We start from the raw sequence: 104,390 nt of genomic DNA on the forward strand, positions 1-104,390 counted from the left end.
AAGTAGAATTGGTCCAGTTGTCCTTAGCAACCAGATTCCAAAAGTGGAATCTGATTGGTTGCTAGGGGCAACTGAGCCAGTTCTACTTTACACTAGTTTGATAAATTTCCTCTGATAAGCCCAAGGTACTTAAGTCCAACACTGGTCTTGTGCACAGTAATAATGCCCAATATATAATATGGTTGCAGGCATCCACAATATCATCCGTACACTACAAACCCCGGGGCGGATCACCCGTCGTGGATTCCACAGCTCGTCCCCGGTCACGCACATCAACCGGTTCATTCTTCAGACGGACGGTGGAATCTGCCTATGCATAGAATGGAGCCTATGACACAGGTAGAGATGCGAGCAGGGGGCGAGCTGCGGAATCTGCAGCGGGTGATCCACCCGGATTCCTCAGTGTGCACATACCTTGTTAACTATATAGATGTGCACAGTAAAACAGGTCATTTGTAGCCTTATGTTAAAAACCAGGGCCGGCTCCAGGTTTTTGTGGGCCCTTGGGCGACAAAGCCTCAAGCGGGCCCCTTTTCTGGTAAAATGTTTTACAAGACTCCGTAGGGTAGCATCCAACTTATTATCCTCCTGTATGAGTGTGTATATACCTCTCCATTCTGTGTGGGTGATCAGCAGTATATTATATATGTATTCTCCTCCTCTTGTATGACTGTGTATATTCATATATAATACACTGCTGATCAGCTACACAGAATGGAGAGATATATACACACACACTCATACAGGAGAATTATACGTATACAATATACTGCTGATCACCTACACAGAAAGAAGAGATAGATGTGTGGATGCAGAAGTTGGATGCTGCCCTATGGAGTCCTGTAAAACATTTTAACAGAAAAAATTGCAATTCAACACAGTGGATTTATTGCATATTGTGACTCCCCCATGGAAAGTAATGTGGAAAATCTGCAATAAATCCACTGCAGCAGATATGCCACAGATGACCCTACCCTAAAACATACCTTTCTATTCCTAGCACACATATACAGATACTGTGGCATGGTGGGGCTGTAAGAGGCAGTTTTATGCCTCTGGAGTGGAAATTGGAGTTCAGGTGGAGCTCCTGGTCCAGATACTCCACTCCAGCCCTAGAGCTAATGAGGCTCTAATAAGGCATATTGCCTGTCCGGGTATGCTGGGAAGACATCAGGCTGTGGGGAGTCCCTGCGGGGTGCAGTTGTGCCGCAGCTGGCATCTTGACACTACTCAGGGACCCCCAGGTGTCAGAGATGCAGACCCTGAGTCCCAGGGAGGAGGGAAAAGATGGGCAAGTGCTGGGGGGCCCTTGAGGCGCTGTGGGCCCTAGCAGTTGCCCGAGTAAGCTGGGTGCTGACGCTGGCCCTGTTAAAAACAAAAATGGATCTCCGGACACTATAAAGATGCATTATAAAAAATAACTAGCAAAGAATTTTTAACCTACAAAAGATATTTTTGATGCTGATAGCAAGCATGTAGCGCCAGTGTGTACTATTTCATCTGTGGAAATATACCAGGAATGTGATGGAAACTACATGCAGCCGATGTAAGCAGTGCCTAACTAAACCTATTTGCATTTGATGCATTAAGATAATCCATATACAATAAAATATCAACCCAGTAATAAAAAAGAAAACACAAATAAGTTTCTCTAAATGATGTATAAGAAACAAAATATTAAGATTGTATTTATAGGTGAATGTACGTCCACAGTCCAGGAAATTAAGCAATCATATATAGCAGTCATAAAAGGCATAACATTTATTTTTTTACAGATGTAATATTTCCTAAAGCAAACAAGTTCATTTTCCTTAGGATGTCAGAAAGATCAATTTTCAACACATGGTGTTACAATTGTAATCATGCAATAGTAGAAGTTAAAATGCATTACCCTGGAGGAATAAGCACTTTTAAATGGTGTACAACGCAGGAACACTGGAACCTCGCTGTTTGCTTTGTATTTTTAAATTGTATTTTTCTAACTTCAATGGTTGTGATTTGGGGGCTATTAGATTTTCATATACTATTAAACTAAAGGCCTTCAGGGCTTAACCAAGTATTTCCGTCCATGCCAAGTTCAACAATTCTAATGTGATGCTGTGTGCCTAAAGAAAGGCAGGGTACAATTACAGAATCTCTACCTAAATTAAAATTATAACTCGTCTTTCCGCCATAGACTCTCAGCTTTGACACAAGCAATTATACTACAAGTATGGAAGTGAACATGATTGCTGAGAACTGGCAAGAACAGAGTTTAATCAGAAAACACACAGTTCCGATAGATTTCTAATTTTGTCACTTACCATGCCTATATGTTCTTTGCTGTTCAGTTAATTGGATACACCAGTTTTCTCTTCCCATGAGATCAGGTGGAGCAGGAATGATGTTTGTGTTACATTAAAAAGTTGACGTTATAATGCTGCTGATCTAGAGTTCCCGGTTTAGCTGACAAATTCATATTACATTGCTTTTTGTGCTTACAAAATGTTACAAATAATTCCTTTTATTGTGTTTGTGTTGGCCATGAAATAAGACATGTCTAAATAAATGATTTTAACAGTTATAATAGTGTTACTAGATGCCCTTTTGTATTTTAATATGTCTTGTTCACCTAAGGAAAGTAATAGCTCATGTTTATAATATTGTTACATGTATGTAGACATATGTATTGGGGGGCTTAAAGAGAAATAGCAGTAGGTTAGATGAACCTGCTGATGATCCCGCTGAGTTTCTAATAGGGCAGGGGACAGGGAGGCAGCACATACCTTTACTCCTTCAGGGTGCATTCACACATACAGGATCTGCAGCAGATTGGATGGCGCAGATTTGAAGTTGCAGATTCAAAGCACATCAAATTTGGGCCATCAAATTTGCTGCAGATCCTGTACGAGTGAACGCACCTTCACTACATTAGTGCACTTCAGCGTTATTGAGTATGTTAAACTTTGAGCCAGTTCACACTAATCAAAAACAGCGGAATCCCGCCATGCTCAGTGTCCTGCAGTGTCTGAATTGGAGAACACATGCACCTCCGCTTCCTCCCCTCTCCGTTCAGACACTGCAGGACACTGATCATGGATGGATTCTGCTGTTTTTGTTTAGTGTGAACTGGTCTTAGGTTGGGGCTACATGGCAATTGTCCGTCATGCAAACAGGGATCACTGTATCGCACTGCCTGTCACGCTGTGACTCACCGCCACATTTATCCATGATGTGAAAAAAATCATAGTAAAAATGTGACAGAACCATAAGTGGAAGACAGGTGAGGGTACCTCTCCTAGGATAGAATACAGGAACGGGAAAAAAAACTTGAAAAAACTTCCAAAAGCTAGTCATAAAGGCCCTAATATTAGGGGACCAGGAAGAAGGGGGGCCCTAGTAACTTTCTCAAGCATTGACTAAAGCTATTTTAAAGTATGTTATTGCCCAACAAAAGTTATACAAAGTACCAATAGACACTTATTATAGAAAATGCACATTTATTAAGTCCAGCGTTTTCTGTGCTGGGCTAAAAAAATGTCCCTGCAGCTCCGACAGCACGCTGATTTATGTAGAAGCGCACTGCCTCTACATAAATCCCATGCGCACTAGTGTGCGCGCCAAGGAAACCCGTGCCAGTTCAGAGCTGGCGTAGGTTTCCTGTGCATTTTTCAGCAAAAATAATGTTAAATGAAGCTGACCGAGAGTCTGTGCCCCCCTGTTCTGACCCTCCACACACCCTCTCCACCCCCCTTGCGGACCGGGCGGAAAATGGCCAGATGCAAATATATTTTTGCAAAACGTCCATTTGCGCATAAAATTATTTGCATCTGGCCGTTTTCTGCAAAAAAAATGCGCCATTTTGGCTTGATAAGTGTCCTCCATAGTGTTTTTTCCCCTGCATTTACTACTGCATGAAGCCTTCAATTTCTTGCAAAAATGGTGATGTCTCGACCCACTGTATAAGTCCCAAAGGTGCAGGCTGTGCCCCGCAACTGCTGTTTCTTCCTTCAGGGCTCCTGGCTCACTTCTAATTGCCCCTGGCACAGTTGTGGTGCCTGTCCCCCGGGATAATACCATCACTGGTGTCAGGGCAGCCCTGCGCACCCACCTCGTATGAGCAGCTCCCCCAGCCTTTCCCTGTTCCTTGAAGTCACCTCCTGCCTGCAGCTGCTCCCCGGGACCTTCTCCTGGCTGCTAGCAGGGGCAGGAAGAAGCAGCGGGCGCTCAGGGGAGAAAGATAGTTGGCGGGTGATGGATAAGCGGTGCCAAGGGCTGTCAGCACTTCAATAATAATACATCTAGGGCAGAACTTCTGGATCTTTAAAACTAGTGCCCAGGATTTCCCAGTAACTGCCAACCCTGACTTTACAAAACGTAGTAAAGTGGAATACCGTGCAAGGACCACTTAGCTTCTGGGTGCTGCACCTAGCCTTTTAATTGTAAATGCTCAGGAAACCTGAATACTTTATTTGAGGCACAGAGAGGACCGAAGTACAATATGTACAATTTATTTTTGAGGTGGGTGGGCTTGTGCCCCTGATCTTTTTTAGATCCTAGCAACGTCCATGTACAGGGGTACTGGCATGATATAGGAGAACACTTAGTAAAACCATCAGCAGTTTTTGTGTGTGTGTGTTTATTTTCTGCACTCCTTTTCAACTCTGTAGACTTCTATGAGGTGTATCTGTAACCTGATCTTTCAACATTGCTGTTATGGCTTTGTTCCTTTCTGTGTCTGAGGCTTCACAAGGGGCCTACACCACAGATTCCATCATATTTGATGGAGAAAACAGTAAAAGATAAAGTGCAATCTTTTGGCAGAACTATAGAAACCATGGTGGAATCTGACTCTCTATAATATAAGACAGTAGAGTTCTTCAGGCACTGTTAGTGTCTGCTGTATAAGGGTATATGCACACTGAGTAATTCTTGTGGATAACTTGCCACGGATTCTACCGTCCTGCTTGACTCTCAGCCCTGTCCAGAGCAGTTGCAAATCTACATAGCAAACCTGTCATGCTCCATACCTCCCAACCGTCCGGGATTTCGCGGGACAGTCCCGTTTTCGGGGTTCTGTCCCGCAGTCCCGGAACGGCACCCAATGTCCCGCATTATATGTGGCCCCAGCGAAAAAAACAATAAACCAGTAACTCACCTGTCCACCGGTCCCAGCAGCTCCTCTCCCGGCAGAGCGCGCACTCCCGTCATCCTCCGGGGCGGGCAGCGGGGTATACAGACACTGACTGTGCCAGAAGTGACCTGCAGCCTCTATCATGAATCACTTCCGGCACAGTCAGTGTCTGTATACCCCGCTGCCCGCCCCGGAGGATGACGGGAGTGCGCGCTCTGCCGGGAGAGGAGCTGCTGGGACCGGCGGACAGGTGAGTTACTGGTTTATTGTTTTTCCGCTGGGGCCACACAAATGGGAGGATTGGCTACTCTGTGGGGCGCTATATGGGGGGATTGGATAATATGTGGGGCACTATATGGGGGATTGGCTACTATGTGGGGCACTATATGGGGGCATTGGCTACTATGTGGGGCATATATGGGAGATTGGCTACTATGTGGGGCACTATATGGGGGATTGGCTACTATGTGGGGCATATATGGGGGCATTGGCTACTATGTGGGGCATATATGGGGGATTGGCTACTATGTGGGGCACTATATGGGGATTGGCTACTATGTGGGGCACTATATGGGGGCATTGGCTACTATGTGGGGCACTATATGGGGATTGGCTACTATGTGGGGCACTATATGGGGGGTTTGGCTACTATGTGGGCATATATGGGGGATTGGCTACTATGTGGGGCACTATATGGGGGCATTGGCTACTATGTGGGGCACTATATGGGGGATTGGCTACTATGTGGGGCACTATATGGGGGATTGGCTACTATGTGGGGCACTATATGGGGGCATTGGATACTATGTGGGGCACTATATGGGGGGCATAGGCTACTATGTTGGGCACTATATGGGGGATTGGCTACTATGTGGGGCACTATATGGGGGATTGGCTACTATGTGGGGCACTATATGGGGGCATTGGCTACTATATGGGGGCATAGGCTACTATGTGGGGCTCTATATGGGGGCATTGGATACTATGTGGGGCACTATGTGGGGGATTGGATTCTATGTGGGGCACTATGTGGGGGATCGGATACTATGTGTGGCACTATATGGGGGGATTGGATACTATGTGGGGCACTATAATGGGGGATTGGATAGTATATAGGGCATTTTTGGTTGGTTTGGATACTGTATAGGGCACTATTCAGTCAGCAGCATGTGGTGACTGTAGGGGAGTGGCTATGGAGGGTTGCTATGGGGGCGTGGCTATGGAGGGTCGCTATGGGGGCGTGGCTATGGGGACCGCGGCGCACATGTCCCTCTTTGCAAAAGTTGGGAGGTATGCATGCTCTACAGTTCCTGACATAGGTAGAGGTAGCAACAGCAGAGAGCACAGTGTTGGGGCCCATGCACACTGAGTAAAAAAGGTATACTGTTTCAATGGGATGTCTCGTGCGCCTCTCCTGTCCGCTCAAAGAATGAACCATCCAATTCCCATAATGCTGTGAAAATTGATGCTTTTCTGCTGTAACTTCCTGTACGTCCTGGGACAGGTAGAGGGGTTCTGTGACCCTGCTCTGAACGGCCATAACAATTTAAAGGGGTACTCCGGGCAAAATGTATTTTTTAATATGTTATTACATAAGGAAGTTATACAAATCCCTAATATACACTAATTATGGGAAATGCACATATAGTGCTATTTCTCTCAATTTAGTAGATCAGGCAGGCTTTACTTCCTCAAAAAAAAGTGACGTCACATCTCAAGTGTAGTGTCCAGCAGGGGGCGCATGTATGCATCAATGTAGCTGAATCAGTGCCTTCTCCCTCCCTGTGCTGCCCAGTGCTCTAATGTACCCCCTCCCTCCATCCCATCACACTGCCTGTCTCTCTCCCTGCCTCTCCAGTCCTATTATACCTTCTGCCCGGTTCCCTCACCCCGCTGCGGAGGCCCCTGCCGCCCGGCCCCAGTTGGGTCAGCAGTCCCCCAAACAGTTCTGAGCTCAACCAGCCGCCCCGTCCTGTGCAGGAGCGCTCACCCGCCGCTCGCTCCTGGCTGGGTGAGCGCTCCTGCCCCTCCTCATCTAGTCGCTCGGTCCCTTGCAGGAGCGCTCACCCGCCGCCCGGTCGCGGTGAGCACTCCTGCACCTTCTCCATGTGCAACAGTCCTCCCTCCCGGCGGATCCGCCCGTGTGAATTTACCCTTAGGGTGCCTTCACACCTACCGACTCGTAGCGTTAATAACGCTGCGAGTCGGCTAGATCCTGGCAGATCACTGTCAGTATGTAAATCTGCCGGCCGCTTAACCCCTCCTGATGCCGCCCGCCTCCCGCTCCAGCTCTGTATACATTACCTGTCCTCGCTCCACGGGGTCCCGGCGTCCTGCTCTCGCGCCCGGCCAATCAGTGCGTTGCCCTGCCGCAGCCACTGATTGGCGGGGCGGGAGAGGAGGACGCCGGGACCCAGTGGAGCAAGGAAGTATGTATACAGAGCGGGAGGCGGGCGGCATCAGAAGGGGTTATACGGCCGGCAGATTTACATACAAGCAGCGGTCGTTCAGACCGCTGCGTGTATGAAATGACAGCGATCTGCCAGGACCTAGCCTACTCGCAGCGTTATTAACGCTGCAAGTCGGTAGGTGTGAAGGCACCCTTAATGGCAAATATTTGCTGTTATTTTAAAACAACGGCTGTTATATTGAAATAATGGTAGTTATTTACTGTTATATGGCGGCCATCCACTCAATTTCAACATGTGATCAGAGCCTTTCTGTGTTTCTAATGCCCTCCTGGTTGAGGTTGCAAAATACTGAGCAAATACTGACTGAAATATACTGTGTGTGAACCCAGCCTTACAGTAGATATGCCTAACACTTGCAGCCAGACATTCCCCTCTTTGTAGCCAGAGATGCCCACCTGGGCAGCCATTATAGAATATACTTACCTGTCAGTGCGCTGTCCTGGGAGATCGCCTCTCCGGCCATGTGATCCTCCAGCCGTGATCTTCTTTCTTCCTGCTGGGTCATGCATGTTGTCTTCTTCTGGGTGTGGTTACATAGGCTGAAGAGATCCCGGTGTGATGTCACCATACCTGAACTGCACTTGGCTTTCCTCCTCACTGGCAGCAGAGCACTAAACCCTGATTGGCTGGTACATGCTTACCAGCCAATCAGAGTTCAGTGCTCTGCTGCCAATGAGAAGAAGAGCTGGGAGCAGGCGTAGTACAGGTACGGTGATGTCACAACGGGATCCCTTCAGCCTATATAACCGCACCCAGAAGAAGAGAAGATCCCGGATGTCACAGGAAGCATGAAGATCGCCGGCCAAAGGATCATGTGACCGCACCAGGATCTCCAGCGCACCAAGGACAGGTAAGTATATTAGGAAAGGGTTAACCTTGGTTAAGCTTTTCCATGTAGCAGTTTTCACTTCTCCCTGGAATACCGCTTAAAGTCTTTCCTGATATGTTTTATTAATGCCTAACACCCTCCACCATTTTTGTAGTGTTTCTGTTCTATTTATCTGTAATACAGTGGGATGACATTTTTGGGACTGTAGAACCAATTGCAAGTTGTCCATTGAGTTATGGACTCAACATACAATGTTTTCAACATGCAATGGTCCTCCCAGAATTAACCAATTAAGGCTATGTTCACACAACGTAAGTTCAGTATTAATCACAGCCGTTTAAACAACAGTTGTGATTAATACTGAGCTTACACTGTGCTGCCCTCTATGAAATCCTGGCCAGAGTGTATACACCTAGTATACACTCCGGCTGGGACCCCTAGCGACGCCACGAAAAACTGACATGTCATTTTTCTGAGGCAGATATTCAATGAATAGCGGCCGCAGAAAACCTGTCAGGGCACGCTCCATTGAGTGCAGCAGCGAATTTGGATGCGGGCGCGCATACCGGCCAGGATGATCTTCTCTGACACCGGCCGTGGTCACATAACGGCCGGTGTCATACAACGTGTGAACATAGCCTAATATTGTATGTTGAGGGACCAGCTCAAGGCCTGACACTAAGCATCTGTTCATTATTTACATTGATGGTTTAAATCACATCCCACATAACTAACAGAGAACAGACTATGGATGTAATATATTGTACAGCCACTAGATGATGCTGTATGACAAGACAGGCATGATACATAGACACTATATATCTCATATACTGTATATCTATTGTGATACCACTAGATGGTGCTGTGCAGTAAGCGCAATAACAATGTGAGTAAATGGACCACAAACACTGCAAAGATTGTGCAGGAATTATACAAGTGAGTTTAGAAATGTGTTAAGCTGTGGCTACCTTGTCATTTAACAATAATCAGGAAAACGAGATTAATAGAAATAACAATCAGTCCCATTTTATGTGCAGCTTTAGGCTATGTTCACACCATATTTTGGTCAGTATTTTTTCAATCAAAACCAGGAGTGGGTTGAAAACACAGAGTCTGGGAAAATCTCTCCACTATAATTTTGCCCTGTGAGTTCCACTCGTGATTTTGCTTGAAAAAAATACTAAACCAAAAGACTGATGGAAATACTATGTGTGAACATAACCTATAAGTGTACTATTCAAAACTATCCCAGAATTCCTCAAGAGAACTACAGGTCATGCAGTAAAACATCACGCCTCACTTCTATCTCCGGAGACCCCCATAGCATACCTTCATACAAGCCCTAACCTCTTCATGCTCACACATAGAGGTGAGCGAATCGCTCATCTAAACAAAGCAAAGCGCGCAATTCGCTCATCTCTACTCAAACACTCTCTTCTGCCATATCTTGACATGTGACACAGAAGCAGCCACTGTTTTCTACAAAACTCCAGTCACTTCAGCTCTCAACTCAGTTGACCCTTTCGCACACAATGGAGCTTTACAGATCAAAAGGCAGCCCTGGCACACCAATATAACTGTTTTGCAGCCCTGGAACAACAGATAATTCAGCACTGGTGACAAACCCTTGGATGAGTAAAGGACAAGGGGTCCAAGTCCCAAGTATATCATGCAAAGATTGCTCCGTAAACAAAGAGACTTACAAAGGTTGCGACCGTAGCATACGCCAGCCATAACCCCTGCTTACCTGGCATGGGGCGTGGCTTTATTTAGGACTGGCGACCCTGAAGGCAAGCCTTAAAATGTCACCCACATGTATATTCTTTTTAAGTAATGTACTTTAATTTTACTGTAGACGGCAAAATGTGACATTTTGGTCCATCCGGACCTTCATCAGACACCTAGAAATGGTATGCCGGGAGTAGTGGTCCTGCCGACAATCTTCTATGTTTCTATGTCCTGAGCGGCACTCTATGCCTTGCTCCTTGGACGCATTCAAGGGATCACTTGACCCGGCCGGCGATTGTTGCTATTGGTCCGTCTATACAGAATGACCAATTGCTGTGAGAATGACAAGAGGGGCCAGCATCTGACAGCTCTCCCTACTTTAATCTACTCCTGTGTATGTGGGAGGAGTGCCCCCTGTTGCTGTAACTAAGTCTCCTGCTTCATGTTGCTGTCTGTTACTCTACCCTGCAGCTACAATATCAGCACTCCGTCACGTGGTGCCCGTGGATGCAATCGTAATATATTAACAAGGATTCCCGGCACTTCACCACAGCTTTAACTTGCAAAAGTGCGTTTATTTACAAGACATGGTGCACACATACAATCAGTCAAAACGCGTTTCGGCAAAATCGCCTTTATCAACTGCCTAATACAAACAGGAAACTGACTGACTTTATACACGTAAGAGGCACTCCTCGATGACGATCCAAGTATGTCGGCGTCGCTCTCAGTGACGTAATCAGTCACCCAGGAAACCAGTAAACAAGTTCATTGTAATGGAATAGAAGTGCCGTATAGCTGCTACAATCATTGCGCGCTGAGTAAACAAGAAATCATGGGTGTAAGTAACGCAAACCGCAACATGTAAACACACATGTAAACATACCACATAAAAACATGTTAAATACATACAAAAGTTAATACAAAACTATAAAGGTTAGTACATGCATAAGAGAGAATATAAAAAGAGCCTACCACCGTTCCATTCAATCTATGATAGTAATCTGAAAAATATAAAATGCTTGAATATTAGATTTATATATCTTAGATTAGCAATTGTCCCAGATGATAAAAAGTAGAATAATGTAGCCAATGAGTAGATATTGAAAAATAAGATAGAAGTGCCATAAATACCGACAATTCATACTCCCGGTTTAACCCTCTAGGTTCGAGGGTCCGGAGAGTATGTATCCAAAACGCCTCTCTACGGCGTAGTAATGTTTTCAAATCACCTCCTCTTTTTGAGGAAAACACTTTCTCAATGACCTGAAATTGGAGTTGTGACAAGTTGTGTTGATGTTCTCAAAAGTGATATGGTAAAGGGAGTAATGTATTGCCGCACCTAATTGTGGATTTATGTTTGCAAATCCTCATCTTAATTGCTTGCATAGTCTCACCTATGTACAACTTGCCACATGGGCACTTGATCAAATATACTACGTTTTTCGTGTCACATGTATGATACCCTTTATTTTCAAATGCTTTACCAGTATGAGGGTGATAGAAGAATTTTCCCTTTATCATATTACTACACTGAGAACAGTGTAGACACAGTCATGTGCCGTTCTTACCTGGAGCTAGTGTACTCTGTACTGTACTTGCATTGGGTGAGCGGCTCTCCGCTCTTACCAAGGTGTTTCTCAAGTTAGGGGCACGTTTGTTGCAGATAAGTGGGGGACTCCTAAACTCATCTACATCGGGATATGCCTGTGACAAAATATGCCAATGTCTCCTCACTATCTGATCAACTTTGTAACTGAGAGGATGGAATTCTCTAACAAATGGTATCCTATTCTGTGCGGTATCTCTTCTAGTAACACTATTAGGATCTGGCAGACGGCTGGCTTCCTCTAAAATACTCTCTGGATACCCTCTATCTCTGAATCTGTTTCATCTCCTTCATCCTGTCCTCCTGGACATCAGGATTGCTCACAATCCTACGTATACGCTGAAATTGGGACTTAGGTATAGATCTCTTTGTGGATGCAGGGTGTGAACTACTGAAATGTAATATACTGTTCCTATCTGTGGATTTTCTAAATAGGTCAGTGTCTAAGGTACCAGATACACTCTTCGTCAGTCGTACGTCCAGAAAACTCGCACATTTACGATCAGCTGACATGGTAAACTGTAGCTCCACCCAAACTGAATTAAGATGTTCAACAAACGATATCAGGCTCTCATGTGGCCCTCCCCATACGCAAAAAATATCATCAATAAATCTTCGCCATATCTTGGCGTGCGATAAAAACAATGGATGGTTATAAACAAAAAGTTCTTCAAAATATGCCATATATGCATTTGCGTATGGGGGGGGGGCCACATTTGAGCCCATCGCGGATCCCCTCTTCTGTAGGAAAAAATCATCTTTGTACATAAAATAGTTCTCATAGAGAACCAACTCCAAAAGATCTAAAAAGAATTTCTTCTGATCTGTAGTATATGTACTCTGCTCAAGTAACCACTCCGCTGATCTACATCCCTTTGCATGTTCGATTGAGGTGTAAAGACTAGTAACGTCAATAGTCACCAACCAGTCCTCCTCCCCGATGTCAGTCAAGTCTCTAACTGCCATAAGAAAGTCTGATGTATCTACCAGGTAAGACCTCGTTGTTTTAACTAAGGGTGTCAAAGCCCTATCCAACGTCTTGGACAGTGGGGTCAATATAGAGTCCATAGAGGCCACTATAGGTCTACCCGGGGGATCAATCAAGGTCTTATGCACCTTAGGCAAAATATAGAAGACGGGGGTAACCGGATGTTCAACTCGTAAGAAATTAGCCATTTTGGTGTCAATCACTCCTTTTTCAACATAATCTTGTATCACATTCTCAATTTTAATACGTATTTTCAACAAGGGATTGCCTTGTAATCTCTCATAGGTATTGATGTCCATGAGTTGGCGCATGACTTCTCTATCATACATACTAGTGTCCATAACAACGATGGACCCGCCTTTGTCGGCCGGTTTAATCGTGATGTTACGGTCATCTGCCAGCTCACGGAGGATCAATTTCTCTTTCTTAGACAGATTGTGGTGAACATCAAATGTGTTATTGGCAACATCTCCCATAAATTTCTCAATTTCACTACGGACAAAATGTATATAAGTCTCTGCCGGATGGTAAAACTTAGGAGGACTATACTGGCTTTTAACTCTTAGTACAAACATTTGGGGACTCAAAACATGGCTGTTCACTGAAGCTTCAACTCCGCACTCCTGTGCTGAGAAATGAGTCTTAAGGCGGATGTTTCTAAATAAAAAGAATTGAAGACATTGAAGAACAGAAGAAAGAGAAATTTATACGTGATACAGAGGACTATTTGACAAAACGTGTATACAGATGGCAGGATCCATCAGGTGGAGCCAGGTCTTTCAGCAGACCAGGTGGTGGTTACCATTCCTCCAGATCGAGCAGCGATCGATCCGGCAATCAACGGGCACAGCGTCCTTTTTTCCGGAGGGGACGGGGACGCCACCCACCAGGAGGAAGAGGAGAGCTGGCCGCCACCACAGGACCAGCCAAAGCGACACGATCCCAGGTAGGGAGACGTCAATAGTCCTCAATATTTCATCACATGTCCTGACATCAGATCAGATGAACTTGTTGCAAAAAGGTTTATCCTTCTGCCCAGTGGGTCGGTATAACACCTTCCAATTAGACATGGATCTACATAGACTCTTTAGAAATGTATGTATGTATGTATGATAGAGAAGTCATGCGCCAACTCACGGACATCAATACCTATGAGAGATTACAAGGCAATCCCTTGTTGAAAATACGTATTAAAATTGAGAATGTGATACAAGATTATGTTGAAAAAGGAGTGATTGACACCAAAATGGCTAATTTCTTACGAGTTGAACATCCGGTTACCCCCGTCTTCTATATTTTGCCTAAGGTGCATAAGACCTTGATTGATCCCCCGGGTAGACCTATAGTGGCCTCTATGGACTCTATATTGACCCCACTGTCCAAGACGTTGGATAGGGCTTTGACACCCTTAGTTAAAACAACGAGGTCTTACCTGGTAGATACATCAGACTTTCTTATGGCAGTTAGAGACTTGACTGACATCGGGGAGGAGGACTGGTTGGTGACTATTGACGTTACTAGTCTTTACACCTCAATCGAACATGCAAAGGGATGTAGATCAGCGGAGTGGTTACTTGAGCAGAGTACATATACTACAGATCAGAAGAAATTCTTTTTAGATCTTTTGGAGTTGGTTCTCTATGAGAACTATTTTATGTACAAAGATGATTTTTTCCTACAGAAGAGGGGATCCGCGATGGGCTCAAATGTGGCCCCCCCGCCCATATTTTTTGCGTATGGGGAGGGCCACATGAGAGCCTGATATCGTTTGTTGAACATCTTAATTCAGTTTGGGTGGAGCTACAGTTTACCATGTCAGCTGATCGTAAATGTGCGAGTTTTCTGGACGTACGACTGACGAAGAGTGTATCTGGTACCTTAGACACTGACCTATTTAGAAAATCCACAGATAGGAACAGTATATTACATTTCAGTAGTTCACACCCTGCATCCACAAAGAGATCTATACCTAAGTCCCAATTTCAGCGTATACGTAGGATTGTGAGCAATCCTGATGTCCAGGAGGACAGGATGAAGGAGATGAAACAGATTCAGAGATAGAGGGTATCCAGAGAGTATTTTAGAGGAAGCCAGCCGTCTGCCAGATCCTAATAGTGTTACTAGAAGAGATACCGCACAGAATAGGATACCATTTGTTAGAGAATTCCATCCTCTCAGTTACAAAGTTGATCAGATAGTGAGGAGACATTGGCATATTTTGTCACAGGCATATCCCGATGTAGATGAGTTTAGGAGTCCCCCACTTATCTGCAACAAACGTGCCCCTAACTTGAGAAACACCTTGGTAAGAGCGGAGAGCCGCTCACCCAATGCAAGTACAGTACAGAGTACACTAGCTCCAGGTAAGAACGGCACATGACTGTGTCTACACTGTTCTCAGTGTAGTAATATGATAAAGGGAAAATTCTTCTATCACCCTCATACTGGTAAAGCATTTGAAAATAAAGGGTATCATACATGTGACACGAAAAACGTAGTATATTTGATCAAGTGCCCATGTGGCAAGTTGTACATAGGTGAGACTATGCAAGCAATTAAGATGAGGATTTGCAAACATAAATCCACAATTAGGTGCGGCAATACATTACTCCCTTTACCATATCACTTTTGAGAACATCAACACAACTTGTCACAACTCCAATTTCAGGTCATTGAGAAAGTGTTTTCCTCAAAAAGAGGAGGTGATTTGAAAACATTACTACGCCGTAGAGAGGCGTTTTGGATACATACTCTCCGGACCCTCGAACCTAGAGGGTTAAACCGGGAGTATGAATTGTCGGTATTTATGGCACTTCTATCTTATTTTTCAATATCTACTCATTGGCTACATTATTCTACTTTTTATCATCTGGGACAATTGCTAATCTAAGATATATAAATCTAATATTCAAGCATTTTATATTTTTCAGATTACTATCATAGATTGAATGGAACGGTGGTAGGCTCTTTTTATATTCTCTCTTATGCATGTACTAACCTTTATAGTTGTGTATTAACTTTTGTATGTATTTAACATGTTTTTATGTGGTATGTTTACATGTGTGTTTACATGTTGCGGTTCGCGTTACTTACACCCATGATTTCTTGTTTACTCAGCGCGCAATGATTGTAGCAGCTATACGGCACTTCTATTCCATTACAATGAACTTGTTTACTGTTTTCCTGGGTGACTGATTACGTCACTGAGAGCGACGCCGACATACTTGGATCGTCATCGAGGAGTGCCTCTTACGTGTATAAAGTCAGTCAGTTTCCTGTTTGTATTAGGCAGTTGATAAAGGCGATTTTGCCGAAACGCGTTTTGACTGATTGTATGTGTGCACCATGTCTTGTAAATAAACGCACTTTTGCAAGTTAAAGCTGTGGTGAAGTGCCGGGAATCCTTGTTAATGTTACTCTACCCTGTCCCCTCCCTGTTACTTTACCAGATACTCTTCATTGTCCTCCATTACTGTACCTACAGTCGTCTGTTACATTAGCTGATATTAATCCCCGAGCCCTGTTGCTATACGGATAGCTATACGGAGGAGGAGGATGGGAGTGCGCGCTCTGACAGGAGAGGAGCTGCTGGGACCGGCGGACAGGTGAGTTACTGTTTTTTTATTTTCTTTTTCTGCTGGGGGCAGTGCGGGTGCCACTTGTGGGTGGATAATGCTACATTGGGCACTATTGGAGGATTGCATACAATATTGGGCACTATTGAGGTACTATATGGGCACTATTCTGGGGATTGGATACCATGTGGGCACTATAATGGGGGATTGGATACTATGTGGGGCACTATATGGGGGCATTGGATACTATGTGGGCACTATATGAGGGGTATTGGATACTATGTGGGGCACTATATGGGGGCATTGGATACTATGTGGGTCACTATATGGGGCATGGATACTATGTGGGGCACTATATGGAGGGATTGGATACTATGTGGGCACTATATTGGGGGATTGGATACTATGTGGGGCACTATATGGGGGCATTGGATACTATGTGGGTCACTATATGGGGCATTGGATACTATGTGGGGCACTATATGGACGGATTGGATACTATGTGGGCACTAGATACTATGTGGAGCACTATATGGGGGCGTTGGATACTATGTGGGCACTATATGGGGGCATTGGATACTATGTGGAGCACTATATGGGGACATTGGATACTATGTGGGGCACTATATGGAAGGATTGGATACTATGTGGGGGCATTGGATACTATGTGGGCACTATATGGGGGCATTGGATACTATGTGGGCACTATATGGGGGTATTGGATACTATGTGGGCATATATGGTGGCATTGGAAACTATGTGGGGCATAAATGGTGGCATTGGAAACTATGTGGGGCATATATGGGGCATTGGATACTATGTGGGGCATATATGGGGCATTGGATACTATGTAGGGCATATATGGGGCATTGGATACTATGTAGGGCATATATGGAGGCATTGGATGCTATGTGGGGCACTACATGGGGGATTGGATACTATGTGGGGCACGATATGGGGGATTGGAGACTATGTAGGGCACTATATGGGGGCATTGGAGACTATGTAGGGCAATATATGATGGATTAGAGACTATGTGAGGCACTATATGGGGGATTGGAGACTATGTGGGGCACCATATGGAGGATTGGAGACTATGTAGGGCACTATATGATGGAGTGGAGACTATGTGGGGCACTGTAATGGGGGATTGGAGACTATATGGGCACTATATGATGGATTGGAAACTATATGGGACACTATATGATGGATTGGAGACTATGTAGGGCACTATATGATGGATTGTAGACTATGTAGGGCACTATATGGGGATTGGAAACTATATGGGGCACTATATGATGATTAGAGACTATGTAGGGCACTCTATGGGGGATTGGAGACTATGTAGGGCACTTCTAAATCAGCAGCATGTGGTGACTGTAGGGGAGTGGCTATGGAAGGATGCTATGGGGACATGGCTATGGAGGGTCGCTATGGGGCGCTGCTATGGAGGGACGCTATAGGAGCGTGGCTATGGGGACCGCATTGCACGTGTCCCTCTGCTCTTTGCAAAAGTTGGGAGGTATTGATATATTAACGGTAGAGCCTAGAATGGATCCTCTTCTTTGAGTTTCTCACTGCAGGGGATACATTCTAGCATTTTCACTATTGAAATGCCTGGAATGTATCCTCTCCTCTGAGGCTGTCACTAAAGGCTATACATTCTAGCATGCTCAGTACTGAAATGGCTAGAATGTATCCTCTCCTCTGAGTCTCTCACTGTAGGGTATACATTCTAGCATGTTCGGTATTGAAATATTTAGAATGTATCCTCTCTTATGAGTTTCTCACATTCTAGCATGTTTAGTATTAAAATGTCTAGAATATATACCCTCCCAGAGGAGATGATACATTCTAGGCATTTCAGTACTGAACATGCTAGAATGTATACCCTGCAGTAAGAAACTCAGAAGAGAGGATACACTCAGAGGAGAGGATACATTCTAGGCATTTTATTACTGAATATGCTAGAATATATAGAATGCAGTGAGAAACTCAGCAGAGAGGATACATTCAGAGGAGAGGATACACTCTAGCCATTTCAGTACTGAACATGGGAGAATGTATCCCCTGCAGTGAGAAACTCAAAGAGAATACATTCAGAGGAGAGGATACATTCTAGACATGTCAATACTGAACATGCTAGACTCTATACCCTGCAGTGAGAGACTCAAAGGAGGGGATACATTCTAGGCTCTACCGGTAGAGCATAGAATGTATCCTCTCCTCTGAGTTTCTCACTGTAGGGTATACATTCTAGCATGTTCAGTACTGAAATGTCTAGAATGTATCCTCTCCCTTGAGTTTCTCACTTTATGGTATACATTCTAGTGTGTTCAGTTTACAAGGTCTAGAGTATATCCTATCCTCTGTGCTAATACCCTTAGGGCCCTATTCCACGGGACGATTATCGTTTGGATAATCGTTAACGATTACCGATCTCAAATGACCGCTATTGCGAAAGACCTGAAAACGTTCACTCATTTCCATGGAACGATAATCGTTACTTATGATCGTAATTGCGATCGTTTCTCTTCGCTATTTATTCGCTATTGCGTTCGTATCTATTGAGAACGACCGAACGATGTCTTATTCAATGCGAACGATTTGCGAACGAGCAACGATAAAAATCGGTCCAGGTCTTATTAAACGATCAACGATTTCTCGTTCGGTCGTTAATCGTTAACTGCATTTCAACCGAACGATTATCGTTCAGATTCGAACGATTTAACGATAATCTGAACGATAATCGTCCCGTGGAATAGGGCCCTTAACCTCTTAAGGACAGAGACAATTTTCATTTTTGCGTTTTCGCTTTTTCCTCCTTGTGCTTAGAAGGCCATAGCACTTGCATTTTTACACCTAGAAACCCACATGAGCCCTTATTTTTTGCGTCACTAATTGTACTTTGCAATGGCAGACTTAATTTTTGCATAAAATATGCTGTGAAACCAGAAAAAAAATTATGTGCACAGTGAAATTAAAAAATAAACACAATTCTTTTTCTTTGGGGTTTTTACGCTGTTTGTCCTATGGAAAAACTAACATGTTATACATGTTCCTCAAGTCAGTACGATCAAAACGATATGCAACTTGCATAACTTTTATATTATTTGATGGCTTTTAAAAAAATAAAACTTTCTACAGCAAAAAAATGTTCCCTAAAATTGCTCTATTCCCAGGCTTATAACCCTTTTATCCTTTGGTCTATGGGGCTGTGTAATTTTTTGTGCCATGATGTGTTCTTTCTATCGGTACCTTGATTGCGCATATGCGACTTTTTGATCGCTTTTCATTACAATGTTTCTGGATTTGATGTGACCAAAAATGCGCAATTTTTGCACTCTGGCGGGTCTTTTCGCTTGCGCCATATACCGTGCCAGATCAGGAATGTGATAAGTTAATAGTTTGCGCGATTACGCACGTGACGATACCAAACATGTTTATTTATTTTTATTATTAAAATGGGAAAAGGGGGGTGATCCAAACTTTTATTAGGCGAGGGGGCTTTTTATTAATGGAAACTCTTTTTTTTTCTTTCAATTTAACTTTAATTTGAAGTCCCCTTGGGGGACTTCTAATACAGCTACACTGATCTCTCATAGAGATCAGTGTAGCTGTATAACACAGCACCGATCCATGAGATCGGTGCTCTATTGCTTTGGCCTGCTGCAGGCCAATACAATAGAATACCGAGCCGGGATCAGCGTCATTACGTCGCTGAGGCCCGGTAAGATTAAGGGATGCCCCTCCACAATCGCATCGCGTGGGGGGTATCCGCCACTTGACACCAGGGATGGGCTGCATTTAACACTGTTAGATGCAGCTGTCATGTTTGACAGCTGCATCCAACGGTGTTAATTAGCGGGAGCGGTGATAGGACCGCTCCCGCTAATAGCCGCGGTCCCATGCTGCGGCGCGGCCCCCCTCTGAACACCTCTTGGGGACATATGACGTACGGGTACGGCATATGTCCCTAAGAGGTTAACAAAACTCCGCCCCTTCTGGAAGAGGCTCCACCTCTCTTTGCTGACATCACACTCAAAGGAGAGGATACACTTTAGCATTTACTGTATTGTAAAGTCTAGAATGTATCCTCTCCTCTGAGAGGGTATACATTCTGGTATCTTCAAAGTATCAAAATGTCTGAGTGTATCCTCTCTCCTGAGTCTCTCACTGCAAGGTATACATTCTAGCATGTTTAGTATAAAATGTCTAGTTTATCCTCTCCTCTGAGTTTCTCACTGCAGGGTATACAATTTAGCATGTTTAGGGCTATGTTCACACACAGTATTTCCGTCAGTCTTTTTTCAACCAAAACCAGGAAAGGGTTGAAAACACAGCAGCTGTGCAAATCTTTCCATTATAATTTTGCTAACAATAAGAAAGGATGCGCATGTAGATAAAATATACAATTTATTAGATATGCAGTAAAAGGTAACAAAATATAATTAACAATATGTAATTCTCCGATATCCAAATAGCATGAGTATTCTGTCAGTTCGTCTTGTCGTGTCGTGTCTAGGAATCATCTATGTACTAATCACAGATCTCGATTCCACAATTCAAAACACCTCCACGGTATGCTGACTACTCAAAAAGAAACGTGACAATTCACGAAAACCAATAAAGAAGTTGCTCCTATTCAACCAAAACCATAATTCATCAGTAGAGGTCAGGAGATCATTCGACCATAATGTCCCTTAAACCAATAATGCCCAACGCGTTTCAGTAACACAGTACGTTACGTCATCAGGGGCCGTAGGGTGCGGGTAGGTCAGTATGGGTCAGGGTACATAGGTTAAGTCACAGACGTCACATTCTATTCAGAGGCTATTTATGCCATAAAGTGATGTGACCAGACAATGATGCGTTGCCACATACTGTACTCACTGTGTCCCCTCAGTGCGACCCTCAGGAGGATGTCCCACCTGTCAAGTTTGTACACGTGGACACTGTATAATGTAGAGGGGGGGCAGTATAAGCATATACAGACATAGACAAATGTACCGTATCGTATGTGTGCTGCCATTACTTACTGAATCCCCTGTTAGGGTCTATCATGGGGCAAGGCAGTATGTGCCGGCGTATGTGAGCGTGTTACCTAAGGTAAAAACCATACACCTAAATAAGATATGCACAGTAAGGTCCTCAATATGCAAAAACTCAAGGAGAGGCCAAGGCCTATTACTTACAGTTTGTGTGCATTCCGGAGAAAAGTCCCTGACATCTGCGTTAGCAGAGTGCCGGGAGTGCCGCCGTAAGCTAGAATTTGTAGCCGCCGCGCGGCCCAGCGCGTCTGACGTCACAGACATCATGGACGCGCGCCAGAACTCGGTCACGCCCCCTGCACGCCCCGGGGGCGTGTTCGGCCTCTGAGTGTGATAGAGAGAGCCGCGGCTCCGGCATTGGGAGCTGTCCATGGTGCTGTAATGTACTGTTCAGTGAGGTGTGAACCGCACTGAATCTGATTAGCGGGGTAATGTGTGTTCTATTGAAAACTGGTACTTAGGCGCAGCTGATACTGTTAGACAATGTAGATGTGGTACAGAGGTAGTCAATTGTAGCTACAGCAGGGTGGAACAGACTGCATTTATTATGGGTTTCCATGAGTGGCATATATAATGTATATATGTCAGGGAGATGAATACTATGGTTATGTAGCTGGATAAAACACAATGCAAATTCATAGGTGATACAGGATCATGACAAGCCTTGTCATGATCCTGTATCACCTATGAATTTGCAGGGGGCGTGACCGAGTTCTGGCGCGCGTCCATGATGTCTGTGACGTCAGACGCGCCGGGCCGCGCGGCGGCTACAAATTCTAGCTTACGGCGGCACTCCCGGCACTCTGCCAACGCAGATGTCAGGGACTTTTCTCCGGAATGCACACAAACTGTAAGTAATAGGCCTTGGCCTCTCCTTGAGTTTTTGCATATTGAGGACCTTACTGTGCATATCTTATTTAGGTGTATGGTTTTTACCTTAGGTAACACGCTCACATACGCCGGCACATACTGCCTTGCCCCATGATAGACCCTAACAGGGGATTCAGTAAGTAATGGCAGCACACATACGATACGGTACATTTGTCTATGCCTGTATATGCTTATACTGCCCCCCCTCTACATTATACAGTGTCCACGTGTACAAACTTGACAGGTGGGACATCCTCCTGAGGGTCGCACTGAGGGGACACAGTGAGTACAGTATGTGGCAACGCATCATTGTCTGGTCACATCACTTTATGGCATAAATAGCCTCTGAATAGAATGTGACGTCTGTGACTTAACCTATGTACCCTGACCCATACTGACCTACCCGCACCCTACGGCCCCTGATGACGTAACGTACTGTGTTACTGAAACGCGTTGGGCATTATTGGTTTAAGGGACATTATGGTCGAATGATCTCCTGACCTCTACTGATGAATTATGGTTTTGGTTGAATAGGAGCAACTTCTTTATTGGTTTTCGTGAATTGTCACGTTTCTTTTTGAGTAGTCAGCATACCGTGGAGGTGTTTTGAATTGTGGAATCGAGATCTGTGATTAGTACATAGATGATTCCTAGACACGACACGACAAGACGAACTGACAGAATACTCATGCTATTTGGATATCGGAGAATTACATATTGTTAATTATATTTTGTTACCTTTTACTGCATATCTAATAAATTGTATATTTTATCTACATGCGCATCCTTTCTTATTGTTAGTTTATAGACGCAAGGATATTGTCAATTATTTGGCGGTTGTACCATTATTTACACTACTTGTTATACATTATAATTTTGCCCTGTTAGTTCCACTCCTGGTTTTAGTTGAAAAAAAGACTGAGGGAAAAATAATATGTGTGAACATAGCCTAGTAAAGTCTAGCGAGTATCCTAGACTTTAGGGTATACATTCTAGCATGTTTAGTACTGAAAGGTCTGGAGCACAGGTGTCAGACTTCGGCCCTCAGCTGTTATAAACTACATTTCCCATCATGCCTTACCTGTCCAGGCATGATAGGAATTGTAGTTTTGCAACTGCTGGAGGGCCTGAGTCTGACATCTCTGGTCTAGAATGTTCCCTTTTCTCTCTGCAGGGTTAAACAGTCTAGCATGTTCAGTATTGAAATGTCTAGAATGTATGCTCTCCTCTGAGCGTATCCTCTCTCCTGAGCTTCTCACTGCAGAGGACCGTATTACACGGCATGATTGAGAGGTGAAAGAGAGCGGCGATATGTTAGGTAAGTGCTCGCCTCCCCCTTGTTCCCTGCTCGCTGTCTGCGTTATTAAAAGGGTAGTGCGGCGCTAAGAAATTATTCACAAAATAACACACATTACAAAGTTATACAACTTTGTAATGTATGTTATGTATGTGAATCGCCCCCTTCCCCATGTTCTCCCACCCCCGCACGTGGACCCGGAAGTGTAGTGTACCATACATACCTGACGCGCGTCGTCCCAGTCCCCGATCTTCTGTCAACGACGTAATCTTCGGGAGGCAGGCCGAATCGCTGCAGCCGTCCCTGATGCCGGCCCCCCTCTGCCACGTCATCAGCTGCTCAGCCGCGATTGGCTGAGCACAGTTATGCTCAGCCAATCGCGGCTGAGCAGCCAATTGGGTTCTGTGGGGTCTGTATACAGGGGGAGAGGACTGGTGTGTGGGGTCTGTATACAGGGGGAGAGGACTGGTGTGGGGGGTCTGTATACAGAGGGAGACTACTGGTGTGAGGAGGTCTGTATACAAAGGGAGAGGACTGGTGTGTGTGTGTGTGTAGGGTCTATATACAGGGGGAGAGAACTGGTGTGTGTGGGGGTCTGTATACAGGGGGAGAGGACTGGTGTGTGGGGGGTCTGTATACAGGGGGAGAGGACTGGTGTGTGTGTGTGTAGGGTCTGTATACAGGAGGAAAGGACTGGTGTGGGGGTCTGTATACAGGCGGAGAGGACTGGTGTGTGTGGGGGTCTGTATACAGGAGGAGAGGACTGGTGTGGGGGGTCTGTATACAGGGGGAGAAGACTGGTGTGTGTGGGGGTTCTGTATACAGAAGGAGAGGACTGGTGTGGGGGTCTGTATACAGGCGGAGAGGACTGGTGTGTGTGGGGGTCTGTATACAGGGGGAGAGGACTGGTGTGTGGGGTCTGTATACAGGGGGAGAGGACTGGTGTGGGGGGTCTGTATACAGAGGGAGACTACTGGTGTGAGGAGGTCTGTATACAAAGGGAGAGGACTGGTGTGTGTGTGTGTGTAGGGTCTATATACAGGGGGAGAGAACTGGTGTGTGTGGGGGTCTGTATACAGGGGGAGAGGACTGGTGTGTGGGGGGTCTGTATACAGGGGGAGAGGACTGGTGTGTGTGTAGGGTCTGTATACAGGAGGAAAGGACTGGTGTGGGGGTCTGTATACAGGCGGAGAGGACTGGTGTGTGTGGGGGTCTGTATACAGGAGGAGAGGACTGGTGTGGGGGGTCTGTATACAGGGGGAGAAGACTGGTGTGTGTGGGGGTTCTGTATACAGAAGGAGAGGACTGGTGTGGGGGGTCTGTATACAGGGGGGGACTGGTGTGTGTGAGGGGGCTGTATACAGGGGGAGAGGACTGGTGTGTGGGGGGTCTGTATACAGGGGGAGAGGACTGGTGTGTGTGTGTGTAGGGTCTGTATACAGGAGGAAAGGACTGGTGTGGGGGTCTGTATACAGGCGGAGAGGACTGGTGTGTGTGGGGGTCTGTATACAGGAGGAGAGGACTGGTGTGGGGGGTCTGTATACAGGGGGAGAAGACTGGTGTGTGTGGGGGTTCTGTATACAGAAGGAGAGGACTGGTGTGGGGGGTCTGTATACAGGGGGGGACTGGTGTGTGTGAGGGGTCTGTATACAGGGGGAGAGGACTGGTGTGTGGGGGGTCTGTATACAGGGGGAGAGGACTGGTGTGTGTGTGTGTAGGGTCTGTATACAGGAGGAAAGGACTGGTGTGGGGGTCTGTATACAGGCGGAGAGGACTGGTGTGTGTGGGGGTCTGTATACAGGAGGAGAGGACTGGTGTGGGGGGTCTGTATACAGGGGGAGAAGACTGGTGTGTGTGGGGGTTCTGTATACAGAAGGAGAGGACTGGTGTGGGGGGTCTGTATACAGGGGGGGACTGGTGTGTGTGAGGGGTCTGTATACAGGGGGAGAGGACTGGTGTGGGGGGTCTGTATACAGTAGGAGGGAACTGGTGTGGGGGGGTCTGTATACAGTAGGAGAGGACTGGTGTGTGGTATCTGTATACAGACCCCACACACCTGTCCTCTCCCCCTGTATCCCCCCATGTTACTGTGGAGATTGGAGCTTATATACCAGTGAATGGTGCAGCAGCTCACTGCTTCCTACTTCCTGCTTGTAAGGTCAACACAACTCCGCCCCTTCTGGTCAAAGCCCCGCCCCTCCTGGTGACATCACACTGAAAGGAGAGGATATACCTAGCATTTGCCGTATAGTAACCGGAAAAACAGACCTGGAGCCGGGCACTAGTCTCTCCCGGGGCTCTTGTCCACGGTCGCGCACACAGCACGAGTGGGAGATTGAGAGGCGGAGCTTATCAGTGACGGTGGTGTAGCACGGCTCGGCCGCGGTACACGGAGCTGGGCGCCTGCGGCCGGCAGGCATGTCTGCGTTCTCTGAGGCGGCGCTGGAGAAAAAGTTGTCGGAGCTGAGTAACTCTCAGCAGAGCGTGCAGACCCTGTCCCTGTGGCTCATCCACCATAGAAAGCACTCCCGCGTTATTGTCTCCGTGTGGGATAGGGAGCTGCGGAAAGGTAAGGTGGGAGGGAGCCGCAGGGTGCCGGGCATGGTGGGCACAGCACATGGCAGGGGGGAGTACTGCGGAGCCATCCCAACCTTCACCAGTCTGCTAACACCACTCACTAGGGCGCCATGCACACCACAGTATGCGGCTTCTGTCAGGCTGGAATAGGTCGCCAAGCTGTCAGCGAGCTTTGCTACCCTCTCAGTATATGGCGAGAGCCCAGCAAGATGCCGCCAGGGCTTGTGGGTAAGAGGAGTCCTAGGTATTGGGGAGATTCTGCTAGGTTCCTGTGCTGGAGCTGGGCTGCCCCATGTTACGTGATCTGCTCAGCGGATTATAGAGTGGGGACAGCTCAGCAAGTATATAGGATGAGGGAAGACATCAGTAGGTCTTGTACATTAAAGTCTCTGCTCAATCCAAAGTCCAGGGGGTGGGGGTAGTGGATTTGGTGACAGTAAGGGTATGTTCACATTAGGGAATACAGGTGGAAAGTTCAAGCAGAGGCTGCCTGGTGGAATGCACTGATGTCACCAAGATGATGGTGCCCAGTGCTACAGCCTGGGGACAGAACATTAGGTGCAGTATTAGATATAGACTGCAAAGTTTGTATCATAAATACACTAAGGGAATCATGTACATTTACAATAGTGACTGCTACATGTAGGTGATAGCTGCTTTACTACAGCTCAGAGCGGGGTCACAGCATTGAATCTTGTATTTCCAGTGAGAGGGAATTAGATTGTACCATGGCCTCAAATTGTTTCTGATCGCATATCCCCGTCTGCTGTCTAATAGATGGTGTGGGTCATCTGATCTCATTGCTTGGTGGAGATTCCAGTGGTCTGATTCCTAGCAGATGGCTTATGGAGATTTACACTGCTCAAAAAAAATAAAGTGAACACTCAAATAAAACATCCTAGATCTGAATGAATTAAAGTGACTGTACCACCAGGCCCAGGCTGACGCACTGGAGGCGGGCCAACCCACCCCTAGTGGGAAGAAACCCCAGCCCCTCCATGACGTGACTCCATTAGAATCAATGGAACCCTATCATAGAGGGGCTAGGGTTTCCTCCCACTAAGGGTGGGTCGGCCCGCCTCCAGTGCTTCAGCCTGGGCCTGGTGGTACAGTCACTTTAATGTGACTCTGTACCCACAATCTGACCCCCAAACTGCTTGTACCTTCAGATAGCTGCTTTTAATCCAAGATCTGTCCTGGGGTCCGTTCGGCAGGTGATGCAGTTATTGTCCTACAAACAACTTTTAAACTTGCAGTCCTGTGCCAAACGGCCGTGACCTAGAGTTCTGTGCATTAGGCTGGCACAACCTCTCTCTCCTTCCTCATCATTAGGAATGCTCCAGGCAGATTTTCTACTATTGATCACCTGTGTCAGCCTGGCACATGGCCTGGATCGTTAAGGCACTTGTGCAGTGTTCAGACAAGTGAGGAATAGGAGAATACCTGGATGGAGCATTCCTAATGGTGAGGAGGGACAGAGAGGTTGTGCCAGCCTAATGCATAGTCACTCTAGGCCACGGCAGTTTGACACAGGGCTGCAAGTTTAAGGGTACAAACCCACACACCGTATACGCAGCAAATACGCAACAAATACGCAGCAGTTTGATGGTGAAGATTTAATGCTGAGTTCAGTTATTTAGATCTAATCTGCTGCGTTTTTGTTGCGTATTTGTTGCGTTTTTGCTGCGTATTCGCTGCGTATCGCAGCAGTAAATACGCTGTGTATACGGCGTGTGGGTTTATACTAGTGATGTCACGATACCAGAATTTTGAGTTCGATACCAATACCAACATTTTTTTTTTCAATGCTCGATACCAATTCGATACTTACAAATTAAATGAATTATATTTAAAAAAAAAAAAACCTCAATATTAGAAATGCCCCCCCCCCCCCCCCTCCAACTGTCAGGTCCGTTCGAACAAATTTATGTTCCTCTAATTTTTTAACTTTAAAAATAAAGTTGACATTATTTACATTAAGGGACATTACATTAAGGGCTCTTTCACACGTCCCGTAAAATTGTCCGTGGTCGCGGATCAGCAACCACGGACAATTTTACGGCCCATTAAAGTGAATGTGGCCATTCACATGGTCCGTGCCGCGAAAAAATAGGACATGTCGTAGTGCGGATCGCGGCACGGATCCCCCCCTGCCACCCAGCTCTCCTGTCATCTGTGCTCTCCTGTCATCTCATCTACTACTCACCTACTCCCTGCGCTGACTGGCTTCACCAGAAGTGGCCTGGACTATGATACCTTCTCCTGGCAGCGTAGTCCCGGCCACTTCCAGGGAGCGCGTGTAGCCGGCCAGTGCGGGGAGTAGGTGAGTAGTAGATGAGATGACAGGAGAGCACATCATGCTCTCCTGTCATCTCTGCGGCTGGGTGGCAGGGGGGGAATCCGTGCCGGGTCGCGGCACGGATAGTGTGAAAGAGGCCTAACACTTCATCTATCAGGGAAATGATAGGGGGCTGTAGTCATGTAACACACCAGTTATCAGGGGGATGATGGGAGCTGTAGTCATGTAACACATACACACACACACACACACACACCAGCTATCAGGGGGGATAATGGGAGCTGTAGTCATGTAACACACACACACACCAGCTATCAGGGGGGATGATGGGAGCTGTAGTCATGTAACACACACACCAGCTATCAGGGGGGATGATGGGAGCTGTAGTCATGTAACACAAACACCAGCTATCAGGGGGGATGATGGGAGCTGTAGACATGTAACACAAACACCAGCTATCGGGGGATGATGGGAGCTGTAGTCATGTAACACACACACCAGCTATCAGGGGGGGATGATGGGAGCTGTAGCCATGTAACACACACACACCAGCTATCAGGGGGGATGATGGGAGCTGTAGTCATGTAACACACACACACCAGTTATCAGGGGGATGATGGGAGCTGTAGTCATGTAACACAAACACACCAGCTATCAGGGGGGATGATTGGAGCTGTAGTCATGTAACACACACACCAGCTATCAGGGGGGATGATGGGAGCTGTAGTCATGTAACACACACACACCAGTTATCAGGGGGGGGATGATGGGAGCTGTAGCCATGTAACACACACACCAGCTATCAGGGGGGGTGATGAGAGCTGTAGTCATGTAACACACACACACCAGTTATCAGGGGGATGATGGGATCTGTAGTCAAGTAACACACACACACACCAGTTATCAGGGGGATGATGGGAGCTGTAGTCATGTAACACACACACACATGCTATCAGGGATGATGGGAGCTGTAGTCATGTAACACACACACACACACACACACACCAGCTATCAGGGGGGATGATGGGAGCTGTAGTCATGTAACACATACACACAGACACACACCAGCTGTACTCCTGCTGTCAGGGCATGGTGACCACTGACCCAGCAGGGTGACCTGGATTTGGGCAGCAAGGTAAACTGCAGACTGCAGACCCCCTCCCCCCATCCCAGTGAGAGCCAGGCCGATCCCCTCTTTACCTTTCTCACATAGCTGATGTCCGCCCCGGGAGTGTCTTGTCGGCCCCGGCCTGCCGCCCCCTCACAGTCCTGTGGCCCCCACCTTACAGTGCTGTGCAGCCAGATGTAGTGGCCGCATCTCCTCCCCGCCCTCAGCCTTATGCTCCGCTCTCCTCTTCAGGAAGCGCCGGCCGCTCTCCCTCTGCAGCCGCTGACCCTGCTCTGACCCTTTCACTAAAGGGTAAATGACTGCCGGCTGCAGTCATTAGTAGCGGGGGTCTGCTACACACAGTAGCCGACCCCCGCTACATAGGGAGCAGGTTAGGAGAGAGGGACAATGCCGCTGTCAGTGTGACAGCGGCATCTATACAGTTAAATAGCCGGCACATACGATCGCTGTGTGCCGGCTATTGGAAGTTAGCGCCGCCGGGAGTGGAGAGAGTGAGGGCGGGTGGACAGAGGAGGTGACACCAGGGGGGCCACGCAGAGCACATGGCAGGCACTCAGCTCACTGCCTGCCATGTCTTCTGCTGTGTACTTTATGATAAGCCGCTCTGCGGCTTATCATAAAGTATCGAATACCAGGAAATCCTGGTATCGAACCGAAAATATGCCCCGAAAATCGATAGTAGAATCGATTTTTCGGTGCATCGTGCATCCCTAGTTTATACCCTAAAATATTTTTCTGGACAATAACTGCATCACCTGCCGAACGGACCCCAGGACAGATCATGGATTAACAGCAGCTATCCGAAGGTGCAAGTGGTTTTGGGGGGGGGGGGGGGGACAGATTGTGGTACAGAGTAGGGATGCACAGAAATATCGATACTACTATAGATATTCTGGGCATAAAAAGGTTTCGGTACCAGGATTTCCTGGTATTCGATACTTTATGTTAAGCTGCCTAATAGAGCAGCTTAACATAAAGTATAGTGCAGAGAACACGGCCACCAGCTAGCTGAGTGCTGGCCATGTTCTGTGCTCCCTCTAGAGTCACCTCGGCTGACCGCCTACCCTCCGCTCCCGACAGCGCCAAATTCAAATAGCCGGCACTTAGCGATAGCTTGTACCGGCTATTTTACTGTGTACATGCCGCTGTCACACTGACAGCTGCATTTATTCCCTCCAGAAATGATCCTGCGGGCAGCAGTCATTTAAGCAGGGAATGTCCATATGGCGCCCGATCAACCCCTTACCCACCCCCCGGTACCACCGGTGCAGCGGCGGGTTGCACGACGTGGTGAGTTGTTCCAGAGTGATGCTCCGTTTAGAAGCGGGTCGCTGTGCTGCGGCAGGGCTGGGGAGACCCCGGACTGTACAGAGTATAGGCCGCCCAGTATGCCTGTCATTGTCTCCTCACTGGGGGATGAGACACTGCACGTCCAAGTCCAGGGGCTGAGTCCTAGGGAGCCGGTGACGCTGAGGGCCAAGGTGGTGCATGAGCAGGGCTTCCTTTTTGACACCTGTGCACACTTCAAGGCTGACAGTTGCGGTACTGTAGATTTGCAGAGGGTTGTGGCCCCGGGGGGGGGGGGGGGGGGGGACTACATGGGAGTGCTGCCCACGGGGCTGCTATGGAGCTAGTCTCTCTCCTTGCACAGTGGTTGGTTTGGGGCACTCCTGAAAACAAACGTGCTAGGGACCTGGATAATTAATGTTCCGGGTACGTCCCGGTAAGCCCCGCCCCAGGAGCCCACCGCCAGTGGGATACTGACTCTCTTCATGCCAAGTTGCCACAATGCATCCTTCTATCTATGAATCATATCTCTCTATCTCCTGTCCTACCTAGCTAGCTGTCTTCTTTTTCTTTCTCTGTCTCTGACAGTCTCTGAGTCTGTATATACTGTGGCAATCTACTTCACGTACGCTGTTCTGACCCAGGTGCTGTGTATACATGTACTGTCACAGTGTATGCAGACACTGGCGTCTCTCCTCTCCTTGCCTTCTAGGATTTTTTTGTAAAATAAAAAGACTTAAAAAGAGAATTATCCATAATGTTATTTAAAAAACAGTGCATAACTACTACACCCATCATACCCCGACAGCTTAGACAGTGAATAACTACCAGCCCTATCATACCCGGACAGATGAAACAGTGCATAACTACTGCCCCCAGCATACCCCAACAGCTAAAACAGTGACAGTGCATAACTACTGCCCCCAGCATACCCTGACAGCTGAGACAGTGTATAACTACTAGACCTATCATATCCCGACAGCTGAAACAGTGCATAACTACTGCCCCCAGCATACCCCAACAGCTAAAACAGTGCATAACTACTGCCCCCCCCCCCGCATACCCCGACAGCTGAAATTGTCAGTGCATAACTACTGCCCCCAGCATACCCACACAGCTAAAACAGTGCATAACTACTGCCTGCAGCATACCCTGATAGCTGAAGTGTTATTGTCTGAACTATAAAATGATTACATTCCTGATCTTGCACAGTAAACAGTGTAATTGCAAAGAGGCCAAGTCCAAATTTGCTGATTTTTTTTTTTTTTTTTTTTTTGTGAAATCATGTCCCAGAAAAAAAATTCAGTGATGAAAAGGTCACATATAACAGTCGAGGGGGGGCATGCATTATATTTCTATAGTTGTGTTTTTCTTTTTTAATTCTTTATTAAGTATCGAATTGGTATTGAGTATCGAAATAAAAAAGTTGGTATCTGTATCAAACTCAAAATTCTGGTATCGTGACATCACTAGTACAGAGTCGAAATGAGGCTCAGTATTGTGTGTGGCCTCCATGTGCCTGTATGACCTCCCTACAATGCCTGGGCATGCTCCTGATGAGGTTGCGGATCGTCTCCTGAGGGATCTCCTCCCAGACCTGGACTAAAGCATCCGCCAACTCTGGACAGTCTGTGGTGCTACGTGATGTTGGTGGATGGAGCGAGACATGATGTCCCAGATAATCGGATTCAAGTCTGGGGAACGGACAGGCCAGTCCATAACTTCAATGCCTTCATCTTGCAGGAACTGCTGACACACTCCAGCCACATGAGGTCTAGCATTGTCCTGCATTAGGAGGAACCCAGGGCCAACCACACCAGCATATGGTCTTACTAGGGGACTGAGGATCTCATCTCAGTGCCTAAATGCAGTCAGGCTACCTTTGGTGAGCACATGGAGGGCTGTGTGGCCCTCCAAAGAAATTACACCCATCACCATTATTGACCCACTGCCAAACCGGTCATGCTGAAGGATATAGGATATTGCAGGCAGCAGATCGCCCACCAGTGTCTCAAGACTGTCACGTCTGTGCTCAATGAGAACCAGCTTTTATCTGTGAAGAGCACAGGGTGCCAGTGGCGAATTTGCCAATCCTGGTGTTCTCTGGCAAATGCCAAGCATCCTGCACGATGTTGGGCAGTGAGCACTCCCCCCCCCCCCCCCCCCCCCCCCCCCCTCATTGGTGGACGTCGGACCCTCATACCATCCTAATGGGGTTGGTCTCTAACAGTTTGTGCAGACACATGCATGTTTGTGGCCTGCTGGAGATCATTTTGCAGGGCTCTGGCAGTGCTCCTCCTGTCCCTCCTTGTACAAAGGTGGAGGTATCTGTCCTGCTGCTGAGTTGTTGCCCTCCTACGGCCGCCTCCTCCATGTCTCCTGGTCTATTGGTCTGTCTCTTGGTAGTGCCTCTGGACACTACGTTGACAGACACAGCTTGCACTGACATGCCATCCTGGATGAGCTGCACTACCTGAGCCACTTGTGTGGGTTGTAGAGTCTGTCTCATGCTACCACAAGTGTTAAAGCACCACCAACTTTCAAAAGTGACCAAAACATCAGCCAGAAAGCATAGGTACTGAGAAGTGTTCCCCACCTTTAGAACCTCTCCTATATTGAGTGTCTTGCTAATTGCCAAGAATTTCCATCTGTTGTCTATTCCGTTTGCACTACAGCATGTAAAGTTGATTGTCAATCAGTGTTGCTTTCTAAGTGGACAGTATGATTTCATAGAAGTTTGATTTAGGCTGCATTCCCACGTTCCGTGATCCTGACTGATCACGGACTTGGAATGCAGTTACCGGAGTCCCCCCGTGCCCGGACAGCATCTGTTATTAGATGCTGGGAGCGGGGGAGACTGTATTCATAAGCGCCACGCTGTAGTAACAGCACCGCGGCGCTTATGAATAGTCTCCCCCGCTCCCAGCATCTAATTACAGATGCTGTCCCGGGTGCGGGGGGACTCCAGTACATGCATTCCACGTCCGTGATCCGTCAGGATCACGGAACGTGGGAATGCAGCCTAAGGGTAGCTTCACACGTATCGGATTCGCAGCGGAAGCTGCGAAATCCGCTGTGAATCCTGGTACTGTCACGTCAGTGGGGTTACATACCGGTAGCAGAATTTTCATTCCGCTGCGGTTATGTAACCCCATTGAAGTGACAGTACCAGGATTTGCAGCGGATTTCGCAGCTTCCCTTACTGGGAGTTATATTGTGTTGTTTAAGTCTTCACTTTATTTTTTGAGCAGTGTTGTTAGTTTCTCTTGAGAGTAAAAAAACAAACATTTAGGGGGACATTTATTAAGTCCGGTGTCTTTTATGCCGGGTTTACAAATGTCCCCGCAGCTCCGGAGCTCACGGGATTTGTGTAGAGGCGCACTGCCTCTACAAAAATCCGGATCGCAAGGAGCCGTCCGTGCAAACATTTTGAAACCTACATCAGCTCAGAGCTGGCATAGGTTTCAGTATCGTTTTCCGCTGCAAATATTTTTACGCCGATTTGCGCCTAAAAAACGCATTTACGCTTTTTCATACATGTTTCCCTAGTGTTTTACAACCCTGTCTGAGGGGAATCATAATTTTAAAACATATCTAGGAAGGTAAACTGAATACAGAAATTTGAATATGCTATAGGAATAAATTTATAAGCATATGAGCTTGTAAACCTAGCTCTTTCATGATCCAATGTCATTTACAGTCCCTAGATTACTATACCTACATTGTGCTGTAGTGAAATTCCCTGTCAAGAGAATATTTATTTGCAGGTGTGGAACAGCTGTCTATAACCCGCAAGCGATATGCAAAATGTAGAACTGATGCAGGCTGTCAGCACCTCTTCAAGCTATGGGCTTATAGATATGGGGCAATGCCATGAATGGTACCTTTTCCAAAGCTGATGGCCTTTGGAGAGGTTTTCAGACAAGCTTTTCTTTCTATTCTGAGCTGTAGTGGGGGGTGCCAATGCTCCAACACTGCAGGAAGCTTGACCCCACCTCCTTGACCTCTCCAAACGCCATAATCTTTTAACATGTATTTAAAGAGAATCTGACAGCACCCAGACCCGACCTGAGGTGTATATTACGTTTTTCGAATGTGCTACCACTCTCCATAAAGTACATTGCATATTCTGTCCCTTTTTTTTGCCTTTGTTTAGCACTCCTCCCTCACCCCAGGTGGTTTTAATTAGTAAGTATATATAGCGCCGAAGCTTAGCTTTACTCAGTCTTGCTGGCTGGCAGCACAGGGTAAGGTGTTTCTTTCCATCTGCTTTTCCTTGTGTGGTGTAGTTCCATTCCTGTGGCAGCACTCTGTCTGCAGGTGGTGTGGCCCGAGCCCAGGGAGGCTATGTCTGGCAACATTAGGGTTGCTGGGCTACTGGTCTGCTTCCTCCTATGGTGCTGTTGTTGCGGTGGTATTTGCCATGTGGGGCTGCACCATTTTTAACTTAGGGACCCAGGTTATTAACGAACCTTGATGTGGTGTGTGGGCTTTTGCACTATGATCAACATGTAACTAACTCCTGATCACTGGCGTAGCTACCATGGGGGCAGGGTACACCGTCGCTATGGGGCCCGGGGGCTCGGGCCCCCAAGGTAAAACTTCCATGGTGGGTGCTAATAGTATCACCCCCCCCCCCCCCCCTGCGGGTGGAACAGCTTGCAGTGTGTCATCATGATCGCGCGTGCAGCCGTCCCTCCCGCGCATCACATGTCACCTCACCCGACCAGCAGCTTTCCTCCATAATAGTCTGCCTTCAGCCTGGTACAACGGCTCCCCTCCTGATCTTGTGTACCGGAGGAGGAGGCCGCAGCCGCTGAAGGAGCTACGTTAGGTGCTGGAGTTGCAGTTGCTGGAGATGTACAGCGGGATCGGGGGTCTGCACTGCGCCCCTCTATCCTGCTGTACATCTCCAGCAACTGCAACTCCAGTCCCGAACGTAGCTCCTTCAGCGGCTGCCTCCTCCGGACACCAGGGACCTCCGGTGCACGTGCACGAGACCAGGAGAGGAGCCTGTGTTCTCAGGGAGGAGATGCCAGGTGTGTGCCCGGGCCGGTCCCTCTGCCCAGCCTGCTCCAGTCTCCTGCCCAGCTCTCCCTCTGCACTCCACCCCATTCAAGGTTTCATGGGGCCCCATGCAGTTTTCTGCTATGGGGCCCCATTACTCCTAGCTACGCCCCTGCTCCTGATAGTAGTATATTCTGCTGTGAAACAGGTGATCATTTATAAGGTTTTTGGATGTGCTACCATGACTGTTTGTTTTTCTCTCCATAGAGTAATCAAACTGACCCACAGAAAACACCTAACATTTTCACAAGCACACTGTAGAAATGCAAAAAAAACCTTTATATATAATGATCCCCAAAAAAGCCTGTAGGTTTACATATGATGCTAATGTCACGTACATGCAGCAAAATATACATATTTTAGCTCTGAGTTGTGCAAGAGGGAAATCTTTGATTTTTAGTTGTGGACAGAGTATTTAGACAAAGGGGATGCACACCATATATTCCATGCCTTATGACATTTTTTGAGTTAACCCCTATTTCTATAAGCTGTCTGCTCAACTGGTACCCCTGCATTTACCAGGGAGTTCCATCTTGGCAATGTTAGGGGACAGGGATCAATCCAACGGAGGGCTATTACTTGTTTTGTTTTTTTTTGCTACGTAGATGGTTAACCATAAGGCTTTGTTCCCACACAATGTTTGCGATCTGTGTTTTGTTGCCAAAATCAGGAGTCGATTGAAAACACAGGCTATGTTCACACATTTTTTAAAAATTCAGTGGATTGCCATTGTTTAATGGTTGTTTTAAAATAACGGTAATTGTCATTAAATGGCGACCATCCACTAAATTTCATCAGTGTGTAAACATAGCATCCACTTTCCTACCCTGCTGAAATGCTACCACCCATGTTCTGCATCTCCAGTCCACTTCCTGGACTGAGATGCGACACAGCAGTTCTGCTCAGCCATTTAGTATGAGCCTGCCACATTTAGTCCTGTCTGTCTGACATGGAAGCAGAGGGACACCATGGGACTGGAGCCGGTGTGGTAAGTGGATGTTACTGTTTACACCAGCCTCCTCCCCTGGCATTACCAAAAAAGGAGTTTGTCGGAGTACCCCTTGAGTACTACCACCTTCAGTTCCCTGGTCTGTTGCTGACCCAAACCTTCTAATGAACATTCATCCAGCTCTCTGCAGTGATAATTGCTGGCAATGCAAAACGATGTGTCAATATTCATTAGGAGGGGCAGGCTGGCTAGGGGCGGATCAGTGAGTGGTAGTCCGAAAATTAAGAAAGCAAAACACGACGGTAAGTTAGGTATAAAACAGCTGTGTTTTGAATCTAACTGTAAAATATATATAAATTTTTTATTTTTTTTTTACAATCTGTGCATGGACTGGATTTTCCCATAGACTTTATTGTAGCACATTATTAGATTTAAAATACAGCCGTGTTTTATACCGAATTCACTGTTGTATTTTTTATTTTATTTTTTTTTTTCTTTCTTTTTTTTTTTTTTTTACCATGTGTGACCATAACCTAAATTCCACTTTTAGAATGTTCTGACTTTCAGGTTCAAGACCCTCTGTGATCTGGAAAAGAAGGGGGGGGGGCTCCCTACTCTGAAGGGCCATAGGCAACCTTGCATTGCATAGCTTGCTTCATTTTGCTTGCAGTGAAGAGGGGACTCACCAGCTACTCCAAAGAAAAAAGCTTAGGGACTGCCATACTTAGACCTTTTTAGCTCCCAGCTTATTGTCCTAGTAACTCTTTAATACATTAATACAGTTAATACCCTAAATGTACATTGTCACCTTGGAACTGGCTTAAGTACAACTTACAAGTGAATTATTATTATATATAGTTGTTCATAAGCCTAGCCCTCACCTTATAATGTAAAGGTAGGAGAGATGAGTGCAACTTGAGCAGGCTTTAGTCTGGTTGTTCAGCATTTGAATAACGGTGGCTGAAGAAGTTGGGTACTGCCTCAGGGAGTCTGGAAAAACATGGATACAGCCATAAAGTCCTGTATTCCAGACCTCCCTAGGGCTGCCAGCCACTGGTATTCAAATGCCAAACAGTCAGACTTGCTCGAGTTGCGCTCATCTCTAAAAAAGTAGCATTAAGGAAAATTACTGGTTTTCCTTGAGGTATGCTATTCCTTCAGAGACCTTAAGGTTGAAACATCATAGGCGTTAATTAAGAGAGCTTTCACACAATGTTGATGAAGACTGTTGTGTGCTGAGCTTAATTTATATAATTCAGATCAAAACCCCACAGGGAAACCTAGAATTACAGGAGGTAATGAACCCTCGGGAAAGCGTAGCTGCAAAAAAAAAAAAAAAGATACTATTTTATCATATTTCTGTTCTGTTAATAAAGCTTTCTACTGTTTTTTTCATAACAGCTTTTTAAGAGATACAAAATATTGTAATGCTTAAAAACTATTTTTTTTTTTTTAAGAAACTACTGTACATTCGGTAAAAAGACAGATGCTTTCTATCTTACTTAGGTACACTGTCTAAAAGTGCTCTCATCTATCTGACTGTATATTGGTTACCACTAGAGATGAGCGAAGCAGCTCGAAATTTGTGTTGTTTTTCGTCATTCATTAAATGAACAGGGAAGGAGGAAACCCCTGATGGGGTACAGGAGTGACTGTCCCATCCTCGCTTTGGTCACTCCCAAAAAAACTCACCCTAAGGTTACAAACACACACATCGTATACGCAGCAGATCTGCAGCAGACTTGGTGGTTCAGATTTGAGGCTGTGTTCAGTTATTAAGATCTAATCTGCTGCGTACCGCAGCAGTAAATACGCTGCATATACGGTGTATGTGTTTGTACCCAAATGGTGCATTCACATGTCGCTCCATGGGCTTCTGCGTAAAACAATAAGCAGATCTTTATGCATGGCGGTACTATGTAGACTTTGGGAAATGTGCAATTTCAGTGTTGAACAAGGTAGTTATGCACTGAACTGTGTATTATACACTCGCACCGTAGTGCTAAAAGGTGGCAGAAATATGGCTGCGCTCTGATTTTTGGTTTCTGTTGCCCAAAACCCTCAGCAAACATTTACGGATGAATGCATTATAAGGCAGGGTAACTTGCTTTTTAGCAACAGATAGCTGCTGGTGGTAGCTTAAAAGTTTTGAATATCACATCATCCTCTGGGATATATACACCATCAGAAACTCTTCCTATAGCTTTCAAGCAGTGAAGAAATCACAAGAGCCATTAAAATGTCAAAGAAGTACCCTATCAGGAACCATTGTGCAAGCTCTAAGGACTGTTGTGATAGTTTAAAAATCCCAAGAACAGTATCTTTCCAGTTACCACGCATGTCTTGAAAATGGTAAAATTGTAAAAGTGCCATGGTTGAAACCCCACTCTTCTGTTTAACAAGAAGGTAAATGTCCTCTTTGTGAAACATAGACGTGGGAATGTTTGTCTGGATAGTTCTAATCTTTGGGGCATGTGTTGCACATTTGACTGTGGTAAAGGCCCTTTTCCACGGAACGACTATCGTCCGTATTCGGCCGCTACGGATGACAATCGTCCCTAGGAATAGAGTGCAACGATCAGCCGACATCGTTCATGTCGGCTGATCGTTGCAGTCTCTGGTTTTTCAACATGTTGAAAAACCAGCGACTGATACAGCAACGATCTGCTGCCGTTGCACCGTTGAATAGGAGCAGCGGCAGCAGACGCTGCTGTATCCTATGGGCTGCCCAGACGATCAGCGATCACCCGGGCAGCCCCCCCCCCCCCCCCCCCCCCCCGCAGCTCCATGTAGCCTTTCCCGCACTCACCCGCTCGCTGCTGCTGCGAGGAATAGCGGCAGCAGCGAGCGGGGAACGAGGACCAAAGAGCGCAGAGAGCGCTTGTCTGCTCCTCTAAATGACCCGTGAAATAGGGCCATAAGACATTAAGGGGATTGTCCAGCCAAACTCTTTTTCTTTCAAATCAACTGATATCAGAAAGTTATATAAATTTGTGATTTCTATTTAAAAAAAATCTTAAGTCTTCCCATATTTATTAGCTACTAAATGTCATGCAGTAATGTTTTATTTTCAGTCTGACACAGTGCTCTCTGCTGACACCTCTGGCCGAGACAGGAACTGTCCAGAGTAGGGGAGGTTTTCTATGGGGATTCATAGAAAACCAAGACAGAGGCCAGAGATGTCAGCAGAGAGCACTGTGTCAGACTGAAAATAAAACATTACTGCATGACATTTAGTAGCTAATAAGTATGGGAAGACTTAAGATTTTTTTTTTATAGAAATAAATTACAAATTTAAGCTGGTGTTGATAAAAGTGGGGGAAGGATTCATTGGATGTTCAGGGAGACTGCTATTTACCTGGGGTCACGTTTCTCCCAATCGGTCCAGTGCTGTCACTCCATGTGTTTCTGCATGGAAATGGTTGTGGGGTTTTTACCCAAATCTTGACCCACTTTCTGTTGGCAGGTGACAGAATTGTCTCTCCCATCACCTGCACAGAACTGCCACACTAATGGGTGCAGTCGGCGTTTCTTGTGAGGTGGCACACTGCTTAGCTCCTCCTGACTGCTGCTGGGCTTTTCCTGAGTGGCACTACAGCCTTGTGGAACTTCTGTGCAAGGGCGCTGTTGTCGTGGGCCTACATGTTCCTTCCTGGCCCTTTTCACTCCTGACCCAGCATCCTTAGATGGAAGCAGATGCTGGTTCGGTGGCACAAACTGTACTTGCTGCTCCTCCAATGTCAGCAATGATGTTACACATGGCTGCCAGGTGGGGTCTGTCTCATCATCTTCTACCACCTCCTCATCATAGTTGGGGACAAAGTTCTTCTCCCCCAACCCATCAGCCATTCAGTATGAGCCTGTACTGCGGCTACAACCTGCCTCTGCCTCACTCCCCTCACTGCTCTCATGTAACTGCTTAACATCTCCTCACTCCATGACATCCTCAACATTGAATGTTTTGGAGTCCAGCCATTGTAAGAAACTGAGGAGGACCTGGCGTGCAGATGGCTCTGGCACTGCAGTGACAGGAAAGTCACTTGGACCTGCAGATGCACCCTGGCTGCTGGCACTGGCTGAAGGGTGTTTTTGGAATCATGGTACTGTGCAGCAACTTGGTGTCACTGTCGTTATAACAGACAGAAGTAAGAAAGGAGGATGGTACCTGGCTGAATAATTCTATATGTGGCTCCCACAAGTCTGTAGTACAAACAAGAAATAGTGAAGGAAAAAGGACTATTGTGGTGAGCCCAGCATATTATACAAAAAGCTACTTTATTATATGATCATAAAGTGCAGAGTACATAGAAAGTGCAATTATTCCATAAGTGTGCAATAGAGGTGTGAATGAGTTATTAAAAAAGGTAGGGTGCTGTCGGGTAAGGTGACCCTGTTATACCCTACCTATACTAGTTGAGGGACCACTGGATAAGGCATCCCTCCTCCAGACGGTTTCTGGCCCTGCACTGATTCGTCATATAGAGGTATGTAGGCTGTCAAGAAAGTATATATGTCAGATCGATGGTGCCTATTTTACTAAAGCCAATCGGTTGTGCAGTAAGGGGAGTTAGGAGACTAGGATGGTGTCTCAGGTCAGTACACGGTAATAATGACTCAACATTCGTATATGCTATCGTATGTGCTCTCTACAATTCCTGTGATATTAGGAGTGTGTAGCAAGTTTCCACTTCTTCCAGTTACTCCGACGCATTTCCCCTCTGGTGTACAGAGGTTCATCAGGGAGGTATCATGGAAGTGTTATGGTTTCGGTGGTCTGGAGGACCATCTTAGTGTGGAAATGGTCTTGGAAGCAGTTGGTGTTCCATAGAGAATGTTGATCGGTCCTGATGTAGGTCGTTGGCTCAATGTGTCCATCAATCACATGACTGCCTTCTCTTCGAGTGCTCAGATGGGATACACATGACTTCCTGTTTTCTGACTGTTTTTCTGTTTTTTTCCCATCAAAAAAAAAAAAAGTAAACAGGAAGTGCCATGTTTTCTATAACTAAAAAATGAGTGTATATTGTAAACTTGCTTTTTTATCAGATCTACTGTTTTTAGATTTTGAAAGTTATAACGACAGGTACACTTTAAGTGATGGTGTTTTGTAACAGTACCTAACACATCTATAAAAGTATTCTGTAAAGAAAGTGACTGGATGTAAAACAGCAGCCACTTGCCTTCTAGTCTGAAACCAGCTCTATTTTGGAGAATGCAGCAGCACCCAGATTATGGCTACACTGGCTGCACTGCTCTGATTATTATATACCCACCCAGTCCCACAATCAGCCCTCCTCCCTTTCCCTATAGCTCTTTATTTCCCTGCTCTGCCTCTCTCTGCTGCCACCTGCACTACTTACAGCCCACTCGCAACCTTTGTAAATGAACCGGCTTATGTATAGGGGGAGGGTGAGGTGCTGACATCAGAGGGGCCTGTAGCTGATTGGGCGAGTGCTAGGGATTATGATCCCTTTCTCCCGCCCAGTGATGCTCCAGACAGCATGTGCGGCCGCCATCAATTTTTTTTTTTTTTTTTTTTTTTGGTGTGTGAAGTTTCATAATGAATCTGTGTGAGCTTGCGTTGTAGAACGAATTGACGGCGAGATTCCCAGCCAATTTTGATTAGTCTTAGCTCATCTCTAGTTACCACCATGGTACTACCCATACTGTGTAAGATGTTTATATATACTCCTCAACAGTGAAACTACAACACAAAGTAAATTATGGTAATTGTAGGATTGATACATTTTGTATAGTAGGGAATATGCGGTATGTTATGTGCCCCAATATGCAGTATGTTATGTACCCCAATTTGTTCAATAAAGAAAGTGAATGCCACACACCCAGTAACTTTGGCATGCTAATAGTGAGGCTATTAATGTCCTGGGAAATCCTATGTCACCCTGAATTCACTTAGTCACACAAGTCATCAAGATCTGCTGCTGGTCTGGAGAGGATGGAGGCCATGATAGCACATCAGGCCTTCAGGTTGTTCACAGTAGTACTAGCAACATATGGTCTGCTATCAGGGTAATAAGTGCCAGAGTATGAGGAAAGCACAGATGAAAATGAAAAGGGGGAGTGTGGGTTTAAGAGATATGTGAGATCCAGGAGAGGGCCAGGTCTGTAATTCCAAGGGATGAAAGAGCTTATAGAAGGAGGGAATGGTAGATTATGTCAAGGAGAAGGAGCACAGAGTATTGTTGTGAGGCTTGGGCGGTTAACAGATGATTGGCAACTTTGGTGAGGGCAGTTTCCGTTTAATGTTGGGTATGGAAGCCAGATATAGGTGAATGAAAACTGGGAGGACAGTTAAAGGGGTTATCCAGCGCTACAAAAACATGGCCACTTTCCCCCTACTGCTGTGTCCACATTGGGTGGGGTTTTGAAGCTCTGTTTCATTAAAGTAAATGAAGCTTAATTGCAAACCACACCTGAACTGGAGACAACAGTGGCCATATTTTTGTAGCGCTGGATAACCCCTTTAAAGGTTGTTGTCAAGAAAATGTGAGGCAAAGATAAGTAAGATGGGCCAATAGCTGTACAAGGAGGATGGGTTGAGGAATTGCTTTTTTAAGAATGGGAATAATGGTTGCCTGTTTATATGAAGAAAAGATGCTAGTGCTTAATGATTGAAGACATGAGTAAGGGCCGTGTTAGACTGCCTGATACCCCAGGTAAGCGAGTGCATATCTGCTTGATCAGCGCTTTCTTACAGAGCCTCATTTGGCTCGATTACTGTGCAACAATGTCTGTGCAACCCATGCTTTATATAGTAAATAAAGTTTTATGCTGTGCATGTGCTGTGATGTCCTGCTGACTGGAGCCACCTCCGAAGCTTCTACACCTGTCTCTGAACTGACGAGTGGCTTAGTCAATCACTGACCGTGATGGGACAGCGCTGCGGCCAGTGTTTGCCTGAGTGGCCTGTCACTTCAGAGGTGTATAAGCTCTGCTTAGTAGTTATCTGGCCACGCTCTCCAATGTCGTCCTTCCAGTTAAGTATAAAACTTAATTATTTTCTATATACTTTAATCAGCTGCCGACCATGCACCTCCTATTACATGGAACAATGTGGGAGGAACAGTTGGAGCTGACCTGGAGTTTCTATATGAAATAGCAGCTGACATTATGGTTGTTGTCACTGTCTTCTATGGCTGGGTTTGACAATATCTACCCAGAAACAGGTTACTGACATGCAAAAGACGCACTCACAGGATGGCAGAGGCGTATGCCAGAAGAATATGAGGGGGATTATGCTACTCGCAAAGCCAAAGTCGCATGTGTATTCCTATCTGAAATGGACCCCATGGGTGAGAATGCTGCTTCACATCTAAAAGTTTTAATGGGCAAGCTGGAAAACCCAACTGTCGAGGAACTAAAATTGTGAGATCAAGAGACACCTAATACATATATTGAAAAACAAATGATTCCTAGGTGATTGAAGACTTAAAAGAAATCCCCACTACTATGTATAGTCCACCATTTCAAAAGTGGCTAGAGGCATTGAATGTTCATTTAAACTAATTTCTATTATAATGTGGCATTAACATATTTTCCCTTTAGCTGAAGAAAATAAAGTGACACAGGACTCTCTCATGCTCTTTAATGGTATACCAGGTTAAATGTTCCTGTAAGGGATAATGTGGATAAACTGGAAAAAGAGATAATGGCACATAAACCATGCAATAAGTTAAAATAATTTCCCTTTAACATACTCTGCTGCAGTACCATAGTAATTGTGAGCTATCACACAGAAAGTCTATATTCATCATGCAGAGAGAAACAGAAGTCATAGAGGACTGCACTTACCAATTGTATTCTCATGTAGCTGTCATTAGAGGTGTATTATTTTTTACAGAGCTGTGCTTGTGCTGTGATCTGTAATTTTTATAAAGTTGTGTAGATGTGACATTTTATACCATTTATTTTTTTTTTGGAATGTGGTGTGACCAAAAAAACAAACAATTTTGGATTTTTTTTTTTTTTTGCGTGGTTGACAGATATATTGAACAATTAATGCACAGTTCCAATCTCTGGATAGCTGATAGGTATGCTCACTGTTAGTAAGAAGTTGTTGTTTTGGTATATGACTCATAGTTATGCTGACTGTAGTGTGTTTAAATTAATACAAAGTTACTGTTGGTAATATATCTTTTTTGCTTCAGCCTCCTTATCTGTAACGTCTACACACGCTGGAGAAGGGAGAGGACTGTGCAGCAGTGAATGGCTGCATGGTTCTCTGTGGCTGGGCATAGCACTAAATTAGTACTTTGCACCAGGGCTGTGGAGTCGGTAAGCTGCAGCTCCAACTCACGACTCCTGAATTTTATCAAATATGCAAAAGAACACTGCAGAGACACCATCACATGTCTCGACGTCGGTGAACTAGCCAGACATTCCCTCCGGGAAGGAACAACCAAGCCAAAGGTGTTCTCCAGTTAAGGAAACCACCTCAGCAAGGTATCCATCCACAGACAGCTGTTTCGGGGTTTTTGCCCCTCATCAGTGTGGAGTAGGTTTCTGGCTAGTGGGAGCAATGACTAGTAAATGCATGCAAAAGGACGCTGGTTGACCTCAGGGAGATCAACCAAAACACCGCAGAGACACCATCACGTGTCTCAATGTCAGTGTATTCTAGAACATTGCCTCCTGGGAAATCAAATATGCAAAAGAACACTGCAGAGACACAATCGCATGTCTCGACGTCAGTGAACCAGCCAGACCTTTCCTCCGGGAAGAAACAACCAAGCCAAAGGCATTCTCCAGTTAAGGAAACCACCTCAGCAAGGTATCCATTGCTTCCACTAGCCAGAAACCTACTCCACACTGATGAGGGGCAAAACCCCCGAAACAGCTGTCAGTGGATGGATACCTTGCTGAGGTGGTTTCCTTAACTGGAGAACGCCTTTGGCTTGGCTGTTCCTTCCCGGAAGGAAGTGGCTAGTTCACTGACGTCGAGACGTGATGGTGTCTCTGAAGTGTTCTTTTGCATATTTGATTTTCCTGGGGGCAATGTTCTAGAGTACACTGACGTTGAGACACGTGATGTGTTCTGTGCGGTGTTTTGGTTGATCTCCCTGAGGTCAACCAGCGTCCTTTTTCCTGAATTTTATCAGACATCGAGTTGGTTCCTTAATATTATTTATTTTTTTTTTTTCACACCTCTCTCCCTTAACCCCTTAAGGACAGAGCCTGAAATGGCCTTAATGACAGAGACAAATTTTATGAATATGACCAGTGTCACTTTATTCATTAATAACTTCGGGATGCTTTTACCTATCCGGCTGATTCTGAGATTGTTTGTTTTCTCGTGACATATTGTACTTTACATTTCTGGTAAATTGGAGTCGATAATCATAACAAATCTTTATGAAAAAAACCCAAATAATGTGAAAAAATTTGAAAAACTGCATTTTTCCAACTTTGAAACTTCTTTGCGTATACAGAAAGTGGTTATACCACATAAATTATATATTAAATAGCATTAGCAACATGTCTACTTTATGTTGGCGGCATTTATTAAACGATCTTTAATTTTTTTTAGACAATAGGAAGCTTAAAACATAAGCAGCAAATTTCCAAATTTTCAGTAAAATTTCAAAATCAGATATTTTTAGGGACCTGTTCAGGTTTAAAGTGTATTTGAGGGGCCTGTATGTTAGAAAGCCCCACAAAGCACCCCATTTCAGAAACTGCACCCCCCACACTCTGCAAAAGCATATCCAGAAAGTGTTTTAACCCTTTAGGGGAGTCACAGAAATAAAAGCTAAGTGTGTAAGAAATTTGAAAATTTTAATTTTCTGTGCAGAGATTTTATTGTAATCCAATATTTTTCATAATTATAAACCTATTACCAGAGAAATGCACCCCAATAATTATTGCCCCGTTTCTGCAGTTTATAGAAATATCCCATATGTGGCCCTATTGCGCTATTTGACGCAACCACAAGCCTCAGATATAAGGGAGCGCCTAGTGAATTTCAACGCCTCCGTTATATTTGGTCATTTCTGACTGTACCACTTCAGGTTGGCAGAGGCTCTGGGGTGCCAAAACCTAAAAAAAAACACCCCTAAAGGGACACCATTTAGAAAACTACACCCCTCAAGGAATGTAACAAGGGGTGCGGTGAGCATTTGGGCCCCACAGGTGCTTCACAGATTTTCCGAACAATATGGCGTGAAAAAAGAAAAATTTATTTTTTACACTAAAACGTTGTTCTAGCCTTCAATTTTTCATTTTCTTAAAGGGATAAGAGGAAAAAAAAGACACAAAATGTGTAGCGCAGTTTCTCCCGAGTACAGAAATACCCCACATGTGGCGATAAAGTGCCAAGCGGGCGCAGGACGAGCCGCCAAAGGGAAGGAGCGCCAATTGGCTTTTGGAAGCTGAATTTCACTGGAAAGGATTTCAAGGGCCATGTCGCATTTACAGAGCCCTCGTGCTGCCAAGACACTGGAAACCCCCCACAAGTGACCCCATTCTGGAAACTACACCCCTCAAGGAATCTAACAAGGGGCACAGTGAGCATATGGACCCCATTGGTGACGGGCACAAATGTGGAACAATGTGACGTAAAAGTAAAAAATTTCATTTTTTCACTTTCATGGCACAAATGTGCCCGTCATCAAGGGGTCCATATCCTCACTGCACCCCTTGTTAGATTCCTTGAGGGGTGCAGTTTCCATAATGGGGTCACTTGTGGGGGGTTTCCAGTGTTTTGGCAGCACGAGGGCTCTGTAAATGCGACATGGCGTTCATCATCCATTCTAGCCAAATCCAACCTCCAAAATCCAAATGGCGCTCCTTCCCTTCGGAGGCTTGCCCTGCGCCCACATGGCGCTTTATGTCCACATGTGGGGTATTTACGGACTCGGGGGAAATTGCTCTACACATATTGTGTTTTTTTTTCTCTTTTAACCCCTTGTGAAAATGATAAATTCAAGGCTAAACCAACATTATAGTGTAAAAAATGTAATATTTCATTTTCACGCCACATTGTTCCACATTTGTGCCCGTCACCAGTGGGGTCCATATGCTCACTACACCCCTTGTTACATTCCTTGAGGGGTGTAGTTTCCATAATGGGGTCACTTGTGGGGGGTTTCAACTGTCTTGGCAACACAGAGGCCTTTTGAATGCAACATGGCCCCTTAAAATCCATTCCATCCAAATCCAGCCTTCAAAAACGAAATGGCGCTCCTTCCCTTCGGAGGCTTACCCTGCACCCGCATGGCGCTTTATGTACACATGTGGGGTATTTCCGTACTCAGGGGAAATTGCTCTACACATTTAGTGTTTTTTTTTTATCTTTTAGCCCCTTGTGAAAATGAAAAAATCATGACAAGATTAATGATTTAGAGTAAAAATTTTACAAAAATTACACTAAATGTTGGTCTAGCCTTGATTTTTTCCATTTCCACAAGGGGTTAAAAAAGAAAATTAACACAAAACGTGTAGGGTAGTTTCCCCTGATTACGAAAATACCCCATATGTGGGCATAATGTGCCATATGGGCACAGGGCAAGCCACCAAAGGGACAGAGCGCCATTTAGAGGCTGGAATGGAGGATGGAGGCCATGTCGCAATTACAAAGCTCCTGTGCTGCCAGGTCAGTAGAAACCCCCGACAAGTGACCCCATTCTGGAAACTACACCCCATAAGGAATCTAACAAGGGGTGCAGTGAGGATATGGACCCCACTGGTGACAGGCACTTACGTAGAACATGTGCCGAGAAAATAAAAAATACTATTTTTTTCATTTTCACGTCCCAAATGTGGCCGTCACCAGGGGGCCATATCCCCGCTGCCCCCCTTGTTAGATTCCTTATGGGGTGTAGTTTCCAGAATGGGGTCACTTGTGGGGGGTTTCTACTGTCCTGGTCGCACAGAGGCTTTGTAATTGCATCATGGCATCCTCTAATGGGAATGGCGGCCATACCTATTTAGCTGGGGAAAAGGGACAATTCTAATTTATTTGGGGGTATTAGGCCAATTATTGGTTTATAAGGTTGAAAATGACAGGTGTCCATCAAATTCAACCTGTGTTGATCCAGAGGAAGGCAAAAAACCCTTGTGAGGCAGACGACAGTAGCCTCATCACAGGGAAAAAATTCCTTCCCGACTCCATAATGGCGATCAGAATAATCCCTGGATCAACGTGACCCCTGAAATAGGAGTAAGGGACAGAATTTAGATAATGTAGAACTCCAATGACGTGTGGTGCGCCTTGAAGCGATCCTGTATGCAGAGGCCGGGGGGATCAGGACAGGTGTCACACTGGAAAATGGTGTCCTTCCTGATCCCCCTGTTACGCCACACTCTGCACTTCTTCTGGGGTCTCCCGTTCTCCAGTGTGGGGGACGTCACCTGGAGAATGTTGCCCTGGTGCGATACGGGGTCCTTCATATCCAGAAGCGCTGGGTCCGCTCCATGGCTGCTAAATATTAGGGCTCTATTACTGCTTCTGATATGTTCGGATCGTGCCGCAAGCTACAGTAGCTCGGGCAGCGAGGGACCAGAAGAGGGGGTGCTGGTATAAAAGTTATCCCCGTACAGGTGGTAACCTTTATCCAGCAGTGGGAAGATCAGTTCCCGGACGATCTTTCCACTTGTTCCGAGGATGGGGGGGGAGGGGGCATTTGGGGGCTGGATTTGGGTGTCCCTTTCTACATACACTCTTAAGGGTACGTGCACACTGCGGAATCGCGACAGATAACCCTTCGTGCATTCCACAGTTGGCACCTGCTGGCGGAGTGATGCAGGCGCACGTCTCCGTCCGTGTCATAGACTCCATTCTATGCACGGGCGGATTCCGCTCTCCGTCCAACGTGTTCATTCTTTGGACGGACGACGGATTCCGCCCGTGCATAGAATGGAGTCTATGACACGGGTGGAGACATGCGCCCGCATCAGTCCGCCGGCGGGTGCCAGCTGCGGAATGCACAAAGGGTTATCCTTCGCCATTCCGCAGTGTGCACGTACCCTAAATCTGTAAGAGTACCCTGAGGTACTCTCACACAGTTTGGAGAATTTCACACCATACCGTGATCTCTTATTGGGACGGTACTGGCGGAAAAGACGTGTCTGGGGGGCAGCGTACGCTACGCTACCCCCAGACACGTCACACGATGATGAGGAGGATGAGGATGAATGGAGGAAAGAAGGATCCCCCCATTCATCCTCACTGGCTGTTTCGGTGTCAGAGGCAATAACGTATTCCTCTGACACCGAAAACACCCTGGGGGCCATCTTTATACGGGGATTGGTATATGGGGTATGTAGTGGTGTAGTGTCAAACTTTATTCAATGTAGTGTGGTGTAATGTAGTGTTTTTTACGTGTTTTTTTTACAGTAAGTATAAAAAAAAAAACCTACGCCAACAAAGGAGTTGCTGATAAATGCCGCACTTATGTGCGGCACTTATCAGCAGACCGTGGCAGTAGAATATAGAAAAAAAACACCCTACGCCAAAAAGGAGGAGTTGCTGATTAGCAGCGCACTTTCGTGCGATGCTGATCAACACTCAGCGGCGATAGGGTGCGGAAAATAGAAAGAAAAAAAATTTGGAAAAAGAAAAAAAACGTTTTCTATATTCTGAATATCCCTGTAGCTACTGATAAGTGTATTACACATATCAGCCGCTAGGGGGCAGCAGAGCGCAAAATCCGGAAAATGACGAGGCTGGAGCCGAAAGAAGACGACGGGGAACGGCGGAAAGACCCGAAGACCGAACGGAATGACGGAGGACGCCGCGAACCCGGAAGACGCCGATCAGGAGCCCGGGACAGGTGAGTAATGTACAAATACCTGCTCTGGACCCCTCCGCTACCTAGCTGAGGGGTCCAGGGCAGGTATTTATTATTTTGCTGGACTCTGATCGCCGTGCCACCGGCCCGATCGCCGTGAACGGCCGGCCGGCCATTCACGGCGATCAGGCCGGTGGCACGGTGACCACCATTAGTTTTTACAGTAATGGCGGTCGGTGCCGTCCTCGGACAGCACCGACCGCTATTTTTTTCCGGGTCATCGGGTCACCGATGACCCGGAAAGGTTCCGATCGCCGCTATTGGCTGATCTGAATTGATCAGCCTATAGCGGCGATCGTAAGTGCCGTGAAGCTAAGATGGCCTGCTATGATTTATAGCAGGCCATCTTCCCCGACCGCTGTGTGTGAACACGCAGCGATCGGGGAAACATCGGGCGTAAATTTACGCCCTGATGCGCTAAGTACCAGGGCGCGAGGGCGTAAGTTTACGCCCGATGTCGTTAAGGGGTTAAACACACACAGCCTGCTGCAGCCATAGCACTCTAAGGAAAAACACACCATCTTCTCTCAGAGAGAAAACACCTCATTGATAACAAAGGTTACTGCTACATTACTTATGGCTACTCCTCCTCTATATTACACAGGATATCTTACACTGCTGCTCATATACAATCATCCAGCATCCAGGAAGAGAACAGAACAGATCTCCCCCACAAAATGGACTCTTCCAGCTCAGAAACAAGCTGCCAAATGGTGATCGCCAATTTTTCCCCAACCACCCTTGATAAACAGAGCCAGTGCTTTATTACTGATATATGGAGATAATGATTCACCTTTTCTAACCAAATGAATGAGAAAGTGGTGTTCTGTTTTATTTTTATAAATAAGGTCCTTAGACTGATAGAACATAAAATGATGAGGACCTTTCATAAAATTCACATGAAAATTCAATAACGAAAATTTTAGATGTTTTTAAAAGCTGGAGTCTGTATGGTCCCCCCCCCCCCCCCAACTCCACAGCCTTGCTTCACATGATCACTAGGTAAGCAGTCATGACTGTCTGATGCTGTTGGGCAATGCTGGCTGCAGACTATAAGATGCAGGCACTTTTTAGCAAGATGCTTTCTTGTTAAAAAAAAAAGTTTGTCTAATCTCCAAAAAATGTTATATATGTTAATGTCCTTTATATTTGGTGACCATATTAATTTTAATCTTCTATATCTTTTAGCAAAATCAAACAGGAAACTGACTTTTCTGTATCTGGCAAACGATGTGATTCAAAATAGCAAGAGGAAGGGACCTGAATTTACAAAAGACTTTGCACCAGTTATAGTGGATGCTTTCAAACATGTTTCAAGGTATTGATAATTGTTTACTTCCTCCACATAAATTATGAAACATCTACTTTTGAGTTATTTTTATCTCTAAGGTTTGCTAAATTCTGCGGACAGATGCTAGCTGGGAGTCAGTAGGGAAATATGAAATGCCATACCCAGAAGGCATTTTGTTTTTGCTGTTTTTCACAATTTTTCTTCAGTAGACTTCAATGGGTGAAAAAATGTCATGTCTTGTATGCATGTTGGTGTTTTTTTTTTTTTTCTTTTTTCTGGTGTTTCTTTCCCCTAGATCTTCAATAGAGATTCTTGAATCACATGGCTTATAATGAAAAGACATGAGCTAAAATGTCTATACTAATATACACTGAATGAAAAAATATAGTAAAAACTGTGGTGGTGTTTTAGGCCAAAAACGGACATGCAATATCTGAAGGAAGCCTTAAAGCAAATGTACCATCAGTACATTTGCTTTAAAGGACAACTCGGGCAACTTTTCTTTTTTAGCTTATTGAACACACATTATAAAGTTAAATCCCCCCGGAAGTTAAATAGTATACATACCTAATTACAGTCGATCCTGTCCTCTTCTCCTGGGCGCCATTTTGTGACAATTGACAATGTCGTCACAACAGGGGGCGGGCCAGGTCTTCTTCCTCCTCAGCGTCTTCTGGAAAAGTTAATGTGACATGAAAAGGCAACTGGTGCACTTGCGCACCAGCAGCCTTTTCATTGGCTGGACTGCATCACATGGCTTCCAGCTTGCTCAGCCCTGATCTGATTTGCTGGCCGCAGGTGACGGAGTCGCGGCCGGTGGGAGATTCAAGTGGCAATCGTCACCGTAGGGATGGTGTGTGTGTGTGTGTGTGTGTGTGTGTGTGTGTGTGTGTGTGTGTGTGTGGGCGCCAGCATGCCTCCAGTGCATCACCCTGGTACCCGGGAGTAGAAAGGCGCCATACGCAGGAACTAGGACGCTGTTCAAAAGAAGGACTGCGGCACCAGTGCCATTGTATCCATGTGCAAAATGTCAAGCAAATGTATTGATGGTAAGTTCGCTTTTAAAGGGGTTATCCAGGCTTAGAAAAGCATGGCTGCTTTGTTCCAGCAACAGAACCACTCTCATCTATAGTTTGGGTGTGGTTTTACAGCTCTGTTCTATTGAAGTTGAAATGGAGCTGAATTGTAATGGCACAAACAACCTGATGACAGGTGCTATTTTTGCAGGAAAATGTTTTTTTTCGAAGTCTGGATAGTCACTTTAAAGAGGTTTTACCTTGACTTTAACCTTAATGTCCTAGTCTCAGGAAAGCCCATCAATGTCAGATCATTGGGTTTGACTCCCAGCATCTCCACACATGAGCTCACTAAAGGACTGCCGTGCTCTGGAAAACATTTTTAGTGGTTGTGCCTAATATGGGTCCTCTTTAAAGGGGTACTTAGTTCTGGTCCTTTGCAGGTCCTCTACATCTCCTTTTAGTACATCAATCTTCTCTCTTTCTGCTTTCAAAAAGAGGTCTCAGTGTAGGACCTGACAACTCAGCCCATCGTTGGCCACAACAGACTATAGACAGAGGACAGGCCATAAAGGAAAGATTGAGATTTCTCCTCTTCAGATCCTTTCCTGGCTTTGGCTACAATAATCTGTGAGATATCTGTCCGATAAACCTGCCTGTGTAAGCACACCATTACCTACCTGGAAATCTATACCTGTGTAGGTCTCAGTGACTGTTAAATAATATCCGATGGCCTAGAGCTGTTATGCTACCTCAACATAGCTAAATATGCACCAAAATGAAAGAGTTGAGTGTTGTAGCAAATCTTCATTTATCCATTATTAACATTAAAATCATGAAAAAAGAAGTTTGATAAGCATAGTACACATGGCTTTTTATTTCTTTTATTTTTTATTTTTGTGTTTTTCTCTCGCTGGCATTTTTTGCGGCTCTGTGGGAGTTTTTGCAAAGCATGGGGGGCGGCAGATGCTTAACTTACCCTACGGTCTTCTCACAGTCGTCTTCCCATGAGCAGCTGAGCAGGGACACTGCTTCAGCTGCTGATTTGGCTAAGCTGACGCGTGAGCATCGTCAGTTGGCCAATCAGCAGCTGCAGAAGTGTCCTGGCTGAAGCCACTGATTCTGTGGCTCCATTTTTGAAGAGGCAGAGCCTGGCACACTTGTATCACAGTGTGCCAGACTCTGCTGCATATATAAGAAATTGGGGTGAGGATTATTAGAGGCCCCCCTTCTCCCCAACACTTCACCCATCCCAGTAAGGAAAGAGGGCAATTAACACCCTTCCTTGCTTGGGTGGGTACATTGTGACATTATTGTGGCCCCCATAGGGTTAAGTGAGGATGGTACTCGGTGGGGGGGCCACATTGTTTAGTCTGGCACACAAAGGTTTAATTGTGGATGCCATGCATCCATACTTAACTCCTTGTGTGGCAGACTGTAAGCAACATCTGCTAAGATGCTGCCTAATGTAGGGAGCAGAACAGCTGTCACAATGATGGGTGTTCTGTTCCTGGCCTTTGTTTTGTGTGGTTTTTCTCTTTTGTTTTCCAGATATCTGTATCTTGTGGATTACGTTGGATTTTGCTGGACTATGTTGATGACTAGCATTGTTTGTATTTAAATAAAATGGTCAACAAAGGGGGTGGGTTTTTTTTTTTTTTTAATAAAATATTTTTCTCTATTGTGTTGTGTTTTTATTTTTATTGACTTTCTGACTTAGTAGTGGAAGCTGTCTAATAGACAGCATCTGTTACTAAATCGGGGCCTAGTGTTGGCTGGAATAAAATAAGCTCACAATACCCCCCCCCCCCTGGCTGATTATGGAAATAGGAACTCTATATGTTTCTTCTCATCTATATTTTTTTATGAAAAAAGTACAGGGTTTCCCCTATTTCCATGACTTGCTAGGTTTTGAAACTAAACAGCAGCAGCCTAGTAGTAACGGGGTGGGAAAGGCCAAATTTTTGGCTGTCCCCAGCCTAATACCAGCCTGCTCCTGTCCGGTCCAGGAGTGCCAAATTTGATGTTTCAGGACTATTGGTACTCGTCTCTTCCCAATACCCCTGGTGTGGTGGGTACTGGGGGTAATAATGGGAGACTTAGTGTTAGCCATTTTATACTGGCTAACACTAGGCCCTGACTTTGTAGTGGAAGCTGATAGTAATGGATACCATCTAAGTCCTAAAGTCAATAAAAATAAAACAACACAGTGAAAAAATTGTATTTTATTTTAAAAAAAGATCACTCCCACACCCCATGTTGACTATTTCATTTAAATAAAAACACTGGTCCAAGGAATCTGATGTAATCCACAGGATACCGATATCTGAAAAAGAAAAGTAAAAAAAAAACACAAAACAAAGGCTAGGAGCAGAACACCCATCATTGTGACAGGTGTTCTGTACCTTACAGTAGGCAGGATCTTAGCAGATGCTGCTAACAGTTTGCCAAACGAGGGGTTATGTGTAGATGCATGGCATTCACACTTTAGCCTTTATGTGCCAGACTGACCAATGTGGCCCCCAGGGGGTTACATTGATGATGTCATAAGGAAGGAGATTAATTAGGGGAGAAGAGGGGCCCCTATTGGTACTCTTCCGACATCTTTTATGCTCTGCAGAACCTGGCACAATGAGAAACAAGTGTGCTGGGCTCTGTCTCTTCAAAACTGCAGCCCCAGAATCAGTGGCTGCAGCCAGGATACTGCTGCAGCCTCTGGCCGAGCTGACGCATGAACATTGTTAGCTCAGCCAATCAGTGGCGGAAGCAGTGTCCCTGCTCAGCCACTGATCTGAAGAAGATAGGGAGAAAACCTAATCCTAAAACATCCCCTTCCCTTGAGAACGGAGGATTATATAGTTCATTTAACCCCCAGTGGACCAGATTTTGACTTTCTGCATCCTCTGTGTGCCGTGTCTGCCACCCGCTCCAGCATGAAACGTTTGGGGAAAAACACTGACCCCAAAAACGCCCAAAGTTTCAAACAGATTTTCACTGAGAAAGTCAACAGCGTTTTTTATTTTGTCCATAAAAATGCCGGACAGGAGTGAGGACACCCTCAGTAAGTCTTTCAGGACGTTTTAGTAAATCGTTTTTCCTGTCCATAAAAACGGGGGAAAAAATTACAAAACACGTACTTACCTGCTGCACAGCCAGAAAAGTGATTAAGGTGATGCCCCCATTGGCTGCCTGCCCTGTCAAACACAGTGGCAGATTTAACTGTGTGTGCTCCTGATTAGAAGCACTTACAGTGAAAATGCCCCGGGTTGACGCTGCCCCGGGCTGGCTGGCAGTGCATCTGGAATCCCAGCCAGTTTCTGAATGCGCATCCGGAGCTGTTAGGAATTCCAGATGCTTCCATAGGGTTCTATGTGGGCATTAATACCAGAAGTCCAGACAAAAATAGGACAGGGTGTATAATTTTCTGACCTATTTTCCAGCACAGACAGCCTTCAGGAAAAATCCTGAGGCATGCCATTAAATCGACTCTGTAACCACAATCTGACGACCCCCCCCCCCCCACACCAAACCGCTTCTACCTTTGGATAGCTGCGTTTAATTTAAGATCTGTCCTGGGGTCTGTTCGGCAGGTGATGCAATTATTGTCATAAAATACAACTTTTAAACAGGCAGCCCTGTGCCCTTTGGCCGTGGCTTAGTTTGTTTATGCATTAGGCTAGCACAACCTCTCCGTCCCTCCTCCCCACCCTCTTCACCATTATTCCTATTCCTCTGCAGTGAAAACTACACAGGTGCCTTAACGATCCAGCCCATGTGCTGTCCTCTCACAGCTGATGAATAGGAAGCAATCTGCCTGGGGCATTCCTAATGAGGAGGAGGGAAAGACAGGTTGTGCCAGCCTAATGCATACACAATGTAAGCTACGGCCAAAGGGCGCAGGCTGGCAGTTTAAAAGTTGTTTTCTATGACATTAACTGTATCATCTGCAGAACGGACCCCAGGACAGATCTTGGATTAAAAGCAGCTATCTGAAGGTACAAGCGATTTGGGGGGGGGGGGGGGGTCAGATTGTGGGTACAGAGTCACTAAATGTATGAAAACTGGAGGCAAAACCTGGTCAGGATTGGTCTTCAAGTCTGTCTAGTGAAAGAATTTAAATTTTATACCTGTTAACCCAACTTATACTAAGTTCACATCTGCATTGTGGGTTCCAGTTAGAATGGAAACCACACTGCAATATTTAATTCTGTGCCAATTGACAACACCAACACCCAGTGGATTCCATCTGGTCCTGATGAGCTGTTTGTGCAATGTGCATATGAGAGACTGTTAGACAAATGCTCTGAAAATATTCTTGTAAACATTAGTGAAATATTAGAATATCCTTTTTATGCAATAATAGTTTATTTACTTTATTTACACAGTGAGGCAGATGAAGGCTGCAAGAAGCACTTGGGCAGGGTATTATCAATTTGGGAAGAAAGAGCTGTTTATGAGAATGACATCTTGGATCATCTGAAGACTGCATTGTGTAAGTAGACATTATTTTTTAAAGGTAAAATGACCATGTGTAAGCATTTACCCATTCTGCAAGTTTCCTGTTGCAATGAGCATTGCTTACATACCATTTAGCAGTGCTCTTTGATCCAGCATGTTAGTAAAAATGTTCTTTATTTCATTTTCTATTTACTCTCTATGGCCGCCTACACTCTCCGGGCACCGCTGTGTCTTCAGGCCACCCCGTGCCCCCTCCAGATTGATTGACAACTGGCTAATTGATAGATTGCGGTGAGAACGTAAACGGTGTCACAAACTCACCTCTGTTATACTGTCAGCCCTAAATAAAGATAATCTTTTTATAAATTGCCGCCTGAAGGTTTGTACAAAATGGTTAAATTGGTTTTTACTGGTTAGAGCCAGACACTGGAACTTTGCTTTTTTTCTAAACTGTTTCTGTTTTCTAATGCTCTATGTCAAGCCTCATGTACATAAGACTCTGAGCATCTCTAGACCCTATCCTCTGTATAGGACACATTTTTGAGCATGCTGTATGAGCTCATTCCACAGGACGGGGGGGGCCAAGTTGGGAAAAGCAGCTATTGTGTGGACCGCTCTCATCTATATACTGGTGTCACTTGTCTTGTTTCCTGAAGAAGGGCACTACTGTAAAATGATCTATATAGAACAGGAAGTTTCAGTTTATAGTTTTAAAGGGATACTCTTGAGAAATCCTTTTTCCCACCCTCTCTCTCTAAACCAACTGATATCAGAAAGTTTTAGTAAATTACTTCTATTTAAAGGGAAACTGTCAGCACCAGGGCCCTACCACTGCTGCTGTAGTTGGCAGCCTTCTTGTGAGCATGTTGCCTTTTTGGTAATTTGTCTGTGGAATAGATTATGCATAAGCTCAGGTCTCCTACTGTAATGAAGAGTCAAAAAGGAGTTGTGGCTCAGTGTTTGTGCTGCACTCTGGCACCCTATCCACTGCTTCTTTGTCCCTTTTCTTCATGAAAAACCAATGCTGCCCAGCCTCCTGCTCTCTCAGCTGTCCGTATCTGCCAACAGAGGACAGATCTGCAATGAGATAGTTGAACATCCTAGCCTGTGTTGAAGCTGTGGTCTAGGGGTAAATCATCTGTCTAGATACCACCAGCAGGTCTTTCTTTTGTTCAGATTCCCAAATGGAAATTAAGTATAGGTATTTTGTTTTTGTTTTTCTCATTATTGTATTATTGTTGTAAAACTGTGTTCCCAAACAGTATTTTTGCTGAGTACTTTGTTCAGTATCTTGTTCAGTATTTTGCAAGCAAAACCAGGAGTGTGTTGAAGACTCAGGGTATGTTCATACAATGTTGAAATTTGGTGCATAGCTGCCATTTGTGTTTAAAAGGGCATAGCGCTTGTATTTTTTTCACCTACTATCCCACATGAGCCCTTATTTTTTGTGCCACTAATTGTACTTTGCAATGACAGGCTGAATTTTTGTGTAAAATATGTTGTTAAATCAGAAAAAAATTATATATATATATTTTTTTTTATTATTTGAGGGGGGGGTGTGGGGTGTTTACGCAGTTTGCCCTATGGTAAAACAGTCATGTTATATATGTTCCTCAGGTTTATGATTACAATGACAGACAACTTGCATAACTTTTATTTTATTTGACAGCTTTTATAAAATGTAAATCTTTTTAAAAAAGCTAAATGTTCCTAAAAAGTGCTTTATTCCCATTCTTATAGTGCTTTTATCCTTTGGTCTATAGGGCTGTATGAGATGTCATTTTTTTGCGCCATAATCTGTACTTTCTATCAGTACCTTGTTTGCATATATGTGACTTTTTGATCACTTTCTATTACAATTTTTCTGAATTTGATCAGAAAAACGCACAATTTTGCACTTGGGATTTTTTTGCGCTTACGCGGTTTACCATGCAAGATCAGGAATGTGATAATTTAATAGTTCGGTTGATTTCGCACACGGTAATGTGTTTTTTTTTATTTATAAAATGGGAAAAGGGGGTGATTCAAACTTTTATTAGGGGAGGGGATTTTTTTTTTTTTATTAATAAAACATTTTATTTTTAACTTATACATTAATTTGAAGTCAACAAGTGTGACTCCTAATATAACTACACTGATCCCTCATAGGGATCAGTGTAGTATACATTATACAGCACTGATCGATGTATCTTAGTATCTTGCTTAGTATCTGGTATTTGACCAAATTTAACTGTCATTTCAGGGTCATTTTTCTGAAAACATTAAATATCAACAGTACAAGCGATTTTAAGAAACTTTGTAATAGGTTTTATGTACCAAGAGCTTCCTTCTGTACTGAAAAAGCAATCTCCCAGCCTCCCCCCTCACATCAAATGAAGCAGGATTTCTGTGTCCATTATGTGGCTATGGAGAGGGGAGGGGCTGTTAGGAGAGACTGAGCACGGAGGATTTCTGCAAAGCACAACACCCTGCAATCTTCTCTCAGTAAGTTCATAGATAAGCACTGACCTTTCTGACCCCAGAATCCTGCGGTTTAGCTGCCAGAGAGTCTACAAACAGCTGACCTTCATGTCACCTCTTCCTGCTCCCTCATCTCCCTCGGCCCCTCCCCCCTTCATAGGCTTCCAATGGAGAGAGCAGAGCCCGTCTTCACTGGCTTCTCTGTAATGAAGACGTGTTTGCCTGATAATGCACAGATAAGAAGTCAGGGGGGGAGGCTGGGAGATTGCTTCTTGAGTACAGAAGGAGGCTTTTTTGGCTAATGAAACCTATTACAGAGTTTCTTAAAATCGCTTATACTACTGATTTCTGCAATAAAAAAAAAATGACAGTTACACTTTAATAAATGACCTTTGCATAATTTTGGTCTTATATTCTCTATACGCAGCACTTACATTGTCTTATTAGCACCCATCTGTCTTGACATTACAAGTGAGCGTAAATAGCCAAAATATCTTTGTTCTACTCTATATAGTATACAAAACTATGGCTTGAATGTAATAATAAATTTTTTTACTTTCGCTTTAAAGATGGTGAGAAAAAAACAAAAAAGCGACCATATGAAGATGTGAAGATTGACAAAGATGAGGACGATGAGGATGATGACTTATCCAAGATAACACCAGAGGAACCTCCACAGGTAATACAGGCCCAAATCGGGCAGTGCATGGATGAATACAAACACCAATTAGCCTGCAGTGCCTTTACAAGGCACGATGAATCTTGCGGCTGAGGACGATTGCTAGATCCTTTATGCGGCCATTAACATACATTGATCGCCAATCAAAGGTCCAAATTAGTGCTTCTAAAAACGCTTGTTGCTTGAAAAAGAGCCTTAAGTTTATTGTGGATTTCAGTATGTGAATTCAGGTTATCACTTCAAAATTAATACTGGGGCTTGAGTGTCTTGTTCATTTGTCTGTAGAGCAGTGAATCTGTGAGGTACCACTAGACATTTCTGGCTGCACTGATCGCTAGTTTACCAATAGAACAGATTTTTTTTTTTGCCTGTTTTATGTTATACTGAGTTAGAGACAAGTTAAAGAGAAATTGAGATACAGTTCTAATTGTGCCATGGACTTCAAGTAATAGTGTATACACAAGGCTACTGAGAAATGAGATTACATAGAGATTAGCACTACTGATGAGTTTGCCCGGCCTGATTTTCTAATGTCTCTATGGTGTGGAGGTAAGTATATTGCGTTTAGTACTCAGAGTCATGGATTCAGCACTGTTGTTGTGGAGAGTTACTAGTAATATACTAAGAATTATAATCATGTTGGCAGTAATTGTATCATAGAGAGAGGGATCATGTATTTTCGTCTTTGCCATAGATCTATTGCACGGCTAGTTTCAAGTAGGGGCTATGGTGCAGAGGTAAGTTACTTGCTAATAACACTGGAGACCTAGGTTCCAATCCCCTTATTGGAGGCTAGGGATTCATTAGAAACTGCCTTATTTACTTCAGTAATAAAATCAGTGGTGAATAATTTTTAATAACCCCTTCAGGAAAAAAATTCTAAAGCCCATTGCGCCCATGCCACACAGTGTCTGGGCCGCGGGTTGTGCTTTAAGTAAGGTAAAACTTTAAGTGAAGCATAGTGTTAAACTTAGACACTCTATAAAGTTACTAAGAGGGCAATTTTATGCCTAGTACTTTACCTGTTTGTTTGTTTTTTTGCTCATACTCTTTAGACAACAGATCTTATCCATGCACTGCAAGAACTTGAAAATGCAGCTTCTGGGGATGCAGCTGTGCATCAGAGGATAGGCTCCTTACCAGTGGAAGTACAAGATGTGTCACTGTTAGATAAAATTACGGGTAGGTTATGCTACATAAGTTAAAAAAATAAAATAAATATATAATAAGCAGATGGCACATTGTATTTGGGTTGCTTAAATGAAAAGGTTGTTGCTTTTATTATTAGATAAAGCTTCTGGTGATCAACTATCCAAAATGGTGGACGATGCCTGCATGCTGCTTGCAGACTACAATGGCCGATTAGCAGCAGAGATAGATGACCGTAAACAACTTACAAGAATGCTTTCAGATTTCCTGCGAACTCAGAAGGAGGTACTTGATGAAAAGGAACAGCAACTGGAAGTGCGTAACATTTTAAAGTCTCCCTCCTTTATATATTTTCTAATGTTTAATTGGAATACATTTAAAGCGAATGTACCATCAGGTACATTAGCTTTAAATGTTGCATATGAATAGAATGGCGCCGATGCCGCTGTCCTGTTTTAGAACCACGGACCGGTTCCCACACATGGCGCCAGTCTATTACCTAGCATCGGCATGGGCTGAAGCACTGGAGGTGGGCTAGACCGACTCTAATTGTAGAAACCCCCTCCCCTCCATGACTTGGCTCCATTAGAATCAATCCAGTGCTTCAGCCTGGACCGGTGCTCGAAATAGACCAGCGCCATGTGCGGGAACGAGGTCGCAGTTCAAAAACAAGGACCGCAGCACCAGCACTGTTCAATTCATATGCAATACTTAAAGTGACACTGTCACCTCCTTTTTGCATTCTGACATCTCTACACAGGTGTAAAGGGTAAATTTAGCTTTTTTCATACCTTATTTTATATCATACGTCATGGTGCTTGTTCAAGTAAAAAGTCATCCTTTATTAACTGCAGATTGTGTTAAGTGGGCGGGGCTTCGCTGCATTAGTACCACTTAACCACGCCCACAATTGCACCGTTGGCCCCACCCCCTTGTCGGCCATTGGAACAGGCTGGCTGAAAGGTCTAGACCCCACCCCCTTAAGTCGGCCAACCAATGGGAGTCAAGGGGACGGGCCAATAGTGCAATTGTGGTCGGGGCTAAGTGGCGCTAATGCCGCAAGGCCACACCCACTTAATACAATCTGCAGTTGATAAAACGACACTTTTTACTTGAACAAACACCATGACGTATAATATGAAATAAGGTATGAAAACCGCAAAATTTACCCTTTACACCTGTGTAGAGATGTCAGAATGCAAAAAGGAGGTGACAGTGTCACTTTAAAGCAAATGTATCTGATGATACATTTGCTTTTATTTCCCTTTAAAGGAAAAGACTGTTTAAAAAAATAAGATGCTAACATAACAAAAGAAGTTATACCCACCTACTTTTCTTTATACCTACCTACTTTTACTTTTTTTTCTTTATATTGTTTTTATCTTTGTGATTATTGTTTGGTCCTCCTTGGTGCTTTTGTTTTCTTCCCTACAAGATGTGCTTCTATCACTACCCTGATGAAGTGCTGGAGCCTCTGCAGTGAGTTTGGGCACATCATTGTTGCAGAGGAATAAAATGCAGTGGGGATGGGGGTTTAGTGAAGCATTTTTTTTTTTTTATCCTAGCAGGCTTTAAAGTACTTTATAAATAACTCGGCCAACCTATTTTTAAGGTTAAAGCTGAAAGTCGGCTATTTTAACTTTAGTTCTTAAAAATGTGAGGTGAGTATACGTAATTTTATTTTTAATACCTTTTATATGAAAAAGACACTCTACTTTTAGCTTTGAAATGTTTTTATAGCTATTGGTGCTTTTTTAATGTTATACAATAGCAGAGGTTCATTTTAAAGGGGTTTCCTCAGCTCGACCTTTAAAGATCACCCCTGCCGCGTCCCACTCTCACATCCCAGTTTAGCGAGCAGGGGGAGGGAGGGGTTGGTGGTACCGTGGGCACTGGCGTAGTAAGGACGGGACACGGCGGTGCTGAGCTGAATGAGCTTGGCACTGATGTGTCCCCATCTGACATTACACGTGCCTCCAGGGACAATCCAAGCTCTGGAGACATTTGGAATGTCCGAGGGAGACATAGAACATGTACAAATATAGTCCTAAGCACCTGGGTCCAATCTTTTACTGGCCACCACTGTCATAGCTCAGAGAACTGGTCACGATCCTATGCAAACACTGACAACATTACTGGAGGCATATGGCGGCGGGGCGGAGAGGGAGCAGAGCTGCACACCTCCCGGCAGGCGTACGGCATTGGGACGGATGGGGAGCAGAGCGGATGGGCCGCGGAAGCAGGAGGCATGTCGCGGGGCGGACAGGGAGCGGAGCGGCACACCTCCTGGCAGGCGTGCAGGGGAGACGAGCGGAACGGGGAGCAGAAAGACGGCGGAGGCAGATGGGAAGCAGAGCGGACAGGCCGGGGGAACAGAGAGGTGAAACGGTAAGCGAATTCAATGTCATATGGGGAAATGATAGTTCATTCCATCATTTCCCGGGATTTGATCAAATCCCTGATTCTATCATTTCACTACTATCTATATATATATATATATATATATATATATATGCAAAAAAGGGGTCCGTGGAGCCTTAGTTACGAGTCTCAAAACACGGGAATAGCCAGATATCCCTCTCTCCATAGAAGGAAGCCCATTGCCAAGGGGTGCCTCCTAGTGGGGAGAGCACCAAACCACCCTGATACGTAGTCCTTCAGGTCCTCACTCTGTTGCGAGCTTTGGGACCTAAATAGGGAAACACCAGGGTGGCCCCTGTAAGTCAAAGTCTAACTCTGTGGCGAGTATAACAACATAAGACAAGGGTTACCAAGGCTAGGCATCCATCCACAGACTGCAGTTTCGGGGTATTTGCCCCTCGTCAGTGTGGAGCAGGATTCTGGCTACTGGGGCAATGATAAATACACCAACAAAACACAACAATCACTGAACTCAGGGAGAACAGTGAAAAATTCCAATGGAGTACTCATTTGCGAGTCTCCATTGACTGTCCCATACAAAATTTAAATATGCAAAACAGGGGTCCGTGGAGCCTCAGTTACGAGTCTCAAAACACGGGAATAGCCAGATATCCCTCTCTCCAGAGAAGGAAGCCCATTGCCAAGGGGTGCTCCACACTGACGAGGGGCAAATACCCCGAAACTGCAGTCTGTGGATGGATGCCTAGCCTTGGTAACCCTTGTCTTATGTTGTTATACTCGCCACAGAGTTAGACTTTGACTTACAGGGGCCACCCTGGTGTTTCCCTATTTAGGTCCCAAAGCTCGCAACAGAGTGAGGACCTGAGGGACTGCGTATCAGGGTGGTTTGGTGCTCTCCCCACTAGGAGGCACCCCTTGGCAATGGGCTTCCTTCTCTGGAGAGAGGGATATCTGGCTATTCCCGTGTTTTGAGACTCGTAACTGAGGCTCCACGGACCCCTTTTTTGCATATTTGAATTTTGTATGGGACAATCAATGGAGACTCGCAAATGAGTACTCCATTGGAATTTTTCACTGTTCTCCCTGAGTTCAGTGATTGTTGTGTTTTGTTGGTCTAATATATATATATATATATATATATATATATATATATATATATATATATATATATATATATAATATTATATATCTATATATATCTCTATCAATAATAAATAAATACCCAAAAATCAGAACCCAAATGCAAGAACAGCCAGGTACTTGACAAATAATGTAGACGTGCAAATAATGGCTGAGGAATTATTTGTTAGGATGAATCTGTTTTAAATCAAACTAACTTTATTAAAGCACAAAAGAAACAAGAATAGAAACTGTATTAAGGTTACAAAGACTTAATTAAAGTTAATGCTTGGAAAGCCTAAAGTACATGCTAATTTTTTTTTTATTTTTATTTTTTTTAAGTAATTTATAATTCTGCTTAACTTTCTGAAACCAGCTGGTTTGAAAACTATTTTTTTCCCTCAAGAGTACCCTTTTTAAATTTTGATCATACATTAATATAGCAAACTTTCCTCCTCCTGATATGCCCGCTCTTTCTCTCCCTTTGTTGACAGCTCATTGTGTAGACTGACCAAACCTGTGCTCTGAAGCAGTGTTTTTTTTTTGGTGTATATACAGTATAGCTACAATTAAAAAGTAGAGAGAGAGAGTATATATGTGTGTGTGTGTGTGTGTGTATATATATATATATATATATATATATATATATATATATATATATATATATATATATATATATATACAGCAGACAGACATCTACTTTTAGAGCAGAGAGGTGGTCAGTAGCCTAGACAACAAGCTGTCAAGGAGGCAAGCTTGCTTGCAAGTATGCAAATATTTACCTAGACAAGCCCTGCAACTTTTAGTTATAATGGCAATACCCCTTTAAATTAGACATGCAGCTTTTACAAGCGCAGGTTTTCAATGAAAATCCATTCGGATTCATTGCTACCATTGTTAGGCATGGTTCACAGTGTTTTTCTTGTCTGTTTAACATACATGTGAAAAAGAAAAAAATGCAACAGTTACAATAACTTACTGGAGAATCCATTTCCTATTCTAATTGTGTAGGAAGAGGGAGATTGGGATCCCGCTGTATAGAGCCCTAGTGAGACCACATCTGCTGTGTCCAGTTTTGGAGACATCACCTTCATAAAGATACTGATAAAGTAAAACAAGTGCAAAGATGGGCTATGAAAATAGTGGACAGTCTGATTTATAAAACCAGGAAAGACTTAAGAGGTTGTGTCTCAACAGAAATTAGCCTTGTTTGCATTATGTTAAATGAAACTTATTTCAAACGTACAAGCATTTCTTTAATTGCATCATTTGAAAGATATCCTCCATGGGTCTGCATTATTTAAAGGGAACCTGTCACCCCCCGTGCCGGGGTGACAGGCTCCCGACCCCCTGTTAGAGCCCCATATACTTACCTAATCCCGCCGGGTCCCGCTTCTGGAGGTGGTCGGGTGACGGAGATCTCAGCCGCTGCAGCCCGGCGCGCGCGCTGAGAGATGAGTCCAACACCCATAGAGAATGACAGGAGAGTCCAGCGCTCCGTCATTCTCTATGAGCGTTGGACTCATCTCTCAGCGCGCGCGCCGGGCTGCAGCGGCTGAGATCTCCGTCACCAGACCACCTCCAGAAGCGGGACCCGGCGGGATTAGGTAAGTATATGGGGCTCTAACGGGGGGTCGGGAGCCTGTCAACCCGGCACGGGGGGTGACAGGTTCCATTTAATAATCTGTTGCCCTTGGTAATGGCCCACCAGGCTTCTACTAGGTTGGGTCACTTATGCTCAATTCAATTGCAGTCACACCTGTAAGTACTGGTGGTTGGTTTTCACTTCACATGCAAGCAGTGGGGATTGTGGGATAGTTTCTGTACTGTTGCATGGCAATAGACAGGTCACAGTTCAGAGAGGAAACCAGGGAGTAAATAGATTCATGGGAAAGGGAAATGGTACGGTGATGTCAGTTACTAAAAAAGGATGGTGTTATGAAGGAATGATGGGGGAGATTTATCAAACTGGTGTAAAGTAGAATTGTCTTAGTTGCCCCTATCAACCAATCACATTCCATCTTTCACTTCTCAAAGAATCTGTGAGGAAAGAAAAGTGGAATCTGAATTGTTTTATAACCTGTTGCCCACCAGCCTTCCACATTTTTGGGTCACTCATGCGCCGTTCAATCATCACATGATCTGTCCCATTAGTACTGCCAGATGGTTTTCACTTCACATGCTAGCAAAGAGGATTGTGGGAAAGTGTCTAACTCTGTTGTTGCCATGCAAAAGCACACAGTTCAGACAGGAGACCAGGGATTGATACATGGAGAAGAAAAATGGTACAGTGATGTAAGCTATTTGACTAAAAACAGCACATGTGTTTTCCTGTACATACACATATATACACACACACATGTGAGGTACACTTCTGATTTATACCTTTTTTGATTTTTTTAAGCCACCCCTTTAATTTTAATAAATTTTCAGAAAATTAAATGCATTGCTTTAGTTTTATTATGCAATAAAATGTGAAAATGTCTATTGAGGTGAATACTATTTCTGGGTACTTGAGAAATATTTATGAAGCATAGTAAAAAAAATTAAGATTTTGAATATACAAACATAGATTTAAAAACATATATGCTAGCCACACCTTTTAGCAGCCTTATCCAATGGTTACGAATCATGTTTGGTATTACGGCAGATTTTACTATGAAGAACTGTGGATGAGCTGAATTCACCTGAGGATATCCATAACAGTCTGTGGTAGAAATCTGGGCTTCACATTTCTGCTGCATTTTATCTACAAAATGCAAATCTGTACCATGTGACCATATCTTTAGGTACTGTTGATCACAAACTGTTGGGTTTCAATTTTTTTTAAGCTCTTACACATACAGTATTTCTGTAATACTTCATTTTCCTAAACGTCAGAATTCTGTGGCATTTTGTCATCAAATATAGGTAATATTAAATGTAACTTAAATTATTAAATGTGACTTTTTTTAAATATATTTTAACTTCTGTTTCAGGTAAAGAATATGGTCATATGAAAAAAAAATCTGCCTTCATTTCCACATTGTTAAATTTCAATGAAATATAAAAATAGTTGTATCCATTTGGCAGTTGGAACATTTAAAAACAACAACAGTGGGCAGTAATCTTAAAGGGGTTAGCCATGTTGATTTAAAATTAATCAGGATCCTTTATTAGTAAGTGTATGCATTGTACTTACTACCCAGCTGCATCATGTGTGCCCCATAGTTCTGATATAAGAAGGCTCAGAATTTTGCTGTGTCATCCTGCTATATGCACTGGGAATAGCAATTCGATCCATAATATAACCAAGCATAAAGGAGCATATACTGATCCTGTATATGCTTATGGGGGCCACCCAGGGATGAGCATGGGGCACACAAGATGCAATCGGCAGTAAGTACAGTGTATATTGTACAGTACCCTGATTAAAGTTCCTGTCGGGAAGCTGATATCCCCAGATCAACATGCAGATGCAGCTGTCATCGGAGAATTAGGTCGCAGTGGAAACGTTTCATGCTGACTTGGGTGCATGAACCCTGTTCATTATATAGTGCATGGAACTTGTATGGTTCCATGCACTATATCCACAGCAAAAACGGTCTTCCAGTGGCAGCTGCGTTTGCAAGCCAACTGGGAGATACAAGATTTGTGAAGGGTACTCATTAATTTGGCCATCCCCTTTAAATGTGGCTTATGTCTTACAGAACTATTTCTGTTGCTACTTTTAAGGATTTTACAGTACTACAATAAAATGGCTGCTTTAATCCGAAAAGATGCCATACGGAGCCATTGTGTGCACTGTCAGGGTTGTGCAGCCGCTATTCAATGAATAGTGGCCACACAAAACTGACATGTCAGTTTTCGTTGCGGACGCTAGGAATCCTGGCCAGAGCGTATACTGTGTATACACTCCGGCCATGATTCCATAGACTGCAGCACAATGTAAATTTTCTATTAATCACGGCTGTTGTTGCAAAGCGGCAACAATGGCCGTAATTTAATATAAAATTTTCGTTTAGTAGGTAGTAAGCGTTAGGTTGGAGAAGAGATTAATCAGTGGCCGTCGCTTCAGGTAAGTTGCTTTATTACTTTTAACATTGTCCATCAGATGGCACAAATATTGATCTTGGCAAAGCTTCTGATTAGCAAATTTAATTTTTTTATGAACCCTTTCAAAGCTGAGTGTATGTTCATTTTTGTATTTTCATTTTTTTTCAGTCTATTTCTGGGCACCGTCCAGTGCTTCATGCCAGGCCGGTGCCCAGGAATGGGCCAGCACTGTGCATGGGAACCAGGCCACAGTTAAAAAAGGACTGCGGCACCGGCATCCCCATTCCGCCGCCAGTCTATTGATGGTACATTTGCTTTAACCAAACTTGATTTTTACTTCTAAATATGTCATATAGTTCTGAGTTGGGGAAAACCCTTTACATACAGAACCTGCAGAAGATTTGATGACCCAAATTAGATTCAAAGCAAATCTGCAACTTCAAATCTGCTGCAGATCTGCTGCTGGTCCTGTACATGTGAACGTAACCTTAATGTGAATTGATGCTCAAAGATCAGTCCCTACTAGCTCCTAATTATAGTATAGTATTAAGGATGCGTTGTACATGTCCAGCAGAATTGAAGTTGCAGATTCAAAGCAATTCGAATCTGCTGCAGATTCAAATTTGCGCCATCAAATCTGTTGCAGATCTACTTCGGATCCTGTACGTGTGAACACACCCTTAAAGATGAAGTCAGGCGAAAATTTTTATTTAAGTATTGTATTGCCCCCCCCCCCCCCCCAAAAAAAAAAAAAAAAGTTATACATTTATAAAAGTTATAAAGTTTTATTACTGGAAATGCTTATAAAGTGCTTTTTCCCTGCACTTCCTACTGCATCAAGGCTTCACTTCCTGGATAAAATGGTGATGTCACAACCTGACTCCCAGAGATGTGCGGGCTGTGGCTGCTGGAGAGTATGATGGCAGGAGGACACTGAGCATCCCCCTGCCATCATCCTCTCCAGCAGCCACAGCCCGCACAGCTCTGGGAGTCTGGTCGTGACATCACCATTTTATCCAGGAAGTGAAGCCTTGATGCAGTAGCTATTGCAGGGAAAAAAGCACTTTAGAAGCATTTCCTGTAATAAATTTATATTGGTGGTTTGTATAACTTTTGGGGGGAAATACAATACCTTTTTGCCGGACTTCTCCTTTAGGGTGCCTTTACACAGGACGACTCACAGCGGAAATCTCGCTACGAGGTAAGGTCTTGGCAGTTCCCTGTGAATACATACTCTGAGCAGTCTGAAAGACCGCTGAGAGTATGTAATTCACCTGCCCCCTTAATCGGCTCCCACTGTCTGTATACATTACCTGTCTCCTTGCTGCATAGGAGCCCAGCTTCCTGCTCTCCCGCCCAGCCAATCATTGGCTGCGGCTGGGCAACACACTGATTGGCCGGGGTGGGAGACCAGGAAGCCGGGACCCCGTGCAACAAGGAGACAGGTAATGTATACAGACAGCGGGATCTGGTTAAGGGGTCTGCTAAATTACATACTCGCAGCAGTCTTTCAGACTGCTCTGAGTATGTATTCACAGGGACCTGCCAGGACCTTACCTCGTAGCTGACCTCGCTGCAAAACTCGCAGCGAGATTTCCGCTGCGAGTCGTCCTGTGTGAAGGCGCCCTCAAAGCTAATCTGTTATTCACGTTCCATACTGCTGGCACTGTTAGCTGTTAGGGGAACTCCAGGTAGAGGTTAAAAAAATAAAAACTTTTGCAGGAGCATAAAGCATTACTTACCTATCTATTCCATTTTTTAAACTACCAAAAATCCATTTGTTTTGGGGGTTTTGCTCTGTTTTGTGTTTCTGCACTTCCTGGTTTATCAGTTGTACACAGTACTACAGGGTCCAGAATGCAATGCTATCCCTCAGCTGTTCATCACAGTCCTCCACCCTGCCTATTCCCCGCCCAAAGCTGTTGCAGAACATCTAGGCTGTGTTCACACATTGCAGTTTTATTGTGTTACTGAATTATTTGCAGTAATTTATTATTTCATTGTAGTCCCACACAGCACGCTGTATTCTCTACCTATAACACCACACAGCACGCTGTATTCTCTACCTGTAACACCACATAGCACACAGTTACTACCTGTACCACCACACAGCCCTGTATTCTCTACCTGTAACACCACACAGCACACTGTATTCTCTACTTGTAACACCACACAGCGCGCTGTATTCTCTACCTGTAACACCACACAGCGCGCTGTATTCTCTACCTGTAACACCACACAGCACGCTGTATTCTCTACCTGTAACACCACACAGCCCTGTATTCTCTACCTATAACACCACACAGCACGCTGTATTCTCTACCTGTAACACCACATAGCACACAGTTACTACCTGTACCACCACACAGCACGCTGTATTCTCTACCTGTAACACCACACAGCGCGCTGTATTCTCTACCTGTAACACCACATAGCACACAGTTACTACCTGTACCACCACACAGCACGCTGTATTCTCTACCTGTAACACCACACAGCGCGCTGTATTCTCTACCTGTAACACCACACAGCACACTGTATTCTCTACCTGTAACACCACACAGAACACTGTATTCTCTACCTGTAACACCACACAGTGCGCTGTATTCTCTACCTGTAACACTTATATTGGATTAAAGTAAAGAACTTTTAGATTTTTTTTTTCATTTCCACGCACATATTATGATCAAGCATCTGTTATTTTTGAAGTTGAGCCCCACAATATGGCTCTGATCCTCTCTGCCATTTAGCATCATTTACTTGTGTTACTGCATCATTTTTGTGAATACGCTGCAGTATTGCAATGACACTTCAACATGTGTGAACACAGTCCTAATTTCACTGCACACTTCTGCACAATTAGACAAATCAGTGCAACACCCGCTTCTGGCTGGTGAGAGATGGTAAATCATTCAGGGGATTGGGTGATCCAGCCAAGCCTCCTGGGACATCATGCCCTGCCCCCTGTCTGCATCATCAGCCTGATCTTAGCAAACACACACAATGTGAGACAGAAGCATGGAAGATTTGTCTCCTAAGGGGGGAAAGCAGAAGGAGCAGGAGAAAATGTGGATTTGCACAGGGGCCATTTTTTTTCACTTCCTTGATTTCTATCAGCTACCAGTGTGACAGAACCGTACAGATACGGTAATACATTGTATAGACACATATATTTAACTTTTAATGTACTTTTAATAGAAAACAAGTTTTTCTTATCCAGAGTTCCCCTTTAAGAGACTCAAGGTTCCTTTCATGTATCTGTCTGTGTTTCCAGGACATAAAAAAAAGGTTTATATCCCCTGTGCAAAGTGTTAAATAGGCTTTCCCAAGCCTCTGAATTGCTGTAAGCTGGAATGCCTTCTGGCTGTAGCTCACTGATTCACTTTAAATCTTGGAATAGGGCATGGGGGAAAGACAACTTTAGAATGTACTAATCAATATGTATAAATGTGTCTATTTGTACCCAGTAATTTATAATGGGCATATTTTGACAGTGCTGACATCATAGGCAAAGAGTCCAAAAGCATCCATCATATAGGGGGAGATTTATGGAAGGGTGTAAATATACACCTGGTGTAAACTGCCCACAGCAACCAATCACAGCTCAGCTTTCCGCTCTGGTAAAATATAAGAGTAGCTGTGATTGGTTGCTGTGGGCAGTTTACACCAGGTGTATGATTACACCCTTTCATAAATCTCCCCCATAGTCTTCATCTAGAGGATAAATGTTTCTTTTAACTGTTAAAAGCCTCTTTGCCTGTCGGTCACTCCTGCAGAATGCACTGACATGCAGAGAGCCATGACTAGTCATGGCTTGGTCTCCACCCCAATGCTTAGTTGACGGCCATCTGCCTGCACCATGCAGCGGATAAAAGAATCTTTACATGGATATACAGTTACAGAACACAGACAATGGTAAGGGAGCATATAAGCCGCTATAGTAGGAAATGCTAATAGTGTTATCAGCACAATAGTCACACAGGACCGCTACCTCTCTATTACAAGGGACACTTGACAGATGTTATCTTGATTAGCTGGGCACCCAGCAATTATACATTTATCACATACTGTAAATAGGTGTTAAATGCCCTTAGTTATGCCATCTGACAAAATTCTGACAAATGAAGCTTAGATGAATGTATTGAGTGACAGTTCTATAGCATTCGCATGGTATAAAGCAAAAAATGCAACAAGACTATAAAACAACTGTTAATGAATCTGTATAGAGGCTAGCTGTTTTATTATGACAATTTAGAGGTTATGATGGTATATACTGTATGTGAGTCAGAGTTCCTGCATCCTTTCTTACAGATATTCCATAAAATAAGCATCATTGTAAGTAAATTGTTGGGGAAGTAAACCTTTGGGGAACTCTATATCCTCCTGTTTAGCCCTTAAGTGGTCATTGTTTCAACAGTCTTTGCATAAATTAGTATTACAAGCAAATATAATAAAATTTGTACAATATCTTATGAGAAAAAAAATGCAATTTCCTCCACAAATCAAAATACTTTCCTGCCTCCCTTCCCTCTAAACCAGTGCTTCTTAACTCCAGTCCTTAGGCCCCACCAACAGGTCATGTTTTGAGAATTTCCCATACAGAGAACACCTGTGATAATACCTGATCCCTTTAGTATAATTATATCATCTGTGAAATTCTAAGGAAATCCTCAAAACATGACCTGTTGATGAGGCCTGAGGACTGGAATTGAGAAGTACTGCTCTAAACAATGCTGAAGTTTGTCTTGAGACTAATCAGCTTACTATAGTGTCACACTACATCTGCTCATAAAGTGGGGAGTGAAACATACAGAGATGATCTACTTAGTGTTATAATGCACCTCTTTACTCGATTCATAGCTAAGACCAGGGGTAGGGAACCTTGGCCATGCCTGGATGATGGTAATTGTAGTTTTGCAACAGCCGGAGAGTCAAGATTCTCTACCCCTGGTCTTAGCTACCTCTGTTCAGTACTGCTCTATAATGTCCTCTATGCTGCTTCTGAAGGTGTGCTAAGTGAGGACATAACAGGATTCTATCTGGTGTCTATCATAGAAGCTAGATTCCACTAACTAGCTCATGGACAACTGAAAATTTGAGATGAAGCCTGCAGATCAGAAATCTGGTGAAAAAAGCCATGTACAAGTTATTTAGTCACTGAAATTAGTCATACCTACCTGACATGACTTTTTTACTATTAGGGTATGTTCATACTGAGCAAAATTGGTGGAATTCGCCTGCCTCAGTGTCAAACAGTGTGTCTACGGGAGGGCTTGGGTGCTTCCGCTCTCTGCTGCTCACCGCTCAAAGAATTGTCACGTCAATTCTTTGAGCTGAGGAAGTGGAGGCTTGCAAGCTTTACCATTGTTCCATCACTGGTTGTGTAGCACAGCCAATTACCATGTGTACAAGGGTAGTCGTGAGATGTCTGCTTTCTGTCATCTGTTCTGGTATGTGATGATCACATAGATGCAAGATTGATGTACATTTATTAAAGCTGTGTCTTGTAATGACCTATGCATCTTTACATCCCACAATCAGAACAGACCTTTACCTTCTGGAAGGAAATGGTGAAGTTTTTTTACAGAATAATTGTATTCAAAGATCTTGAAAATCAGGAATTGATAGACTTTGATCAGCCATAACATTAACAGGTGAAGTGAATAAGTGCATTTTCAAAACGGGTCTTGTGGGTGTGATCAATATTCAGTTGTAGCTATCACAAGTGGTCCAAGGATCGAGAACTCATGAAGTAACAATACGGTCATGGGTATCCAAGGTTCATTAATACATATGAGGTCTGAAGGCTAGTCCATCTCAGTACTTAGATCCCACTAAAAGCTACTATACTACTGTAATGCAAATTTCTTAAAAAAGAATACTTGCTGTGTTAAAAGATATAAAGAAATTAGTATGTAAAGCGCTTTACAGCTTATATTATAGCCCCAAACTAGTCCCTATGTGGGTTCTTGTCCACTGCTTAAAAAGCACTCAGAACTAGATAATGGAGCAATGAAAGGTGATCTGGTGTGCTAAAATTATGGTTTTACTTTTTGAAAGAAATACAAAATATATTTTTGCTCTCTTAACTACTACATTAAAGGGGTACTCCGGGCTGGGGGGCTTTTTTTTGCCTATGGCCGAGGGGGGAGTAGGGCAATGACGCCGCCTCTGCCACTGACTGGCTGAGCGGACTTGAAATGTCACGTCTCAAGCCCGTGTCAGAGACCATGAAGCGGCCGGGCAGTGCAGACTGGGAGCGGAACGATCTGGGACATGGCGTGGGAACCGGGGAGGTAAGGGGACATCATTGCCCTCATCCACCTCCTCCCCGGCCATAGGCAAAAAAGCCCCTCAGCCCAGAGTATCCTTTTAACTAATACTTTACACTACTACTACTACACTGGTTAACCAAATTCAAGTGGCCATTTGGTAAAATTTCACTAGGCAAGCCTAAAGTGACTCTGTACCCACAATCTGACCCACCCAAACCACTTGTACCTTCCGATAGCTGCTTTTAATCCAAGATCTGTCCTGGGGTCCCTTCGGCAGGTGATGCAGTTATTGTCCTTAAAAAAAAAAAGTTTAAACTTGCAGCCCTGTGCCCAACAGCCGTAGCCTAGATTGTGTGTGCATTAGGCTGGCACAACCTCTCTGTCCCTCCTCCCCGCCCTCCTCATCATTAGGAATGCTCCAGGCAGATTGTCTCCTATTCCTCACCTGTGTCAGCCCGGCACATGGGCTGGATTGTTAAGGCACCAGTGTAGTTTTCACTGCAGAGGAAAAGGAAAAATGGTGAAGAGGGCGTGGAGGAGGGACGGACGGACGGGTGGTGCAAAGTTAGGGCACAGATACTCAAAGCCACTGCTGTTGGGCACAAGGCTGCAAGTTTAAAAGTTGTTTTTTTAGGACAATAACTGCATCATCTGCAGAACGGACCCCAGGACAGATCTTGGATTAAAAGCAGCTATCCGAAGGTACAGGTGGTTTGGGGGGGACAGATTGTGGGTACAGAGTCGCTTTACGCATTGATTACTACCAAACCTGTACTGCCAATATGAGCTGTTACATGGTCTTCACAGTTTGCTTTTGAGAGGTATAACTCATGTGTAGGGAACGAGAGTTGCTGAGGCACCTTTTTCACACCCAACAAGTTCCATGCATGTGTCATTCCTACTAATTTACAAGCAAGATCAATGAGCATTCTAGTGTGGGTGCTGAAAGAGGGTCTACTTTAACCCACTGTTATAATGTCCATATAATAAAGCAAAATAATTTTTTTACTGTTTCTTTGTTAATCACATCAAAAACATCCATAGAGACACATACCATTAACATCAAGATTTGTATATTCACCTAAGTGTAACCAGTCCATTACATGCCATATAGGTTTATCTTTCAAGAGAAGATAATGTTAGGGTCCCTTTAGACAAGTTAAACGACGCACTACCCCTTTAATGGCTGCACAACTGATCCTGACTTTTAAAGTGCCTGATCAGTGCTGGTTTTTGGACTTAAAGGAGAAGTCCGGCCAAAATTATTTTTTTATATGTTATTACTTATGGAAAGTTATACAATTTTCTAATGTACATTAATTATGGGAAATGCTCATATACTGCTATTTCCCTTAATTTAGTGTATCAGGAATGGTCAATGACTTCTATATATAGTGCGCCCCTGCTGGACACTCCATAGGAATTACAGTGTATGTAATGTAATGCTATGCACTGTACTTTTGTGACTTCATGAATACATTTATGGAATACTTTGGGGAGCAAGTGTCCTTGCTCCCCAAAGTATCCCATAAATGTATTCAATGAATACATTTGCTGGGCACCGAGCAGGGAGGGAGAGAGGTGCTATCTACCTCCTCCCTCCCTGCTCGGTGCTGGGAACATATACAAAATACTACTCCCCATTATCTGCAGATAATGGGGGAGTAGTACCTTTTGCTATCCCTATCACTGCCGCTCACAAAGGGGCTGCTTTTCATGCCCCCCGCCGCTCCCCCTCCTCCTCCCGGCTTCAAACTTACTATCGCGCCTCTTATTCCCCGCTGCCCGCGCCGCTTCTCACTATCCGGCCGCTGACTCCCTACTGCCCACACGTTCGCACGCCCCGTTCCTCACACTATCTGGCCGCCGCTCTCTGCTCTTGCATGCCAGCCGCGTCAGCCCGCCCGCCTGCTGAAAAGCAGCCCCTGTGTGAGCGGCGGCGCGGGCGGTGATAGGGATAGCAAAAGGTACTACTCCCCCATTATCTGCAGATAATGGGGGAGTAGTACTTTGTATATGTTCCCAGCACCGAGCAGGGAGGGAGCACCTCTCTCCCTCCCTGCTCGGTGCCCAGCAAATGTATTCATTGAATACATTTATGGGATACTTTGGGGAGCAAGGACACTTGCTTCCCAAAGTATTCCATAAATGTATTCATGAAGTCACAAAAGTACAGTGCATAACATTACATTACATACACTGTAATTCCTATGGAGTGTCCAGCAGGGGCGCACTATATATAGAAGTCAATGGTACTCATTGACTTCTATATAGAGAGCGCCCCCTGCTGGACACTCCATAGGAATTACACCCTTACTCGTGACGTTACTGGTTCTGAGAGAATTCGAACACTTCCTGATACACTAAATTAAGGGAAATAGCAGTATATGAGCATTTGCCATAATTAATGTACATTAGAAAATTGTATAACTTTCCATAAGTAATAACATATAAAAAAATAATTTTGGCTGGACTTCTCCTTTAACATTTACTCACTAAATAACACACATTACAAAGTTATAAAACTTTGTAATGTGTGTTATTTAAGTGAATGACCCCCTTCCCCGTGTTCCCCCCACCCCGGAAGTGTGGTGCGGTATACTTAGGTACGCGCTGTCGACCCTGGCTGCCATCTTGGGTCGATGACATCATCTTCGGAAGGCTGGCCGGACCGCTCCAGCCCTTCCTCACGCCAGCCCCCCTCTGCCATGTCATCAGCTGCTCTGCCGCGATTGGCTGAGTATAACTATGCTCAGCCTTCCGAAGATGACGTCATTGACCCAAGATAGCCGCCGGGGTTCACAGCGAATACGTAAGTATACCGCACCACACATCCGGGGTGGGGGGGAACATGGGGATGGGGCCATTCACTTAAATAACACACATTACAAAGTTGTATAACTTTGTAATGTGTGTTATTTAGTCAATAAATGTTAAACGCCGCACTATCCCTTTAAATCCATTGTAATTCACAGCACATTTCCTGTTTAGACAGTGAGATGTGCGGGCGATATTGTTGATTTTACCAGCTGCCCAAAAGTTTCAATCAGCCGAACATCTGCTTGCTTGCTCGCCAGCTAATCGCAAGCCATTTTACACATGCAATTTTTGTATTACATGTGAACATGCCCCCTATTTGAATGTCAGTGCCTTTCATAGGCTGTTTAACCATCTCTACTTTATTGCAATTAGAGCATTATAAATACATCAAATCAAGAAGTTGCGTATAGATTTATTATAGAGAAATTTGGGAAGGTCTGTAAACACTTTATAACATTTGGGATCACTGTTTAACATCCCACTATACATGACTGGAACATTCACACAAATAACACATTTTCTTCTGTCTTAGACTACAATCACATGTTCGTTTTTGTAGATGTATATAATGTTTGCAATTTTTCATCTGTGATCTGGAAAAATGCATCAGTAATGTGTCTTTGTTTTTTTTCTCTCCATACCTGCATCCACTGGGTACTGTATCTGGCCAACCTCTGTCCCAATGTTTCCCATATCTCTAACATTATAGCCAGGGTGAACAAATTTCTTCACTGATCTACTTTCTACTGCATATGTGTTGGGCTTACACAAAATTGGCCCATTAGTATCCCCTTTATGGTTTGAGAAGCATGACAGCTAGCTTGATGCAGTAAATTTGGTTCAGTTAGCTTAGGATATAAGGATATGAAATGATCTCCACTACTGGTTTTAGAAATCTACATTTAGATTGAGTACCTCTCCTTCATGGGACTGTATTATAAACTTAATCTATGAATTCTGTTCAAATCATTAACACGTCCAGTTCATTTTTAGTACTAGTCCATAATAAGAATATCTTGTCATATTTTGTTAGAGGATGTTTCCAGACCCATTGTTCAGATTGAGCCATGAAAATATTTGCCACACTTCATGCCACAGAAGATTCCATTGATGAGCCCTGCAGCTGTAAAAAGAACTCTTCCCTGAATAGAAAAAAGTACTTCTCTTAAGTGAATTTTTGGAGTTCTAATAAAGAAGAAAAAACAAAACATGGCATTACTCAGTAAAGGATCTTTACCCAGTGTAGCCTTAACAATCTGTAAAGCCTCATCTCTAGGAATTTTAATATACAGACTTTTAATAATAATGACCCAACCCCCCCCCCCCCCCCCCCCCCCCCCCCCGATGGGTCCTGTTACATGTAGTATAAAGCTAACACCAGATTCCGCAATAGGCACATTACACAAAGTCACATGTGGTGTTAGGGTCCATGGAAGACGAGGAAGAGTCAGCACCAGACACCTCCACTCCACACATAGTAAAAGGAAAAATCCTCCTCTAAAGCAATAGCACCATGACCTACATAGTAAGAGGGTCTCAAATGAATTCCAGCTATGCTTATTTACAAAATGCTCATAAAACACAATGTTTGGGTGGATGAAACTATCATTAAAAACACCTGAGAATACAACCCTCATATCCTTGGGGTAAAGAATTTACATACACATCCCTAACAGCATCACCATGGCAACTGTACACAAAGTAATTCTACTGCATAAAATAAGTCCTTCTTATAACATATGATCATATCCACAAATGTACCGATTAACTCCTCAAGGTGGCATTTGAGTCCACCCCATGTGATTGTTATGATCGATGTTTGATGGACTCCATGGCCACCTTGAGGAGCTAATCGGTACATTTTTGGATATGATCATATGTTACAATAAGGACTTTTCATGAAAAAAATGTTGTAGAGGTACATTCAAAGATAATATTCTACATATCACGGTAATAGAAGGTCATAGCTGTGCAATCTAAGTATACATAAAGGGATTGCGAGAGAGCGATATACAACCCAAATAATTGAGCCAAATCTGCATTAGATTCATGCAGATGTCCAAAAGAACTCTACAGTTGTGTTTTGGATTACCAAGTTACAATTTAAAAAAAACGGGAGCTCTTCTTGCAAAACGCTCTCAATCCAAGTTACTCCTAAACCAAGGTACTACTGTATTTGGAGGACCTGGGTTGTCCAGCCATATCCCCCGAATTTGTTCAAACTTCCAAGAGTATTTTCTTTTTAACCTCTTAAGTACATAAACTGTACCAGTACGGCATATGTCCGCAAGAGGAATTCAGAGGGGGGCCGCGCCGTGACCCGAGTGTCAAACGTGACAACTGCATCTAACTGTTTTTTGCAGCCCATCCTTGGTGTCTAGTGGGGTAATTTCACAGTTATGCTCAGCCAATCACGGCTGAGCAGCTGATCACGCGACACGCGTCATCAGCTGCTCAGCCACGATTGGCTGAGCACAGTTATGCTCAGCCAATAGCGGCTTAGTAGCTGATCACGCGGCAGAGGGTGGCCGGCACTAGGGACGGTCGGAGTGTTTCGTCCGTCCGTCCGAAGATGATGACTTTGGCACAAGATGGGGGTCGGCAAGAGGCAGGTATGTATAGAGCACTACACTTCCGGGTCTGGTGTGGGTGGGGGGAAACACAGGGAAGGGGGCGATTCACTAACATAACATACATTACAAAGTTGTATAAGTTTGTAATGTGTGTTATTTAGTGAATAATTGTTTAGCGCCGCCCTACCCCTTTAATAGATTGGACAATTCTGCACACTACAATATATATGTTTATTTAATTTAAAAAAATATATTTTATAATGGGCAAGGGGGTACATTAAAGGGAACCTGTCACCGGGGACGCGGGCACAGAGCCAGCCCGACCCCCCGGATACTTACCCTTACCGACAAGTCACGTTCCTGGAGCCGGTCCCGGGACGAAGATATCAGTGCCTGAAACCGTGCGCGCCGCTAACATGAGTCTGACGCCCATAGAGAATGAATGGAGCCGTCGTTCTCTATGGGTATCGGACTCATCTCCGCGGCGCGCACGGCTTTGGGTGCTGATATCTTTGTCCCGGGACCGGCTCCAGTAACGGGACTCGTCTGAAAGGGTAAATATCCGGGGGGGTCGGGCGGGCTCTGTGCCAGCGTCCCTGGTGACAATTTCCCTTTAAACTTTTATCGGGGGCAGGGGTATAAGGGTTTTTTAATACTTTTAAAAACATTTTTTACTACTTTTTTTTTTTTTTTACAGTAAAAGATGCCATCATTAGATTGCATATACTGATCTATGCTATGCCATAGCATAGCATAGATCAGTGTTATCGGCCACCTATGCATAGAGCCTGCCTGAGAGCAGACTCTATACATAGAACGCCGAACCGACAAGACGGAGGTAGGAGGCTTACTCCCGCCCGTTGGTATATGCTGCGGGGGTCCCGATCACTCAGTGACAGATGCTTGTTCTGTCACTGAGTACATTAAACACCGCGATCGCTATAGATCACTTCGTTTAACGGCTTAATGCGGGATTGCAGCTGCCTCTCATTTCCCTCAGCTTCCGGGACACAGCTTCCCGCAGACATCAAACCCCTTCAGTGTCAGGAACGTGCATATACGTTCCTGCTGCACTTGGTATGTGCAGCAGGAACGTATATCTATGTATTGCTGACGTGAAGGGGTTAAATGATGGCCATCTACTCAATTTCAACAGTGTTTGAACATAGCCTTTCTGTGTTTTCAACCCACTCCTGGATTTGGTTGCAAAATACTGCGTGAGAACATAGCCTAACTCTCATTTTTGTAGCAATTAATAGTACAAGAGCTTTTAAGAAACTCTGTAATAGGTTTTATTAGGAAAAAAAAACCTCTTTTTGTACAAAAAAAAAAAGCTGTTTTGCAGCCCAAAGGTCAGAAAGGTCACTTTGATCTGTGAACTTGGTGAGAGAAGATTGCAGGATGATATGCTCTGCAGGGCTGCGTTTTCTCCTCTTCATGCTCATTAATCCCCCTTGGCCCCTTTCCCTCCGTAGACCATAATGGACACTGAAATCCTTCTTAAAATCACTTGGACTATTAATACTTACTGATTTCTGAAAAGTGACATTAAAATGACAATTCCACTTTAATACTTGGTGGCAAAACCCTTGGCAAGCACAGCAGTCACACTTTTTTTTGTAGTTGATTAGTTCAGGAGGAATTGTGGTCCACTCCTCTTTGCAGATCATCTCTCAATCATTAAGGTTTTGAGGCTGTCGCTTAGCAACTGTTTCCACCTCCATGCTTGACAGTGGGATGGTATTCACACATAGGCAGCATTTCTCTTCCTCCAAACACGGCAAGTTGAGTTAATGCCAAAGAGTTCAATTTTTGTCTCATCTGACAACATCATCTTCTCCCAATCACTCTTAGAATCATCTAGGTGTTCATTGGCAGACTTCAGATGTGCCTTCTTGAGCAGCGGGACTTTGCGGGCACTGCAGGATTTTAATCCAGTACGACATAAAGTGTTACCAATGGTTTCCTTGGTGACAGTGCTCCCAGCTGTCTTGAGATCATTAACACGTTCCCCATGCAGTTTTAGGCTGATCTCTTACCTTACTTATGATCCAGGATACCCCATGAGGTAAGATTTTGCATGGAGCCGAGATCAATGTCAATTGTCATTATGTAGTTCTTACTAGTGCACCAACAGTTGTTTACCTCTCACCCAGTGTCTTACTTATGGTTTTCTAGCCCTTTCAAAGCTTGTGCAGGTCTTTGATCTTGTCCCTGACATCCTTAGCAAGTTCTTTCTTCTTGCCCACGTTGTAGAGGTTAGAGTCTGACTGATTGAGTCTGTGAGTTAATTAGGAGCATCTCACTGGTCTGTAGAAGCCAGAACTCTTAATGGTTGCTAATGGTTGGCTTATAAAAAAAATATATCCAAGTTTCTAATGAATAACTCTTAAATCCATTATCATCAAATGGAAAGAACATGGTACCACAACAAACCTGCCAATAGAGCGCCACCCAAACAAAAAGGGCAACAAGGTCATTAAAAGGGTATTCCAGATGGGAGGTGTTTTTTTGAATACTGCGCGAGGGCGAGTGGATGAAGACAATGACTGCCACTTACCTTCCCGACTCCAGTGATGGGGCCCACTTCATGCTGCTCTAGTCTCTAAATCTGCGGCCGCTGATGTCTGGAGAAATGACCTTGGTATGCTTACTCAGCCATTAAGCAGCAGAGCAGCAACAGCATCTGTATGGCCAAGCTGGCCTGCCAGTATGATGTCGCAAGTTCTCTTTAAGACATAAGAGACTGGGGACCGGAGCAGAGTGAAGCAGGCCCCAGTGCTGGAGCCATCGACCCCCTCCATCGTGATACTCAAAAAAAAAAATGCAGAGAATCCAAGCAAAGACTGGAGTTTCTGTCCATATGATCACAATAAGCCATACACTACATATTGCTGGGCTTTATGGTAGAGTGGGCAGAAATAAAGCCTTTACTTACAGTCTCATTTAGAATTTTCCAAAAGGCATGTGGGAGACTCCTTAAATGTATGGAGAAAGGTGCCTCTGGTCCAATGAAACCAAATTTTTATTTTTTGCCAACCAAGAAAACACTGTGTCTGGCGCAAAACCAACATATCTCTTCACCCCAAGAACAACATTGCCATGGCAGCATCATGTTGTTGGGGTGTTTTTCATCAACAGGAACTGGGAAACTGGTCGAGGGGAAGATGGATAGTGCTAAATACAGGGATATTTTTGAGCAAAACCTGTTTTGGTTTGTCAATGATTTGAAAGTGGGATGGAGGTTTACCTTCCAAGGGGATGTGAGATAAAGCATGTTTGCAATTTACATTACCGTATTTTCCGGCGTATAACACGACTGGATGTATAAGACGACCCCCAACTTTTCAAGTTAAAATATAGAGTTTGGGATATACTTGCCGTATAAGACTACCCCTCTTTCAATGCACAATCGAGATCTGAGAGGCAGAGACGCAGATACAGAAATACTGGTAGAATACAAGGGTGGGCAAGACGGGTGAAAGAGGTGTGTTTTGTGGACACAGTGCCACTCTACCGTATCTCATTTTTCCATACCCTGGATGCCTGCAGCTTGCTCTGCCCTTCATACAGTCGCTGCATGTGGTGAGGATGTGGCCGTTCTTCAGCTCCCCCACCATATGTGGCAACCGCAGATTCTACAGTCCGGTTCCAAAGTTTTTCAGCACCCACCCTATAAGACGACCCCTGACTTTTGAGAAGATTTACAGAATGTAACAACTCAATGCGTCTAATCAAATGACTGCCTTCCCTGTGAGCACACATATGAATGGAATTTCCTGTTTTTGGTCTCTTTTTTTCAACCAGCACAAGACCAAATAGGCCTGCCTTCAGGAGAATAGACCTGGATTTCAAATAAGTATGGCTTTGTTTTAAAGCATGATTTTAAAAAAATGATTTAAAAATTGCACTCATGCTTTATTTCACATTCCCTGTCGATTTAGACTTTTTAAAGTTTTTATGACTGCCCATTGAAGGAGAAACGTGTAAATGTATTTAAATGGCCTAGTCAAAGCACAGACGTTAAATTGGTGGTGTCACAAAGCAAAGAATGTAAAATTAGATGTGTACCACATACATATGTGTACAGGACAACAAATCTGCTGTTTTTAGTAAAGTAATTTACATCACTGCCAGTTTTCTTTCCCGTGTATCTATTTACTCACTGGTTTTCTCTCTGAACTGTGACCCTGCTGTTGCCTTGCAACAGTGCAGACATTTTCCCACAATCCCCTTTGCTGCATGTGAAAACCAACTGACAGTACTAAGAGGGCACATTATGGGGCATTAGTGAAGTCTGTACCTTTCAAATGATACATTTTAAGAAATTCTTCCACATTGATAATATGTTTCATTTTACATACAGTAAGTATAAGTATAGACCTAGTTTTCTTCATGACACCAGCCCTTGAGAATCTGTGGTCAGACTTGAAGATTGCTGTTCACCAGTGGAAACCATCAAAAGTCCCAGTGGCAAGCTCATGGAGACTTGTCCAAAGTTACTTGTAGCTGGAATTTACTCAGAAGGTGCCTCTACAAAGGGGAAAGGGGGTGAATAGTTATGCACACTGAAGACTTCTGTGATTTTGGCCTATTTGTTGTTTGCTACACAATAAAAAAATAAAATAAAATGTTCAAGGTTGCAAGCATGTTCTCTACATGAAATGTTGCAAACTCTCAAATTCTAGGTTGTAAGGTAGCGAAACACGAAAAGTGCCAAGGGGTTGAATACTTTTGTAAGCCACTATAAACTGTCTTACATCGACAGTATAGCTATCAATCGAGTGGTGACAGTTCCTGTCATCCAGCCAGGGACATGTCAACACTTGCCTGGCCCAAGGAACATTTCGATTGGTCTGTACCAATCGCAGAGTGAATGACAGGAAGTGTCGGCTTCTAAAAGCTCTCCAGGCCCTAATCGCCTGTGTGTGTGTGTGAGAGGTCCAAAGTCGGGAGAGAACAGATTCGGCACAGTAAAGTATGTATAAAACACACACACACTAACCCCTTCATGCCCTGATCATCCCTTGTTCACTATTACTATATGTAATGGTCACCCCTCACTCCCCGTTGCTGTACCTAATATTTACCTCCATTGCTTTAACTGATTGTCATCCCTGTCCCCTGTACCTGATAATTGACCTTGTCTTCTGTTGCTGTACCTGATAGTCTCCATTAAAGATCAGGGAATTTATATTAAAAGCAAAACAATGCATTTGCTCGGCAGTCGGCTTATACGCCAACAGCCTTTGATCTCTATGCCGCTCTACCCCAGGTGCCTGGAAAAGCTGGATACAGTCCTGGGAAAGTGGGAGAAGTTTCCCAAGACCGGATCCATTTTTTTTTAGGCACTCGGGGTGGAATGGCATGGAGATCAAAGGCTGCTGGCATATAGGCCGACTGCCAAGCAAACACAGCGCTTTGCTTCATTTCTAATGTAAATTGGCTCATCTCTAATCTCCATTCATTCCCATTACTGCACCTATAGTCACCCCTATTACTGTACTATATATTCCTCCCTGTCCTGTCACTGTACCTAATCATCACTCCTGTTAGGGGCCTATTCCATGGGAGCGAGAATCGGCCCAATTCGGCTGATTATCTCTCGGTGTAATAGAAAGAACGATCAGCCGTTGATCGTGTCATTGGCTGATCGTTCATTTAGGTTCAAACCTAAAATCGGTAACGATGTCCCTGCAGCCCTCGCTAAACGATCATGAGGGCCGTGAAATAGGCCAAGTAAACGAGCGCCAATCTAGCAGATCGGCGCTCGTTTGCATCGTTGCTTGGCCCGTGGAATAGGGCCCTTAGTGTACTGAATTGTAGCGGCTTTTACTGTATATAAAATTTGCTGCTAAACGTATAAGCCAAATAACATCCCAAAAAGTAAAAGGACTTTTACCAAATAATGTTCACAGAGTAGACATACTGTAAATGTGAATTATTAAATAGGTTATCCCGCGCTACAAAACCATGGCCACTTTTCCCCCTACTGTTGTCTCCAGTTCAGGTGTGGTTTGCAATTAAGCTCCATTTACTTCAATGGAACTGAGTTTCAAAACCCCACCCAAGCTGGAGACAACAGTAGGGGGAAAGTGACCATGTTTTTGTATCGCTGGATAACCCGTTTAACTTATTTTTAGTGCATGATTACCTTTGTTACAGGCAAAGAATTAAAAAAAAAAATAGAGATATGCAGATTTTACAGGTTTTTTAATGACAATTTAGAGTTTTTCACAAAGGCTTAATGTATCGACTAAAAACTTCTAGCATGGTACATTTTTTCTCAAGAAACAGTCACAGAATCACTTGGATAAATTTAAGTTTCAACCAGTCAGATTTGAAAAATATGGTTGGGTCCTTAATGCCCAAAGTGGCTCCAGAGTTTACAGGGGTAATTAACCATATTTGAGTTGCTATGAAGTTAATATACAAAATTATATCACATTACTCATACTTTAAAATTTTGATTTTCAGGAGTACAAGCGCAAACTAGCAAGGGTTTCCCAAGTCCGCAAAGAACTGCGTCTGCGTATCCATAATCTCCCAGATCTTTCACGTCTACCAAATGTTACAGGCAGCAGAGTGCATTTGCCATATGCTGGAGATCTCTACAATGACGATTGACAGAAAACCATGAGATCACATATCTATGATTGCTGAACATTTCCGGCTTAGAATAAGTGAATTTCGTTAGTACTTTTGTATGGCAGTGTGGTTTAACCAAGACATTTGCGTGTAAATAAAACATTTACAGTGTGTTAAAATGTGATAAATATTCAAAACACCTGAGTTTAAACAGGGAATTGTTCTGTGAATGGTTGCCATTGTACAATGTGTTAAACGTTTAATTTTGTTTAATGTAAATTATTTATCTGAATTCCTGTATATACATATGTGCGTTTATAATGAAAATATCTGTCCATTGTTTGACCTACAAACGGTATTGTTTTACTCCTTGTTTATTAGTTGTTACAGAATTTAGACATACTGGCCCACAGTGCAACATACCTTAATACAAATCAGTTCTAAGGTATGTCCACACCACAGAATCCCGGCAGATCACCCGCCACGGATTCCGCAGCTCGCATCTCCACTGGTCCCATAGGCTTCATTCTATTGTTTGGCAGATTCTACCATCTGCCTAAAAGAATGAATCTGCTAAGGCCTATGGGACCAGCGGAGATGCGAGTGGGGGCAAGTTGTGGAATCGTCCGGGATTCCATAGTGTGAACATACTCTCACATTGCCAAAACACTAGCAATCCAAACTGACATCACTAGTAGTAGTCCAAGTCCATGTTCTTTACAGGCCCTTTATCCATTTGATGGCTGTGTGAAACTGGCCAAAGGCTTTTAACAGTCAAATTACAGTTCAGTGAAACTGCATTATTACAGTTAAAATTGTACAGAGACACATCATAGGGGGGGTGTGATGTGCGTTACTTGAAGAATTTGCTGTGAATTCAATTAAGATGTTCCCCTTATATATATCAAATTGCTCATATAAGTGGTGAATGTTTGTGGCAGTACCAGAACAAAGTATGCATGATACAGTCGGCAGCATAATTCCCTTTTTTTGCTAAAAATTTATTGTGAAAGGGAATGGTGTTATCGAACGCCCACTCATATGTAGTTTAATGAAGTTAGCTATGGAGTTGCAGTGCAGAATCCACACTGTAAATATTCAGTAAATATATGACATCTGAACGTACCCTTAGGCTGCTGTCTCACGCTGCAATTTTTTTTTTTAAACTGCCATCACAGCTTTTGAGCAAAAACTTTTAAGAGTGGACATAAAAACAAAGGGGGGATATAAAGGTGGGACTAATGCACAATTTGTTGGATCCACTTCTGGGTTTGGTTTAAAAACTACAGTGGCAGTTTTTCAGAATACTGCAGTGTGTGACAGCAGCCTAAAGGAGTTGTCCAAGAAGACCAAAAAGTTTTTTTCTCCCCAGAAACTGAGCCACTCCTGGCTTTGCTACTCATCTCTATAGAAGTCAATAGGACTGAGTTACAAAACCAATGAACGAGGTTCTGGTCATACTAACCATCAAGCTAGTATAGTGACATAGCCCAGGACACATTTTTTCCTTGATCCGTTACATCGTTTACACGGTGTATAGCCAAAAATAAAGTAAATGAGCCTGGTGCAGTGAGGGCTCTCCAAAGTCACAAAGTGCACTGCTTCGCGTGGAAAAGTTGAATAATAGTTATCTTTTTTGATTTTTCAACACTCAACTTTGAAATCTTGCAAAAACAGTCTAAGGCCTTCATGTAGGAGAGGTTACTGTGTAAGGGGCCGATGACTTTCTGTAAACGATCGGCACTCTTTTACTTAGCCCATAAACTGCCCAATAATTGCATGCAGCCCTGTAAAAAAATAAAATAAAAACTCCTACATATCTCTCCACGCTCCCTAAGGTTTACTGTGTGAAGTCACAGGCTGATCAGCCAATTACCGGGACAATGCCGCGGTGGTGTCCTAGTGATTTGCTGAGCGACCTGTCACCAAGAACGGGTAAAAGCTAGCAGGACGTCAGGGAACACAGAGAGGTATCTAGGAGTTTTTTTTTATACAGTCACCAGCCATGCATTGCTATTACAAATTGCGATGCATGCCCCACGCCCAATGATTTTAGGTATGGACCTAAAATCGATCAGCCAATGATCGTTTCAGCAGCTGATCATTGTCTCTATTAGAGGGACCAATAATCGACCTGATTTGTTCAAATATCGCTTCACGTAATTGGGCCCTAAGACTTCAGATGTGAGTGCTGTAAACTTACTAGAAGCAAAGAGAATGAATATTAAAAGGGGTATTGTTTGTGGAGCTGCTGGGCGGGAAGCAGTGCACTTAGAGCCTCATATACATAAAGATTTTTTCTCATATCTTGCGCAATGGATTGGGAAATAAAATTAAAAAAAAACTTTTTTTATGAGAGTGACCTGCGCTACCTCACTATACCAAAAAATTAGTATGTCCAGACCTTATGACAGATTCCCTTTAAGTGCATCATTCTTGCACAAAGTGAATTTAATTACTTGCGTGGCAGCAATTAACATTTGGTTTATGAAAACCTTTAGAGTACGTTCACATTGACCGGATCCGCAGCGGATTTCTCGCAGCGAGATTCGCTGCGGATCCCTGCCCAGTAAACTCTATAGACAGACAAACTCTTAGCAGGATGGACATCCCGCTACGAGTATGTCCACAGCCCGCCCCGATAACCCCTAAATCCACCCCCCCCCCCCAACATCCCACGCCCCCACCCCCGCCGCCGGAGCCTGGGCCAGCTTGTTTCGGGGCTTACGGTGTCTTCATGTCCCGCTCAGCCAACCATTGCGCTGCTGCGGGGCAGCGCACTGATTGGCCGAGCGGGACATGTCGGGAACCCCCGAAGCAAGCCGGATCGGGGACCAGGTGAAGTATATGCTCCGGTGGCAGGGGGTTAATGGGGCGAACTGCAGACAAACTTGCAGCGGGATGTGCATCCTGCTGCTAGTTTGTCTGCCCACAGAGCTTACTTGGCAGGGATTCGCAGCAAGAAATCCGCTGCGGATCCGTTACGTGTGAACGTACCCTTAAAATATTTCTTATGATTAACTTATGATTATCATCCATAATAACATAATATGTAATACACAGAACTATCACACTACCTTATTTATTGTTAGTTAAGGCAATACCTCCCACATTGGTGTTAACCTAAAGGTTCATTTTCATTTATTATTTGGCTTATGTGTTATGCAGATGTTTTTCTATAAAATCTCATTTACTGCAATAACTGCTGTGGAATAATACAGCAGAAAAAAATTTGTTTGAACATTGAACCATTAACCCTTTAAGGACAGAGCCAATTTCAATTTTTGCGTTTTAGTTTTTTCCTCCTTGTGCTTAAAAGGAGCACTTGCATTTTTCCACCTAGAAACCCACATGAGCCCTTATTTTTTGCGTCACTAATTGTACTTTGCAATGACAGGCTGAATTTTTGCATAAAGTACACTGCGAAACCAGAAAAAAATTCAAAGTGTGGTGAAATTGAAAAAAAAAAAAGCATTTTGTTTATTTGGGGGAAATGTGTTTTTACGCCATTCGCCCTGGAGTAAAACTGACTTGTTATATATGTTCCTCAAGTCGTTACGATTAAAACGATATGTAACATGTATAACTTATATTGTATCTGATGGCCTGTAAAAAATTTAAACCATTGTCAACAAATATACGTCACTTAAAATCGCTCCATTCCCAGGGTTATAGCGCTTTTATCCTTTGGTCTATGGGGCTGTGTGAGGTGTAATTTTTTGCGCCATGATGTGATCTTTCTATCGGTACCTTGATTGTGCATATACGACTTTTTGATCGCTTTTTATTAAAATTTTTCTGGATTTGATGCGACCAAAAATGCGCAATTTTGCACTTTGGGATTTTTTTGCGCTGACGCCGTTTACCGTGCGAGATCAGGAATGTGATTAATTAATAGTTTGGGCGATTACGCATGCGGCGATAGCAAACATGTTTGTTTATTTATTTATTTACTTTTATTTATAACCTGGGAAAAGGGGGGTGATTCAGACTTTTATTAGGGGAGGGGATTTTTACTATTAACAACACTTTTTTTTTTACTTTAACACTTATACTAGAAGCCTCCCTGGGGGACTTCTAGTATAAGTGCTTTGATCTCTCATAGAGATCTCTGCAGCATAGATATGCTGCAGAGATCCATGAGATCGACACTCGTTTGCTTTCGGCTGCTGCAGCCGGAAGTAAACGAGTGCCGAGCCGGGGACGGCGCCATCTTGGAGCGGTCCCCGGCCGGCTTCAGAAACGGAGATCGCTCCTCCGGGATAACATCCCGGAGGAGCGATCTCCTCCACTAGACACCAGGGAACGGCTGAATCCGGTAATCGGATGCAGCTGTCATGTTTGACAGCTGCATCTGATTACTGTATTAGCGGGCACGGCGATCGGACCGTGCCCGCTAATACCTACGGTCCCGGGCTACACGCGGCACCCGGGACCGCCGCGGTTCAGAGCGTAAATTTACGCCCGATGTCGTTAAGGGGTTAAAACCATTTAAACCACATTGATTGTTGGCAAGTGTGCTTTTACTTTTTTTATTCTATTTCACTATACTTTTTATTTTTCAATTGACATAACTGCATGAGGGTTTTTTAACATTTCAAATACTGTAAAATGAATCAAGAAATCATTTGTGAAATGAAAAAAATATATATTTGTCTTTGTTTTTCAGTACAGAGTTTACAGTATAGTGTAAATGTAATTTTATTTTGCGGGTCAGTGTGAATTTTACTACTTATAACCCATAACTTTTTAAATTTTCCACCACTCTATTGGTTAGGGCTTGTTTTTGCAGGATGAGCTGCAGTTTTTGTTCATACCATATGGGTCTTATACAGTCTTAGACCACGTTCACACTATGTGAAATAGAAAAAAAAACAATAATTATTTAATTTGGGGAGGTTTTGTGTTTACGCCGTTTGCCCTATGGTAAAACTAACTTGTTATATATGTTCCTTAAGTTGTTATGATTGCAACAATGTGTAACTTGCATAACTTTTATTTTATTTGATGGCTTTTAAAAAATTAAAACCTTTTTTAAAAAATATATGTTTCTTAAAATCACTTATAGCGCTTTTATTCTTTGGTCTATGGGACTGTGTGTGAGGTGTCATTTTTTGCGCCATGATCTGTACTTTCGTTCTGTACCTTGATGCACATATGCGACTTTTTGATCGCTTTTTATTACTATTTTTCTGGATTTGATGCGACTGAAATAAATTAATAGTTTGGACAATTACGCACGAGACGATACCAAATATGTTAATTTATTAATTTATTTTTTATTTAAAAAATGTGAAAGTGGGGTGATTCAAACTTTTATTAGGGGGGGGGGATTTTTTTATTATTATTATTATTTATTTTTTTTACACACATACTAAAAGTCGCCCTGGGGGACTTCTAGTATAACTACACTGATCTCTCATTGAGATCTATGCAGTATAGATATACTGCATAGATCCATGAGATCAGTGTGCTGCTGCAGCCGAAAGCAATAGAATGCTGAGTCGGGATCAGCACTGAATAAATAAATAATTTGGCATTATCGCAAGCACAATTGCCAGAACTAATATAACATTATTGACCTGCACAGTGAATGCCGTAAACAAACAAAAAAAGTACTAGAGAATTTGGGATATTTTTTGGTCATATCACAAAAAATAATAAAAAACTACACATCATAACACAAAAAAAAGGCTTCCAAACAGCTCTGTAGACAAAATAATAAAGTTATGGGGGGGGGGCGTGGCCTAGCGATGGCGGCGTAGAGACGTGCACTGGCAGAGCTCCCGCCACGAGGCACTATTAGCAGCACGTGTCCCGGTCCCCCCGTGTGCAGCATCGGCCATATGCACGGACGGAGGAAGCAGACGCAGCCCAGCACCCATTGCTTGCGTTCCAACCCGCGACAGGGCCGGCTGGACAAGTTCCTGAGTCCTGGATCCCGGAGCCGCGCGCCGCCATTAGAGACAGACCTCGCACCTGCTGATGTGAACACGGAGCCGCCGTCATCTCCGCTCTGTAGCCCCAACCAGCCGGCAGTTTGTGAGGTAACCCCCGCACTCCCCATTCCCCCACCACCGGAGCGGGCATCGGCAGGCGGCAGCCGGGAATCAGCAGCAGCCATTCTGGAGGCGGATCCTCCCTCATCCCTGTCAGCCTTGTCGCCGCCATTTCTCCCTGCCCACATGGCTGCTAGTGCTCCCTCACACTCCTCATCTCCAGGCCCATCACCCTCATCATCTCCAGCTGAAGTCAATGGATCTCAGGTGGGAGGGGGGTGATGCCTCTTCCTAACTTTTTTTTTCTCTGTTTTTGGCATCTTTGGAATCTTAAGTTACAGGATGGGGGCTGCCCCATGCACATAGGGCTGTGCACGTTACGACCGGGATTTGTGTTATTCACTGTTAATGCATATTTCATTATACCTCGTGGGGGAGACTGCTACCACTATTGGTAGACAGGCTCCCTTGTAGTGGTAAAGTGCCAGGAGCTCTTGCTTATACTTTGTAACTTTTCTGCAGAGTCTAGATCTCTGTAGTTCCGGGGCTCCTCTGTGGGCCCTTGGTTTGTCGTGTTGGTGTCCTGTATTGTGTACCTGTGTTTTGTCTATGTTTTGTCTTGTCTTTTTCCCCTTGTGGGTCTTGTCCCCTGTGACCACTTCCTCCTTACCCCTCTGCTTCACTACCCAGCCTTATCCAGGATGGCTTTGACTTCTTTGAAACTAGCCTCTCTCAATGTAAGGGGTTTTAACGAGCCCTCTATCTATTCTATTGCAGGAAACCCATTTCCGGACCGATCATGTGCCTCAGCTACAGACTCGCCACTACGCTCACTGGTACCACAGCACAAATCCTGACTCCAAGTCGCGAGGGGTCTCTATCACCTTGCATAGATCATTACAGCATATACTTCTTGACTCAAAAATGGATCGCAATGGTAGGTTTATTTTCCTTAAGCTATGTATAGCCACAACAGTGTACACTGTCGGTAATCTTTACCTACCAAATCTAGATCAGGGCCGGGCTCTGAGGGACATATTGCTAGAGGTGGATTCTTTCTTGGAAGGCACACTGATATTAGGGGGCGACTTTAACATGGCATTAGATGCCACAATTGATTGCTCCACCGGATGATCTGTGGTCCCCAAAACGGCCCTACATACTGCCAGACAAACGCTCCATACCCATAAGTTGGTTGACGTTTGGAGGGTGCTCCACCCGACAGATAAAGATTACACATATTACTCACCTGCCCATTCCTCTCACAGCAGAATAGACATGTTCTTCCTATCGCATCATGCCCTTACTTTTGCCCCACACGCTATCATTGGTCAGGCGCTGTGGTCAGACCACTCCACGATTTTTCTCTCCCTTACTCTTCCAGATGGGACCCCGAGAGAGTGGACCTGGAGGCTCAATGAGTCCCTACTAAAAGATGTAGCTTGTTAAGCAGCGGTAGAATCAGCCATTGCAGAGTTTGTGAGGGTACATGAACATGATTCAACATCTCTCCCGATGCAGTGGGAGGCACTGAAGTGTGTACTTCGAGGAGTTTTTATGCAGCATGGGGCCCGGCTCAAGCGCGACCGGGGATCCAAAATTAATAAACTACTGACAGAACTAGACACCTTATTAAAGGCCATTAACCCTTTCCCGCACGAGGACGTAACTGTACGTCCTCGCGCGGGTGCGGGCGTTCAGAGCGGGGCCGCGCGCCGACCCCGCTCTGAACCGCGACGGTCCCGGGTGACGCTTGTAGCCCGGGACCGCCGGTATTAGCGGGCACGGTCCGATCGCCGTGCCCGCTAATACAGTAATCAGATGCAGCTGTCAAACATGACAGCTGCATCCGATTACCGGATACAGCCGTTCCCTGGGGTCTAGTGGCGGAGATCGGAGACGTTGTCCTGGAGGAGCGATCTCCCTGTCTGATGCCGGCTGGGGACTCGTCCAAGATGGCGCCGTCTCCGGCTCGGCACTCGTTTGTATTCGGCTGCAGCAGCCGAAAGCAAACGAGTGCCGATCTCATTGATCTTTGCTGTTTATCTATGCAGCAAAGATCTCAATGAGAGATCAAAGTGTATATACTAGAAGTCCCCCAGGGGGGCTTCTAGTATATGTGTAAAAAAAAAAAAAAAGTGTTGTTATAAGTAAAAATCCCCCTCCCCTAATAAAAGTCCCAGGTTATAAATAAAAGTAAACAAATAAATAAATAAATAAACATTTTTGATATCGCCGCGTGCTTAATCGCCCGAACTATTAATTAATTATATTCCTGATCTCGCACGGTAAACGGCGTCAGCGCAAAAAAATCCCAAAGTGCAAAACTGCGCATTTTTTGGTCGCGTCAAATCCAGAAAAAATGTAATAAAGAGCGATCAAAAAGTCGTATATGTGCAATCAAGGTACCGATAGAAAGAACACATCATGGCGCAAACAATGACACCTGACACAGCCCCATAGACCAAAGGATAAAAGCGCTATAAGCCTGGGAATAGAGCGATTTTAAGGAACATATATTTGTTAACAATGGTTTGAATTTTTTACAGGCCATCAGATACAATATAAGTTATACATGTTATGTATCGTTTTAATCGTAACGACTTGAGGAACATGCATAACAAGTCAGTTTTACCCCTGGGCGAATGGCGTAAAAACACATTCCCCCCAAATAAAAGAAATGCTTTTTTTTTTCAATTTCACCACACTTTGAATTTTTTTCTGGTTTCGTAGTATACTTTATGCAAAAATTCAGCCTGTCATTACAAAGTACAATTAGTGACGCAAAAAATAAGGGCTCATGTGGGTCTGTATGTGTAAAAATGCAAGTGCTATGGCCTTTTAAGCACAAGGAGGAAAAAACTAAAACGCAAAAAAGAAAATTAGCCTGGTCCCGAAGGGGTTAAACGAACTTCAGACCCCACTCTCCTCCCTAAACTAACTTCGGTGAGAGAACAACTTAAGACCCTTATTGAAGACGTGCATACTAACCAACGTATCAAATTTCGCAGTTACCTGTACGCGCACGCCAATAAATGTGACAGGGCGTTGGCGAGATATATTCACCCGCGCACTTTGACCACATATATACTGACCCTCAAGTCGCCTGCAGGGACTCCCCTTCGTGATTCTAGACTAATTGCAGACCAGTTTAGTGAATACTATAGCTCGCTATATTCCATACCAGGCTGCTACTCTGATTTGCCGTCCACCTGCTTGGAAGCAAAAATCAAGGAATACTTAGAAAGGACCGCCTTGCCCACGATTAGTGCAGAGTCCAAGGAGGCCCTAGACACCCCTTTTACGATAGAGGAATTGACGGGAGCCGTAACGTCCCTAAAAAATGGCAAGAGCCGGATGGATTTACAGTAGCATTCTTCAAATCCCTTAAGGGTTGTCTCCTTCCCTTCCTCACTAGGGTCTTTCATGCTGTCTCCATAACTACCCCCTTTCCTAGGCAATCCCTCGAAGCTCACATAACGGTTCTGCCCAAGCCCGGGAGGGATCCCACCCAGTGCAGCAGTTATAGGCCAATATCGCTGATTAACTGTGATGTTAAGCTCTACTCCAAAATCCTGGCGGTTCGCCTTAACTCCATTATTCCACAAGTTATCCACAATGACCAGGTGGGTTTCGTCCCGGGCAGGGAGGCGAGGGATAATACCCTGCGTACCATTATTCTGATTTCACATGCGCGTTCGGCTGGAATCCCATTGTGTCTGCTGTCGGTTGACGCCGAGAAGGCCTTCAACAGGGTCTGTTGGAGCTTCCTTGTGGCTACATTGGCCCACGTGGGTCTTGGACCAGACTACATCTCAAGGGTGATGGTGCTGTACTCACACCCATCAGCAAGAGTCCGAGCCAACGGCACCCTGTCGGGGGCCTTTCAGATTTGCAACAGGACCCGACAGGGCTGTCCCCTGTCGCCCCTACTATATATACTGACCATGGAGCACTTAGCGGTCGCTTTGCGAAGCAATCCTGACGTGCAAAGGATTATGATTGGACAGCGCCATCACAAACTGGCACTGTTTGCCGATGACCTGTTGCTCTACATTACCCATCCCCATACCTCCCTCCCCTCTGTCCTGCGGGAATTCGAACACTTTGGCAGACTGAGCAATTTTAAAGTAAATCTCACTAAGACAGAGGGTCTTAACATATCATTATCGCCTGATGACCTATCCTCTGTCCAAACTAACTTCTCATTTCATTGGCAATCTGAAAGTATCACATACCTGGGTGTGCAGATTCAGGCACGCCTAGAACTCCTATTCTCTTTGAACTACCTCCCACTGCATCGGAAGACACTAGATATGCTCCAAGCATACCACCGGAAATTTCTTTCCTGGTTCGGGCGCATGAACGTACTAAAAATGGACATTCTTCCGCGCTTTCTCTACATTTTCCAAACTGTCCTGATATCTGTCCCTGCTTCCTATTTCAAACAGCTACAGCGTGCATTCACCAAATACGTGTGGGGCACTGGAAGGGCAAGGGTTCGGGCCCAAATACTTACTCAGCCTAAGTCAAAGGGAGGGACTGGATTGCCTGACTTGAAACTCTACCACGAGGCGGCAGTCCTAGCACGGAATATTGACTGGAAGCGGGAGGGGGAGGGTAAACGGTGGGTGGACATAGAGAGGCAGGCTGCGCCCATAGATTTGAGGATGGCCCTGTGGCTACTTAGGGAAGATAGGGAGCCTCTCTCAATGTGGGCCTATTTGATTAGGCACACATTTAGTGTATGGGACAAGTGGGTGACACGCTTTAAGATTTCTTACAGACCTGGCCCAATGACCCCACTATTCTCTAACCCTGCTTTTGCATCGGGCCTCACTTAACAATCCTTCCTGATATGAAAGAGTTCAGACAATCCCAGACTCCATCAGTTAGGTGTAGCTTCTGCGATCCCCTCCCTACATTCGTTGCAAGAGCAAAGCTCAGATAAAGTCTTGTCTTGGTTCTCCTACAACCAATTTTGCTCCTTTGTACGCACCTCAATGATGGGAACTGCCTCGAGCCCTGGCCTCACGGAATTGGACCATTGGGTATTATCTGCTGAGGGGAGTACAGGGACATTGTCACGTATGTACTCGCTGCTCTTGTCATTGAGTAATGACACTAGAGCTTCCTTTTTTGCAGCCTGGGAAAGGGACATAGCAATCGCTTTCTCTTCCGAAGATATTCTCAAAATTTGTACTTTCACCCATGGCTTGTCCCTGGACTCGCACTCAAAAGAGAAGAGCTATAAGCTTCTCTCCAGGTGGTACCGCTGCCCGACATTGCTCCACCGCATCTACCCCGAGATACCAGACAGGTGTTGGAGATGCGCTACGGAGGAGGGCTCCATTTTGCACATATGGTGGGGCTGCGACAAATTGAGGCCATTCTAGGAGGGTGTTCTGAAGGTCTACGAGGCCTATTCGGGAAAGACAATAGCGAACACGCCCAAAATTACATTGCTGTCCATGCTGCCAGGCACCCTGGCGACCCAAAAGAGAGGAATACTGAGACATCTTCTAGCAGCAGCCCGCACAGTGATACCGCGACATTGGAAAACAACGCATACCCCTACTTTGTGTGAGTGGTACAACGAGCTTAAAAAAATTAAAAGAGCTGAGGAGTTGGTGGCTGGGGCACAGGATCGTTCCGAGAAATACACACAGACCTGGCTGCCCTGGGAACTCTTTGTGGAGTCGGATACCTTTTCTACCTTAGTGCATTGAAGCTCACATGGCAGAGTCTCTGAAATAGATTGTCACTTCTACTCGTTTCTTGCTCCCATTCCAGGAGGAAGAGGGAACTTTGTGTGGTCCCCTTCGCAGGTTTTTGAATTCTTACCATAACCAATCACAGTACTTCTTCCCTTCCTTTGCCCCCCCCCCCCCCCATGTCTCTGTCTTTGGGTACTATTCCACCAACAGATCTGACGAAAGATTATCTGCCAAAGATTTGAAGCCAAACCCAGAAACAGAGAACAGGTCATAAAGGAAAGACTGCATTTCTCCTCTTTTCAAATCCACTCCTGGGTTTGGCTTCAAATCTTTGGCAGATAATCTGTCGTCAGATCTGTTGGTGGAATAGTACCCTTATGCCCCTATTCCACGAGTCGTTTGTAGGAGCAAACGAGCGCTATTAGCGCTCGTTTGCTCCTCGTTCCCCGCTCGCTGCCGCCGCTATTCATCGCGGCGTCAGCGAGCGGGTGAGTGCGGGAGGGGCGGCGGGGAGCTGCTGGGGGGGCTGCCCGGGGGATCGCTGATCGTCCAGGCAGCCCATAGGATATAGCAGCATCTGCTGCCGACGGTCCTATTCAACGGAGCGACGGCAGCAGATCGCTGCTATATCAGTCGCTTGTTTTTCAACATGTTGAAAAACAAGCGACTGCAACGATCAGCCGACATGAACGATGTCGGCTGATCGTTGCACTCTATTCCACGGGACGAATATCGTTCGTAGCGGCCGTTATCGGCCGAATACGAACGATATTGCTCCTCTAAACGACCCGTGGAATAGGGCCTTTAGTCTCATGTTGTGGTGTGTGTATGTTTGATGTCCAACTGCTAGAGCCCATGTTGGTTTTCAAGATTTTCCCATCTGCCGTTCAGGTGTGCCTTATAGGGTGGGTTATCCCCGCAGTTTTCACATTGTTCCTATTAATGGAATATGCCCTGATACTTTCATCTTAGGATGGGTTGTTTGTATTTGTTTATTGTTTGAAGCATGTACCTTTGTATGCGATGCACATTTGACCACCTTATATTTGTCTTTTGTTATAATCTAAAAAATTTAATAAACTCAGAGTAAACATAAAATAATAAAGTTATATAGTCAGAGCACAGCGATTTAAAGCAATTAAATTAAAGTTTTTCATTTTTTAAACATACAGTAACAGCTAAACAAATTGGCCATTATTGTAATAGTCATGACTAGAGATGAGTGAGTTGAGCTGCCCGAACCCAGATTTGTTCCGAACTTGAGGTGAGGGCCTGCCCAGCCAATTACAGGCTGACTGGGACGGGACAGCTCCGCATCCGGTGATTCGTTGAGCAGGCTGACACTCCTGTCTCTAGAGTGACAGCTCGTTCAGCCAAAGACCGCTGTGCTGTCCAGTCCCAGTGAGCCTGTGATATGCTGACTGTCACGGGCTGTCATTCCCGAAACAAGAGTGACAGCCCGGTCAGCCAATCACAGGCTGACTGGGACGAGACAGCACCACGACCTGTGATTGGCTGATCAAGCTGTCACTTTAGAGACAAGAGTGACAGCCCACTCAACCAATCACAGGCTGCATAGCTGTCCCGTCCCAGTCAACCTTTGATTGGCTGAGGGGGCCTTCACCGGAGAAGTCGACGGGACCGGACCAAAGAAGGACCTCGGGGTGTGGAGACATGTAAGTATAATGAGCGGCTCGTTAAAGTTTGTTCGGCACAGACTTGAACTTTACATTGAAGTCATGACTAGTTTTATCTCGTAGTAAATGTCATAAAAAAAAACCTCCAAATGTGCAGGTTTTTTTTTTTTTTTGTAGTATACTTTAAGGTAATATGTAGGTTATCATTACAAAGTACAGTCGGTACCACAAAATACAAGTCCTAATATGGCTCTGTAATTAGAAAAAGGAAAAAATTATGGCGCTAAGGCATTCTAGGAGGAAAAAATGAAAATGCAAAATGGACTTTTTTCTGGTCCTAGATGGGTTAAGAAGAATGGCTAAATGGCAATTAAATTATTACTGCAGTAATGCAATGAAACAACAAATTACTGCAATTACATTACTGTGTGAACATAGCCTTGAAGGAGAAGTCCGGCAAAAATTTTTATTTAAGTATTGTATTACCCCCCTCAAAGTTATACAAATAACCAATACACACTTCTTACGGGACATGCTTATAAAGTGCTTTTTTCCCGGCACTTACTACTGCATTAAAGGGAATCTGTCAGCTCCCGGGCACTACCTGAGGTGCTGGCAGTGTGCTGTAGCTGGCAGCCCCCAGTGAGCATGGTGCCTTTTTGGTAATTTTCTGTGCAGTGGATTATGTACAATCTTATGTCTCTTACTGTCACAGAGCAGTTGTTCGTGCCACACTTGTCATGCATCCTCCTCCCTCTTCATGAATAGTCAATGCTGCCCGGCCTCCTGCTCGCTCAGCTGTTAGATTGCAGATCAGTCCTCTGTAGGCAGGTTATCTCTGAAAGAATCTCTCCTCCCTATTGTTTTGGAGCTGTGGTCTAGGGGTAACTTACCTGTCTAGAGACCTGCCAGCAGTTCATTCTCTGGTTCGAATCCCCTGATGGAAATTAAATACACGTCATTTTTTTCTCATTATTGTATCATTTTTAAGGCTATGTTCACACACAGTATTTTTGCTCAGTATTTTGCAACCAAAACCCTCACACTGTTGAAATTGAGCAGATGGCCGTCATTTAATGGCAAATATCGGACGTTGTTTAAAAAAAAACAGTAATTATTTGCCATTAAATGACAGCCATCCACTCAATATTAACAGTGTGTGAACATAGCCTTTCAGTATTTTCAATCCACTTCTGGTTTGGGTTGCAAAATACTCACCAAAATACTGAGCAAAAATACTGTGTGTGTGAACATAGCCTTAAAAATGATACAATAAGGAGAAAAAAAAAAGACATCCATTTAATTTCGATCAGGGGATTCAAACCAGAGAATGAACTGCTGGCAGGTCTCTAGACAAGTGAGTTACCCCTAGACCACAGCTCCAACACATTAGGGAGGAGAGATTCTTTCAGACATAACACTCCTACAGAGGACTGATCTACAATCTGACAGCTGAGCCAGCAGGAGGCTGGGCAGCATTGATTATTCATGAAGAGGGAGGAGGATGCATGACAAGTGTGGCACGAACAACAGCTCTGTGACAGTAGGAGACATAAGACTGTACATAATCCGCTGCACAGGAAATTTCCAAAAAGGCACCATGCTCACTGGGGGCCGCCAGCTACAACACACTGTCAACACCTTAGGTAGTGCCCGGGAGCTGATGGATTCCCTTTAAGGCTTCACTTCCTGGATAAAATGGTGATGTCACTACCCGACTCCCAGAGCTGTGCGGGCTGTGGCTGCTGGAGAGGATGATGGCAGGGGGGGGGGGGGGTCTCAGTGTCCCTCCAGTGTCCTGTGTCCCTCAGTGACCCCCTGCCATCATCCTCTCCAGCAGCCACCAGGAGGTGAAGCCTTGATGCAGTATTAAGTGCAGGGAAATAAAGCACTTCCTGTAATAAGTGTATGTTGGTGATTTGTATGACTTTTGGGGGCAATGCAATACTTTCATAAAAATTCACCGGACTTCTCCTTTAAAGGCTGAAATCTTCTTTTAACTGGCTGAAATCTCGACTCTTTCTTCAAAAAAAGAGTTGGGACACAGAAAGTCCTTGCCCCAAGCAGGCACCCAATCAAGGCAGTCGTTTGATTGACAGCCTAGCTGAGCGTGCACCCCTCACCCACTCTGTGAATGGCGCAGGTGCTGCAGCAGAAACAGCATGGGGGGTGGCGAGGAATTACAAATATTATTGAATCCCACTCTGTATTGTCTTCCTCTCTGCACAGGAAAAGCTTCTGTACACAAAGGGGACGGCAATAGAGACTAGGATGCAGCTCATTGGCCCTTGGCACATGCAGGGTTGGTGTTAATGCTGACAGCCAGGTGCGCTCCTGAGTGAGAGACATAGCCTGTTCAGCTTCTGCTGTCATTTGATGAGTACCCCCCCCCCCCCCATCCCCCAGGAGAGTGAATGCAGAATAGCTGAGCAGGGCGATGGGGGGAAATATCTGGGCACCAGAGTGGTGTAATGTAGCAGAAATTGCCAGACAGCAGCCAAAGAGGGTTTAACCATTTTAACCATTAAATGGCACACTTAAAACCAGGGCTGTGAAGGCGGAGTCGTGGAGTCGGAGCTAGCTTTGGCTGGAGTCAGAGTCGGAAAAAATGTACTGTCTCCGACTCCAGCTTTTAAAAAAATCTTAGAACAATTTAGAAAGACAGTTTTAATATGAATTTTATAAGTTTTGCTCATCAATATATATTATGAGCAATATTTTAATAGGACACTGGCCCTATTACATAAGGGTGGTCGGGGAAAAGTTGTCAGTCACTATTTGGCAGTTTGTTTTTGAGCTGGAAGAGTCCATTGTGTGGCGGGGAGATCTGTGCTGTTCTCTTCCTGGATGATTGTATATGAGCAGCAGTGTAATCAGTGGCAGATTAACTTTACCATAGGCCCCGAACTGTTCACCAAGCCTGGGACCCCTAACTCCACTGAAACTATGGCAGCACTAGCATAGTGTTCATAGTACAGGATAGATAATGTCATGATGCCCTGAATTGTGCAAAATTGCTGTAAAAAAGCAGTGATTTTTTTTTTTTTGCTAATTATGGCAGACCAGTAGCCAGGAGACAATACACCACTGAATGTATAAGTCCTTTTGGGTGGCCATGGGCCTCCCAGGAGCTCAGGGCCCCGGGCTACCGCCTGAAACGGACCTATTTTAATTCACTACTGAGTGTAATATGGAGATATCCTGTGTAATATAGAGCAGGAGGAGAAGCCATAAATAGTGTAGCAGTAACCAATGAGAGCCTGAGAACAGACTCTATGCACAGAACGCCGTACTGACAGGACGGAGCTAAGGAGCTTACACCCGCTTGTCGGGACATACGAACAGGACCCCCACAGCACGGCTGCGGGGGTCCCGATCACTCAGTGACAGATGCTTGATCTGTCACTGAGCACCTTAAACGCAGTGATCGCTGTAGATCACAGCGTTTAAGGAGTTAATGAGAGTCAGCTGCGGGATCGCAGCTGACTCATTACCTCCAGACCCCGGACATTCATGTGAGCGGGATCGCTCTCTCTGCAGCGCTC

General features: G+C 44.5%; 1 protein-coding gene across 5 annotated transcripts; it reads left to right on the plus strand.

Moving 5' to 3' along the window:
- Window positions 1-25,734: 25,734 nt before the first annotated feature.
- RPRD1A (regulation of nuclear pre-mRNA domain containing 1A) lies at window positions 25,735-91,664 on the plus strand. Of its 5 annotated transcripts, none has more exons than XM_069958208.1 (7): window positions 25,735-26,100; window positions 51,836-51,965; window positions 57,340-57,446; window positions 60,442-60,551; window positions 61,607-61,733; window positions 61,840-62,015; window positions 87,382-91,664. In XM_069958208.1, the coding sequence occupies exons 1-7, from the start codon at window positions 25,950-25,952 to the stop codon at window positions 87,529-87,531; spliced, it is 951 nt and encodes a 316-aa protein (XP_069814309.1). In that variant the 5' UTR covers window positions 25,735-25,949; the 3' UTR covers window positions 87,532-91,664. The 5 variants fall into 5 exon arrangements, with proteins under 5 accessions (XP_069814309.1, XP_069814310.1, XP_069814313.1 ...); XM_069958209.1 differs by lacking the exon at window positions 87,382-91,664 and adding an exon at window positions 79,365-79,523; XM_069958212.1 differs by lacking the exon at window positions 87,382-91,664 and adding an exon at window positions 68,180-68,251.
- The last annotated feature ends 12,726 nt before the right edge of the window (window positions 91,665-104,390 follow it).

Source organism: Dendropsophus ebraccatus, chromosome 2, assembly GCF_027789765.1.
Source record: "Dendropsophus ebraccatus isolate aDenEbr1 chromosome 2, aDenEbr1.pat, whole genome shotgun sequence".
In the NCBI taxonomy this organism is placed as follows: domain Eukaryota; kingdom Metazoa; phylum Chordata; class Amphibia; order Anura; family Hylidae; genus Dendropsophus; species Dendropsophus ebraccatus.

What these genes read in the sequence shown, in the direction of transcription:
- RPRD1A (XM_069958208.1), top strand. Translation starts at nt 25,950, where the DNA reads ATGTCTGCGTTCTCTGAGGCGGCGCTGGAGAAAAAGTTGTCGGAGCTG. An exon ending in CACCAGAGGAACCTCCACAG is followed by an intron (nt 60,552 to 61,606) that starts GTAATACAGGCC and finishes CATACTCTTTAG; the next exon opens with ACAACAGATCTTATCCATGC. An exon ending in ACTGTTAGATAAAATTACGG is followed by an intron (nt 61,734 to 61,839) that starts GTAGGTTATGCT and finishes TTTTATTATTAG; the next exon opens with ATAAAGCTTCTGGTGATCAA.